This window comes from Mus caroli, unplaced genomic scaffold (genome assembly GCF_978045245.1).
Source record: "Mus caroli unplaced genomic scaffold, Mus_caroli_1 scaffold_4, whole genome shotgun sequence".
Classification (NCBI taxonomy): domain Eukaryota; kingdom Metazoa; phylum Chordata; class Mammalia; order Rodentia; family Muridae; genus Mus; species Mus caroli.
Window position 1 is genome coordinate 125,133,942 of NW_028227259.1, and position 144,179 is coordinate 125,278,120.

Below are 144,179 nucleotides of genomic sequence, written 5' to 3' on the forward strand. Positions count from 1 at the left end.
GAGGAGAGGGACATGCAAGGGTCCCTGGGGCTCTTCCCAGCCAGTCAGGCTCAAGTGTGACTTCTGAACCAGGGAGAGACAAGGTCTCAAAAAAGATGGATGACTCTTGAGATGTGTTAGCCATGGTTCAGGATCACACCCCCACACAAGAGAACACCTACGAAACACACACTTGAGCCTGACTGGCTGGGCAGAGCCCCAGGGACCCTCGAGTCTTGCCCTTTTGAGTTTTTCACTTCGTTGTTGTGGTGGTCTTACTTTGCAGCCAAGGCTTGACTTGAACTCATGATTCCTCCAAGTTGGTCCCGTTAGTGCTGGTGTTACAGGGTGGCCTCTGTGTCTAGCTATCCCAGTCTTTCTTCCTGGCTTAATAATGTCTTCCTTAATACATGTTAACTTATACCTGAGGCAAAATGTCACCACGAGGGCTCAGGCAGCTGAGATAGATGGTGCTATGCCAAACTGTGTGTGTGCTTCTGTAAATATACAGATAAAGACCCATAAGGGGGTGAGGAGTTTGTTCCTTAGAAAATCAACACTGTGGGGCTGGAGACTCAGCACTAAGAGCACTGGAGACACTGCCCGCACACAATACACAGATTTATGCTCAGGAACACACGCATAGGTTAGCAAAAAGATAAAAATAATACAAGGTGTGCTGGTGCACACCTTTCATCCCAGCCCTCAAGAGGCGGAAGCTTGTGGATCTTTGTGATTGGAGGCCAACCTGATCTATAGAGCAACTCTTAGGCTAGCCAGGAGTGCATAGTCAGACATTGTCTCAAGTGGAGAGGGCTAGAGAGATGGCTCACTGTTTAAGAGCTCTGTGGGTGTGCTCCCAGGGAAATCCTATTCGATTTCCAGAGCCAACATGGCAGCTCCCAAACACACACACACACACACACACACACACACACTCATGTGAGCTGGTCTATGTACATATGCACACAAATAAACACATACACAAACAGGTGTACACTCACACATGCACACCTGTACATTAACCAGGATGTACTGCGATGAGGAAATGAAAGTCTGGCCTTCTGCAGGAGCAAGATTGGCCTTTATGCAGCTCCAGGAAGGAAGCCATTGCTAGTGGAGACTGCTCACCGGGCACAGGAAGCTCCAGGGGATTAGGGTGGAAATGGGACCTTTGGGGGTCTGCAGACCTAGTCCTGCTTCCCCAAGCTGGTGGGTTTTGGTGGGATGCTTACCCCGTTGGCCTCCCTGATCCTCACTGCACACTGACATCAGCACCATGTCTCCTCCTGCAGGGAGTCACTCAGACTGCCTGGGGCTTCTAGGTCATTAACCCTTCACATGCAGGAAACAGGGAAGAAAAACAGCATTGTGGGTGACCCTAGCAGTCCAGCAGGCAGAGGCTGATGCAGGAGGATGGATAATGCAGACTGGTTCATCCTGGGCTACACCACAGCTGGATTCACTCCAGAGTGTGAGGGGGAAAAAAACCTAAAACAGATGAAGAAATGAATGGAAAAAAAAGGATCCTGCCCAATGCTGTGGCTGAGAACACACTCTGGGCAGTAACACAGTTCTTTCCTTAAAGAAACAGGAGCGGGAAGTTCTGCTGACCAAGGTTGTGTCATTCCAGGTCAGAGGTGAGCCCTCAGCACAAAGTGTCAGCTGCTTTAAATTCCTTTTGGTCAGCCAGGTGTAGTGTCAGAGGCCTTTGATCCCAGCACTCTGGGGTCAGAGGAAGTTGGACCTCTGTGGGGTTTTTTTTGTTTGTTTGTTTTGTTTTTTGGCTAGCCTGGTCTACAGAGTGAGTTCCATGATAGTCAGAGCTCAGTGGTGAGATCCTGTCTTGAAAAATAAACAACAAATTGTTGTTGGTTTTTGTGAGCCACCAAATAGCTCTGGGAAGTGAGCCCAGGTCCTCTGCAAGAGCATCCAGTGCCTGGCCCTCCTCTGCGCCATCTCCCCAGACCCCAGGTACAATCTTCTTGGCCTCATTGGGAGGCATGGTGGATCCTGAGGGAACTGGGATGCTGAAGGCCCCTCCCACAAGTGCCAGGATGGGAGGACGGGAGGCCAGCTGAGGGTCCTGAGCAGATCTGGGGGAGGACCAAGCTAATCATGCTTTAGATATTCTATAACATTTATTTCCTGTGTGTGAGCATGTGAGGTCAGAGGACAGCTTGTAGGAGTCGGCTCTCTCTCCTTCCACCACGGGGGTCCTGGGACCAAACTCAGGCCACCAGGCTTGGTGACAAATACCTGTGCCCTCTGAGCTATCTCAGTGACCCTTTTTGCTGTTGGTTTGGGAGACAGTCTCGTAGGTCAGCTAGCCTTCAACTTGCAGCAATCCCCCTGCCTCCGTGCCCTGAGGGATTATAGTGTGTCCCTATGCCCAGCTCATCTCTACTTTTCCACGCCGCCCTCCACCCCTGTGCATCCTAGCGAGTACCACTAAGTCCAGTGAGGTCAATGCCCCTGGCAAGCCTGACTGAGTCTGGGAGTGCCCAGATGATAAGGTGACTCAAGACCCTGAGTTACCCTCTTGGTCACATGGCCAGCAGGTGCTGGAGATACACTGCTTTCTTCATGAGCCCAATGACCCAGCCCCCTCTCTGTCAGCTCTGTCTGCCCTGATTGGGCCCAGACTCAGCTCCGCCTCCAACTCTCACTCAAGGTAAAGTTGACATGGATTGCTGGAGGTTGGAAGTTCTGTGGACTGGAGACACACTCACCCCCTTTTTCCTGGCTTGTGCCTGCCTCTCCTGCTTTCTCCCAGCCTCCTGGAGGATGGGGTGTACCCTCCCCAGCTCAAGAGCATCATCTTGGATGGGCACTGTACACCAGACCCCAAGATTAGGGCAGGCATGTGGGATGGCGTTGCTGAAGCCCGTGCCACGGGTCAGGGGTCTTCATGGATAATGTAACTGCAATGATCTGGGGATGTTCCAAAATCTTAATGTCAGAGACAGAATAAGTACCTGACCAACGTGAGGGAACGATGTCTTTGGGAACAGCGTTTTCTGCCACATTGCCCCATGCAGTCTCTGTCATAACTGAGAGAAAAGAATAATTAGCCTGCTCAGGAGTCCCAGTGTTCATGAAAATGCTCAGCCTGGTAGGCGTGTCCTATGTCGGAATCAGGGATCTGCTGCCCCCTTGGCTGTGTGGCAGTGGCTGCATGGAGCACTGTGCACAGAAGGGTTCTGAAGCCTTTGGCAGGCTCCTCAGTGGGCGCTGTATTGATTAGTGATGCCTGCTGCATAGAGAACACTGTACACAGAAGGGTTCTGAAGCCTTTGGCAGACTCCTCAGCTGGCGCTGTATCTATTAGTGATGTCTGCTGCTAGTACTGGGAAGAGCAGGGGGTGCCTCAGAGGGCTACATGGCTCACATTTACCCCTGTGGTCACCAGGTGGCAAGTAGTTGAACTTCAGTAAGTGGGCTGACATGAAGGCAGCTGACTTTAGTCACTATGGAGGTGGGGATTGGCCAGCAAAGGGGAAATCGTTTCAACTCTGCACAGGGGGCAGCGAGTTAGGAAGGTGAGGGGAGTACAAGCAGTTGGAAAAGAAACTCTCAGGATTCCCGAGTGACTCCAGGAACTAGAGAAACTGTCCTGGAAGAACCTGGCCTTGGGAGGAACTGACCAGCTCAGCGGGAATAAATTGCTCATGTGTCTCAGGGACTCAATTCAGTGGGGTTGAAATCCTCTTGAGGAGCCAAGGATGGTCATTCACACCTGCAACCAAGCCCAGCCTTCTAGAGGTGGAGGTGGGGGGTCTGAGGGATCGGAAATTCAAAGTCAGCCTAGGCTACATATGCGTTCCAGGCCATCCTGGACTATAGGAGACCCTGTCAAGAGGAACGGGGGCAGGGGGGAGGTGGTTTCTAGATGTATTTATCTGGCTTTCAGGTCACGGAGAATGTGGGATATGGATTCATCAGTGAAGGCTCCTTCTGAGCTGGGAAGTACTGAAACCCAGGGAGGTCATCTGATGCTCTGTGTGATTTTAGTTATCATCACCGTGGTGAGTGTGGGCTGGAAGTCTAAGGCCCAGGTCCCTCCCATTCCTAGCTTCCTTGGGTCTTTATTTCCTCATCTGTTTGATAAATGAATCAACTGCACAATTCCCCATTCAAGTCTAGGTTCTTGTGTGTGTGTGTGTGTACATGTGTACATGATCATACATGTGTGCATGTGTGTAGGTGGTAGTCTAAGGTCAGCAATGGTGTCTTTCTCTCTTGCACTCCACTTATTTTTTGAGGTAGGGTCTCTCAGTGAACTGATAGCCCACTGATGGGGTACAAGCCACTGGTCCGTGAGCACCAGGGTTCCCCCTCCTCCTGTGTCTGCCTCCTGGTACTAGGATTATAGCCCCATACCTCACACCCAGCTTTATTGTGTGTGTCCCTCATGTAGGTAGGACACTGTGCTGTGACATGCATGTGGAGGTCAGGGAACCCTCTCCTTGCACATGTAAGTGGGTTCCAAGGATTGAAACCTAATCTCCGACTTGTGCAACAAGAGCTGTTACTCACTGAGCTGTCTTGCTGGCGCACAACCAGCTCTTCACATAGGTCCTGGGGATCTGAACTCATGTCTGTGTGTTACCAGGCTCTCTGCTGACTGATCTGTCTCCTCAGCTCCCAGGACCTCCCATCACTTGGTCCCACAGTTGTTGATAATTCCTCAAAGATATGGAGGAGGAGATGAACACATGCCTGATATTTGTGGGCTCCCACAACATGGCTTTTCAGAAGATGGAGGGGTCCCCTGGGTTTCTTGAGCCCATCTGTCTATGCTCAGAATAACATCGGCCAGACAGCACCTCTGTTCGGTTACTACACTACATCCTGATAAATTGCTTGTGTGTTCCCCAAGCCTCTACATGTCCTGTTTGGAAGGCAGAAGAATCTTCTAGAAACCAGCAAGGAAGAGAAGCCGGCCAGTAGTTTCCTTGGATATTCCTACTTTATTTTTGGCTACATCAGTGCAAAGAAAGGCAGTGGGCATGGTGCATGCACCCGGGGACTTGTGTTCTATGTGGAGGGGTGGGTGGGTGTGTCGCGGAGGGCATCAGGGCGCTGCGAGCAGGCTGCATTCCGAGTCCAGAGCCAAAACCAGCATCAGGCTTGGGCGACTCAGCCAGCATGCTTTCTCCTAAAGGTGACCATGACAGGGAAGTGGGCAAGTGGGCGGAGCATTGCACCTATAGGGACTAACCAGGGGAGCCATGGAAGTGGGAAGGTTAACCACCTTGGGGCAGGCAGAGCCTGATTCTAGAAGAGAGTCATTTCAGGGAAACACAAGAGTCCCTCAGGAACAGCACGAGTTACCGAGAGCAGGGTGCATCTCAAGAGACGTTGGAAGGAACAAGCAAGACTGTGAGACTTGGGAATGGGAAGGTTTTAGTGTTGGTTTGCCTGACGCTATAGGGAGTGGTGGGGTTTGCGATGTTGATGGGGCAAAACTATCAAGATGGGAAAAACCAGACTTGCGTCTCATGTGGGGAAGATGGCCTGACTCCAGCCTCAGGTGTACATTCCTCTGGATTTGTCATGGACCAAGAGAGTTCTGACCTAATTAAAGCTCTAAATACGGTTATTTGATCGCCACCAGGAATCATGGGGAAGAGAGTGGAAGGTAGACAGAACAGAGGTGGCTCTGAGCGGGAGTTTGGGGAGAGGGTCCTTTGCTCTTTGCAAAGAGTAGAGGAAGGATAGAAGCATGGGGTCCAGGAGCAGGTCCCCTCATACACAGAGCTCTGTGCCACCTGTGCCCATTTGGGGAGCCAGGGATGAGAAAGACCCTGTTTCTCAGGATGTCTATAGTGCTGCCATGCACCCAGGCTGTGTCGGCTGCGGGCCCCAGGCTCAAAGATAGCCAGCCATGCCAATGGGAGGTGTGTTAATGTCAGAGATGTGGGTCCCAGCTTCATCCAGCTTGGGAGGTTGCTGGCCAGGCTGGCAAGGGGCACATGGGGAGGCTCTGCCTTGCATCCCCCACTGTGGAGGCGGGAGGAGAGGGGAGGGAGGGTGGGTGAGGAGGTACTGATAAGATGAGCAAGGAGCAAGGAGGAAAGAGGTGCAGAGAGAGGAGTTAGTTTTACTAGGAAGCCAATGGGCAGCTTCCTGAAAGGGTGTGGGGAGGGGGCAGGCCCTCTGTGTATTCTCTGTATCTAGTTCCTGGTGTGTCTAGAGGGGATAGGTGTGTGTGTGTGTCTGTCTCTCTGTCTCTCTCTCCTTTTTTTTTTCTTCCTGGAGTGCTTTGGATGGACAGAGGCAGCCTCAATGTATAATTTCTGCCCTCCTCCTGGTCCTTACAACCTATGGGTTCACCAGTGCCCAAGGGGACCTGAAGATGCTTAAGGTCAGAGTAAATCTCTTTGTAAATGTCTCCCCACACCCACTACCCAACCTCTGGGGACCAGAGAGGGCTCCCATCCAGACCCTGAAGCCCAGAGAGTTCTTCTTCTGTAGCAGGACCTGAAGTAGGGGAGACATCAAAGGTTCATAGTTGGCAGGGGAGGCTCTGAAAGGGGAGAGCGGCTGGGGCAGAGACGGGGGACACCAGGGCACCAGGTCCTAATCACTGGACACATGGTTCTCGTTCTGCAGTTGGTGCCAGCGCTCAATCTTCTTGTCTTTGTTCTTCAGACACTCATACCAATGTTTCAAGCGCTCGCCTTTGGCCGAGATCCCCAGCTGGCAGCCTCCTGGGGATGAGCAGAACAGAGAGGGAGGGGTGGGTCAGTGGAAAGGGACACAGTGGCCAGTTGCATCTCTAGACCCAAGCGTAGAACTGGGAGAAAAGCCTGCCACCAAGCAGTAACACCCACACCCTGCCCTTTCTCTGAGAGGTGTTGCTCTGTGACTGTCGTCAATATTATGATCACCCTCTGAGCCTCTAGAATGGGCTATGGGTCCCTCCTGCAGCACCAAGCCAGGACTTCATGGTTACAAAGCCTCACCTGCCTTCTACTTCTCTTCATGTGTCTCCACATACTAGGCATTCATTGCTACTTCCCAAAGGGTCAGCTTCTTCTTCATCCCCTGCCTGTAGCCTCTCTCCCTGTGCCAAGTTTACAACTTGCTCTCCTTGGGTTTTGGAAGAGCTGGCAGAGTTAAGCCCTGCCTCTGGATCTTGGATAGAGATTAAAGGGGGACTCCCTTGTGCCTGCTTCCTGCAGAGGGCACACTCTCTGCTCTCCTGACGCTCAGCTATTCTGCTGTGGTGTGCCCCTGCTTTCAAGTAGAGGCACATCCAAATGGGATCCAAGTCAGGTCCCAGGTGAGTCCTGAGCCTGCAGAGCTACTAGAGAATGGGGCTGTGTGACGGTGGCCTTCCCCCAGTGCCCCACAAGTTATCCTCTTCTGGGAAGGCCATATGAGGAGGCAGTCCCGGGAACTGGAAGCCGGAGCACTCACCAATGTAATCATTAGACTTGCCAATGTCGTAGTCCCACACCGAGATATCCAGAGACTTTTTGGCCAGGTCGCTGTGTTTGATATCATAAAAGAACTCCTGTGAACAGCAGAGGGACAGGTAAGCAACAGTCCCCCGAGCTTCCAGTGCTAAGCAGCTAGGGATGTAGCCCAAGGAGTCCCTGGAGCAGGGCATTCTGGGAGCAGGCCTGTCTCTCCTTTTCAACAGAGCTCCTTAGGACATGGAATCTTGGTGACCCATTGGCGGTGGGCTCTGTTTGATACTGGGGTGGTCCCTGGGTCAGTAATGGTGCTTGGTCCTCCTGGGGGCTTCCTGAGTGGGAGTATGTCTGTCCCTCAGGGTTAGCATTAGGGATTTACTGTGACCCAGACGAGAGGGGTTTTGTCTGGTTGTGCTTTTGAGACGGGGGTCTCACTTAGCCCTGGCTGGCCTGGAGCTCAACTGTGTAGCCCAGGCTAGCCTCAAACTCGGGGATGAGCATCCTGTCTCAGCCTCAGTTGCCACTAGGCTTAACAATATGATTTTTTAAAAAATAGTTTTCCCATGTGCTTGTAAACTTTTGTCATGTTCATTATTCACACAAACAAGGGAGGAAGCCATGACACATTATTTGTAGCCAGACTTGAGAATGGTCATTGTCAGGATTTGCCCACGTGCAATTTATACTGATGTGTGACTTTTTAAGAAAACTAAATCCTAAATTTAAAGCCCTTTCTACTCTGTAACGTATGTTTAAAAAAACAAATCAGCACATTTTCCAAAAATATTTCTTGTCGATGGGATGGTTCACACCTCTAGTCCCAGTACTTGGGAAGCTGAGGCAGTAGGACCACCACAAGTTCAAGGCTGCCTTCAGTCACAAGGTGAATTCGAGGACAACCAGGGCTGTGGATGGACAGATGTATTTTGATGTCACCATCTTAAAAGGCACACTATTTCTGTGTACTTGCATGCTGTGGCTCATCTATAGGGATCAGAGGACAACTGGTAGAAGTCTCCTAGCAGGTAGGTCTCAGAACAAACTCGGGTCATCACACTTGGCTGCAATCACCTTTACCCACTGAGCCATCTCGCTAGGCCTACAGCATCATTGTCATGGTGACATTTAATGATGGTTGGGCTCACAGTTGGGTGTGTAGGCTGCCTCTAACTTTCAGTCTTTAACTGACTGATCCAGCGGCATCTAAGGGGTGAGATCACTCTGTCCACCCTTGATCATGTATTTAGGACAATTTCCAAGACATGCGTTTCTGATGGAGGTGTGTGCGATGATGTCAGGTGAACTAAGCACAAGCTGGCTGCACGTTTCAAAAACTCAGAAGTGCATACTATTATAGATTCAGGGGAAAAAAAATCATTACTTCTGAGGCTGGAGGAGGAGGGGATTTGATTGGATGCTTCTGGTTGTGGTTGTGTTATTTTGAAACAGTGACTTGGGGTTTCCCTAGATAGCCCGGGATGGCCTTGAACTTCTGAACCTCCTGCCTCAGTCTCCCAGGTCTCTCTCCACCATGTCTATTTGTATTTCTTATTTGTGGCTTGTCCAGATTCTAAGAGAAAGCAGGGCAGCCTACAATGTGGGTCTCCTGAGTGAGTGCTTGTATCCTGGTTTTCAAAAAACATCATTAATGAACCGTATCATACATCCCTCCTCACTTATAAAGTGCATTAGAATCCAGCGATTGCTGGCTCTGATAGACTCAGAGCTCAGAGGGAAAGGCCAGAGAGAGATGCAGGGGTGGGACTCCAGGCTGTGGGTCCAGCTCATCCCTGGTGTGTTTGTTTTGGGTTTGAAATGGAGGTTGTCTGGGTGGGGTTAGCTCAGAACTCAGTTCCTTCACCCCCCCTTCTTTAGTCCTTTGCAGATGGGACAGACACCCGCATCCCTCCTGCCAGCCCGGCTTATTAACAGTTAATGGAGAAGCAGTGTTTAGTGTAGAGGTGAAGGGACAAATGATCCTAGGAACATAGGATAACCTTGCCTGGGGAAGTCAAAACACACGTGTTTTGGGGCATGAATAGGAGTTTGTCAGGGAGAAAAGGGATGCACACAAGTTGGCAAGGCCTCTTAAACAAGGGAAGGACACATTCAGATTCTGCTGTCCTTGAGCTCACAACTCAACATCAGTGTGCCAGGAAAGACACTGGGGGTGACTTAGCTCAGTCTCTGAAAACAGCTTCCTGCACTGTCCTCAAGCTGCGGCTTTGACTGTGACAGGGAGCTCGTCCCCTTTCCTTTTGGTAGAACTCAAGCTGATCGCTAATGGAAACACTCTTTTGAGACAATTAAGAATATTCTGGAAGGGATACATTGCTCTCTCACACGCAGGAAGTCTCCACCAGTACGACAGAGTAGCCTTACCTCGTTAAACTCGGGATTCAGGGTCTTCTTTTTAATCTGAGTCTTGTGCTTGGCTTTCTTCCCCATGTCCGGTTTCAGCCAGCTGGGAGGAGACACCAGTAAATCAGAAAGTGACCCAACACTGGTTCCACCTTGGATGGTGGGGGGCCCTTCTCTGAGCTTATTATGTCTTTCTGCTGCTCAAAGCTATCCATCGGCTTCCTGTGACCTCAGGGGAAAGTTTAGAACCCTCCCATGGCCCTGGTGTCCATGTGGTTGGGTCCCAGCTCCATCCCAGCTCTCTCTCCCATCATGCCCTTCATGACCTCTTCCTCATCCTCCTCTCTACCCAGGGCCTTTGCCACTGTTTCCTCTAACCAGGAAGCTCTTTCTCGGAGTGCTGCATACAGTAGGTGCCCAGCCAGTATCTTCTGGGTGGAAACAAATACTCTGCCGAAGAGGGTTTGGCACACACTAATGATCAGAACATTCCACCAACTGAGTCCACTGATGTTATATTTTCCAGGCAAGTAAGTGAAAAGGGCTTGAAACCCTCTCGGGGTGGTCACACCTGACTGCTTGTCACCAGCAGAGCAGCTTTGATGAGATGGCTGGAATAACCCCGGGTTTGGGGTCTTTTGAGTGTTTTTATAATAAATTTGGATGAAGTTCAATTGCTTCTTCGATAGCAGAGATCTGAGCTCCTGGGGGCGCCTGTGGTTGACTCCTGAGCTGTAAGTGGGATCACCATGCCAATCACTCTAGGAAGGGACAGTTACGGGGGTTCCCAAGTAGTGGGCATCACATCGGCTGGCTTTCTGATACTCCAGCCTCACCTTTAGTCTCTTCTGGGCATAGTTTAGCTGTGTGATCTTAGCTGGATTCCTTCCTTCTCTAAGTCTCAATGGTTAATGATCTAGGGGGAGTTTCTGGTCTTCATTGCCCCCTTCGTCTCCCGGGACACAAACTCACAGCTTGACAAAGGGGTCTGAGTAGCCGTTGGCGTCCATGGCAGCCAGGTGCACACAGCGGATAATTCCCACAATAAGGCCGCCCTGCTGCGTGCTGTACATGAGGGACACCAGGATCTTGCCCCGTTCCTCTATGTCGCCGATCCGCTCCACCTGCTGCATGTGGCAAAAGGCAGTGTGGGGCTCAGAGAGTCAGGGGATCTGGGTGGTTACTATGGGAGACAGCTGTGAAGGGCAGGAGAGCTAGGGCCAGCAATGGAGTCTGCACTGTGGACGGCAGGTGCCTCTACCTAGCTGGCCTGGTACAATGTCCTTCCTGGGTTAGGCTCAGGTATGCCGGCCCCAAGCTCAGCTTGTGTCAGGCAGGGGTAGATCCCTGACTTGGGGCATTCTCTGTCCTGGGTTCCATCCTGGTCTCAGATCCCCATAAAGATTTGCGCATGCCATTACACTCTTCTGTACAGCCAGTGACAGAAGCCATGTGAAGCAGGCTCAGGAACATGGGTGTGTAACCATAGAGACAGGCCCCTCTTCCCATGGTCTAACCCTGGGGATGAAGGGCACCCCTCCCCCCATGAGCCAGCAGGTTACTGACCAGGATAAAGAGAGAGGAAGACTCGGGAGGAAGAGGGGAGAAAAGTGGCCTCTGGTAGTCTCAGCAGGCCTGCTTCCCACCCACAGCCAGCTTACCTCCTCCTCATAGAGAGCCATGCCACGGGCCGACCCGGTGGTCCCTGCTCTCTTCATCTGTGGGAGGAGACGGGACAGGAAAGTAACCTTGGATTCTTATCCCCCTGCTGCCCAAGGAGGGCCAGGAGCTGTGAAGGCAGACTCTCCAAGACAGGCACCTCCACGCTTGCCTCTCCCCAATGCTTACACAGCCTTAACTGTCAAGACGGGAGCAGCAGCCACTTGTGTGGGTTCTACTGCCTTCCCCAGGGTACAGAAGAAGACACCAAGGGTCAGGGAGGACCAGCGGACTGTCCAAGTGTCAGAGAAGCCACACATAAACCATAAGAATATCCATTTACTCAGGATGAGTGGCTCATGGTTCTTAGAGTCTAGCCCACCAGGTGTTTCTCCTCTGTGGCTCTGGGGCCCTTCTGATGAACCCCAGAGCTCCAGAAAGCATCGTTGCAAACTGTGGGTTAAACTCAACCTTCACCATTTAGAGGTGAAGCAGGGGGCAGCCCTGACGGGGCCCCCTTATCTTGAGCACACAGCAATGAGGTTGAAGGAGGAGCTCCCCAGACACCTGACTACCTGGCCTCCTCGGAGTCTTGGGACAGCTATGTGCACTTGATCAAGACAGACCTACCCACATGATGGTAATGATGTTGAAGACATGAACTTAGTCACTGTCCTGACCAGCTGGACTCAGTAAAAAGCCAGCTGCCACCGGACAGGGACCCAAGGAGACATCTCGTGCCCAGGGCAGGCCTGGTGCCCTCATAGCGCTGCAGGAAGATGGTGACACCCTGGCTCACCGGGATCACCCGCTCCAGGCAGATGTTGAAGTTTTTCCTCTGGTTAGCCTTCAGCTTCTTGAGCGAGAACCTGGTCTCACCAATGAACTCGTTGTGGCCAAACTTGTCTTCATCACACACGGAGATCCTGTCACAGGCCAGAGAGAGAGAGCAACAGACACTGAGTCCAGCTATGCACCTGGGTGAGGGGCACTGGGTGTGGCCAGGAATGAGACTGTGGCCTCCATTTACCTCCAGTCAGGTAAGTGACTCAGTTCACAGCCTGAGGGGTCTGTGTATCATAACCACTGCTCACATAAAGAGCTAGAACATTCCAGTGTCCAGAGGCCCTCAGGATCCTTCCCTAAACCCTCCCTTACCCTAAGAGACTCGCTCTTGCCTGCAAGGGGCCATGTGCCTGCAACTTGATCCTGTGTGTATACAAGATCACACACTACACACCACCTTTTCTTGAGACAAGACTTGCAATGTAGCCCAGGCTAGATTAAAACTCACTATGTAGTCCAGGCTGGCCCAGAATGCCTGATCCTCCTGCCTCAGCCTTCCAAGTGCTGGGATGACAGGCACGCACAACCCTGCACCATGCATGTGAGTCTTAGCTGTGCCTCTATAACTATGGGTTCTACATCCAAACACATTCAGCCAACCAGGGACCAAAAAACCCGTGGTCTGTACTGAGCATATGCAGATGTCTGTCACGGCTGCCTGGGCAACACAGGCTGACAGCCACGTGCACCTAGATACGGAAGGCCCCCTGCATTTACAGTTTGTTCTGGAGTCCAAGCTGTTTGTATCAACTGGCCTTGCCCTCCACAGCCCCACCCTCCACGGCACCTTAGTGTCTTCCTCTGCATGTCCTCCTCTGTAATGCCATGATACTGCAGTGTCTCATTCCACACAGGGTTCCGAGTGTTACGCAGGGTCTTTGTACGAAGCTTGTTGGACTAGAGCCCCAGGAGACAGACAGACAGTCAGGCACCTATCAGCAGAGCCAACCTGGAGACCCTCCTTGAACACCCCCCGCCCTTAAGTGAGAAAGCTTCGGTGTGTCTCTTGGAGAGACAGACATGGTTTATAGCAGAAATGATGCCGTGTGTTCTGAGGCAGGGGTGTGGGGATATTTCCTGAGTCCTCAGGCAGTATCCTCTAGGCATGAAAGCCCTCCAGGGGGCGGAGGGGGGAGCTAGCCTCCTTTCCTCCCTCCCACAGCCGTGAGCATGGGACCCAGAGCTTTGCACATAGTAGGCAGGTTGCTCTAACACTCCGACTCTAAAAACTCGGGCTGGAGATCACTAAGCTGCTCAGGCAGTCCTTGAGCTCGTGATTCTCCTGCCTCAGTGCCTGCCCATTAGCTGGGGTTATAAGTCTGTGCCATCAGGCCTAGCCTTTTAAAACCAGTATAAAAATTTTCATTCCACTCCCAGAGAGAAGACTGGAAATATACCTCCAACACAAGAGGCAGATGGATGGCCCTAATTCACACTAATGTGTAAAGGAATGACCGGAATTACATGGGTTTTGATAGGCAGCAAAAGTCACCAGTGGGTTGGAACAGGAGAAGGGACCAAAGTTAGTCCCAGACAGGAGTGGGCATGTCCTTGACTCAAAAACAATGATAGGACAAAGCATGTGTGTACATGTATGTGTATATGTATGTGCACATACATACATGACTGTATGTATATGTACTTATGCATGTACATATACATGTACGTATGTTTGCATGCATATGTGCATGTGTGTACATACATACATACATGCACATGTGTATATGCATGTGTTTAAACATGTATATATGCATGTATGTGCCCTCTCTTACCTTATTAGGTATTTAAAACTCACAGCACTGTGTAACAGGCACTGACTCAGGAACATAAAACCTTGGGCTTCCCCCACCCCGCTAAGACACCCACGCTACCTCTGACACAGAAAAATCAAACCAGCAGAGTCAGAGAGGCAACTCCCAATTCCAGTTCCCACTTTTTTTTTAATCCCAGAGCTAAGAAAGGCTCTGGGGGAGCAGGGAAGAGCAGGGCCCACATCCCTCCAGCAGCACAGCAGTATCCAAGGACTTAGCCCTAAACCCTGGAAAAGATGCTGCTGCTGCCTCAAGTGTGTGTGTGTGCATGTGTGCATCTGTACACACATGTGTACACACATGCACTGGCTGTGACTAGCTAAGGGGAAGGCAGAATAAACCAGCACTGGGGCCCACAAACATATCTGCACATGTGTGATTGCTCCCTCTTGGCCTCTGGCAGCTGCTGGCCTCCAGAGTTTTGTACTGGGGGTGCTGCCCCTCTCACCCACTGTGAGGACTTTGCCCATCATGAGATAGGGTGGGGGCCTTAGGCTCTGAGCTGAGAGCTCGTGTAGAACCCAGGGCCTCCGAGTACCTTGCTGGCTCCAGGCAGCAGATGAAGCTTCACATAGGGATCCGCCAAGCCATTGGAATCCATGGGCTTCAGTCCCTGTGAGAAGAGGAAGAGGCCTGAGTCCACCAACCACAGTAGGAGATGGCACCTGTCTCACCCGGTGGGGACAGAACAGAAGGATGCTGTATCATGAAGATAATGCTGGCATCAGGTGCCGAGTTGAACGACATGGCGCTCCCTAGCTGTGTGGCCTTAGGAAGCTTTCCGTGCCTCTCTGATCCTGGTTCTGTGCTGTTGAGTGGAGGAATGTGAGTCTCTTAGGGAATGGAGGGGACATCCCAGCATAGCTAGCAGAGAAGGGGAAGCTGGGGGCAGAAGCACTCCCAAATCCAGAGCCTGACCTTTGCATTCATTTGAGGCCTCAGTTTCCCCACTTGGAGAGTGAGTCTTTGTCTCTCCTCAAAGCCTGGGAAAGGTGTTTGTATTTTATCATCATTTTCTGAGATGAGCTAAGCTGGCCTCACTCACCCGAGCAGCCCTCAAGCTCTTGTAACTCAGACATATCGTCCACCCCACCCAGGCTGAGGCAGGAGTCCTGCCCATGACCTCAACTTGCTCATCTGTGTGATGGGGCCATTGTGTCCACAGGTTGGTAGGGTTCAGGGAGTAATGAATGAGATCTTGCCTTTGAAGATGAACCTCATCTCTCCAGGGATATAATCCCTGGCATTAGCTTTCAGGCCTCAGTTTCTCCATCTGACTAATGGGGCTAATAAAAATGCCTCCCTTGTCTGATCACCGAAATGGGTGGGAAGAGAGAATATGTATACCTGAGCATTCACTACGAAGCCCGCTACACTTCAATAAGTGTATGCTAATGGAGGGAAGGTAGGCTGATGGAGGACTTGCTTTAAGCATATTTGCCTCTTGTTGACCCTCCCAGTGTCCCAGACTGGGGCATTAGAGGAGTCAAATGGAGGCCTTATCATTTCTACTGCAGGCCAGCAGGTACAGCGATACCCACAGATGGCCCATCACTTTGCACTGTTTTCCCAGTCAACCTTGAGGGAAGGATACTACTGTCACCCCCAGTGAGCCAGAGAGGGATAGCCACTCCCACCTGTCCCTAGTAGCACAGCAGCACAAGGTAGCTTGGGCCAGCATCTGCTCTGGGGAAGTCTGGTCCAGATCTTGCTGGTTTTTCCTGGGGTCCCAGACTTAAGCTCATCTTAGGGTTCCCCCAGGATCTGGAATCATCCAGTTCACCATCTCCACACACACCAAAGACTTCTGCGGTGCCTTCCTCCCCTTCCCCATGCCCTGCCCCCCTTACCATGCCCAGACACACACACACACACACACACACACACACACACACACACACACACACCATTGCTATTCCTGGTGGACAAAGACATCAGGAGAAGAGATGGAAAACCTAGAATCATCAAGTCAGGCTGTCATTAAGTCTTGGTAATACCTGCAGTGTTTCCTCTGGTCACAACCGAGCTGCCACCACTCTCAGAAGCAGCCACAGGACCATTCCTAGAGGAAGTCCCCCCCCACCACCACCACCAAGGAAGTCCGCCATGGCTGACGACAACCCTGTTCTCATCTCTGTCATTGCCACAAGTCAGTGATGGTGGGAGCTGAGCCTGGGATTCATCCCGACCTGAGTCTCTTAGGAAAACCAGAGCCTCCCTAGGGAATCCCCACACACCTTCGCCCTGATGATGGTGCACTGCAGGTTGCTGTTGTCTTGGTCATAGAGAAGACTGAATTCCAGGGCACCCAGTGTGGCTGCAGGCAACAGAAGACAAGAGTCGAGCGAAGCATTTGCTTAGTCAATCCACGAGCATTTCCTGGGTACTTACCAATGTGTCCGGCCTCAGCTAGACACTGGGACCACAGAAGGGAGGGAGGGCAGGCCCTGGTCTGATCCTCCATCCACTCTGGCAGATCTCTCTCCTTGGGGGCCTCCCACCATCATTTATAAACGTGTTTACTTAGTGACTTCATCTCCTGACAGATTGAGGGTACCCTGAAGACAAGGGCTGGGATGGCTGATTGACCACTATGTGCCCCTACCGTGTGCAGGGCACATAGTAGGTATTCCCATGTGTGCTGAAGGAATGAATGAAAGTCCGTGTTTGCCGTTCCCCTTCCTAGGAATCCTCTCCCACGTCATTCCCGAGTGGCTCATACCCTCTCAAGCCCTCCAGCTTGGCTCAAGAGTCACTTCCTAGGGAAGCCCTCCCTTAAGCAGCTACTGGAGAGATCACTCAGCCTGCGATGAGCTCATTCGTCGTCGGACTCTTTCTCCCCTGTTGCGTTTTGCCCTAATGTCCTAGTGTCTGGAGCAGCTTGAGTCTCGGGATGCGAGGTCAGTAAATCCTCGTCCATGACAAAGATGAGCTGGCAAGGAACAGAGAGAAGCCAAGCTTGCTGTAACCAACTCTGCAACTGAGCATACACCAGGGCAGCCTGGAGGCTCGGAGAGGTCACACTTGAGAGACAGGTGACTGAAGGATCATGGAAGAGCAGCCAGGATAAGGACCGGGGAGGGCAGATACGGAGTGCTGTTGAGGCTGACAAGACAGGTGGGTTCCTCTCTCAGGCTCCCCTCTCCCTTCCCTGAGACCACAGATCCATGACTCTGGAGAGCATCCGTTACAACAGGGACAGCTGCTATACCACACAGTGTGGTCCTTGAGGGACTGGAGCCTTTTTTCACTCTCTAGCTGTGCTGGTTGGTTTATGACAACTTGACACAGGCAAGAAGGGAACCTCAATTGAGAAAATGTCTTAACAGACTAGCCTGTAGAACATTTTCTTGGGAGAGGACTCAGATCACCATGAGTGGTGCCACCCCTGGACTGATGGTCCTGGGGAAAGCAGGTTGGGTAAGCTACAAGGAGCAAGCCAGTAAGCAGCACCCCTCCTTCGCCTCTGCATCAGCTCCTGCCCCCTGCCTTGACTTCCACTCATCATGTATTACAGCCAGAAGATAAAGCCAACCCTTTCATTCTCAAACTGCTTTTTAGACATGGTAGGGTTTATCATACAATAGAAACCCTAACTAAGACACTGGCCATTTCAGAGACATAGGGAGCCTTTCCAAGACTATATGTAGAATGAGAAGAGAGAAGGTCCTGTCTCCATGCACTAGGGGCAGGAAGTAGGAAATGTGGTGGCCCTGGCTGGAGGGCTCCATCATTTGAATAACATAGCTGCCATTACTCCTGTGTGCTCAGCCCAACACAGTGTTGTCCAATTTTACTAAAGCACTTTCCCTGCAGTGCCTTGGTTTACCCAGCAATCAGCTTACATAGGAAGCAATACAGATTAGTGGGTCCCAACCAGGTCATCCCACCTCCCAGTAGCACCCATCCTGGCTGCTTCAGTCATAGCAGAAGAAAAAGCCCTATGTGGTGAGGGGGAGGCGTTCACGCATGTATGTGTGGGTGCGTGCATGTGTGTCCTTGGCCCTCTGCGTCTGAGTCCAAGAAGGACACAGTAGGCACCTAACAAATCATTGGGTGGATGATGTCCCCGTCATGAGGGGGAAGAATGACTGCAGATAAAGACGTACGTTAGACACAGAAACTCGCACCTTTGTGGGGCTGTAGGCCACCAGATAATTCTGTTTGGTAGCTGGCTGCCCCGCTGAACCTCAAAAAACAAAAAACAAAACAAAACAAAAAAACCACTATAGACTTTAAGTGACTCAATAATTCTGCCTCCAATGCGCTTTAACCCATAAAATGTGTAGTTCTGACACTGACCACACGGTGGCGCTCACTGGCCATCCCAGCGCTGGCGAGCTGCTGGGTCTATCTCAATGGTAGAGCCCTGTCCCTGCACACTCAAGACCCTAGCTTTGATCTCCAGAACCACAGGATTTTTAGGGTACACGTGTTAGCAGTTAGCGGGCATCTACCGACCCTAGGATCCCATTTCTGCCCCCGCTGGGTTCAGTTTCTAGAGGAGTTTTCCCAAATGCTCCCCACACCCCACACCCTGGAGCCACCTACTTGCTTCATCGGAGTCATAACTATTGGCTTCTTCCTCCTCCTCCTCCGCAGGTGGTGGCTGGCGGGCAGGGGCTGCCTGGGAATAGGGAGCTGCAGTGTGGGGCGCTGCCTGGAAGACCCCCGCAGGTCCTGTCCTCTCCTCTCGGGCTGGGGCGACAGCCCCTGGATAGCCAGGGTCACTTGGAGGAGCCTCTGTGGGGAGAAAAGAGGCATGTTGAGTCTGTCGTAGCAATTTTCTAGAGAAAGCTTCTAGAATGCAGGTTCCCAGGCTGCACTCAGAATGAGAGGCAGGCCCTGGTGTCCACAAGACCAGGGCTAAAGGGCTAATTCGGATAAGACCCAGACAAGACAAACCTCATAGGGGTGAATCAGTGGTGTGGACTCAGCTGTGTGACCCAGGGCCAGTTACTTAACATTTCTGAGCCTTAGTTTCCTTATTTTAGAATAGGAGTTACCCAGTCCAGAGTTGTTTCTATGGCAGTCAATATTAGTTGCATTAAACCTTGAGAGTCCGTGAAAAACTAGTTACCACGTAACCATGACAACCAGGCATCTGAGGCCTGCCTGTATGTGGGTCAAAGTAATCACTGTTCATTTATCCTGGGCCAAACACACTCCAGGCTCCACAAAAAGTGTTTTGTTTCTTAAGCTAATTTTTAAAAGTGTTTTAGTTGGTTTAATCATTCCAACAAGACTATGAAGGAAGTCTGAGCCTGACTCCCACTTTATAGAAAAAAACTCTGAAGCTCAGAGAGATTTAGTCACTTGCCAGGAGTCACACAGCAGGAAGGGAAGGACCAGGGATGGTACCCAGCAGTCTATGCTCTGAGCCACAGAAACTGGCTTGCCAGTGGTCAGAGGTTTAGAAAGGAGCTGCTTTGGCCTGGTCAGACTGGTCTTGGTGACAGCCTGAGTAGATGTGATCCTGTAGAGCCTGGGACATTTCACACTTGCCTGTGCTCTGCTCCGGAAAGCGTCCTGGCCCAGGAGTGGCCCTGCTGCCCCCAGGGGGCCCTGCAAGGGGAAGGAAAGAGGGTGGTGATGAAGACACACTTCCTGGGTATCTGTCCTTCCCTCTCTTCATACACAGGCTAGACTGAAAGCAGACAATGGTGTGGAGAAGTTCCTGGGGATGTTAGGAACTGTCCCTCTGTGGGGGGTGGGGGTGCTGGCATGGGAGAAGCCCAGGTTGAACCTCAGCTTGGAGATCTCCACCCCCCCCCAGCCCCCAGAGTCCCCACTTTTACATCCTCCTCTAAGATGTGGAGGAGTTACTACAGGGAGCCCTGTCCCTTCGTGGTGGACAGGATGCTCTGCCCAGCCCTCCCTCTGCCACAGTCCCGCTCTAAGTGGGGTCTCCTCCACCCCCAGGGTCTAAGGAGAGAGCTCAGGGTTCAGCACTACAGAGCAATGGGACCGTGGTCACCACTGTGGGGCACAGGGCACATGGCTTAGTGGCTGGTACCTGGCTGCACCGGCTGATGAGGTGCCGGGCTTGGCACTGGGGCTGGGGCAGGGCGGGCTGCCTGGACTGAGTTAGCTCGCCTTAAACCTGCATGAGGAGGAGAAAGACAAGATAATTCACACCACACACACATGCACACACACACTACACATACGCCACACATACTACACACACCACACACATGCATGCACACATACACACTACACACACCACACACATAATATACACACACACATGCATGCACACATGCATGCACACATACATATTACATACCACATGCACACACACACCACATGCATGCATGTACACACAAACACACACCACACGCTATATACACCACACACACCACACACAGACACACACCATACCCCCACATGCATGCATGCACACACATAATACACTCATATCACATGCATGTATGCATACACACACACCACACACACTACACACACACACACCACACACTCGTGGTGCACACTCCCTTGAGGCTCCCCTGGATGCTGTCCTGCTCTGCTCCCAGCACTCCTCTGACCCCTCTGTCTTCTCCTCAGTGCCCAGACCCTCTGGGCAAATCTCAGCAGAGTTATTGAAAAGCACAGATAAGCTGGGTTCAGGGATGCAGGCCTGTCGTCATAGCCACTCCAGTGGCTGAGGTAGGAGACTTGCAAATTCAAGGTCTGCCATCTCAAAACAGTAAGATGGGCCCATGAGTGCAGATTTGTGCGGTGTGCTTGCCTAGAACCTGCCCCCATGAATTGCCAATATTATATGTATTATATGTATACATATATGTATATGTATTATATGTAAGGGAGATATTACATGCAGAGAGTTTAGCCATGTGATCAGTGCAAAGCGGGTGCTTGTGCCATGAGTTAGTGTCACTGATGAATCCTGATACCATCCATAAAGAGAATTGGTGAGCCACAGTAAGGGGTGGCTCTCTGTGAGTTTGAGGGCAGTCTGGTCTACATAGTGAGTTCTAGGCCAGCTGGGGCTACATGGTGAGACCCTATCTCAAAAATAAAAAGCAAGTGAACCAAAACCAGCAGCTTGCCTTAGATGCTCACGCCTATAACCCTAGCACTCAAAAGAGGATGAGACAGGAGGATTGCTGTGTATACCAGTCCAGCCTGGCTACACCAGGAAGCCCTGCTTCCAGAACCAACTAGGCAAGCAAGCCTAAAACACAAAACAACTAAACAAGCCAGACAGTTACAAGTGTTGTCGGAGGTATATAGAAACTGGGTGGGTGTTCTATTGACAGAAATGTAAAAGCAGTCTGTCTACACTACATAGGAAACAGGATGCTGGCTTCTTTAAAAAAAAAAGTTAAATATAGAACTGCCCAACTTTGGGACATTCTCGCTTGTAAGTCTCTACTCCAAAGGCTTAAGTGGATATTTGTCTGAGGTGGTCATAACAGCACAGTTCACAACAGCTAAAGGTAGAGGCAGTAACAGCCTAAAGGCCCTTGGTCTGAATGGATAAATAAAATGTATGTCTATTCAATGGGATATTACACAACCTTAAAAAGGGAAGGGCAGCCTGAGAAATGCTCGCACATGGATGAACCTTGAAGGTATAGAGCTCTCAGTGAAGTGAGACAGGTAGCAAAGGTAAGTGCTGTGTGGTTCCACTGAAGTGTGTCAAATTCACATGTAAAAAAGAAGAGAGTTGGAGGTTCTGGGGAAGGGAGAGATCAAAGAGAAGTTACAGTGTGATGGCTACAAAAATCTCCACTTGAGATGAGGGAACATTCCGGAGGTGGATGGTGGTGACGGTTACATGACATTGTGAGTGTGCCTGGCGCCACCAACCTGTGTGTGAAGAATGGCCAAAACAGTAAATTAAATAGAGTAAATGTTGTGTGTTTTGCAAAATCAAAAAGCATGGTCAATATAAGCCTCACCTCTGGAAGAGAAGAGAGATTGGGAGTTCAGGGTTAAATAGATGCAGGTTTGATTCTGGTTTTCACTCACTGTCAGCTGTGTAGCAAGAGTCAGAAGATCCATCACCTTCCTGAGTCTAATTTTGAAGTCTGTAGAGTTGGGATGGTGAAAGTCTCACACTAGCGAGGAGTCATTAAAATGTTCTGGGAGAAAAGCTCTGAGGAGTGTCTGGTACACAGTAGGTGCTCTATAAAAGTACTCTGGTGGTCAGACCTAGGACTCTGTCCATCTGAGCCCCGGGTTCACTAGCAGGTGTGGGCAGCAGATGGCAGGAGCCCAACCCTACTGTCAGGACGGAGGGAACTGAACTGCTAGCTTAGCTGCTCATCAGGCTGAAATGTCCGCACAGGCTCATATGTCGAGTACCTGGACTCCAGTTGATGGCTCTATTCTGGGAGGTGGTGAAAACTTTAGGAGGTGGAGTCTCACTGGAGGGAACTAACCACTTCCTGTCAGCCACTGAGTGAGCTACTCAGCTCTGCCCTCCTCTCAAGGACAGGCTGAGACCTCTGATGCTGTGAGCTAAATTCTTCTTCCCTTCTTTGAGGTTATGTCCTTTATCCTGACACGATGGTGAGGGAAATAAAAAGCTACAATTTAGGATGTGAGTACTGAGGCAGGAGTGAGGGTGCCCACTTGTAGTCCCAGTGCTTGGGGTCTGGTGCTGAGGCAGGAGGATCATGAGTTTAAAGCCTTCTTGCACAGATAGTGAGATAACCTCTCTCTCTCTCTCTCTCTCTCTCTCTCTGCAAGTGCATGTATGTGTGTGCATGTGTGTGTGTGCATGTGTGTGTGTGCTGGTGAGTAGATACCAGAGATCAATGTGGGTCCTGGTCACTGGGCCACCACACTGAGACCCATCCCCTCGATATAAAAACAGGGACACTCTCCTGAGGCTCAGACACTGGCTCACAAGAAATACATACCCAGGCTATCAAAGTCAAGGTGCCAAGATTCTCCTCATCAGGCATTTCAGAGTATAATCTACTGGGCCATGATGGTAGCACCTGTCAGCCAGTTATATCCTGGCCACATTATCCTATCCATTGACACTGACAGCTGAGGCCACAGGGGAAGGTAATTAAATGGACGCTCATTTTGCTCAATGCCAAGTGACCTTTCCTCTCATTCTGGGAGTCAAGCAAAACAAAAACTCATGTGTTCTTCATATGCCATTTTGGGTCAAGAAAAGTTATGATCTCAGTTACATCTGGAGCTAGATTTGTATGACTCCTTGAGTATGGACCAGAATAAATGATGCAAACATGGGAACAAAATATGGTATACAGTAGGTGTTCAATAAAGGCAGCAATGCCCACCTCGCTCACCTGCTGGGCTCCGGCTGGTGTCTCCAGCACCCCCACCGTGGGCATGGTCCCAGCCCTCAGAATCCCGGGCGGCTGTACTCATCCGTGCCTCAGAGGCCCTACGCGTGGGAGGCCCATGGCTTCCTCTCCCAGGAGCAGAGGTGAGGTCAGGGCCTGCAAGGAAAGGCATGGCTTGCACAGAGAGAGGGAGGTGGTAGAATGGGGTCCCAGAATGGGAGACAGTTGACAGAACTCACCTGGCTTCTGTCCTGGGGGCCTCCTGTCCTCCATGTCACCTGGGGGAGAGAGAGAGAGAGAGAGAGAATATGAATGAATGAATGAATTGGAATACTGGTTTCCTGGAGTCCACAGAGTTCTCACTCCAGGGTTCCACAGTGAGCTCACCCTCTCTTCCCAAGAACCATTTTTGAAACATTAAGTATGTTTCCCTCCAGCCTCTCCCCTGAACTGGCTTGTTCTTGGTGTCTCATTCCCTTATTGTCATGAAGACACAAGCATAGACCTACAAAACCAAACCTGTCTCTTCTACCTATCCTGGCAGGTGTGGCCAACCTCTGACATCATAGCACTGTAACTTGTGAGTTCACGATCAGGCACCACAAAGTTATGTTACAAAAAAAAAGGGGGAGGGGTCTAAAAATTCTTATGTTCTAAATAAATCTACGATTTTATTTGGGACTGCACCCATAGCTACCCTGGGCTGCATATGGCCTGTGGGCTGGGGCTTGGACAGTCCTAGAAGAGAGAGGGAAGGTTGACCAGGAGGAAGGATGGTAGGTGGGACTGCACACTCCTGAGGGACACAGTGTCTGTTGACAACTTGGTGAAGTTGTCTTCACGAAGTGGAAAGGCTTGTGTTGCCTTGAAGAAAACCTTTTGGCAACAGGCCCCATGCAAGGCAGCTTAGAAGTCATCCTATGAGAGGCTGGGTCAGGTGCTTTGATTTGAACCCTGCATCTCTAGCTCTCTTCTGAGAAATGTCCCAGCACTGATGCTTCAGTTGGAACTTAACATCCAGTGTTAATTGTGATTATTACAAGGGCTTTATCTGGCCAGTCCAAGTGGTGCTGTCCAAAACAAATGTGACTTTATGAAGTCATTTTTCTTCCTGCTTGCCTCTCTCTCTCTCTCTTTTAATGATCACTTTAATTATTAATAACCACACTCAGATAACAGCCTTGATATTAATAGTGCTGATAATTAATTTCTTTTGCTAGTTTAATTCCTATTCATCTTTCATGTTTAATTAGTCCAGTTTCAGAGTTGTTTATACTCAACAGGAGAAACAGAAGTGGAAAATCAGGCATGGTGTGGCACACTTGTAACCCTGGGAACTTGGGAGGCAGAGGCAGGAGGTCGAGGTTCAAGGTCACCAAGTCCTCAAATATGAAGTGAATTCAGAGAAGCCTGAGATACATAAAACTCTACCCAAGAAGAAGAAAAAAAGAAGAAAGAGAAAGAGGAAAGAAGGGAAGGGAAAGGAGGGGGAGAGGGAGAAGGAAAAGGAAGAGAAAGAAGAGGAGGAGATGTAGGGTAGAGGAAGAATAAATACAAGAAAACCAGGATTTTTTTTTAAGCAGGCCCAACTCCTGCTGGTTCCAGGATATATTCAGGTGGGAAATTCTCCCAATTTCTAATTTTAATTTCTTCTTCTTTTGTACTTTTCAATTTCCCACTAAGGAAGATGGCAAAGCCACTTGGAAAGCTAGCTTTTTTTTTCTAGAAAGTTCCCTGTACTGCCCTCCCAAAGGAGGTTCAAGATGAATTGTGAAGGGGCTAAGGAATCCTAGATTAGGGGCCAGAAACTAGCGACAGGTACTTTGCTAGGATGCCTTCAGGTAGACCAGTTGGCTTGTACCTGTCCAGGGTGTTGAAAGAGGTTAACTTGGTTCTACCTTGAGCTGGAGCCCTGGCTGGATGCCTGGACTCAGGTGTAGGCTGCTCCTGGGTGGCCGGTTCACCAGCAGGCTGCTGGGGCTTGGTCTTCTTTATAGGCATGGGCTGTGGAAGGACCTGCTTGGGGAAACCTTTGAAGAACCATGCTCCTGAGCGCTTCCAGACCTGGGAAGGAAGGGAGACATATGGGAGACATGGCAGCCAACAGCTAGTTTTCATCTTTGCTCCCACAGCTCATGGGCATGACACTGGGCACATGTCTCTGACCCCACATCAGCCTCATAAACCTGAAGGCCATTTTATTGATGGAGAAAGTTGATTCTTTACCATGTCAAGGATCAACCCAATTTCTAAAAAGGCAGAGAGGGGAAGAGCTCAATGCTAACTCTCTTATCTTATAACTGTGGCATTACAGTTGATGTAAAGAAGGTTGGGTGAGCCTGTAAGCCTCAATCCTTGGAAATGTGGAGGCAGGAGAATCAGGAATTCAAGTTTGAGGTCAGCCTGGGCTACATGAGACCTTGCCTCAAAGAGACAAAACAAGTGATCTGCTTCCTGGCATCTTGTTCAAGACTTCAGGCCTCTATAATAACTTCAAGTTAGAATGACATGGGGACATCTGGAAGATCCCCACATTCCATCTTGCTATATCCCCTACAGAGTTGCCCAGTATGGCACATAATAATTGGGCTTCCAAGACTTTTGTCCTGTGGCTTTTGTGGCCAGAACACAAGAGGAATTTGCAGATGTGGAGAGGGAAAAGTCACTATGTCTACCCCCTTGACTCTCCCCCCACTGTTGGATGGTGATGACTCCCGTTCCCTCCACCTATCTTCCTGAAGACCGTGTCTTTCTATTCAGATCACAGAATTCAATCATAGCCCTAGGATTGCTCATCTAGGGGTTGTGGTGCAGATTCCCCAACTCTGCCATGAATAGCACCTTCATCAAAACTTCCCCGAGTGCTCTGCTGTCCTGAGGCTGAGGAGAGAGAATGTGGCCATCGTGAATGTGTCTCCAGGGCAAGCATCTGCAGCAGGGGGTGAGTGGTAAAGGAACTGGGATGATTTGAGGTAAAATTAATAACATAAAGCCGGGTCGAGAGAAAGAGAGAGAGAGAGAGAGAGAGAGAGAGAGAGAGAGAGAGAGAGAGAGAGAGAGAGAGAGAGAAGGAGAAGGAGGAGGAGGGGAAGAAGAAGAAGAAGAAGAAGAAGAAGAAGAAGAAGAAGAAGAAGAAGAAGGAGGAGGAGGAGGAGGAGGAGGAGGAGGAGGAGGAGGAGGAGGAGGAGGAGGAGGAGGAGGAGGAGGAAAGGAAGGAAGGAAGGAAGGAAGGAAGGAAGGAAGGAAGGAAGGAAAGAAGGAAAGAAGGAGGAGGAGGAGGAGCAGCAGCAGCAGCATGGAGGCAGACATGATGGCTTAGAGTTCTACATCTGTATCTGCAGGCAAGAGAGAGAGAGAGAGAGAGAGAGAGAGAGAGAGAGAGAGAGAGAGAGAGAGAGCGCAAGCAGAGAATGGGCAGAGAAAGGGGCTGAAGCATGAGAGAGGCAGAGGATGAGATAGAAGAGAGGCAGAGGATGAGATAGAAGGAAGAGAAGCAAGAGTGAGGAGATAAAATATGGGGAAAGGGAGAGGGAGAGAAGTGGAAAATAAGGGGAAGAGAGCAGGGAGTGGGGAGGGTATGCAGGGAGTCCTGGGAGTTACTCAGTTGGTAAAGTGTAAGCCTGAGAACTAAATGTCCAATCTCCAGCACCCACATCAAATCTGGGCAGTATGTGCCTGTCACTCCAGCCCTGGGAAATAGAAGTAGGGGGACCCTGGGGACTTGCTGACCAGAGAGCTTAGCTGAACGCATGAGCTCCATGGTCAGTGAGAGACCCTGACTCAAGACGCAGGGCAGGGACAATGAAGGCAGACACCCGATGTTGACCTCTGGTTTCTACAGGTTCACACCTGGGCAAGCGTATGAACACACATATGTGCACACACTTCTGTGGGGTGTGGAGAGGGAGGGAGAGACTTAGAAGAGAAAGACTCAGAAAGTGAGGGACGGGTAGGGAGGGAAGCCATCGGAAGGTGCAGACACACACTCTGCTGTCTCACCAGTCAAACTCATCACTTTGATGTTTGTAGACAGGGTCTCATGGATCCACTGTGTGCTCGAAGATGACCTTGAACTCCTACTTTTCCTGCCTGCACCACTCCAGTGCTAAGATTACAGGTGAGCACCACCATGCCCAGTTAGAGACAGAATCCAGGGTCTCAATTTGTATTAGGCAAAGACGCTACCCACTCAACCACATCCCAGCCCTGAGCTGGTTCCATTCCCACCAAGCCCACAAGACACAAGAGCCAGGCTGAGCCCCCAGGCTCCAAGTGCCACCCTGTCCCACTGCCTCTAGGAACAGGCTTGACCACTCACCTCTCTCTGCTCAAGGCAGATCTTGCAGAGCCATACCGGATGCGGACGGTTGTTGGAGGTCTCAACCCCACACTTGGTGCAGACATTCTGTGGGCAAAACACATCCAAGAAGCATACCTAGGTGAGGCATGCTTTGAGCTGTTAGGGGGCTAGGGACATGCAGAAGAAGGGTAGCAATGGGGTTCAAGATCTTTTAGCGGAAGCAAAAGCCTGAATCCTTTCTCACTTAACTTGAGCAAGGCTCGTTAGAATAAAGTTTCACTTTGGGTCTTGCTGTCAATGGCAAGAGCTGGATTCTTTCTCAACTGCTGGAGGAAAAGTCTCTAAAAGAATCCACCCCATGGAGCTGGATTCTCAGCCACCACAAAGAGGAAGCCATTAGCATGATGTTTAAGAAAAAAAATTCCAATCTATCTGTCTTGTTTATCAGCTTCTTTCTTTCCCCAGAATACCTGAGACTAACCTAGTTGTGACTACAAGTCCACCCACTGCAGCAGATGAACACTATCTGAACAACAACCAGACAGGACAAAGGGACAGTGTACTCTGGGATGAGCTTCCTAGCAGCTGAGGGCAAATAGAAAAAAACCTAGCTGTGTACAAAATTTTCTCTCAATATGGCTGTGGTAATATAGATTTTCCAGGTGAATTTTCCCCAATACTGTACCCTCTAGGCTGCACGATTCACAAGGCAGGAGACCCAGGGCATGATGGGTATCTCTAGCTGGGTGAGTCTCTGAAATCCCTTGTGTGGGATCCGGTGGACCAAAGACAGTCGAATCTTGTTCTGGAAGGGTTCAGGAGGGCGGGGTAGGGGCTCGGGGAGGGGTTTCCCTGCTTAAAAGAATGCCATTGAAGTTCAAGGAATCCAAGCTGGCTGGAGAGAGGCTCTCTAAGTCTCTCTTTTAAAAAGTAAATTGTATTTATTACTATTGTGTTTTGGAGTGTGCGTGTGTCAGTACTCTATGGAGTCCTCTTCTGCTTGACCAGGGTTCCGGGATTGAGCTCAGGTCACTTGGCTTGCACAGAGGATGCTTTTACCTGCTGAGCCATTTTGCCTGTCTTTGCTAAGTCTCTTGTGCCTTGATGTATGACATACATGTGTAAACTCATGTGTTCACATGTGTGCGTGCGCACACACACACAGACACAGAATGATGTTTAGACGACACATTTATCTTGCTAACTAACCCATAACCAGGATCCTCATGCCCCAGACTCCTGAGTTCACCTTGCATAGAGATCAGCTCTACGGGGACATGAAGTCCTTCCAGGGGAGGAACCAGGACCAAGGTGACCTTGGGAGACTGAGCATCCTACAGAATTCACATCCCTGCAGCATCCCTGCAGGAGACAAGCTCCATCCTCCAGACCCCGGGCCCTCAGAACCACAGTCCAATCTCCCCTCTCCCAACCCCCCTTTCCCATGTAGGTGCCCAGAAGGAAAGGAAGGGAACTAGATGGTGGTACCTTCTTACAGTCTTCACACACGACACAGGCTGAGCCCAGCATACCCAGTTGTTCCCCACACAGAATGCAGCGGTTCACACCGTCTCCAGCCACGTTCTTCCTCATGGTCTCTAGACGGTCCACCAGGCGCCTGGAGCAGAGACAAGGTAGTAAGGACCCACACACACACACAGAGGATGATCAGGGGCCTCCAGTATGTCCCAGGCAGAGAGAGGCCCTCCACCTCTGAGTCTCCATTCTTGAGACTCTGACAGTGGCTGTGGAACCTCTCCTGGCTTCCAGGTGCCAGCATTTTCAGAATGTCTGACCCACTCCAAGTCCGGGCCCCTCGGCAGACTTCTGTGCTACCAGCTTCAGGCTCAGGCCTTTCCTAACTCACGCCACCTCTTCCATAGAATGGCTTTCCCCAGGGAGCTGCCTTCAGAGCTTTTGAGTCCAGCTAACTGTGGTACGCGTGCGCTCAGCCATCGTTGCAAGCATCTGGAACAAATGCTCTCAAAGTAAGCTCACTGCAGACCCGGGCAAAAACACAGATTCCGGCACATGGATCTGAGGTAGAAATTTCTAGAAAGCTCTGAATCAGTGCAGCTTAATGCTGCTGGCCCAGGCTCCTGCCAGACACTAAAACTGTCGGTGTAAAGAGCACACCTGTGGGCACCCTGTATGGTCTTTGGCCTCTGGATTTCCAGACATATCATCTACTAATTTCAAGTCCTCTCCATGCCTTTTCCTTCAACCAAAGATTTACTGGTCCAGCTAGGTGAGGTGACTCACATCAGTAATCCCAGCATGTGGGGAGTAGAGGCAGGAGGATTGCTCTGAGTCCCAGGTCAGGCTGGATTTCAGGGCTATAGAGTGAGAGTCTGTCTCAAGCTGAACAAATAAAACAAACCCCAAAGGCTTATTGTCTTATTATAGGACTCAGATGGGCATGGGGGGAGGGCACTGGAGCTGGACGTGGCCATTCCTTTGAGGTTTGTAGCTCACAGTGAAGAGTGGGCGATGGAGCCCTGGGAACCACAGCCTCCAGAGGGGTTGCCTGGAAGCTTGGCCACCACCATCAAATATGGACTCCTTGCAAGTGTGAGAACCTGAGTTTAATTTCCCAGAATCCAAGTTTAAAAAAAAAAAAGAAAAGAAAAAGAAAAAGAAAAAGAAATGGGCATGGGGATGCCTTCCTGTAACCACAGCACTGAAGAGACAGAGACAGGAGACTCCTGGAGGGGCTCTAGGCTGCATGAATGTTTGGCTATGCCCAAATCAATTTTTTTTCTGGTCCTGGGAATGGAACCCAGGACCTCATGTGTGCTAGGTTGATGCTCTACTCCCGAGCCATGCCCAGACCACGCTAGCTCCATCCCTTGCCAGATAGGAAGAGGTTGGGGGGAACCTCGAGTGAACCCTTGTCTCCATATGCTAAGTGGGAAAAGAGCCCCAAGGTCTGGGGTGCAGAATCAGTCAGACTGTGGATGTGAGGTCGGAGGTGTTATGTTGTTGTGTGCACCAGAGAGAACAGAAAAATCAAAACGCTGGCGGCCACCATTGTCCCTGTCCCCTCCAGAAACATTTTTTTCCTCCCCCATTTTACCTCTCTTGGGGAACCCATGCCACCTTCCATGAGACAAGAAAAGATTGTTCCCACACTCAAGCTATGCAGCCGAAAGGCTAAAAGGTGCAAGTGTGAATCCTGCCTCAGCTGCACTGGTGTTTTCCTAATTGCGGCTGATTATTCAGCATTAGCTGAGAAGAAATCCCAGATTCACAAAACAACTCCAGAGAAACAGCCCCATAGCCCTTCAAGGGGCCTACAAACAGCCCCCGTGAGGTCTTCCAAGCAAGACCCCATTGTCTGTCTGTCTCTTTCAGCCTGGCTAGGCCAAGCCACAATGGCCCGTTAAGCTCTGAGCACTCAGTGGCTTTGCCAGCTGCGAGCTCCAAAATCTTTTCTCCATCTCCCCCCACCCCAAGACATAATGGTCAGGTTTGTCACAGTAGTAGTCCATTCTCTAGTACCAATTTCTGCATGAGCTAACTTTCTGTTACAGTGATAAAGACCGTGACTAAAAGCAACTTGGTGGAGGAAAGGGTGGATTTGGTTTGGGTCCATCACTGAGAGAAGCCAAAGCAGGAATCTGGAGGCAGAGACCCCAGAACACTGCCTACTGGCTTGCCCCCTTGCTAGGCTCACATTCAGCCATGTATGCTTCCCAGGACCACTTTGCCTAGGGAACGGCACCACCTATGGTGGGCTGGGCCCTCCCACACCAATCATCAATCAGGAAAATGGTCCCCATAGACCTACCTGAAAGCCAATCTGATCGAGGCATTTTCTGAGATTCCCTCTTGCCAGATGACTCTAGCTTGTATCAAACTGACAAAAACACTAACCAGTTCAGTGACCTTGAGTGGCCTTGGCTCCCCTGGTACCCTCTGCCTAGCTTCTGCTCTAAGGAGGGTCACAGAAGCCACCCCTCAAACCTCCTAATATGTGTATCACTCGGAAACCTTAGGTCCTAGAGACCAAAACACCCAGATGTCCCTTCTGGTCCTTGGCACTGAGATGGTCCCTGGGGCAGCCCGATTTTATGGCTGTCTCCTTTCTGCTCATCCTCTGCTCAAACACCCAATTAGCTGGCCACTGTCAGTAGCTGTCACTCGTCAGCTAGGTCTTTCCATGCCCAATTAACTTTACGACGCCTGGAAACCTGACTTTTGTGCTTTCTGTGTTCTCAGGTTCTCCCGTGTGTCTCTGTGGCCAGGGTGCTGCTGTTGGCTGCTGTCGGCTTCGGAGCCCATCCTTCTGTTTTGCGAGAGGCTGTGGTGACTATAGAGCTCAGGGCCTGCTCTAAACAGACCTTCATAGGACAGTGGCTCTCAACCTTCCTAATGCTGCAACCCTTTAATACAGTTCCTCATGTTGTGGTGACCCCCAACCATACAATTATTTCATTGCTATTTCATAACTCTAATTTTGCTACTGTTATGAATTGTAATGTAAACATTTTTGGAGATAGAGGTTTGCCAAAGGGGTCAGGACCCACAGGTCCATGGGACTACCTGTGCCCCGGCATATGTAGTGCACACTTGGAAGAGCATCGTCTACGTGGTCTAAAACCACTCCTTTACACACATGACCACGGCTCTAGGCTCTGAGGAGAAGCCATCCCCAACCTGCCCTGCTAAGGCCAGCAGCTGTGTGTTTGTGAATCTCAAATACATGGAAGCCTGTGAAAACCCAAGGTGACCTCCGAGACACCCTTGCCACTCTCTGGGCTGCCAGTTAGTGATGCTGGGGACCCTGAGACGTAGAGGTGACAGATGGCTTTCTGCTGTAGCGGGGAACAGCATGACAGAGCCTCCCCGCCTACCTCGGGGCTGTGGTTCTGTGCACTGGTTCCCTAAACCAGCACGGAAAGTGCCTCCACTACTGGGTCCCACCAACAAGCAGGCAGGGCCAGAGCCACCGCCGCCCTCTCCCTCACAATGATTCCCAACACAGGTGGTGGATGCTGTGCTGTCTGTCCATCTATCTGTTTCCCACCTCCTCTTCCCCCACCCCATCAATTCTCAAATCCCTTCATTCACTCTTTGACTCCCCCTGACTGCCAAATGGGGAGATATTAATGTGCAATGTGTTAGCTTTGGGGCTGTAATTTTATCAGGAATGGAGATGGCCCATCTACCATGATCGGGAAATGGCTGCTCTGGTGGAAGGCTGACCCAGGCTCCCAGGCAGGGCTCTCACAACCAGTTCTTAAATGACCAAGCTGCCCCCCATGCACAGCAGGCATTCAGGGCCTGTGCCTGGCAGCTCGCCAATTCTCCCTTCTCACCTTGGGGTATCTAGTGTGCCAAGTGCTGTGCTAAGTACTCCCCGCCCTATGTTTTCTTTGAGCAGTGAGCACCTGTGAGATTGGTTCTGCTAGTCACCCCTGCTTTACAGACTGCAACACTGAGGCACGCAGAGGGCCACCCCTCGCAAGCGGCACTGGTGGCTGTTCTAATTGCCTGGATGTCGGATGAGGGAAATTTTATGTCATTCAGTGCTTAGGGCTGTGGCTCAGTCTGTGCCTCTCCACTGTTTCAATCATGATAAATGGAGCCAGGAGAGAGAAGCGAAGCAATCAGTCAGACAGATATCCCAGACACCTGTGAATGCCTGTCTCCCCACGTCCCTCCACCATCTGTCAACTCCCCTCGACACTTGCAGTCCCTGGAGGCAGCAGAATGTGAAAGATGCTTGACTCCAAAGCCTCACGTGGCCACAGGAAGGCTGTGCACACCTGGGCATGGGGCTTCAGATTCCTCAGCTGTTAGGCAGCAATGAACCTTTCTCTCCCTGAGGACGTTACACGGATGAGAGGATGCACACAGCATCTGAGAGTTCATGGCCCAGGGTGCAAGAAATATCTCTCTGTGGGACCGTAGAAAAGGGCTACAGTGGTGGGCTAGTCTGGGCTCTTGTTCCCAGTTTCCTCACTTGTTAACTGTGTGGCTCCAGGCAGGTTGCTTAAACTCTCTGTGCTTCAGTTCTCTCATCTAGAAAACACTGATGGCAATAATGTGTTCTGCAGCACGGGGCCACCGCCGAGGCTGTGAATGCCCTGTTTGGAGCTCTAAGCATGGGGCAGACATTAGATGATTTAGCCCAGTGTTTTTTTTTCCATCATTCCCCTAAAAGCTGGCTATGATGTCAGCACACTCCTCCACTCACATCTTCTGTTCATGAACCATCAGCAAAGGGACACGGGAAATGGTTTCAGCCAGGGATGACTCTGCCCCCAGGGAATGGTGGTCAGTGTCTGGAGCCACATTTGGTCATCACAGCTGCTGGGGTTACCTATAAGCATCTGGTAGGTAGAGACCAGAGATGCTGTTTAAACAGCATACAGTGCACAGCGCAGCCCTCAATATGAAGAATTCCCCAGGCCCACATGCAGGTGGGTATTAAGGTTGAAAAGCAGGGAGTGAGAGGGGCTTGGGAGCCACCTGACCAGACAGATGAGGTACGAGATGCCTCAAGGTTAAAGAGACTCAGTGAAAGACTTCACCAATGAGTTTACAGCCCACCCACAGTCACTCAGTGGGTCCATTTACATTCCCTTGATGGCAGACACAGGGCCAAGTCAGAAAACTGTCATCTACTTTGGTACTAACAACAGATTTCACAAAGTGTGTGTGCACGATCACGCGAGCTTGTGTGTTTGTGTGTGTGCGTGTGCATGTGTGCATGCAAGCATGTGTAGAGGTAAAAAAAAAAAATCAATATTTCCCTTTGTCTTTCTTCACCTTAATTTTTGAGACCGAGTCTCTCACTGAACCTGGCTGGTGCTCATTGATTCTACAGGCCAGTGGCTGATCAGCTCCTGGGACCGTCTGTCTCCATTCACTGTCCCCAGCTCCCCAGCTCCTGCTGGCTTTTATACAAGATCTGTGGATGTGAATTCAGGTCAGCACATTTGCAAGGCAGGTACTTTACTGAGCCAGCTCTCTAGCTTTGGGATTTATTTTCCTTTTCTTTCTTTCTTTCTTTCTTTCTTTCTTTCTTTCTTTCTTTCTTTCTTTCAAAGACAGACCTCACACTAAGCCCAGGCTGACCTTGAACTTGAGATCCTCCTGCCTCAGCCTCCAGAGTGCTGGGATTACAGGCATGTGCCAGTAATCCCAGACTAAGGCTACTGGATACTGGAAAGCACTTGTCTAGTACTTGCAGAAACTGAGGCGCAACTCAACATTTTTTAACATCGGGAGGTTACAGAGTCATACTGAACCTGATGAAATCTATAGATATTTGCTTCTATGTCCAGAACACTGGGTGTCTCTGACCCTGAGTCACACCCATGGAAGGCCAAGGCTCTCCCCTTCTACACCAGCCTTTCTTCCCTGGTGTAAAAGGGAGAGACTGAGCTGTCTGTCTGTGTCCTTGTCCAGCCCTGCCAATGACACCTGCCAAGGAGATACATTGTGGAAAAGTCCTATGCCAGACAGTTGAGGGGGGTAGCGAATCCCAGCAGGGACACAATGGATCCCATAGTAACAGGTCTTTCTTCATCTCTCTGGCGTCTCCCTCCATCATCGAGTCAGGATGCCAAGGTTAATGATAAGCCCTAATTACTTTTTTGGAGTCCGTCTGTTTCAGGAAGCTGACCTCGAACAGAGCCACCCAGCTGCTGCCTCTTTGCAGGCAGGAGACGCACAAATGCCTTGGAGGGGATCCAGGCGGGAGGAAGTACAATAGGAACACAGAAGGACAACCTAATGGACAGAGACTGTCACTTACAGGGAGTTGGGGGGAAGGGCAGGTGATTATTATTTTTTTTAGGCAATGTTCCATTCTAGACTTACTGTGCCTTTGCCACTCAGAGGAAGCCCCCAGCAGCCGTGTTTCCATGGAGATGTGACATGACTGTGTTTTGCTAACATATGGGGTGAGAGTTTTTTTTCTGAGGCTGTTGTATTCCCCCTGATCTCAGATCCCTGTGGGAGAGCTCTGCCACTTTCCCTTAGGTTCCTGTGTGTGCCCAACTCCCCCAAGGTATTTCCAAAGATGGCAGGCAGTCTCATCTTCCCCTGCACGTCTCAGCCATTGAGATAGGACCTTTTCCTTCCACAAGAGACCATGGTCTCAGTCTGAGACATTTAATGGACTCCACTTTTACGCTTCTTGCAGTAAAAGAGCCTGGCAGGATGGGCTACTGAACAAGGAAGGAGTTGAGGGGTTTGGGAAACAAGAAGACACAGAACCTTCCAGTGGGTGTAGTGTAATCCTACTGACAGGTGAACTGAACAAGTGAGCAACCCCAGCCAATGCCCCATGAAACAGAAAAAGCACCCAGCATAGCCATGCCTGAACTCGTAACCCTTTACATCATGAACAATGGAAAACTCTATCTTTGTGGCTTTAAGCCACTATTTTTCCCCCTTGACATTTTGTTGCATAGCAGTGAATAGCCGGAGAACCTGGTTAAAAGTAGGTGTTTCCCATCTCATCCAAATCTGCTTCGCCTAATGGGGGGGGGGGGGGCAAACCAGGAGCCTCCACATTGTGCCGTGAGAGGGGATGTGTACACATGAGGCAGTTGGATAAAGTTCGTTCCAGGCCATTAACTGTCTATCCTCACATCCTGAGCAGAGCAGAGCTGGGCAGATGGGTAGAGGGTACATGAGCATTTAGACGCTTGTGATGGAGCTGCAGGAAGACAGCTTGAGACTCCGCACAGCCCCAGGGTTCTCCTGGGCTCTTGGTTCCAACAAAACTGTCCCAGTGAGGAAGCCCCCCCCCCCCCCGGAGACTTGATGCTCTTCTCCCTGTGAACTCAGAGTCAGACACAGATGGCGGCAGCAGCACATGGGGCAGATTAACAAGGCGGGAAGGAGTCTGCTGGAGAGGCCACCTGCTAAGCTTGAACTCCTAAATGGAAGTTTGGGGTTGGGGGCTTGCAAGTCGGCTCAGCAGGAAGAGGGGCTTGCTGCCAAGACTGATGACTGGAGTTCAATCCCCAGAGCTGCACAGTGAAAGGAGAAAATTGGTCCCCCAAGAATTGTCCTCTGATCTCTGTACATTTACCATGGCATGTAAAGAACTTTGTTTATTATTTATGATCCTGTCTCTCTAAGCCTTAGTTCCTCCTCTGTACAATAGCATCCACTCCATAGGGCAGGGATGAGTAGGGCTGTGTTGAATCAAATGAAGTTCTATACTACAGGGCTCAGGACTGGAGCTCAATGGGTAGAGAGCTTGTCTACAATGCCTGAAGTCTTGGGTTTCATTCCCAGCACTACAAAAACTGGGTGTGGTGGCACATGCTTGTAACCCCAGAAGTCAGGAAGTAGGGGTCAAAGGGTCAGAAGTTCAAGGTCATCCTCGGCTACATAGTGAACTTCAGGCTAACCTGGGCTACATGAGATGCTGTCTATAGGTAGATAGGTAGGTAGGTAGGTAGATAGATAGATAGATAGATAGATAGATAGACAGACAGATAATAGATAGATAGGATGATAGATAGACAGATAGATAATAGATAGATGATAGATAGATAGATAGATAGATAGATAGATAGATAGATAGATAGATAATAGATAGATAATAGGAGCAGGACTTGGCACATAGTAGGTGCACAGAAAATGGCTCCCCCTTGTGGGGATTATTTTCTGTTATTCAAAGTGACCTCATGCTGTCCCAGATGGCATCACTTGGGTAACAGAAAAGAAAACCCAGGGATCAGGACTCAGATAGGGACAGGAATACCAGAAATTCTAACCCACTTAAAAAGAGCCTCTTTCCTCAGAGACACAGCCAACAATGTAGGGTGAGGTCCTCAACAGACACACCCAATCACTTCACAGGAAGGCCCCTGAGAGTCAGCTGGGGAAACTGAGGCAGAGTTCTCCCTCACTGAGAGCTTTGGGTTCCACAGTGGATGTTCCAGATAGCAGAACCTCTTCTGGAGTCTCACTGGCTCCACATCCCGTGCCCTACCTGGCTTTCATCTGATTCCCTTCTGGGGAGGTGGAGGAAGAGCAGGAAGGAAAGGATGGTGTGGTGTGAAGCTTTGAAGACACAAATAGCATCGGGCTTGCCTCTGGAGATGCTGCCTATGGGGGATTGGCTGCTGGGATGAAGGAAGCACAGCCTGCCTAGACCTCCAGGGCAGCCCTCCCCACTCCAGGAAGCCAGGGAGAAAACACGCCAGCTCAGCAAAGGTATATCTGCCAGCCCAAATTTGGCCCAGGATTCCTGGAAGCCTCTCAACTCTCCTTCCGGGGAAGCCAGAGGCTGCTGGGACTACAGAGCTTGCCAAAACCGGAGTGTCCTAGCAGCATGGGTGCAGACAAAAAGCATCAGTAAGTTTAAAAAAAAAAAAAGCCTCTTGCTTCAAAAACTAAACTGTCCATTGGATGGCTACCATTTGCTGAATGTGTGCTATCACATGGATATTTATTCACCCAAGAATGTCATCTCTATTTTGCACATGAGGAATCTGAGGCAGATTGGGCTCAGGGAGGTAAATTCTCATGCTCTAGTTCCACCAATGAACTCCAAGCTCTCTAAGCCCAGAGTGTGGGTCCCTACACTGGGTACACCTCGGCTGCCACTACATGATACCTGCCTGCCACATGCCTGTTGCCAGAGTAACTCTAGAGCAGCGGTTCTCAACCTGTGGGCTGTGTCCTCTTTGGGAGTCAAACAACACTTTCACGGGGTTGCCTAAGACCATCGAATATGAAGGCATTTACATGATTTTTCATAGCAGTAGCAAAATTGCAGCTATGAAGTAGTAATTAAAATAATTTTGTAGTTGGGGATCACCAGGACATGAGGAACTGTTTTAAAGGGTTGAAATGTCAGGAAGGTGGAGAATGATTGGTTAATAGCTTACTCTGGGGTGTATTCTTGTATATTCTGCTTCACCTATTTATAGGAGGCACAGTATTGCTTTGATACATACATCATATACATATACATATACATATACATATACATATACATATACATATACATATACATATACATATACATATACATATACATATACATATACATATACATATACATATACATATCCTGTCATGATCAGGGGGAGCCTACCCAATGCGTTCTTGTTCCATGGCTTCCATCTTCTCTGCCCGAGCGATCACTCTGTTGATGATCTCCTTCTCCTCATCTGTCAGTTCTTCCTGCTTCCTCTGCCTGTCGGTCTGTGCTCCAGGATGGACGGACCATCCTGCCTGCAGCCTGCAAGGCAGAGGAGAAGGCATGAGGCAGGTCAGAAATCCCAGTGGTCAGGACAGAGACCCAGGGAAAACCAGGGCTGAACTTCTGCAGGGAGCCTCACTGACCCAGAGACTTTGGGTAGAATGACGTCTGTGAGCCCCAGCTGCTCTATCTGAACAATGTATCAACATTGTATCATTCCTTTATGCCACTCTCCTGCATCTCAGTAAGTGCCCTGGACCACTCAAGTGATAAAGAGTTAGAAACCAAGATACTTCCAGAAAGACCCTAAACCCTTTCCACTCATTCCTGCACATACACAGCAGCAGCAGCAGCAGCAGGGGACAGAGTCAGGCCAGGTGGATCCCAAGACTGGCCTGACCCAGAGACATTTTGTTTGGGATATATGGGATACATGAGCTCATGTAGCTCAAACTGGCTTCAAGCTCTCTATAAGGCTGACGGGGACAGTGAACCACTGGCTCTCCTTGCTTTCTGATGGGGACAGTGAACCACTGGCTCTCCTTGCTTTACGTTCTGAGCACAGGGGTAACCATTACAGGGTTTGGGGGAGGGAGTTCTTCCTATTAAACCAGTTGTTAAATAGGGTTATAGGCACATCTTCATAAGGATAATTTACTAGGTTTCCAGCCATGAAAGGCTTGGGAAACACTTGGGCTTCTACTCTGTGCATTTCCCCTGCCCCACCCGTTCTGAGACAGTGTCTCATATAGCCAAACTGGCCTTGAACTAGCTAAGCAGCAGAGGCTGACTGAATGCCTGACTCTCCTTGCCTTCAGGTCTCAAGTGCTGGGATGCACCACCACACTCAGTATGTGTGGTCATGGGATCAAGCCCTGGGTTTTACACATGGTGGGCAAGCATTCCCTCAGCTGAGCTATGCCCCCAGCCTCCTTCATCCCCCTTTAAAAAAGAAATACAGACAGAGCAGACATGTCCAGCTTCCCAACTTCAGTCTCCACAACATCCCTGTCCCCATCCCCCTTTCCTGGTAAGAGGCTGAGGTGGTGTGAAGGGAGGACCTGCTGGGAGCACTTAGTGCTGTGTTCATGTAAAGCACTGCCTGCCCTCTTATTCTGTGCTATCTGTGACACAGGGCTAAGATAGCCCTGCCCCTGCCCCTGCCCCTGCCCCTGCCCCTGCCCCTGCCCCTGCCCCTGCCCCTGCCCCTGCCCCTGCCCCTGCCCCTGCCCCTGCCCCTGCCCCTGCCCCTGCCCCTGCCCCTGCCCCTGCCCCTGCCCCGCCCCGCCCCAGCCCCAGCCCCAGCCCCAGCCCCAGCCCCTGCCCCTGCCCCGCCCCAGCCCCTGCCCCTGCCCCTGCCCCGCCCCAGCCCAGCAACTCTCAAACTTTTCTTGTTGTCTCAAAAATTTAGATCTGAAAAAACCCTGGAGTCCAGGACACATGAGCCACTAGCTTGGGGTCACTTTAGCTCTGATGGCATGGGGGCCATGAAATTACTTTTTGACTTGGCAAATCCTAGTTTCCATCCTCCTCCTCCTCCTCCTCCTCCTTCCCCTCCTCTATTTTTATCGTAGAGGGTTACTTCTGAAGATCAGAGAAAAAGTTGGAAGAAAAGGAAGCAGATGTCCCCGGCAGTCTTGTAAGGGAGGGAGGGAAATTTGATCTGGAAACACAGGTGTGTCCTGGAGCAGGTGCCTCAGGTGATCCACTACCAGCATAGCTGGGACACTACAGTGGTACCAAATTAACAGTGAAGCTCAGGACTAGACAGAAGTGACAGTCACACGCTTTGTGAACGCACCAGATGTTGCTGGAATCAACTCTTTAAGATGCTCAATGTTAACGTCTGTGAGTTTTACCTTGGTAAAAAAAAAAAAAAAAAAAGCCCAATGCGCTGCCCTACTTTGGTAGGTCCCTACCAGACCTACGGCTGACAGTCCTTGCTCCCCAACCACTGAATTGCTCAATTTAATCATCCAAAGCCTGCACTGAGGACATTTGCCCTTATTCTGACCCTCCCACCAGGCCCCTCCCGCCAAGCCACACACACACCCAGCACACCACTTCCACTGTGCCCTTCCTCTGTGCTCCTCACCAGGCTCCGCCCATCCATCAGGCCCCACCCACCATGCCATAAGCCCTCCTTTCCTCCAAGTCCTAACACAGGAGCAACAGCACACCATCTCCTGCTGCCTAGGCTCAAATTCTCCATCATGTTCCAGCTGAAGCCATCCCTAAATAATGCTCTTGGTATCTGTTCATTCCCATCTCTCACGAAGCTGCAGGAACCTCTAATCGCTATTGTGCCCTGGTGCTCAGATCAGTATCTGAGAACACAGGCACACAGAGACCTTGACCAGAACCCAATCTCTTGTAAACAAGAAGGATGCTAAAGTCTCCTTCTATTAGTGGTCCACAGGAAGATTGAAGCAAGCCATGCCCTACCCCCAAGTCTAGGCACCACAGGAAGCTGTCCCCAAAGGTGAAAGGCTCCTAGGATCCTGGGGACACTGGGGGTTCAAAGTCTGTGTTCACTTAGTCTCATCTCAGGCTCTGGTATACCCTGATATTGGCCAATTTCTTGGGAATTGTAAAAGTCCGAGGAAGGACTCCTAAATGTAAGAAACCTTAGGTCCCTACAGGTTGCGCCAAGATCTCAGAGGTGAGCTGAGAGTGAGGGAAGGAAGGAAAGAGAGAAAGGGTGCTGGAAGAGAGGCCAGCCTGAGGTATCTTCCCCAAGGACACAGAGGCTCCTGGCTCTTCCTGCAGTGCCCAGCCATCCCCCAGGCCTGTGGCTTTCTGTGGGGATAGCCATGTCTCTGCCTACCCAATCCTTCCTTTTTCCAACTATCTCCCTTCCTTGGTTGCTCCTGGGGTCCTGGTTCTAGTTGCTTTTCTCATCGTTGTGATAGTTGGCAAGAAGCAGTTTGAGAAAGGGCTCGTTTAGGAAAGGCATTAGGAAGAAGGTCCCGTGATATCCCGGGTCACGTGACATCCCCGGTCACGTGACCTCCGCCGGCAATAGAGAAATATGAGCACTGTCCACCAGCTCTCCTTTTCGCGCGATCCCTTTGATGTGGGTTGCTGCTGCCCACATTTGGTACAGGTCTTCCCATGTCAACTGACCAAACCTCACATTGCTCCCCAGGGATGCTCAGAAGGTCTTCAGGGTGATTCTAGATCTCGCTGTCAAGCTGCCAAGCAATATGAACCTCCATGCTATCCCTACCCCACCCCCACCTCCTCCATGTCTTTCCTGCCTTTACAAAGCAATTCCACTTCAAACTCAGGAAACATCCCTGACTTGGCGCCCAGTGCAGACCCCCCCCCCCACTTCCCCGCAAGGATGTGTTCTCCAGTTCAGCCTGGTCTCTGGCACCTTCCGTCAGTGCGCCTCCCACTCCCACCTGGGTCTCCCACCACACAGCCCACTGGGCTTGTGGTCCCACCCACCAGGACCTCAAGAAACTGCACAAATATGACTTCAGAGGCAGGATGAGCAATGTCCCTCAGGATGCAAACAGGAAAACCGCCTGCCTCCCTCTGTAGACTGCAGGGAGCAGAAGGTGGCTGGCAGCTGCCATTGCCTCTGAATCTTCCTTCTATATCCTCTCTCGGATGCATAGTTGACACACAGCTCAGCTGGTGTTTGGAAATGCCCTCATGGGTCTCAGTGGGAGCCCACAGGCCTCCCGTGGATTACATATTTTCACTTGGAGAGCAATCACTGGGAAATGAGCCTAGCTTTTCAACCAAGCCCCTTTACTCCCTGGGAACAGAACGGCCCCCTGGGTTGTGAAGCCTAGTAGACATAGGGACCTTGGAACAACACAGTGGAGTCTCTACAACAGGATTCCAATGAAGTGTCCGTAAGACCAGGATCCAGTGCTCGGATCTCAGTTTGAGGATTTTGTTTTATGTTGCTTACTTTCTTGACAGGGTCTCAGGCATCCCAGGCTGGTCTTGAGCTTTCTATGTAGTTGAGGATGACCTTGAGGCAGGCGGATTTCTGAGTTCAAGGCCAGCCTGGTCTACAGAGTGAGTTCCAGGACAGCCAGGGCTACACAGAGAAACCCTGTCTTGGAAAAACAAAACAAAACAAAACAAAACAAAACAAAACAAAACAAAACAAAACAAACAAACAAACAAACAAAAACAGACCTTGAATTCCTGACCCTCCTGAGTGCTGAGTTACAGTGTGGCCCATCGTACCCCGTGTATGAAGTGCTAGGGATCAAACCAGGGGCCTCGTGCGTGCCAGGCAAGCACCCTATCACGGATCGTGCTAAAAGCCAATGCTGGAGACGGAAGCACTGTCATCCATGGAACAAGTTACACACAGGACCATGTCCCATCTAGGAAGTGCCCCGGAGGGCCCATCTCACCTCTGCCAGCTGCATCCTTGGAGAAAGCAGGTTTCCAGGTGACCCAGCCTGAGATTAAGTAGCAAGAACTTGAGGATAGAGTGTTTACTTCAGTGGGTTATTTACAACTTGGAGATAACAGGGGTATCTGTAAATGGGGACCACTGAGTAAGATGCTGTAGGATGTTTTGTCACATGGCAGAAGCTAGCTGATACACACACTAGCAATGAGAGAAACGGTCAAGAAACCTATGGGACTCCCTCCCTCACTTTCCAGATTAGTGGTATTTTAAGTCGTAGCTGTATGAAGTTCACTGTGAATCCTCTCGACCATGAGAGGTCGGTACCCAGCTATCTTCCCAGTGCTCTCAAATATTTAGCTCTTGAATAAAATATTATTCAAAGAAAACCTCGCTGCTAATGGAAGCAGAAAGATCATCACTATTACATGTTCAGTTCCTGGATGTAGGACGCTTGGGGAAAGGAACTGAGGATGTAAGCTAGAGACAGCATGGTCGGGAATCCACAGAAACAGCTCCTGCCACATCTGTCCTTGAAAGTGGAAGGTCGCTGCCACCAAAGCTCACAGCAGGAGGCTCTAGACAACCGGAGATGGGAGACCCTACTAAAAGTGCCACCCGTGTCTGTCCCTGAAACACACCGAGGACACCTCACCTCGGCCCAACCCACCTGCATTCATGTCATGCACACAATCGTCATGTGGCTGCCAGATGTCTCTATTAATACTCGATGGCTCCCCTAAGGTATGGGATGATGGAAGTGCAGTCTGGGTACTGGGGTCCTTCCCTCCCTCCCTTCCCTGGGGTGCCCACACTGAAGAGGTCTAGAGGACATCTTTGTAGATAAGTGAGGGGGATTTTAACAAAGGTACCATGAAGGCTGAGCTGAGAGGCACTTTCCCCCATGATCTGCAAGGACCCTCTGCATGGACTTCACTATAACCATACCAAAGCAGATACAGCAGGCTGCCATGGTCACCACTGCCCTCAAAGGCAAGCCATCTGCCCCCTCAGCACCTCTGACATTCTATGCTCCTTCACATGCAGATCCTGCCTGAAACCACTTCCCATCTGGACCTTGTCTCCCTCATAGGATGCCCAGTCCTCACCTGACCTCCTGCTTACACCCGTCTTCCTCTAGAAAGCTCCCCCATCTTGGTCCCCAAGTCTGGACTACATAATATTCTTCAGGGTCCCTCAGCTGTATGTTCCTTATAAGGGAGAGTATATTCATTGAATAGAGGTTGTTTGTAGACGTCACTCATATTTGGGCTATGCATATGCCTCAGGTGCTTAACATGACAGACGGTATACAGTAGGTACTTGGTAATTTTCTTTTTCTTGAGATGGGGGTCTCATTATGTAGCCCTGGCTGTCCTAGAACTCGGTCTGTAGAACAGACTGGATTCGAACTCAGAGATCCACCTGCACCTGCTTCCTGAGTACTGTGATTAGAGGCGTGTGCCAATGCCACCTGACAAAATTCTTTAACAAAGGAAGGGAAGGAGGGAGGAATAGGAGGGGAAGAGAAAAGAAAGAGAAGGAGGGAGGGAGAGAGGGAGGGAGAGATGGGAAGGCAAGGAGAGAGAACAAACTCTTTCCCTTCCAACCTTTGTTACCAGGAAGCTTCTATGAGCTTTGAGGCGCTGTAGAGTCATGACCGCGTGATGTCCAACCTATGATTTGTTTTGTTTTGTTTTGTTTTGTTTTGTTTTGTTTTGTTTTGTCTTTAAATTATTTAAGGGGCTGGAGAGATGACTTAGCTCTGGCTGCTTGTACAAAAGCCAAGGTTCAGTTCCAGGCACCCAAATAGCTGCTCACCATCCCCCCCATACCTCTAGTTTCAGGGGATCTAGAACCCTCTCCTCTGATCTTCACATGTTCCTATATACACACAATGCACAGTCGTTAATAAATAGATATTAAATTGTTAATTAGCAGGCAAAGCAATGGGTTTCACTGCAGTGTTCCCATGTGATTATAACTTCACTGTCTTGACTCTCTTCCCAGCTGCCCTCCCTACTCCATCTTTCCTCCCACTGACACCTTTCTCTTCCCAAATAGTCCTTCCTTCTTCTATCACAGCATGTGTCCTCCATCAGCCGCCCTTCCTCCCTACTCATCCCTGAACATTCTCCAGCTGCCCAACCCCCACGGTTCCCGTCCACACATGCCTATACACTTCATTCCACGTGTGAGAGGTGACACACACCATCGGTCCCTCTTAGCCCAGAAATCTCACCCATCATTAATCTGGCAGCTAAAGAGACCAGCCAACTAAGGAGACCACTGAGTGCCCACATGTTCCCATTGGGCATGTGGATAAACTGAGGCCCAGAGCAGAGTGAGAAGGCTGGGGTCTCTCTGGTAGGTGTTATCTGTGCCTAGTAATTCTTCAGAGGATCCCAAGGGTATGATTATTTGAGAAGAAAAAGGCTGACTGACAGAAATACTCAAGTCTATTTGCTCCCCCACTACAGCCACAACAGGAAGTCTAGGTGATGATTGACACCTCCACCTAACCACCGATGCTTTACAATTTACATTTGGACACCTCCCCCCCACACACACACACTGATAGAGCAGAGGATACATAAGGTCACAGTGATGATAAGTCTTAGCATCCTACCATTTAAGGATGACAATGACGTACTACAGTGTCTGCAAGCGTCTGTCACTGAGGGTGGAGCTGCCTGGCATCCTTAGCACAAGAATCTAATTCAGTGCACAAATGCAATGATTGAAGCCAGACTCTGGGAGCTGAAGGCGCATTGCACAGGAGTCAGGGTGACCTCCAGAAAGAGTCAGCTGGGAGGTGGGCCCTAGACCACACAAGCACTGCCCCAATTGCTACAGCTTTGGTCTGAATAGCACTGGCTAAAGGTATGGTTGTAGTGAAACTGTAGGAACAGACACAGGGCTGCCACCCAAGGTCCCAAACACTACCCAGAATCAACTGTGGGCTTGCCTCAGAAACACATCCCATCTTCTTCCAAGATGGGATTTCCTCCCTAGAAAAACACACTTTTTTTGCATATATATGTAAAATTGGCTCATCCCCTTCCTTACCAGCTCACCGCATTACTCAGGAAAAGCGTCAAAACTCAACTGCTAAGAAAATGGAAATGGTGTGAAGTACTTACTGTTCCTTGTCACTGGGGCACGCCAAGCAAGGGGAGAGATAGAAAATAAGAGATGTTATATAAGAATTCTCAGGGCCCTAAGGCAGCAGTTAAGAGTGTGTACTTTAAAGGGGACCAGAGTTCACTTCCCAGCATCTTTGTCAGCCTGATCATAGCAGCCTATAGCTCCAGCTCCAGGAGAAGTGCTGCCCTCTTCTGGCCACTGTGGGTACTCCACTCATACATGCATATACATACAGAGACATACACACATAATTAAAAATAAATATTTTTTTAAATCCTCCAGTCACACCCACATCGTTCAGATAACAATGTCATAATTTTGATTCTGATAGCCTACTTTCAGTTTTCTCCTCCTCCTCCTCCTCCTCCTCCTCCTCCTCCTCCTCCTCCTCCTTCTCTCTCTCTCTCTCTCTCTCTCTCTCTCTCTCTCTCTCTCTCTCGTCATTATATTTCATTAATTTGCTTTGAGCCAAGGTCTCAAATATACCTCAGATGGCCTTAACTTCACAGCAATGCCCCTGCCTCCGCTTCCCAGGGCTGGGGTTACAGAGGTGCTCCTCTGTACATTGGATTTATTTAATGTCACACCTAAACCACAGCCACCTCTGGGTAGAGCTACAAAATGGCATCTGGAAGTAGAGATCAAGCAGGGAAATTCACTAACAAGCCTACATGGAGGAGCCCTCCTCCCCACTCCCCCTTCCTTGTTTCCTAGCCTGAGATAGAGATTCGTGTGAATACACATAAAATACAGTCAAAGATGCCTTGAACCCCTAATCTTTCTGCCTCTACCTGCTCAATGCTGGGGTCACAGATGTGCACACACCATATTTATTCAGCTCTGGGAATTGAACCCAGGGCCTTGTGTATGCTGGGCAAGCACTCTACCAACTGAGCCACATGCCCAACCCGTTTATATATGTAAATAATGTTTTTATGTAACACTAAGGGAAGTTATTCAACAAAAGTCTGATTTTCCTCAACTTGGGCTGTGTGTACACACACGTGGTGTATTTCACACAGTGTGGATCCTGTTGACGATTCCTGAACAGCAGAGTATGTCCTGTCCTGTGTAGAGGTGAAAGCCTGTCTATTTTAGAATGGATACCCACATTTCGCAACCACAGGCAGGTGGCAACCTGTCTTTGTACCTCGGTTTCCACTTCGCATCCCTGGCACTGTCTGCCAAGCCAACTGTCTAGCGGCACCAGCATCTCTCTGAGCATCCTCACTAGCTCCAGTTCTGGCAGGAACAGGTGTGCATATTCTTTCCCACAATGCACTGGGGCCTGCAGACAGGATGTCTAGGTTCCAGGATGCTGCTGAGCTAGAAGGGGTTTCAGAACATTGCAAAAGCAGGCATTCTCTTTGGTTAGGCAACAGGTGATGAAGATTCAATTCTCCCTCACCCAGAGGAAGGTATGAACAGTCATGTTCCTCTTTCGTCGAGCTGTAGTGCAAAGCTCAACTGTGTGCGCGTATGCGCTATGGCCACAGTTCAGCCATTATTGAATAATGGCTGGAGGAAATGGAGCAGTGAGCAGCAGTTCAGAGCACCAAGATGCATCATGGGAGTACAGGGGTGGTTAATGAAGCCACGTCTAGACTGCTAGAGTAATTCTGATTTAATTGCCAGGCAAATTGTTTGGCTGCCTATCAACGAAAGTAAATTCTGATGGATGGGATTTTAATTAACTGGTGCTTCTTAAATAAAATAAATAGTTTGCTCTGTCCACCCTCTGGCCAACTATTTATCTCACAGAGACACACTTTTTTGGAGAGTGGAATATTATTTATAAAGTAAGTTTATCCAAGATGATGTGTGGGGGGGGGGAATGCTTGGGAAGGTCTCCTGCTGAGGGGATCACTCAAGAGTTCTATAGTGTCCATGAGAGGATAGAACTCAGGGGACAGGGGAAGGCTGTAAGTAGACCCAGGGAACAGTTAGAGGACTTTACATTTCTTTATTCCTATTTTCATTTTATATGTATAGGTGTTTGGCCTGCATGTATGTTTGTGCACCACACGAATGCCTGGTTATGGGGTACCCAGAAGAGGCGACCTGGGCTCTCCTGGAAGTAGAGTGACAGATGGCTGTGAGTTGCCACATGGGTGCTGCATATATAACCCAGGTCCCAGATGAAGGAATTTTGTTTTGGAACATATGGGTAGATCAAAAAACTCTTCCCAGGATTTAACCAAGTCTTAAACAAATCAATTAAAGTCATTTAAAGAAAAGATAAGGTCTCCTGTAAGCTACCTGGCTCCAGACTCCACCGGTAGCTGAGGATGAACTGAATTCATGATTCTCCTGCCTCCACCACCCAAGTGCTGGGATTATAGCAATTCAGGCACAAGGGCCTCATGCTTGATGGGCTACATCTAACACCTGAGCTGTGCTTTCAATGGCAGCTCAGGGATCGTTAGAAAGAACAGGATTTTTCTTCAACTAATTCATTTCAACACAAACAGACAAAACAGATTTCAACACAATGTAAAATGTTCTCCCTCCTGAAGAGTTTGTTATGAAAAAAAGAAAACCTAATTCCCAGCCTGGGAGAAATTATAAAATTCTGGAACAAAGGGATTTAACCTGAATAGCAAGTTTATGGAAAGAAGATATGTGGCCTGCTATTAAAAAATACACAGAGGGGGCAGGTGAGATGGCTCAGCAGGTAAGAGCACTGACTGCTCTTCTGAGGTCCTGAGTTCAAATCCCAGCAACCACATGGTGGCTCACAACCACCCATAATGGAATCTGACGCCCTCTTCTGGTGCATCTGAAGACAGCTACTGTGTACTTACTTATAATAATAAATAAATAAAAATCTTTTAAACACACACACACAAAGATGGGGGTGGAGAGATCTGGGGTTAGGAGCACCAGGCTGCTCAGGGGACCAGGATTCAGTTCTCAGAACTGACATAGAAAGTCATGAACATCTGGAACTCCAGTTCAGAGTGCTCTTGCGCCCTCTTCTGGCCTCTATGGGTACTGCATCCATGTATATGCAGCCACCACATACCCACACAGACACACAGTTCAACCAGGGCTACAGAGTGAGACCTTGTCTAAGAATAATCTTAATTACAAATATTTATACTTATTGTTATTATGAATGATGTCACTGCGGGGGACAATCTGTAGGACAGTAAACAGCAGACTTGGATGGTTAAGGCCTTCAGGCAGTCGTGTATGGCATATGCTTATCTATACTCTCAGTCATTGTAACTAACTAGAATGCCAAATTGAACCACATTCAGAGCTTGGGACATGCTGAGACAGCCCTCCATGTAGTGTTCACAATACCCAGGGATAATAAGTCAATGGCAGAGAGTATCAACCTGTCATAATGTCATTTAAACATGATTGATTTTAAGTACTCATCATCATATGTGTAATAAAGTGTGATTGTAAATTCACATCAATTAATTTTTGATTATGGCCATGGTCAGTAACTGGCTTGCAAAGGTCCTGAAACTGTACATAGATTACAAAGTAGTGCCAAGGGAATTGGAAGTGATCACTCAAGGTCAAAGACATAAAACCTAGACTCAAAGCTCATCAAAGACATGGGCTGCATTCATAACACACCTAAAACATCAGCACTTAAGCTGAGGCAGGAGGATTGGGAGTTCAAGGCCAGCCTGGGCTATGTAGTGAGATCCTATCTCAAAACTAAAACAAGGAGACAAAAACTGGTCAGAAAACAGGAGACTTAAAGAACCAGGAAAATACTAAAAATAATGGAAAGAAACCATCAGAAACAAAGTAACTTAAAGTCCTAAAAATGTAACAGAGTGGTTTAAAGAAGTAGTATGCCTTAAAATATCTCAAGCTGGGAATCTTAGGGAGGGTGAGACAGAGAGCTAGGCACAACAATTACATTGTTTCATCTAATTATCTGTTTTTGCTAGAGTCTCCTTCAACTTGCAACATTGTTTCTTTTAATTGTCTGGTTTTGCTACAATCTAGAGTAGGTAATCCTGGCAGTGTTTCTTTTTGTTCTCTATTTTTCCTGCAGCCTATAGCCAGGTGTAACAGTTTCTTTTGCAACTGGTCTCTCTCAACAGCCCACTTTTGCTACAGTATAAGGGAGATGATAATGACATTGTTTCAAAAAGAATAAATATGATTTCTTTGTATAATTACCTTTTGCTTTCCTGGAAAGTGTGTAATATCTACTGCATCCTCTAGTGAAAATTTCCTCTTTAATAAAAGTGAGTGAGCTATTAGTAAATCAAGTTTAAAAAAAAAAAGACAGCAATGGGGGCATTGTGCAAATAAGGGGGAAAATGTGATGGTATGGCCATATGACCAAAAACAGTCTTCTGCTCAATAAGAATTGACCTTAGGGGCTGGAGAGATGGCTCACTGGTCCTGAATTCAGTTCTCAGCAACCACATGATGGCTCACAACCATCTGTAATGGATATCTGCTGCTCTCTTCTGGTGTGTCTGAAGACAGCGACAGTGTACTCACATACATGAAATAAATAAGTAAATCTTAAAAAAAAAAAAAGTGACCTTAATTCAAAATCTCTTCTGCATTATTTTTTTTAATTCTTTCTCTGGGGAGTGGGATTGTAGATATTTTTGAGATTATATTTTAATTACATTTCTCCCTTACCTTTCCTCTGTCCAAACTCTCCTGCTTTCCTTTACATTCATGACCTCTTTTTTCATCAATTGTTATTGCTTGCACACAACATGTTTACATGCACACACACACAGCCATGAACAGCAACCTGTATATATATATATATATATATATATATATATATATATATCTCCAGTGATGATCTTTAGTGCTGGAAAACCAATTGGAGTGCTCTTCCCTGGGGAGAACGCCCCCCCCTCCTCAACTCCTGGGCATTCTCAGGTGCCTGAAGTTCTTCGTGTAGGGTTGAGGCCTCACAGACTTTTCTCTGTCTAGCTTGGCATACTCAGAAAATTACAACCCATCAAAATGAGGCATTATGGAGCCCAGTCCCCATGGATTCATCTACAAAACACTCCCATACCCCAGGCTCAGTGAACATTGCGGAAGAGGAGACAGAAAGGCTGTAAAAGCCAGAACAGGAGGCAGCTTTCTGTGAGAAAGTGTCTCCTAGTGATGTCACAAGCTACACCCAGAAGGGCTCACCAACATGACTGCGTCAACATGAGCTGAACACAGGTGACATGAATGAACACGCCAAACTGGACGGAGGCAAAAACCTACTCAATAAGAAGGAAACCATGCAGGGCATGGTGGCGCACGTCTTTAATCCCAGCACTCGGGAGGCAGAGGCAGGCGGATTTCTGAGTTCGAGGCCAGCCTGGTCTACAGAGTGAGTTCCAGGACAGCCCAGGCTATACAGAGAAACTCTGTCTTGAAAAAAAAAAAAAAAAGAGGGAAACCATGCCCAGTACTGGAAACCTAGCCAACCACTCAGTACTAGTGAGATCGCCATTATTGGGGAGAATCTATAGCCATTAGTTTGCTAAGCCAGCAAAATCCCTAGCAATAATGTATAAACATTAGTCCTTCTGCCCTCAGAGAAGTATAGTCCTCACCCCTCATCAAGGAAGCTTCTTTTTGCACCAGATGGAGGCTATTACAGAAAACCCTCCTGCATTCTTTGGGCCAGCAGCAAATAGCCCCCTTCCCTCCACCTCTGTGACTCATACTTCATTAAAATAATCTTGTCCCCAACTAGGAACTTGAACCTGATGGTGTCTTTAAAACTCTGTCCAACAGAGCCACCACACTGAGGCATAGAGGACAGAGAGGCTGTCTCTAACCAGAGCCCATGGGGCTGGGTGGGTAACATAGACACCCATGGTAGGTTCCCTATTAGAGACACAATAGGGAATGGTGGGGAGTATGGAAAATTGAGGAGTTTATGCCATAAAACCCACCATGGGGATGGGAAGCTAGGGAGCTGGCCCTGCAGGTAACTATTTCTCACACAAGTGTGAGGCTTGCAGTTCAGATCCAGAAAGTCAGGCAAGGGAGACGCCTGTAATCTCAGCTCTTGGGGGCCTGAGATGGACTTCCCAAACAAGATACTAGCAAGAACCAGTGAGTACTGGGTTCAGTAAGAGACCCTGCCTCAGTCAGAGTTGGGAATGATCAAGGAAGATATCCAAAGTCAACTCTGAGCCTCACATGCATGCATATACACATACATATGTATGCCCATGCACCCATACATGCAACACACACACACACACACACACACCTAGCCCAGGGAAGGGAACCAACCCATGCCTTTTTATCTTTCAAGTGTAGATACTCAGGATTGCCCACTAGCTCAAAAGAGCTACTCCCAGAGCTTCCCCGGACTTACTTTGACTGCAGAGGGCCATCACCAGGGTACATCCATCGGTTCACCACAGTGTCAGTCATGGTGGAAGGCTGGCACACCTGCAAAACAGCCACCCAAGACAGTTACCCAATCATCTGGCCACTCTTATGAGCCCCAACTCTAGGGCCACCCATGTGGAGACACAGAAGAGGGAGGGAGCTTGACCTAGCATCTCCACTGTCTATGAAACTTGCACACATAAGGGACAGTGTCCCCTGGTGATCACAGCCACCTAGTGGAGAGAGATGGGGCAGTGTGCTTTCTGTCCATTGCTGATATGTGTTCCTATAGTGCTCCTGTCAGAGGGAATATTACAGGCTTTTAAGGAAGTGATGGTCATTGAGGACTCATCCTTAAGACAAATGAATGACGTTGGTTCTGTGATCTCTGTTTCTTAGCTGTGGTATGAGTGGTTTGCTCTGGAATTAGGATGTGCCAGCCATACCAAAGGACACTGCAATGGGGACATCCAGTCTTTGACACGCGTCTCCAGACTCATGAACCCAAAATGACCTTTCTTCACTTCACACATAGCCAGTGACGTGGACTTTTGTTACATGACTCAAGCCTCTCTGAATCTACTCTGTCCAGGATCAGTTTACCCTATGCACATCATTAGGATGTTAAAAAACACATATCACAACTTGTCGAAGACCTCCACAGTCAGAAGCTGGGATACCATTGGCACCTCCAGGGAACAGTGAAAACTCCCTTCTCCACAGGAATCCAACACTCATAACCATACAAAATGGAGGTGACTCCAAGTTCACCACCCCATGGGTGGCCATTTGTCCTCGGTAATGACCTGATATGCACTGTCTGGCCTCCGGAATGACAGATACACTTGCTCATCGTGGGTGGCCCTTGAGGGACCTGTGCTAAAAGAAAGAAGACACCCTTCAACTCTCCGCCTTTGGCAGTCTCTGCCCAAATGCCACCTCTCCCAAGAGGGAGCTTCTACTGGCCACACTAAGCCCCTCCCCTAGCCCTCTTTCTTCAGGTTAGCATGGCATGTGATTTGTCTGCTTGTTGTCTCTGCACCTAGTCAGTAAGAGCTATGAGTTCCAGAATCAGAGATGGATTTGTTCAAGTGCAGCTCCTCGTTGCACAAGGGACCAGCTTTATGGACCTATGAAGCAAGCATCTGACTGGACTGTGTGTGGAAGGATCTCATGCTCCCATACGAACATCTGCAGGTGACCCAGACCCCGTACGCTCAAAGTCTTGGAATTGTTCATAAGTTTTGAATGAGGGGTCCAGAAACCCTTACTTTGCAATCAGCCTTGCATGTGCTATATAGGTGGTGCTCAATAAGTGCTCACATGGATCACAGAGGTTGGTGAGCACACAGATGTGTGAAACCTCAGAGCCAGCCCGCTGTCATAACCTTGTGGACTATGCTACTCTATATAGTCTGACTGCCACTGTTCAAATCCCAGAACATCCCACTATGGGGCTCCACCCCCATGTGTCCCTCCATCTCCAAGTCAGCATCCATTGCTAAGGATTAGTGAGTCCCACATCCCAGAATCTTCTTGGTCTTCTGTGGCTTGAAGATAGCCAACTTAGTTCAAAACTATAGCCAACTTCTGTGTCCCGCAGTGGCTGTGCGTGTCTGTGTGTGTCTGTTGTGTGTGTGTGCGCGCGCGTGCGAGTGTATGCACATATTCATATAAGTCAGAGGTAAACTTAGATATCATTTCTCAGGAGCTGCCTACTGTTTTTTTGTTGTTGTTGTTGTTGTTGTTGTTGTTGTTTTTTATTGGCAGGGAACTTGCCAATTCAGCTAGGCTGGCTGGTTATCCAGCCCCAAGGATCTGCCGGCCACCCTCTCTCCACTGCTCTGGTTAAAGACTGTCTTTTTACATGAACTCTGGGGGTCAAACTCAGGCCCTAATGCTGTGTGGCAAACACTTCACTGAGTCATCTTCCTAGTCCTTATACACCTCTTATTTAGTACTTTGTGGGGAAAGAGCCCCCAGCTTTCCTTCCAGATGGCTCCTTCCTCAGTATCCACCAGTAAGGCTCAGGTGGGGTTCACCTAGTTCTGTCCTTAGAGGCGGGCCTACAGCCTACTTCTGGTCAATCAGAGGCTGGTATCAGTCCCCGGTCTGTGATTGGCTCAGGATCAGCACATGACCTGAGCTGAGCCAATAGAAACTCTGCTGGAACTCTGTGGGTGGTGCTGGTAGGACAGCTTCTGCCTTGCATAGAAAGCCTAGTGCTTGGGGTTGGAGGAACATTCCAAGGGAACGGTGAACAGGCATGATGGGCGGTGCTAGATCCAGCCATGCCTGAACCAATATTTGCCATTTTGGCTATCCTAAGCCAATGACTCCCACATTTGTCTCCTCAGCGTTCTATGTCACCTGAAGCAAACGGGGATCCCAAAGGCAACCAGAACTGAGTGGGACATTAGTCCTCACCCAGACCACAGTAAGTCCTCTGCCTGCCCACTAGGCTCTGCCATCAGATGCATTCTTCCCGAAGCCTTTAGGGACCCTGCACTGGCAATTAAAATTCAGCGACAATAAACAACACTAATTAAAAGCAAAACTAAGCACTTAATAAGACAAATGAGGTGGCGGTATTAAAAGTCAGGATGAACAAGCTGGCATTAATTAAAACCAAAGACAAATGTCTTCCCCCCCCCTTTTAAAACCTCTGTGTGTGTGTGTGTGTGTGTGTGTGCTGTGCATGTATGTATGTATGTGTTTCTAAAAAAAAGGTTTGAATTATGCTGATATTCTAAATGATTTGGGCAGCCATGCCAGCACTGATGAGTGAGGATAAGTGTGGGGTGTCCCCAAAAAGTGATGGCTTGGTCTTGAAGTGGAAAAAATAGGATATACACCTCATAATGGAGGAAGGGAAGAAGCGGGGAGCTATGGCTCAGTGTCATAGGGTATGGGGATGTTGGGCAATGAGAGAGTTGGTGAATATGGATTCTGGGGTGGGAAGAAGACAGGGCTGAAGGTTGTTCTGCTGTTTCCGAGTGAGGTCCCCTGGGGCACACTCCCAATCTCCTGTACCTCTATTTCCTTATGTGAAAGCTAAGGAAAAAAGTAGGACCCATCTCGACATGGAACCAAGAGAGTTGAGGGAGATAATATACACGAGATCAAGGCAGGGCATCCAACCAGGGCATCCAACAGGGACCAGAGGATGACCTTGCTATATCTCATGAATGCCGCCGCCCATCTTATTTTTTCCTGTGTGTGTATGTGATGTGCACTTGTATTTCTGTGTGTTTATGTGTGGGGGGGGCACATATGTGTGAGTGGGTGTGCACTCGTGCCTACGGAAGCCCAGAGCTGACAACAGGTATCTTGGCTTTAATTGTTGAGGTGAGGTCTCTTCTGGAACCCAGAGCTTGCTGATTTGGATAGTCTCACTAGCCAGCTTGCCCTCTGGGATGCAGGCAGCCACCATATCTGCCCACACTAAATGTGGGTTCTGGGGATGTGATACCTGGTTCTCACCCTTGCACAGCGAGCTTTTTCCTTACTGAGTCCTCTCCCTGGCCGTGCCTTTTTTTTTTTTTTTTTTTTTTTTTAAGATAGCATCTCTCACTGGCCTTGAGCTTGGCAAGTAGGTAAGATGCTTTGCAGGCTAAGGAGCTGCTTGGCTCCTCCTCCTCCCTGGTGTTAAGTGCCAGCATGTGCCCCCTTCCCTGCTTTTACACATACATTTAGTACATTGGGAAACTGAAGCCCAGACTGGCAAGGTCACTCATCCCAAGACACACAGCCAGCACCCGGAACAAACAGGATGTGTATCTGAAATGAGACCACCCTCCCGTGTGCATGGCTTACTGATGGCAGAGCAGAGGATCATAGGCAGAGACTATGACAGCCTCTTCTCTGTCCCCTTCTGGAGCATGGTGTCCCTTGAGGCGCTGAGTCCACACACCTGGACACAGGAGGTACAAGAATCACCACCAAGACTTCAGCCACCCTGACAGGGCAGCCCACTTCCAGGTTACTCAATCAGGCAGGATTTAGCCTCCCACTGTGGCAACTATCAGGCTTGATTGCTGCATTCACTCATGTGCTCACCAACGCCCTCCCAAACAGAAAACTGTGATTAGATTGGGTCTGTGTATCAGTACAAGGCATTTAGCTTAATGGCCTCTGTCCTGCTCTAAAAGGACTGGGCAGGCGCTGGCTAACCTGAAGCCCTGACAGTGCATTATGAGAGACCACAAGTCCTCTGTCCTTCTCTGCCCGAACATGGAATGCCGAGTGGAGAGGGGCACCCATCGCCTCACACCCACCAGCAATCCCGGTCTCCTCCCAGAGGGAGAATTTTGGTCATCATTAGATCTCTTCCTCTTATCAATGAGCTCTGTCACCCTGAAGCATTATTTTCTATTGAAGAAAATAATAAACATATTTGATTCAGCTATTAAGTCGCTGAAGGCAGAAACAGCCACACAGCGGCAGCACGGGAAGAGGACCTTTAGAAATGCAGCTTGCTGGGTATGCTCTGTTTTGTCCATGAGAGTGCAGCCATCCACCCTGCTGGGGGCTCGGAGGCCACTGTGGTGGCTGCATCCACCACACCCTTGACTTCGGTTCCTTGAGTACCAACAGGAGACACTAGCAGAAACTGGAGAGAAGAGCCAGAGGAGAGAAAGCAAGAGGAGGCAGATGCTGAGACATCCCCTGCATCTCCCTGCTGGGTACCGTGGTTTGGCAGCATAATGGAAGAATACAGACAGCAAAGCTAGCTTCTAAACCCAATGATATCATCTCTCACAACAAGCCTTGGCACAATAATGGCAGACACTAGGGAAGTAGTGGAGACAGTAGGGGCTTGGAGAAGTGATGAGCAATCAAGCACAAGGTGCAAAGCCTGTTGATGGGTGGTGATCAGGGTAAAGTGCTTTATTTGAGGTCTCCCTTACAGTGTGTGGGAGAGAATGGCTAGGATTTAAAGATGTCTGTCCACCGTGCATGGACTTATTCTGATTCTCCTATCCCTAAGCAGAGTCAGTTCCTAATGGAAAGCCAGAAGTGCAAACCCCAGACTAAGAAATGCTTACGGTTCCTTCATCCCCACAAAGAGGACATCGACTCTCGGGAAGGGTTCTCATTTGCCCATGATAAACACCTGGGATGGGACACAGCCAAGCCCCAAGTCACACCTGTATCATCACCATGGCCACACCTGTCCACACTCCATGCACGCATCCTTGTAAACACACCTCATCCTGGTCACACATCTACTGATGTCCCACAGGCACATTCTAGTCCTTTCTGGATCCCTTGTAGCATCAAACTCAGAAGTTTTGGCCACAGGAGGCCCAATTCCCACCTCACATGATCCCAGTCAGGGCCGCTGGGACAGGTATGGATTCTAATAGATCCAAGCTATTCAGAGCTTCTCTGAGCCCCACAAAGTAACAGATGGCAAAGATCTGTCCCATGCTTGTATCCCCTCACCCAGGCTCTCCTAGTGCCTAGGGTGGGTAGGCAGGTGGTGGGGGGACAGAAAAATGAAACCTCCTAAGATGTGGATAAACAACTTATGAGCAATGGGCTCTCCCTCTCCTTTCTTGACCCCAGTGGCCGCCATGGAAACATCCAATGCTGGCCCTGGAGAGATGGCTCAAGAGTTAGGAGCACAGGCTGCTCTTACAGTGGACCTGAGTTCAATTCCCAGCAACCACAACCATCTGTAAGTCTTGCTCAGTGGGTCTGACGCCCTCTTCTGGCCTTTGAAGGCATCTGCATGCACATGTGCACAGACCCATCCAGACACACACACACATGCTCACACACAGACACACACACTCACTCATACACACTCTCGTTCTCAGACACACATACACAGCCTCACACCCATCAACAGACACACGCACACGCACGCACGCATGCATGCATGCATACACATGCACACACTCTCAGATAGACACTCTCACACTTGCATGCTTGTACACTCAATCACACGTACTCACACACACAGACCTTTAGAAGTGAATCAGCTTTCCCCCAACATTGAATCAGAGCCTAAGCTATAGGACTGGGCTGAGTCTCTGTGCCCCTAAGTCCCCTGAGTCACTTCCTTCTGTACCTTCTCTTCCAATGAACCCAAGAAATGGAAGACATTTCAAAACAAAACAAAATGGAGGAGAGGAGAAAGGAGGAAAGGAGGGAAGGGAAGGGAGGGGGAGGAGGGAGAAGAAGAGTATTATGCCCAGGAGCCCCTAAATTAGGGACAGCAGTACTCCCTAATTTTCCGCCACACCTCTGGATGGTTTTTCTTAAACCCATTTACACATTAGTTCCTTTGCAAAACTCACCTCAAATCACACAATGATCTCTTTCCTCTGGGACCCACCTTGACTCATGAGACCACTGTCAATAGTATATGCTTCCCATGAGAATAGTCCTGCCTGGTGCTACAGGCCTTATGTTCTAGCACTCTCTGTTAGTTCAAAGCCAGCCTGGTCTATATATCAAGTTCTTGCATCTCTGTGCTATATACTATATACTGGTGGTCCTGCTGTTTGCAAATTGGCTCCTGGATGAAAAGGGACTTACAGAAAACAAGGTGTCAGATAAGCCTTGTTCAGGCACAAGGTTCAGTGCCATAGGCCATGAGTTCAATGAGTTAATAGTGTATATTAAATGAGATGCATAAAGCAAGATTATGAGGGGCTGGAGAGATGGCTCAGCAGTTAAAAGCACTGGCTGCTCTTGCAGATCTAAGTGCAGATCCCAGCACCCACACTGCATCACACAGCTGTGTATATGTTCAGTTTTAGAGGGTCTGATAGTCTCTTCTGGCCTCCTAAGGCACTGTGTCCATGTGGTGCACATACATGCACACAGGCAAATACTCATATATATAAAATAAAAACAAATACATCATTTATATATATAATACATAATGCATTATATATATAATAAAATGTCTATGATCTACTTATAAACCATGATGTATTCACAAATGATATTTAATGACATGAGACGTGAACGTTTATGAAACATAGCTAGATTATAATCTAATGCAAGTGTTATCATTATTTGATATATTTATTTATTTTTAATCACTTCATAAAACTTACTGGGGAAGTTCGTGGATGGGTGTGGAGCTCAGAGAACAACCTGTGGGAGTTGGCTCTCTCCTTCCACCATGTGGGTCCCTCTGAACAAACTGGGACCTTTTATGTGCAGAGTCACCTCACAGGCTGATCTGTAACACATTCAACCTAACAGCAACCAGAGTCATCTCACAGGCTGATCTGTAACACATTCAACCTAACAGCAATGGTCAGCAAGTGCTCTTCAGTCTCATAGAGGGACATTGATGGAGCCGGCCTGTTTTAGGTCTAATTTTCTGGGTGTGATGGAGGCAATGTGCTGATGATTGTTGAAGTGAGGTCATTTAAGGGTTAACATGCTGGGGAGGGAAGGGGAAGCCCTCACCTGGGTGCTATTTTCTGGCCACCATGTCCTACAGCAGTGGTTCTCACCCTTCCTAATGGTGCGACCCTTTAACACAGTTCCTCATGTTGCGGTGACCCTCTGACTGTAAAATTATTTCTCTGGTTTTGGTTGGTTGGTTGGTTGTTCAAGACAAGGTTTCTCTGTCTAGCCCTGTTGTCCTGGAACTCACTCTGTAGACCAGGCTGGCCTCGAACTCAGAGATCTACCTGCCTCTGCCTCTCAAGTACTGGGATTAAAGGTGTGTGCCACTGCTGCCTGGATCGTAAAGTTATTTCATTGCTACTTCATAGCTGAAGTTTTCCTACTGTTAGGAATGGTAATGCGAATATCTGATATGCAGGATATCTGATATGCGACCTCTAAAGGATGTGCAATCCACAGGTTGAGAGGCACTGTCCTACAGAAACCTGAAAATGCAGGTTCACTGCATCCATGTGGAGATGGGAGGAAGGAAGCCTGCCGAAGTGAACCAGGGGCTTGGAGATCCACCGCAGACTGACAACTTAGAGTTGTCTAGCCTGCAGTCACGCTGGGACCTGATCAGATAATAGCTGAACTGGGCTGTGGATGGGTCCCTTACTACATCTCCAGTTCCTGGTGTCTGCAGACATGCTCAGAAGTATTAAAAAAAAAATCCTTGCAGGGAGCTGAGCGTGCATCAAAAGAAGCTTTGAGAGATTCACCCCAAACCAAGCTGCTGGCACAGCTTCTAAGACAAAATAGGTCCTCGGGTGGGAAGGCATGGGGGTCCCCATCTTTCAACACTGAGGACCATGAAGATTGAATCCTCTCAAGGCCAACTCTATCTCTTCCTTAATAAAGCAGTCCTCGGGATATTTCTGCCCTGGTCTCCGGTAGCTACGCTGCCACAAGAAACAAGATGGGGAAAATTCAAGTGGCCCTAGCAAGTCTTCCTTCCATATTCAGTTCTTGCTCATCTGGGGGAACACACGACACCGAGCTCTTGTGACATGGAATGAGAGGCAGCAGGAGGAGGTGTGGGGGGACAAGGATTGATGTTTCTCCCAGGTCACCTTTCCTGTGCCTCTTGGGATATCCACAGCTGCTTTCCTTTTGTAGGAAACCCAGAGAGTGCAGAGCAGTTGCTCATTTGACATGAAGTATCTACCACAAGACGCTGTACTGGGGGCCAGTCCCAGCTCAGTCTCTTGCTATCCCAGGACCTTGCGCAGGCCCTCTGTGCCTCATTTTTTTTTTTCTGAAAAAAAAAAAAAAAAAAAGGGAGGGTTATATCTGAACAGCTTCCCCGGGCTGAAGCTAGAATGGTGTGCAGAGGGCCTAGCAAATGGTGAGCCAGCCCACGAGAACCACTCGATCCCTGCCGGCTCACCTAAGAATAGCAGTTACTCTAGCATGGAGTCTCAGTGCTGAGCCCAGCCTGGCAGGATGCTACTGATACCCATCTCCTCTGCTGTTGTCACCATTTCATGGTGGCCTTCACCCTTCCGGGATGGTCATCAGCACACTCAGGTACCCAGAAGGTTCTTCTGAGAACATCTTTGTGGTTCCCCCAAAAGGATATGAACAGGTACCTTAGGCAGGTATCACAAAATAACCAGGAATACCCCAAAGCTCCTGTCCACCCCAAGAAAGCTTTGTTCACTTCCCTTTTGCTACCTGGGCACCCCGGACAGATCCCCCACAATGATGATTCTCACAATGTTCCTAATTGCTGCACAAACATGGACGATTTGGGGTTCATTTTGTGGATCCCCAAGGTGAGGGGACCCCTAAAGCCACATAAGTGGTGAAGAGAATGTCATATTCTAGCTGCACGCTAAAAATCACCTGGTGAACTTTAAACTGTCATGGGCACTCCCCTGTAGCATACAAGCCTACCTATCACTGGGAGTGCAGCTCGGTTGGCAAAGGGCTCACCTAGCACAAAAGCATTCCTGGATCCACCCCCGCCCCCAGCACAGCATAGATGGAGCACGGTGGTCCACACCTGCAATGTCAGCATTCAGGAGGTAAAAGCCGGCCTCAAGGTCATCCTGGGTTACACAACAAGTTCGAGGTCAGCCTGAGCACCCCACCCCCACCCTGCGCGCACCCACCACAAACAATCCCCAGTTAGAGGAAGAATCTAGAGACACTTAGCGTGTGCAGCCCAGGCTGAGAAACAGACTCTGGAAAGCCAGGAGGTGCTAAGAGCTTCTGAATTTTCCTTCTTCTGTTTTCTCCTTTTAAAAACAATCTACCACTTCCAGGACAGCCTGTGAGCCTTGGCTGCATGCTCTCGCACAGAGACCCAATCCCTCAGCCTGCAATGCAGGTCTCTTAAAATACTGACAAGATCTGCTACCCCATCAACTGCAGCAGACAGCGGTGGATATTGACAAAGGCTCGGTGGGGTTTAACAGCTTATGACAACCTGGCCAAGGAGCCAGTCTCACAAAACACCTTAATTTCTCCCCCCACCCCCCAGCACACCCGCCCCACGCCCCCACTTCCCCTGCCCCGCCTTCAGACCAGCAGAGGCTCAGCTGGGATTTTTTATTTCTCTTCTTTGCTTCTGCTCTGTGTAATGACCTGTCAAGTGAGTTTGGACAGCCTGGAGAAGGGGAAAGGTTTCCAATTAGAGCCAGAAGTGTTACAATGATGCCGTCAGTCTCCATTTTCCAACAACTATGGGGCACCTACTGCATGCTGAGCACAGCCCATGAGGGACAGAGAGGGGGGAAAACCACAGTGAAGGTGCCCCATTCTGGTGGGGTGGATGGTCCAGTGGGTAGCAATAGTAGCCAAACATTGTTGAGAAGCAGGCACACAATGCCACATGGAGACAAGTAGAGATGGTGGAGGAAGGGTACTCGAGAAGAGGAGGAGATTTTAAATAGGAGAGTCAGAAGTGGTGGGAATGATCAGCTCCCTTCCAGAACCAGCCCATAGGCTGCACCGTCCTCATTAATAGAGCAATAACCAAGGTTTGCTGAACCAAGATCCCACACTAAGCCCCACTCCAAGGTGAGACTGTATATTGGCGGCTAGATTCCCCAAGTCAATGTGGTCCATGTCCTTACCTGATGTTCTGGAAGAGGAAGTGGGGGTCAGCAGAGGGGTTTTGTAACTGAGAAGGCAGGCACAAGGACCTGAGTTGGATTCCTTGGAACCCACATTAAAAACATCAGGATCCGTGATTACTCACATGTGTAGCCCAGTGCTGGGAAGGGGAGACAGATTCATCCCTGGGGCTCATTCGCTGCCTGTCTAGCCCAATCAGTGAGTTCCAAGCCAATGAGAGACCCTGACTCAAAGAAGGTGGATGGTGTTTCTGTGATTGACACCTCTGACCTCTGACCTACACGTACATGTGCATATGCACAGAAATGTAACTGCAGTATACACACGCACACACACATACACACACACATACACACACGCACACACACACACATACACACACATACACATGCACGCACACACACACACACACACACACACACATGCACAGGGACGAGAAAAGACCAACCCAGCTCATGGGGATTGGCCAACTAGGCACAAGGCAGCTCTGTGGTGGGCGCTGGCTCCCCATCTCCAGAGCCATTCGAGTCCATTTATGCCAGGAGAGATAAGAGGCAGGCTGACAGGAAGTTCAAGCTCCGCTCCCAGAATGCCCCACAGACCAACTTGCAACCCAGATCACTCAGGAAACTAATACACAGCTTCCCAGCACCTCAGAGTGAAAGCTGAGAGCAGAATTTCTTGGGAAGAGCCTTGAGGACCTGCCTGGAAGGGGGAGGGGCACTTTCACCCCCTAATCTGAAAGCCATGAGGTCAGCAGCTGGATAAGCTTGGGTCCTGGGTCCCTCACAGTGCAGCTACCACCCCACCCCCACCCCACCTCCCTGTGGCTGGTTTTACTTTCAAAGAACACTTAAAAGATGCCTTTATATGAGACATCATGAACAACTGTGGCCACAGCTCCATTTTTAACACTACATTTTAATACCGAAGAGGACGAAATGAAGAGGGAAACCCTTTGGGGGCCATGGAGTAAGTCGGCACCATTTGTAAAAAAGACTCATTTGCCACACTTCATTGGATGGGCAGAAAAATCTCAGGCCGATTCAAACCTTGGAAAGCATCACTGTGAGAGAACTTCCAGTGGGTTCTTGAATTACAGGAATCCAAGAGTCTGTGATACTAAGAAATATCAGTGATAGTAATGAAGGTGACAGTGATGATGGTGGTGATAGTGAGGATGGAGAGGATGGTGGTGATGGCGATGATGATGTGGTGGTAGAGTGGATGGTGGTGGTGATGATGTAGTGGATAGTGGTTTGTGATGACGGTGGTGTGATGTTGATGTTGTAATGATGATGATGGTGATAGTCCAGGCGAGGCAGTGTCTTGCGAGTTCATAAGGACTCTGTTTTCTATAGGAACTTCTGAGCTCCACTCTCTCTGAATGGGATCCTCATTCTACAGTGGGAGAAACTGAGGCACTGGGAGTAACACTTGGGTAACTGTTCAGGTGAGAATAGCAAAAGCTGTTTTTGACCAAAGCATCCCAGGCCCTGCTGACCTCATGTACAGGAGTCAAGCTGGGGAAACAGCATAGAGTTTCAGGTTCTCTGAAGAGGTACTGTTGGGAGGCCTTGCGTGCAGTGGTGTGGAGCAGCTCTGGCATCTGCTGCACCCCACTGGGAGTTCTCGGCCTACCTGGGGCCCATTAGGAATGATTCTGAAGCCACCAAGTACCGCCCTCCACCCCCTTTCCCAATGTGCCAATGGCCTGTGGTGTACCTACCCATCATGCTTTGGGATTGTCTAGTTTAGAGGTTGCCATTTTTTTTTTTTTTTTTTTTGGTTTTTCGAGACAGGGTTTCTCTGTGTAGCCCTGGCTGTCCTGGCACTCACTTTGTAGACCAGGCTGGCCTCAAACTCAGAAATCCGCCTGCCTCTGCCTCCCGAGTGCTGGGATTAAAGGCGTGCGCCACCACGCCCGGCTATTTTTTAAGATGACTGAGCCCTCCCTAGTCCCTCCCCAACCGTGAGCACAGGCAACTGACTTCCCAGTGTGACGTTTCTCCTCTGTTAAAGGGGGAAAAAACCTTCCAGCTCTGCCCTCCGATCTCAAAGCGGTATTTTTAAAACTAGAAAGTCCTCCGCAGCCAGCTAACCTGTAGGGTATGTCACAGTCTGAGCCCTGTTCTGAGACTCTGTGGCGACATTGGGAAGATACCATAATGATTCCCATAGCACAGGTGAGGAAACTGAGGCTACAAAGCCAGGTTTCTGATTCACAGCACAGGTTGAGATGTGTATTCCTGGAGGGTGCACCAAGCCATCAGAAGATGGCCTGGGACGCTTCCGGCCACTGTTCTTCCTGCCCCCTACTGGTCAGAAGGTCTAATTGCAATGACGTTCGTGCTTTGCCTCCACCCAGGCGTGAAGGAGCTACGGACTAGGACTAAGAATGGACGTTGCAAAGACACAGGCAGCTTTTTTATCCTCAGAACTGGAGAACAGCCCCTGACAGAAGACCGAGGAGAGAGTACGCGCGTCCACTCCCTTGCTATGAGAATTCAGGGTTTAAGTTTGTTGTCAGCAAGGGTTAGAGATACAGGTGACATCTAAGCCTGTGGTTCAAGGTTCCTCCTAGGATTAAGAGAGCAACTAAAGAGAAGAACCCAAGCTAGGGAGAGACCCCATGGCACCGTGGACTCCTGGGTAATCCTCTGTGGCCCTAAAGCTGCATCTATGGAAGGATGTTGGCTCCAGGGGCCTGTGGGTGGATGAACCCAGGAAGGCTGGCTCTCAGCTCCTTGTTCTTTCTAGCAAGGGGGTAATGAGATGCTCTGAAGGCCCTAGGAGGTGTCAGTGACCTCCCTGCCACTGAAGCCCCAGCCTGCCCTTGTGGTCAGGTTTAGGAACTCAACTCCAACTCCTCATCCTCCTCTTTCTCTTCTTCCTCCTCCTCCTTCTTCCTCTCTCTCTCCCTCTCCTTCTCTCTCAATCTCCCTCTTCTTCTCTCCCTTTCTCGCTCTCTCTCCCTCTCTCTTTGCTTCCCAATCACCATGAGCTAATCAGCTTGCTCAACTGTGTGCTCTGATCAAGTTACACCCAAAAGCCAGGGGGCCATCCATCCAGGGGCTGAAACCTCCAGAACTATGTGCTACCAGAAACCTTTCTTCTTTTTAAGTTTATTGTCTTGGGTATTCTGTTACAGTAATGGAAAGGTGGCTAACGCAAACTATCAACATCTAGACAGATGTCTAACCCAAAGAGCGCCCCACACCATCTTACTTCACCGCTTAACTTTATAAAATGAATATTATCATCTCTACCCCATGTTACAGGAGAAGTTGAGGCTTAGAGAACTTCACTTCACTAAAGGCCACACAGCCACTGTGTAACAGAACTGGGATCAAAACCAGCTCCAGCCCCCAGGTAATCTCCTGCCTCTTCCACATGCCCCGGGCTTAACATCATAAGCTGGCATCCGGTGCTTGCTAAACAAAATAACCAAAATCAAACCAGCAACTTCCGGGTCCTGAAGGAGTTATAGTCAGTGAGTGCAAGGAAATCTCAGGAATATGATGGGCTGGCAGGAAATGGGAGCTGGGGCATAGGTATACAAGGAGCAGGGTACAATCCACACATGTGAGCACACACACACACACACACACAAAATTAAACATACTAGAAACTGGGAAGATTCACACCCTGGAGCCCAGCAAGAGTAGAAGCAGAGAATGATACAGGAGAGTGAGAAGTCACCGGCCATCCAGCGCAACACCGGTTACGTAAGTTTAAAGGCATGTTGGAAGCATCCATCTGCCACCCAAAGGGAGACCATTAGCAGTGACAGCACAGAACGTCAGTGCCCACGAAGGGAGGGGAGTGGAGTCAGGGGATAAAAGAGAATAATGGAGAAATATACCACTAGGAAGGAGGTTCACTCGGGTTGAAGGTGTATCTCAGGAAATGAGGGTGAGAAGTGACTGGGCTCCCACCAAAACAAAAAAGCCCTCAGGCCTTGGCTGGCAGACATTGGCAGCTGTAAGCCTGGCCTATGAGACGCAGAGGCTGGAGGAGAGACCTTCTGCTGGCAGCTGATATAAAGACACAGAAGAAGAGCGTTTGGTCTCTTTGTCTGCTCGCCCTCACGGACAAGCACTGTTCACATTGGCATTAGAGCCTACTTCTTTGGGATTCTGGAATCCAGAGTTCACTGAAGACCAGCTGAGACATTCACATAATGAATCAATGCGGAATTCTTGGACTTTTCATGGGTAGACAGTCATTCAGCCATTGTTTGATTAGCTGAACCACAGCCTGTCAGCCATTCTAACAAATCCCCCCTCCATGTATGTGTGTGTATGTGTGTGTGTATTCTGTCAGTTCTGTTCCTCTAGAGAACTCTAACACACACACACACACACACACACACACACACACCATACAGTTAGGTGGATGGAGACGGCAATGGTCCCTTCAGTCAGGCAAGTCTGAGGCAGGACCTGCTGGTCTGTCTGTCTGTCCCCTGGCTAGCCCCCGGTCTTACTTTTGGCCTTAGTTGCTAGTTCTCTTGAGAATTGGTCTAGCCTACTCTAGGGGCCACAGGCAGACCCAGAGTGGGATGAGGGGTCCCGAGGTCTGCGCCTTGTGTCCTCAGCATCAGATTTCTGAGATGACTTAATGAGACACACCAGGCCTCACAGGGCATCACCACCTCCAGGAGCCTTACCACCTCTACCAAGCTGTCTTGCCCTTCATCTGGTGACCAATGAACATGGCCGCTCCCAGCCACTTTATCTTCTGTAGAGAGGGGACCATGCCTTTACCGCATGCAGTGGGCACCTGCAGCCCTCAGACAGTCAGTCTCTTACTTGGCACATTTTGCTGGTCTTGCTACACCCCACTGGCCCCTACATACAGGGAGGCCCTTCTCCCCCAGAGCTAAAATCTCCAAGATCACAGCCACTGGATGTCTACTAAGGACAGCCATCCCTGGAATGGTCTCCGATCCTCTCCACACAGCTGCAAGATATACCCACATCTGACCCCGCCCCCAGATCCTCTGCCTCTACCTGACCCAGACCCAGCATGGCTCTGCTCACTGTCTCCCAACTTCCGTGTTACTCTTCACTGTCCAACTCTGTAAAAGCAACAGTGACCATCTAAGTGTGGGTCCCGGATCAGCTGCCTCAGTGCCACATGGGAACATGCCAGACACATAAGACTGAGACCCATCCTAGAGTGGTGGATCCCCAGATTGTCTGAGAGTCCCACAGGGAAATGTGACCCAGAGTACCTCGTGTTGGAATTTCCCTGTTCCCCTGTCGACCGGTGGTGGAATGATGTAGTGGCCGGATGGTGGAGGGAGTTGGCTCACACCCCTGGATGGACCACTGTGCTCTGCACACCTAAGTAGCAGGATGCCAAGACTGGGGACAGCTTCCGAAGCCAGTGTGTCCCCCTTAGTAGGAGGGCAGCTCACTGAGAACTCAGAACCTCAGACTTCTGGAAAGCCTCACTGTGGTTCAGGCAGGCATGGCTTAGAGGTACGATGACTAGCTTGTCAAAGCTGGTCTGCGAGCTGATCTTTGCACAGAAAGCCCCAGGCAAGCCAGGTTGGTTGAGCCCCCAGGACCTTCACAATCATGGCTATGTATCTACAGCAGAAGATACTCGAGCCCAGCACTGGGAGGGGGCTAGAAGAAAGAGGTAAGAGAAGGGAGAAAGATGCAGGGATTGGGGGTGGGGGTGGACAAGGTGAGGGAAATGAGCCTATGAAGAAGAGGATGGAGAGTTTTAAAGGGAGGGAAAGAAGATGGAGGTGAAGGGCAGATAGGCAGGCAGGCAAGCAGACAGAGGCAGACATTCCAAACCATACCACAGTGATACAGGAAGGACAGACAGCTGGAAGAGGAGGGCAGAGATGCTGGTCATGGCCAGAGCTAGCCACACAGGTGCTTCCTGCGGCTGCCCTGAATTGCCTTCTAACTAACTTCAGGGCATCTTTGCTCCAAGCGGCCCCCCAAACGCCCGCCACCTGCCATCAGCGGCTGGCACAGAAAAGCCACTTATGTAAGGTGCGTGCTGCTGAAAGCGGCTTCATTCACAAGTCTCTGCCTGTCACTGTGGAGACGCAGCGAAGGGGAAAAAAAAAGGAAAGAATCGGGCAGCTGGAAGCGCCAGGCGGGAGCTGAGGCGGAAGAGAGTTCCTCCTTCCGTCGCTCACTCTTCACAAACCAGACATGGCTTGATGCCAGGAGAGGAGCCCTGTCGGTGGTGAATTGTGGGGGGCGGGCACACCCCAGCTTCCTGAGGCCCCATCTCCTGCTCTCTGGCTGGTTCACTAAGGCACAGTCGGCGACCGCGGCCACGGCTCCAGTGCAATGAGATTTCAGACTGCATTATATCATTAACGCTAATGACGGCAGGACAATGGCTTCAAGGAAACTGTGGTGACATTGCAGGCAGTGCCATGTTAGAACCCAGAGCCCCCGAAGGTTAGCAGGGATGAAGACAAGAATAAGAAAGCAAATGGTGGGGGACAGGAGGTAGAGCCTGCTCCAGATTCCAGTCCTGCTCAACCTCTTGGGTACAGAGACCAGACCTCAGGGAGAACATCAAGTCTCATTACACACCAGAAGTGCCAGAAGCTTCATCTCCTCAAGTACTCTCTCTGTACTCTTAAAAAAAAAAAAGCCTTCAGAGCCCTGTGGTGTGGGAACACACAGGTGCCCACATTTAAGAGTTTGGGGGATCAAGAAACACCTGATAGCTAACACTTTACGAGGGGACTTTATGAATCACAGACTGAACCAAGCCCCCATCCAGGCTCCTCAGCCTCCGTGGTGCAGCAACAACGGAAGTTTAGTACCCAGCACCCTTCCCACCCTCCCAGGTCACCCAGCAGGACACAACCAGCACCCTTGATCTTTCCCAGTCTCTGCTGCCTCCAAAGCCCCTGGATGATGCAAACTCCTCTGCTGCTGCTGCCAAACCCAAGCCTGCCTCCCAGGTAGGAAGGCATAGGCTTTCTTACTATCGTGTAAGCGACTACATCCAGCGGCACTGACTCTCCACCCACCCCAGAAGCATCTGCCCCTTGGTCAGTGCTTGGGGAGCAAAGGGCTAAAGTTCAGCAGAGAATTCCAGGTATCCGTGTACTTGGTGTTTCAAGCAGGCAGGGCAGAGACCCCCTTCTGTGCCCTCACCCAACCCAAACCGTACCTTACTCAAGACCCTAAAGGAAATGGGATTTTGTCCTAGCACTCAGAGACCCGGTGCTGGGTATACCACAGGTACAGAGTCAATGAATCAGCAGCAGTGAGTTTCTGGCAAGAGAAGAGGGTTCTGCCTGCAGCGGATCTGAGATGAGAACAAAAAATCCCTCCAACCCCACCAATGACATCACACTCAATAAACACTAATGGAGTGAGTGCCTACTGCATACATACCTCTGACTAGAACATTGACTAAAGGCCACTCTCAGACTCACCCCTCCATTAGTCAATCAGTTAACATTTCACCAATCAGCTGATTCATTCATTCATTCATTCATTCATCCATTCAGTTGGTGATAAGCACCTGCTGTGTTCACCCTGACACAACAGGTCAGCCTAGCCCTTAAGGGTCTCACCTTGTAGTATCTCAGGCCTATGAGGAAGGAATACCAGGCCAGGTAAAGGGACTCATAGCAGGAAGAAGATCAAAAGCCCAGCCCTGAGCTTATAGGATGAGATGACTCAGCAAAATCTCTGGGGTTCAAGGAGCCAAGGGAGCCTTAGACCTTGGAGGAAACAGATGTTCTTTAACCCTCCAGGGACCACCCTGAATGATGACCTGGGACTTGCTTGGAATATCTAAAGCCTAGAGGGAGAAGGTCATTGTGTCCACTTCACAGATGGGGAAACTGAGGCCTCAGAACCCCCTGCCCCTAGCAAACCTGTCTGCTCCCTCCTGGGTCTCATAGCTGTATTTTGAACTGAGGAGTCCTTCTAGGCTCCCCCTCACCCAGCCCTCTGCCTCAGTGTGAGCAGTGTTGCTGTTACAGATGCCAATATTACACACACCCCACCCCCAAGACAGGGTTGTTTCCCCGCTGCTTATTCCTTGTCAGCCTCACAGCTAGGCAGCTGGCATGCATTAACTCTTAACTGTCCTAATACTGTCACCACCGCCATGAGGGGTGTGACAGACGAGGTAAGTAAAGTCCAGGGCTGGGCCACCACACACAGAGAAAGTGCTAGAACCTAGATCTAAGCTGACCTGTCTCCAGGGCCCAGGGTCTAGCCTGTGGTCTACACTAGAATACTGCTTTCACCATCACACACCTAACAGGAGGCACTGAGGCTCAGAGAGGTTCAGGACCTGCCTGAAATCACACAGCTCCAGTGACCACACTGCAGTTCCTAGACTGGAAGGCGGGGCAGGTGACAGGAAGGGAGGACTGTATCTGCAGTGTAGTCCCCTCCTCCTCCTCCTCCTCCTTGTCCCCTGAACACATAAGCCTCTCTCCATCCTGGGTGGCAGCTGAATAATTCAGATGCTTCAGCTCCAACCCACCACTACTGGGTCCCGGGGTTTATTTTTATCCAGGTTCAGCCACAGCTCTCTTAACAGAAATAAACCCTACTACCTCAACTCCAGCTTGTCTGCCTGTAAGACCACCCTGCCCCCAGGCCCCTGCAGGAAAAGGCAGGACCATATGCTTGCTGGCTGGGGGGGGGGGGTTACTGACAGAAAGCCATGGTCTGTAAGTGGTACAGGACAGGAAAGGTGTTAATAAAGATGCTCATGTCCTATATAAGTCCATGTCCTATAAGCCACACCCCCAGCAGCCACCCACCCCAAACACAAATCAAACACAGTGGCTGAGGTAACAGGGCAGCAGGAGCTACTAGGACCCCCCTCTCTTCCATGCTGATGGAATAGAAGAAGCCCCATTTACAAGGATTAACCTTATCTGTCTCCAGAGCTCAGCTTCCCAGACCAGGACAGGTTTGGAGGGCATCCATCCCTTCTATGCCCCAGGCCAGGGATGAGAAGTGGGGTCTACCAGTACGTAGGGGTAAAAGAATGCCTTGATACCCATGAAGGTGGATTCCAAGAGGGCTACGCCATGATTGCTGTGTGGCTTTAGACAAGGTGCTTTCCTTCTCTGGGTGTCCCCCAAAAGTGGGATCGGAGGGCAATGACAGTAACTCTCCCTAAAAGTATGGCTGCCCCTTGCCAAAGCAGCAGCTGTAACAAAGACCTGAGGATCTGGAAGGAGCCTTGATCACCCAGAGCAGCTGACTCATTGCAGAGATGGGGAAACTGAGGCCCAGAAAGGGAAGAGAGCACCAAGACTCAAGGGCCCTGTTCCAAGGCCAAGAATCTTTCCGGAAGGTTCTCTCACTGGTGCACCCCAATGCACCACTTCAGATGTGACAGGGAGGAGGCAGGCTCCTGGCTCTCGGCCACCCTGAGGGAGATGAGGAGGCAGGGAGATGGATGGCCAGGAAGCCTTCGTGTCTGGGCACCCCGGGCCTGGGGTGTATTGTGCTGCAGGGTTGGATACTAGAAATTAACCAGGGAAATGTCCCACGGTATTTGTGACACTGCCTGGGCCCCCCGGGCTCCCTTGATAGCCCTCCAAGCCCTGCAGCCTCCCCACAGCCCAGTAGTGGAAGGATTCACTCTCATTGCAACAGTGAACCTCAATCCGCCACACACACCCAACCCCCCCCCCCCCCGTTCCAATGTCCAGCCACAGTCTGCTCCAACCAAAGAACATGGAAGTCCAGTATTCGAAGTATCACCCATGGCCAAGCCTGCAGCATCTCATTCGAGCAAGCCAGATTTCTTCACTTTCTATTCATATGTATGGCTTCCCATGGAGGCAGATTCCTCAAGGTCACCCAGATTGGCAGCCAGGTTTCAGGGGACCCTCTCCTTGGCGCTAACCACCAGGCTACCTACACTCTCCTCCTGTGTCCTGCCCACATAGGCTTGTACCCTGAGCTCCCCGGGCCCCTCATAGCTCTGGGGCTGGGGCTGGGTGACTCTCTTGACATTTCCAGCTTGCCAGTCCCTAGGGTTAACCTTGTCTTCTTCTTACCTCCCAAGTTCAACTTCCTGAAGAAATTCCAGTGGATAGAGATGGCTGAAGTGGATCGCAGTGCTAAAAATAAAGACTTTCATTTCCCCAAAAAAGGTAGGAAGTAATTAAAGCAGGAAGCAGAACTGAGTCCTCTCCCATAGATCACAGATTACTGGCAAAAGCATTTTAAAATGAAACATGAGCTTCGGGATTGAGTGGTGAGGGACCTCTCGCTAACAGGTTGGTATGGGGTTACCCCCATTGGGATATCAGAGAAAGAAACTGGTATAGGGGTTACAGCTTGTCCTGGAATTGGGGACCTGGGGTTGGGATGTCATGGCCCCCTTCTCAATGACAAGGTGGGCTCAGTGACAGAGTGCACTGTGTCACAGCCACATACATACCCCCCATCCAGTCTCTTACAGGTGACACCACCTGTAAAATCCCATCTCAGCATCCCCAGCTCGGCAGGCAGCTGGCTGCTTGACCATTCATGCCAAGAGAAAAGGTGGCGCTTTCATGGTTCCCCGCTCTCCCATCTCAGGACAGCTGAGTTTGCAGAACCCACCACAATTCAATTACTCAGCCAGCCCTGGCGGAGAGCCCGGTCTGAGCCCCATCCTAAGCAAATGCTGGCCCAGGATGCCCAGGCAAGGGTTAACATTCCAGGCTCAGCTGACTCTCCCAACCGGGGCCAAGACGCCCACCCACCAACTCCAAACACTCAGAGGCCCCGTGTGCCATACAGGCCATGAAGGGTTAACTAATTCAAGAGCTGCCAATCACTTTCCTCAGGTTCTGCTGCAAAGAGGACAGGCTGGGCAGAAGCCACTCTCCTGCTCATGTCGCCTGAGCAGGCACACACTTGCCTCCTCCCTGGGCACTGTACTAAAATCCCATTCGCCTCCGGAGTGCTGCTGATAAAAGCCTACAGAACGCAGGCAGAGAACTATGCTCGGTTCTCAACAGCCCTACCCTCCCCGCTTCCCTCTCCCTAGCTCATGCATGCACATCTCAGTTAGGGTCCTGAGATCTCCTAGTCCGTTTGGGGGACCACCACGAAGAATGTCACTCACCAGGACAGTAGAGGATTGCAGCAGAATAGGCAGCCAAATTCTTGCCAACTCCCTGCTGGGGGGGGAGGTGTTAAGTTCCAGCGACTTGGCTTGAAAGACCAGCAGATATGCCTGAAAGAAAATTGTGCGTTTGACTCTCCCGGTCTTCCCAAAATAAAACTGAGGCACCAACACGAATGCATGCCCCTAAATCATGCACACACATACACACAAAAAGGAAAAAAAAAAAAAGACAAAAATGAAATACCCCTGTCAGAGGCGAAAACTAAGTGCAGCTAGAGTCTGCAGCGGTGGGCAGTGAATCACCCAGACTACTCCACATGGAAGGTTTTGTAAGTCTCTCTTTCTCTCCCTTCTTCTCTTTCCTCTCTCTCTCTCTCTCTCTGGGCAGCGTAGGCAACTCTGGGATGCGGGTTAGAGAGGAATCAATTGCTTCCCTGGTGCCCGATCCTGCTGTCACCTACTGCAAAAACCCTGTGTGATCCAGAGGGAGGGGCAGCCGCTTCCCGGCGGAGCAGGGGAGCCCAGCTTGCCTCCCACCGCGATGCATTGTGCCGCGTTGCCTGCGGGAGAAGAGGTGGGAGGCCAGGAGGGGAGGCTGGGCGCCCCAGAACGATCCGGATTGGCAGTCAGTACCACGGACAGCACCAGGACGCAAGCAGAGGGGAAGGGCGGCCACTAACCCCAGGCAGAACAGGGGAAGTTATTGGATCGCTGCAGCAGAGAAAGGGAGAGACCAGAGTAGAGGAACCAGGACGATTTTGTCAGACTGCATGCGGGCCACCTCGCTGCACACTTATGCTAATATTGTCAAATGAGCTATAACAACCCCTGATCTTCGCAGGTACCTGTGCGTCTCCCTGTGGCTTCCAGGATCATCCACATTGCTGCTGAAGTCTGCAGCTCAGGCTCAGAAGACGGCAGGAAAAAACAAGGCTAAAAAAAAAAAACAAAACAAAAAACAGGAGTGCCTGAAGGGGATGGTGGTTTGTTTAAACAACTACATCTGACAGGTTTCAGGGAGCCTGGGCCAGCCCCATGCAACCTTGGGGATGGCACTTAATGTTTCCACGTCCTGTCTGCAAACTGAAGACACGGCCACCACATTTTCCTAGTGACAGAAAGAATGAGTCTAAGGTAGCGATAAGAAAGCCCACACTAGGGGCTGCTCTGATTCCATGATCTATAACCCACCCTCTGATTCAAATGTTTTGACGGAGATAAAGGACTTGACAGCCGACGAGGCTGGTGCAAGCGTGTGGTTTGAGTGGGATGGAGCTGGAAATCTTAGGAGTTCCAGAGCAGACATGATCCTCTGCCAAAGACCCATCTCCCCAAACCAGACTGGCTCTCTGAGGTAAAATCACTACGCACAGGAAATAAATCTCCAGAGAGGGGGGTGATATACAGTGGGAATGCGTTCCCATGGCACCAGCATCCCGGATCCCCAGTGTATGCTGCTGCTGCCAGCTACAAGAACATGCCCGCGGTAGAGAGTGGCAAAGTTGAAAGAAGCCAAGGGCTGTTTAGAACCTCCCAGCCAAGTGAGGGGTGTTCCTCTCTCCACTGGGGACTCATATGTAAAGTTTCCCATTGAGGGCCCAGGGTGAGTCACACTACTTTCGCCACTAAAGTCTCCCTTTGAGAGCTAGGATTCAGACTGCCAGGATCTGAGAGACCATTTGGAGCTTGGCTCTACAGATGATCACTACAGTGGTGTTGACGGTGGTGGTGGTCATCTGGGTGATGATGAAAGCATGAAGATCATGATGATGGTGGCAATGATTATGGTGGGGGTGGTGCTGGTGGTTGCTGGTGGTGGTTGTGGTGATGGTGGTGGTGCAGATAATGATCACAATGCTGACTGTGATAGCTGTGGTGATGTCAGCTATTTATTGGGAACCTGCTATGTTCCAGACATCCTTCCAGAAGCTCTGCATGTCTCATCTGAGGGTCTCTGTGCCCCCTCTGTGGCGGCTGCCATTCCCATTCTAAAAATAAAGAAGTTAAGACCCAAGAGATTCCATTCCTTGCTGGAGGCTACACGGTGAGTGACAGTCATAGGGATCAAACCCAGGGTTGGGATTCCAAAGTATGCCCACTAGGATGTCTGCCCTGCAGGACCGCTCGACAGAATCTTACAGTTTGGGGGCCAAGACATTACTGATTTTTTTTTTTTTTTGAGACAGGGTTTCTCTGAATAGCCCTGACTGTCCTAGAACTCACTCTGTAGACCAGGCTGGCCTCAAACTCAGACATCCGCCTGCCTCTGCCTCCCAAGTGCTGGGATTAAAGGCATGCGCCACCACTGCCTGGCTACTGAGTATTTTCTTAGCTGAGACAATGGCACACGTTCATTCCTGTCACTTCACCGATGGAGAAGGGACCCAGGGGCTTGGAGAGTCTTTATAGTCAAAGACCTGTGAGCAGATTTGGAGGACAGAGCTGAAGAGCGTTCGGATACAGAGCCTGTGTTCTCCAACCTACTCAAGCCCAGCACGCACTAAGCCCTCAACAAACATTTGAGCAAACACTCAAGAAACTCTCGGAAGGACAAAAGTCACACTGTGTGCTGATTAAGGGGCTAGAACCCAAGTATCTTGTAGGAGTCTCAGCCCCTGGATCCTGGGGAGTTCTTACCCCCAGCATGGCCTCTCAGCCATGAGAACCATGTATTCTGCAAAGACCTGGCTCAGATCCAGCTCTTTTGAGGATGAAACAGAACCACCAAATGCCAAGACACCTACTGTGTGTCCTGTCCAGCCACAGCTACTGTCTTGTGTCTCCATAATGACATGGAGTGGGGTTAAGCTGTCCAGCTTCAGAGGAGAAACCCAGAGGAAGAGGGGAAAGCCCCCGAAGTCGCACATCCAGGCAGCAGCTAACAGGAAAGGAAATCTCTCTGCAACATCTGTGTCTTTATCATCCTCTTGTCCAATCAGGTCCTCTAAACCTCCCAGGCAAGAGTTAAAAAAAAATACCCTATAGAGCCTGATTTTAACTGGATGCTTCTAGCTGCTTTTGCAGGCTGGGCTCCTGCCCAAGTCTTCACTGAAACAGGGTTTTTTCACAGAACTTATAAAGTAATATGGCTAAACCTCAGCTCAGCACCCTCCTGGGTGTCTGCCCTCTAGGAACATCCTCTTCTCAGGGGGGACTCACCCACCTAGCCAGCTCCCTGCTCAGTCTCCAACTCCCTCCGCTGCCCCAAGTGTGCAGAGAAGCCATTCAGAGCCAGCAACTGCTATGAGTTCTGACAGCCACTGCAGTGGGGAGCCGCCTTTGAAACCAGATTCCTTGAGGCTGCTCCCTAAGGTTTCATTCAAGCCAGAGCTCTCTCAAGGAGCATCCCAAGGGGCTGGGTGCAGCAACCAACTGCATTGTCCTGCCCTTGTTCTGGTGAACAGCCAGTTAGGATGCCCATCCACCCCGTAGCAAGAGGGACCATGCTGGCTCCAAGAGAGCTCTCTAGCACACCAGGCTCTTTCCAGACTCAGTATGATTATTACTGTGTGTGCGTGTATGTGTGTCCATGTGTGTGTGCGTGCGTGTGTGGGGGGGTGCATGCGTGCGTGTATGTACATGTGTGTGCATGTACATACATGTGTGTTTGTATCTGTGTGTGTCTGTGTTTGTGTGTGTGTCTGTGTGTGCATGTGTGCGTGTGTGTGCATGTGTTTGTGTATGTATGTGCATGTGTTTGTGTATGAATGTGTGCGTGTGTGTGCAAGTGTGTATGTGTGTGTGCATGTGTGTATGTGCATGTGTGTGCATCCATGAGCCTAGCATGTGTTTTCTAGTTTCGGCTCTGCTGTGATATTTTAAACACTCTGACCAAAATCAGTTTGGGGGGAGGGGGAGAGGCTGGAGAAACAGCTCAGCAGTTAGGAGTGCTCGTCGCTTGGTCAGAGGACCAGGGTTTGACTCCCAGCCCTCACACGGAAGCTCAAAACTGTCTGTCAACCCAGCTCTTCAGGATCCACTGCCTCTCTGGTTCCCGGCAGTCATGCAATACACAGACACACATGCAAGCACTTAACACATATACATACAAATTAATGCATTTTTTAAAAGAAGGCAACTTAGGGGAGAAAATGGGTTTATTTCAGCTTACAGTCAGTCCATCCATGAGGGAAGTCAGAGCAGGAGCTCAAGCAAGGGCTTGAAGCAGAGACCCCGGAGAACGGGGTTTGCCGGCTCACTGACAGGCTCAGCTCGGCTCAGCTAGTTCCCTTACACAACCCGGACCCACCTGCCCTGAAAATGGCACCACCCACAGTGGGCTGGCCCCCTCCTACATCAATTAACAATCAAGAAATTACCCCACAGATGTGCCCACAGGCCAGCCTGATAAAGACAATTACTCAATCGAAACACTTTTTCAGGTGATTCTGGGTTCACACATGTCAGCTTATGTATGGCATGTGTATATTTATGTGTATGTGAATGTACATGTGCATGTACATGTTTAGGCTCCTCCACACCAGAGACCAAAGGACCTGTGTCCTGCTCTATGATGCTCTACTTTATTCTTTTGGCACTGGTCTCTCACTGAACCTGGAATTAGGATCATTGCCAGCAAGTTCCCATGAGCCTCTTGTCTCTTCCCTTCATGTGCGATGGTTATTGCATACTGGACATCTGAAGTCACGTCCTCATGCTTGTGCAGTTAAGTACTTTTTAACCCACTGAGCAAACTCCCCAGCCCCACCAAGATCCTCAAGAAGCTGGAAAGGCAGGAAAGACATCCCCTTCCAGGGGGACTGAGGCTCAATGAGTATCTTCCCTGAATGACCCCTGACCCGGAACTGCAAGCTTCCATATCCGGGGCATTTCAAACCACCAACCCTGTGGTCATTTTTCACAGGAGTCACCACATCCGATACGGTGAGAATGCTGGAGACCTGAACTGGCCTTCGGGGTTAAGACTGGGTGTCCTCAGAGTCAAAGGACACAATGACCCGATCTTATCAATCTGCTCTGAAGGATACAGCCTGGGTGTGTACTGATGTGCAGGCTAGAGGCCCTACACCAGAAAGGCCTCCCTCCCACGGGGCTGGGTTCACTGCCATCTCCACCTCCCCACTCCAGAGAGATGCTTTCAGCAGGCCAAGGAGAGAATGTAGCATCATGGAGGATCAGACAAGAAAAAGAAGCAGAGAGACTTAAGGACAGGAGGAGGAGAAGGCTTGCATTGAGGGACAGACAGGGACCCCTGGGGCCAGCCTGCAAGGCCAGACTGATTCTTCTCACAGAAAAAGGGGCTCATCGTCCTAGGAGCTCACTGCTTCCCCCTCCCTCCAGGAAACAGGCAGGTGATTACAGAGGCGCCGCAGCAGGGCTCACAGAGACAGATGAGCTGGTATTACTTATTAATCAGCCAGTTTGGTGTTATCAGGCAAGACGCCGTGCACTGCTGGGGACTTGGACTTGAAAGTTGGATTCTTGGCTCGTCTTCCTGCTGGTGATGTGACCTTGGCCTCATGGCTGACATACTTTCTAAGCCTCAGTTTCTCACCCAAGAGCTGAGAGTGGACCAGCTCCCCTGCTTGCCTCCGTTATGGTGGAGATGTGCCACTGGGCTAGTCACTGTGAATGAAGGCCTTGTCAATCAAATAGCAAATATCAGCTGTCACTAAGGACCTACTGTGTGCTCCTTGGCTGGCAGCAAATCAAGGACCTACTGTGTGCTCCTCTGCCAGCAGCAAATCAGTGTCAGGTAAGAAAAGACGGGCATCCGTAGTGAGAAGTATAGGAATCATTAAATGGTCAGAGGGCCAAGTTTCAGGACAAAGTTGCCAAGTTTCAAATCCTGCGTAAGAGCTGTGTGGCTTTGGTAAAGTCCCTAAACCTCTCTGTGCTGCACTCCTGGTTTGTAGACTGAATAACAGCTCCTGTGGTATGGTCACTCACCAGGTCAGTATCCTTTTTATCTGCAGAACCTACCACAGCTGTGTGCCTCAGAAAAAAACACAAGGTGTCTTCCTGTGTCTCCCACTTATCGAATGAACCTTCCCCCCCTTAAGTCTCTGAAGTCAGAAGGATGAAGGAAGCCAACTGCTGTCCTCTCGTACCTCTTTCTGGATTGTGAGTAACCAGTAGCAGCTAGTGAAGACAGTACCTCCTCCAGACCCTCCACAGAGCCCCTGGTCGCTACATGCCCCTCCCTGAGCCTTCCACTAACTCAGCCGGGCCCAGAGCCCCCGACAAACTGGCTGTCTGCTCCATGCTGAAGGGGAGAACAATTCTTAGAATTCTGCTGCTGAGATCGTCTGTGTTTCCTGGAAACTCATGAAGGAGCCATCTGGGGGCTCAAACACACTCCCAGTTAGCAGGATTGGGCTCTGTCGTGGGGTGCAGGGAGGCCACTGGTGGGAGCCCAAGTCTTGGAGGTGCTGCTACCTTGGGACAAGGCTGGGAGGCTCTGGGCTGAGAAGGCAGGCAGAGAGGCAGGGGAGGGGCTGGGTCCCTCCATGGAGTGAGGCTGGGGGTGGGTTGGGCTGAATAAATAAGAAGAGAGCAGTCACTGCCAGAGGGCCAGCAACTCGAGGGATGAGCTCAGCTGTCCCCACGCCCACCGAGGCATGGAGGATGGATGGGCTGACATTTGCTGGAAAATTCCAATTTCTCCCCCAGCTTTTGAAGAAAAAAAAAAGAAGAAGGAATTTATTTGTTTTATTATATGAGTATGGGTGTTCTGCCTCACCAATGTCTGTACATCCTATGCATGCCCGGTGCCTGCAGACGTCAGAGGAGGGTGTTGAAACCCCTGAAACTGGAGTTATGGGGCAGGTCTGAGCTCCTGTGTGGGTGAAGGGAGGCAAACCCAGGTCCTCTGAAAGAACAGTCAGGGCTCTGAACTGCTCAGCCATCTCCGCAGCCCTTCTTTCTCAGCTTTATTGTATCTATAGTTTATTTTTTATTACAGTTATTTAGTGTGTTTGAGTGGGGTGAGTGTGTGTGTGTGTGTGTGTGTGTACCTGTGCATGCCCATGTAGAGGCCAGAGATCAACTTTATATCATTCTCTGCCACCCTTCCCCGAATACTTTGAGACAGTATCTCTCACTTCACCGGGAGCCTTTTCAGCAAGGCTAGCTGACCAGCGAGTCCCCAGCCTGTGGCACTGGGGTGAGGACACATTCTACTGCCATCCCAGCTTTTACACAGGTCCCGGGATCCAAGCTCGGATCCTCGTGCTTGTAAGAAAGCGCCCTATCCACCGAGCCACCTCCCCAGGCTGTTTTTAAAAAACAAAACAAAACAAAAAAAAAAACGTTATCTTAGCGCAGAAACCACAGATAGAGAGATGATGGGGGCTCCGCTTTTTTGAGTGGCAGGCCTCAAAAGAGATTCAAGAGTCCCTAGGTTACAGTGCAGTGTGAGCAAGCCCACAGGGAGCTGTGGGAGGTTTATTTCTGTCGGGTTAGGTAGGAAGATATTGAATAAGGTTATGTCCTCAGAGACTGGGGAAGCGGGGCAGGGAGTAGGGAAGCCACGTGACCAGCCTGCCCCGCCCCTCGCTGCCACAAGCGAGTTTCCCCCTCCCTACCCCAGCATCTACTGCACATCTGGAGAGCATCTCCCCGCCCAGGAGCTCTCTCCACACCTCGATTATGTAATCTCAGCGCAACACGAGAGATAAGCAGCAAGCTTGAGAAGGGCAGAGACGAGCCGAACCTGTACCAAGATCCCCACTTGGCCCTGGCAGAGCACAGCAAAGAGGAAGAGATGGCCAGACAGGCAGATGCGCTGACCTAAGGGTGGCAAAGCATATTGATAGCAGTGGGTGGCTGTGGTCAGAACCTGGACAACTGCACACACCTGCGTGCGACCCTTAGAGCTGGCCCAGGGATCTAACCTAAGGAAATAACCAGATGTCCATCACAACATGACTCATAACAACCACAAACTGGAAATAGCCCAAATGTCCAACAGTAGGTCATCTTATTCATCCACAGGGAGATCATGAGCCCCTGACCATCCTGACCTTTCTGTAACTCCAAAGACTGTTTAATCTCCATGTTACAGGGTCTCAGAATAGAGCTCTGTTTTGACTTTGCCTAATGAACTCCCCCCCCATGTAGGTCAGGCCACTGGTCACTGAGCCCCAGGGATCCCCCTAACTCTACCTCCCCAGCAATGGGCTTGTACGTCCATGTGCCCACCCCTGGCTTTTATGGAGGTACCAGGAATCAAACCCAGACCCCATGCTTGTGCAGCAGACCCCTTACCCACTGAGCCACACCCACCCTACCCCATCCCATGACAGTTAGTTTTGACATGATTGGGTTGAGGGACACCATGCCATGCCCGTGTTCTGGCTTCAGGCGGTGGCCTCTTGGAATCACTGCCCCACTCTGTCCTGTCTCCAGTGTCCCATGCCACCCTCCCCTCTGTCCATGCCTGGAAATAACTCCCTTCTTCGTGTAAGGGCACTCAACAGTCTGGGGTAAGTGTCCACCCCAATCCAGTATGACCCCATCTTAGCCCACAGAGATACATCCATAGAGACCCTGTTTCAAATAGAAGTCGCACTCAGAGGTTCCAGATGGCCTTAGGGTTGGAGGAATACTATTTGTTCCTTCACAATGAGAGTAGACAGCCACCACTGGGGTGTAACGCTGTACAAGGAAATTGCAACCTCTCTTGCCTCTGTTTCCCCGTCCCACAAATGCTGAGCCAACAGCTAACATACATACACCTCTCTGGATCCAAAAGGCACTTTACAGATTATTATCCATGGCTGCCACCTCCCAGATGCCCAGCACAGGGAGCCCTGTGGGGCAGGGGCTCCAGCTGCACAGCCCTCAAACCCATCGGCGCGAATGAGGCCATGCCTCTGTGGGCAGCTTCTGGCTGATGCCTGCCTACAGGAGGGACAAAGCAGGGAAGATTGTTCTGACAGGGAGCTGGAGGGCTTCTCATACATTCCTGAAACATCTTTAGCCCAAAGGGACTCCAAGATACCCCCCCACACCCAGCCTTCCTTCCCTCTCCACTCTCCCCAGGTTCTGAAGCCCTCCCTGCAGGCCCCCACAGACCCTCCTCTAATGGGATGCTGGCACCTTGACTGTTGATGCAGCACCTTCTAGGAGGACCCAGACCAGCAACCTTGCCCCTGAGGCCACCCTTGTTTGCTAAGTGCCCACCCAGTTCCCAGTGGCCCTAAGCACTACCCACTCATGTACTTTACCCCATGGATACCATTAGTATGGAAAGGGAGTCAAGAGAGCCTCAGCAAGCTGATGGGATTCTGATCTAAAATCTTTGTTGATTTCTCAGAAAAAGAGGTTATGTCGTAGGTTAGGGGCAGAGCTCAGTTGTAGAGCATTTGCCCAGCCAGCTTGTGGCTCTGACTTCCATCCTCAGTATTAGGGATAGGGATGGAGGGGAGCCAGACATTGTGGCATATGCCTGTGATCCCAACAGTAGAGAAGCTGTTACAGGACAAAAGTTCAAGGCATTTCTGGGGCACATTACATAATGGGTCCAAAGCTATCCTGGGCTACATAGAACCTAGAATGTAGCATGATCCTGTCTTGAAAACAAAGGGAGGGGAGGGGAAAGGGAAGTGAAATAGAAAAGAGAGACCCTTCTTTTTGGGCAATATATGTTGTATGAAGAACTACATAGCACAGACTGGCCTTGAACTCACAGACATCTGGCTGCCTCTGCATTCTGAGCTCTGGACTTAAAAGAGGGTACTGCTATGTGAATCAGGAACCATCTTTTTATTGTAGCCACTAAGTGGCTAGAAAGTAAGCCTCAGATGGCTGAAGGCTTTGTATACTGTAGCCCAAGACTGATGTCTCTGCAAGGGAGCAATGGAGAGAGACTGAGTCCTAATGCTAGGGTTTGAGGACCTGGATCCAGCCATGCCTGAAGCAGCTCCTCCTCCTCCTCCTCCTCCTCCTCCTCCTCTTTCTCTTCCTCTTCTCCTCCTCCTCCTCTTTCTCTTCCTCTTCTCCTCCTCCTCCTCCTCTTCCTCTTCTTCTCCTCCTCCTCTCCTCCTCCTCCTCCTCCTCTTCTTCTTCTTCTTTTCTTCTTCTTCCTCTTCTTCCTCTTCTCCTCCTTCCCCTCCTTCTTCCTCTCCTTCTCCTCTTCCTTCTTCCCTCCTCTTCTCCCTCCCCTTCCTCCTCCTCTTCCTCCTCCTCTTCTTCTCCCTCCTCCCTTGCTTTATCCTCTTTAAGTCAGCCATTCCAAACTTTTTAAAAAACTCAAAGTCCCTGGTACCGTGTGTTCTCAACGACAGCCAACAGTTGAGACTGTGACTTTGGGAAGCTACAAAGGCAAACCATCATCAAGGGTAGGCAACATGGATCTGTTTGATTCTGCATGGGATCTGCTTACCGGGCGTCAGCATGACAGAGAGGAGGAGAGAAGGAAGACAAGCAGCTTCCATGGGAGCCTGTTGGCTTTTTAAAGCCAGCCTCTCCCAAATTAGGACTTCCAAATATAATCTCCCCCTCTCGACTGCTCCCAGTACCTAGACAGCGGCTTCTAAAAATAAGAGGGACGGGAATCTGTCTGTTTTCTGATGACTCAGTACCACATTTGCTCCTTGGCATTTCTGGAGAGAGGGGGTTTCCTCCTTCTTAAAATGCTGAGAGCTGTGGGGTGTCTATTGATATGTTCGTTCGTTCAGCTCTTCTCCCCGAGTGTGGGTTCTCTGGAGGAACACTGGTGCCTCCCATATGGAAGGGAAGCTGACGTCACATCTATAAAATCAGTTACATTTTAGGTTTATCCTGCGTGGTGGAAGGGGACCCCGGTGACGTGGCCAGGGGACCGACAAAGTACAGCACAGCCAAGCCTGGACGAGCCCCCTACCTCCTAACCCCCACCCCAGCTTCAGTGTAAGAAGAGCCCATGAAGAGGTTCTCCAGTAAGGTATCCTAAGCAGGGCAGGGGACACTTTGCCAATGTGTAGCCTGTTTCAAACTCAAGCTCTCTCCTTTGGAAATAAAAATAAAGAACTAATTCATGATCCAGTGAACAGGAGGGAAGCAAGTGTCCCAAGGATCCCCTCTCCCCTCTCTAGGGGAGGTGGGTCTATTGTATGCCAGGGCCTTTGTGTTCCTGTTTCAGACACATCTCCATCCCTGGCACAGCTTTGGTAGCCAAGGAAAAAGGAGCCTAAATGTTCTTTAAATAGATCGCCCTCCTAGCTGTCTGGATAGCGAATGGCTAAAGACATTAATACACAGCAACAGCAAGAAAGCCTCACCGTCTGCTTTACTCCTCTGTGGAAAGAGAATGGGACAGACAGACAGCAGTGAAGCCAAAGAAGCCAATGTGGGGACCAGAACCTTCAACCCCAGATCCAGGGACAGGACAGCGTAGACCAGTGGCCACGGCAACAGTGACACAACCCTGACAGAGGTTGCATCTTCTGAAAGGCTCTTGCGGACCTGGCTCCAAGCCACTGTTACATGTGCACATGGTCAGTTTATGGAAAGGGCTTCTAATGGCCTCCCAGAACTACAGGAACATGATAGGTCAGCCACAGAAGTAAACAGTCTAATGCTACCTCTCCCTGCACATGCTCCCTGCCATGTGACTTTGCAGATAGGCCCATGATGGTGGAGTGAGTTTCTCCAGTCCTTGACTCTGGTTCAGCCCATACCTTACTCTGGCCAGTAAATACTCATGGACTGTTCCCAGCCCTGTAGCATCTAACACCTGCCCTCTCTGTCTTCAAACCTGGCCTCTACCTACCATGGTCCTGGCTGGTCTGCTAGAAGACAAGCCACAACCACCTCAGACCAGCCAGTGCCCAGGGTCACAGCAGACCCAGAAAAATTAGCCAAACCCTATACCAGCAGTTCTCAACCTTCCTTTAATACAGCTAATAAATAATATATAATTAATAGTAATAAAGCCGTCACCCTTTAATTCAATTCCTTACGCTGTGATGACCCCCAACCATAAAATTATTTTGTTGCTACTTCATCACTTATTATTTTGCTGCTGTTATGTATCATAATGTAAATATCTGATGTGCAAGATATCTGATATGGGACCCCTGTGAAAGGGCTGTCCCACCCCCCAAAGGGGTCACGGTGCACAGGTTGTGAACTACTGCCCTATGCAGATCAGCTAGGGTATCTATAACTATGGAGAAATATACCATGTGTGTCTCTGTAGAGACACTGGGGTTTTGTGGTTATTTCTTACACAGCACTGTTGTAGCAGTTGATATCTGGTACCATGGGAAAGTGACTTGCTAATCGTAGGTATTCAATAAAGGCTAATTAAACTATGACTGTCTGATACCACGGTGTGTTTTGATCAATAAGCTATACCAGGATATACCTTCATACTTTAGGCCACTTTCTGTCTATTTCTAAAACCCTCCGGGGACTGGCAGGATGGCTCAGCAGACGAAAGCCTGGTAGTCTGAATCTGATCATGGGGGTCCCACACAGTAGAAGAGAGAACCGATTCCCACAGGTTGTCCTCTGACCTCTAACTGGCATTATAGCATGCATGTGCACACACAATAAAGAAAATAAATGTAATATACTTTTTAAAGACCACCTGCTACCTGATTCAATAAACACCCTTCCCTTTCTTTTCTCTCCTGCCCTTTGTTCTTAGTCTGTTAAATTATCTCAGTTCCTGCTATCTTACAAAGTCCCTCAGGAAAGGGGGAAGTGTCAAATAGTGAGAAAAGATGTTTGGCAAATATAATCCATTCCTGAAAACAAACCTCTGTTTTTATGTTATGTATGTCTAGATACTAATGGATAATTAGTGTGACAAGTGTCCATCCTACACAGGTAAAAAGTATTTAAACTATAAACTGAGAAAATGACACGGCTAAATTCCACATCCAGTCATCAATCCCTATCTTTTACCTGATGAGTTTAGGCCGTTAATATTTATTGTCACTGTGATGCCATTTGAGATTCATTCTACTATTCTATTTTGGGTTTTCTCCACTTGGCTTTTTCCATGGTTCCCTCTTCAGCCTTTTCCTGCCTTTTACATCTTTCACTGTGAACTTGGAAACTGCACTTTAAATTTTTCTTTTGCAGTCATTTCCCACCTTTCCAGCTCATGTGTCATCATCTGAAGTGAATAAATTCCCCACCCCCATCTGAGGCGATGTAAATGTCTCTTCTATCCCTGCTTCTCTGGACCCCACAAAGCTGTTAGTCCTGTGTCCTCGGGGACCAGCACAGTGCCTGATACTCATCGGATTTAAAACTATTAACTTATTATTATACTTTAAACACATTCTCCTTTTGGGAGAAAGGACTGTCTGCATAGCCCAGGCTGGCCTAGAGCTCCCAATCTTCTTGCCTCAGCCTCCCAAGTCCTGGTATTAGAGGTGTGCACCAGCACTCTTTGTTCTTAATGAACAATGTATTTTTTTTTCCCAATGGTTTTCAGCCTCAGCAAACCAAACCTTGCATGCTAAGCCATCAAAATGCCACAGCAAGGACCAGAGGCCGAGAAGCTCGGTCTCTTTGCAGTACCATAAACCAGAGAGAAATCCCCAGGGCTTCGTCTGGTTCTCTGAACTCACTATTCAGGGCTCACAGGTCACTGTTGCAGCTGGGTATAGGTTTAATGGCCTCAGTTCAGTAAATGTTACAGCTCACAGCCCAGCTGGCCTAATCTTCTGCATGCCAGTGACAATCTGAGAATTTCACAATCTGAGAAAAAAACAATGTGCTCATCCCAACCACTTTCCTATCATCAAAAGCTAGGGAGGGTTGCCCAATGGTTATCACGACAACCATCATTCAGATGCCCAGAGCCCACATAAATGCCAGGTGTGTGTGGCAGCCTGCCTGTAATCCTAGCCTTAGAGGATGAACATAGAGAATGATCCCTTAGAGCAAGTTGGCCAGTGAGACCCAGCAATATTAGCAAACTCTGGGTTTGACTAAGCTTGCCTCAATGACTAAGGTAGAAAATGATTAAGGATGGTCCCTGACATCAACTTCAGACCTCTGCATGCGTGGGCACACATGTGTACAATGCACACGTGTACAACACACACACATGTACAACACACATGTATAACACAGATGTACAATGCACATGTGTACAACACACATGTATAACATACATGTACAACACACACATGAAAATGGTGGGGGTGGAGAGCTCATAGACGTTTTCAGCCTTTGATCTGTGGCGTCATCCATCTCCCCGCCCTTCTCTCTCACAGTGTGGCTTGTTCCTCTGTCACAGCGTGCCTGTGTCATCCTCACTTACCTGATTTTTTTTTCCCTTCCCAGCAGCCTCTGCCTGCCCCACCCACTTTCCCAGTGGTGTGCGTTCTCGCTTGTGTGTGTGTGTGTGTGTGTGTATGTGTGTGTGTGTGTGGTGGGTAGGGTTGAGGGGGGTATGAGAATGTGTGACTCTATTCTCACCAGGACTTGAAGGAAGTGATTGACCAGTGACTACATCTTAAAAGTCATCTTGTTACAAGTCCAAAACAAGTTCGATCCTGTCTTCTGTAAAACTTGGGTTTGCCTGTGTCTTGACACATTTTCTAGAACTTGACCTGTTCTGTGCCCCTATACCCTGATTGCCACCTTAATAAGATGTCCTGCCAAATAATTTTGAAATGTTTAGGCAAGTTCCTATGCAAGCAAAACCCTTCTGAAAAAGCCCCCACCCTTGAAAAACTCCTAACTTTGCAATCTGGCCCTAGCTTCTCCTGTGCTCGGTGCTATTTTCTCAAGCCCCGCTGTAGGGAGATAACCCTGTCTGACAGAAAATAAAGCTTGCTTAATTTGACCAAAGAATTTGGCTGATAGTCTTTACTCATCCAGTGCGGTCAACAGGAAGAGACTTTGAAACAGCAAATGCAAGCATCGTTTTAGAAAATGCACCCCTACTTTCTCTAACGAGCTTTAATCTTTCTCCTCAAAGCATTAAAACGTTGAAAAGTAGGGAGGGAAAAAAAAAAAACACGTTTCCTTTCCCTTCCATCCCATCCGCCTGTAAATGAGGGTGGCTCTTTTTTAAGGGGGAAGAAAAGATAGAAGGGCTGAAGGTGAGAAAAACACATAAGCTCAATCTGGAACAGAAATCTCAAGTTCAATGCTGGGATAAGACCTCACACTGGGCAAGAAGAAGAGGGCAGTTTTTGCAACAGGGAGCTGAGCCCCCACTATATCTACATTTTACTTCTTCTGTCTTGAAACACCGTTCCCAATGGTACATCTTAGGAGTTTTCTCCTCCTGTTTCAGATTCCACACAAGCCTAGGAGAAAAAGGTCTCATGAGCAGGGACCAAGCTTCCCAGCACATGAGCTCATGGGAGATTCGCCCTGATTGGACCCACTAGGTGCTCACACATAGTGGGTGCTGCTGTTGAAGAGAAGAAAGTTGATGTCTGGAGAGGTGAGACGGCTTGGGGGTGAAAGAGGTAAGACTTAAGCCCATGCAGCTTTCTTGTCAAGGTATTGGTTACAGCGACAGAAAAGACATTAGATCCGTGGGTAAGTAGTCAAGATGGATGAAGGCTCAACGGACTTGGACGCTTTATTTTCTCCATTCCTTATAGCTTTAAGGTTTTTCTATCATTGAAAATCATATAAGCAGCTGGGCATGGTGGCACACACCTTTAATCCCAGCACTCGGGAGGCAGAGGCAGGCAGATTTCTGGGTTCAAGGCCAGCCTGGTCTACAGAGTGAGTTCCAGGACAGCCAGGGCTACACAGAGAAACCCTGTCTCAAAAAAAAAAAAAATCATATAAGCAGCTAGGCGTGTTGGCGCATGCCTTTAATCCCAGCACTTGGGAGGCAGAGGCAGGCAGATTTTTGGGTTCAAGGCCAGCCTGGTCTACAGAGTGAGTTCCAGGACAGCCAGAGCTATACAGAGAAACCCTGTCTCAAAAAACAAAAAACAAAACAAAAAATCATATAAGCATAATAAAATAAATAATAATTAAAGCCACCAATTATGTTTAGCAGATTTCTTTCCTGCTCCTTCCATGTCCCCTCCCTCCTTCCTTTTTTCCCCTCCTTTTAAAAAGTTTTACTTCTGTCAGGCTCTTGTTTTGTAGCACAGGCTGACCTCAGTGCATATAACCCTCCTGCCTTACCTGTCCAAGTGCTGAGATTATACACGTAAGACCCCCATGGCTAATTTCAGCCAGTTGGCTTTCAAAGACAGGAGCAAGGAGGTATGGAGGCATTGAGGATCCTCAGCAAGAAAACCAAGAGATGGCTTACGGGCGGTGGGACAGGGAAGGACACTGGACTGTCTGCCCCTTCCCAGGACACACAGCCACTGAGCCGCAGAGCTCTCTCGGTAGACCCCACATTCTATAATGAAATCTGCTTTCCATTGGAGAAGCCACCAACTCCTACCCCACCTTGTTTTGTTCAACAAGCAGACAGGATTCCATGTGAAATAAACAGTTGCAATGCTCTCCAAAACTATAAGAAGCCAATTTGCCTAAAACAGCGTGCTTCTGGAAGCCCCACAATGCCTTCCCGGAGCTTCCCAAAGCAACTGGGTGAGCATCAATGGGAGGAGAGGTCCTTGGTCCTATGAAGGCTCCATAGATGTCCTCAGGGTAGGGGAATTGAAGGCGGAGAGGTGGGAGTGGGTGGGTGGGTGGGTGGAGGAGCACCCTCATAGAAGCAGGGGGAGGGGAGGATGGGATAGAGGGGTTTCTGGGAAGGGTAGAGAAACCAGGAAGTGGGATAACATTTGAAATGTAAATAAAGAAAATATATAGCCAATTATATCATTTCTGTCCATTGGTTGTGTCTTTGAGTGGCGATGCCATAAAGCTGGGGTCACCTGGGACCCCGGGTGATCCAGGACCCGATATGAGATTTAACATATTCAATCGACTTATGTTAAGATGGGCAGAATGGCCAGCTGTTTCAGCTCCCAATATGTATCTGAGAAGAGACTGGCAGAGCAAGGGTGCTTACGGGGAACAAGGGAAAATTGAATACAGCATAAATCTTCAACAGCAGGGAGATGGTTAAGGAGGCATAGTGTGGCTGTGACTCAGAGAACCAGACTCTTCAGAAATATAGGAAAGGCGTGTGTATAGCTGCATGGTTGTTGGATCTGGAGTTAGCGAGGCAGCCACATTGTATTATTGCCTGCATCAGCTACTTTTCCTTTGTCGCGATAAACATCAGCCAGAAGCAATGTAGAGGAGGAAGTTCTATCATGGTGCAGATGGAACAATGGTTAGGGCAACCAGAGCCTTAGTAGTGGAAGCCGATCTCATGCTGCCTCACATTTTGGACCACAGAGCTCAGCGGCACTAGCAGTGGACACCGCCACCAAGACACATCCCCCGTGGACCTCTGCCAACCCTGCCTCCTGCCCCAGAGACTCTACAATCCCTCCCCACAACAGCACCACCTGCCCACTGAGGAGGCAAATATTTAAATTCAAAGGCATGTTGGAGACATTTCAATTCAAACATGAACACTGCACCTCTATAGGAAACAGTCAATAATGGGCCACGTGGCCCCAACCAGACACATCACATACACACATACACACACACACACACACACACACACAGCTCCCAGGGACTAAGCCACCAACCAAGGAGTACACATGGCTCCAGCTGCACATGCAGCAGAGGATGACCTTGTCAGGCATCAATGGGAGGAGAGGTCCTTGGTCCTATGAAGGCTCGATAGATGCCCCAGCGTAGGGGAATTGAAGGTGGGGAGGTGGGAGTGGGTGATTGGGTGGAGGAACACCCTCATAGAAGCAGGAGGGGGAGTGGGATAGGGGGTTCTGGGAAGGGTGGGGAAACCAGGAAGGGGGATAACATTTGAAATGTAAATAAAGAAAATATCCAATAAAAGATAAAAGTGAAGAGAGAGAGAGAGAGAATATGGCAAATAAACAAGAGCCCTATGCTCAATGATGCCACAATCTCATTGCCTGGTAACCCTGCAACCATTTTAATGTAAGCACGTCACACAAGATCACCTGCAGGCACATTTCTCAGAATGTACCCCTGACATTAAGTGACAGAGACGGTAATAATGCACGCTTACATAACAATATCACCTGAAACTATAAAGTCTACCAAAGCTATACCAGACGCTTGGAGGAGTCTGGTCAAACGGGAAGGTGCCTCGGTGGGTACAAGGCTTGCCATATAAGCCTGAGGACACAAGTTCAGGTCCCCAGCACCCATATAAAAGAGGGCATAGAAGTTTCCCCATGACCCCAGGGCTTGGGAGGTGGAGGCAGGGCATTTCTGGAGCAGGCTGGTTGGCTAGACCAGCGGAATGGGCAAACTCTGGGTTCAGTGAGAGACCCTGCTTTAGCATATGGATGAAGAGTGACTGAGACAAGACATTTGATATCTCTTGGCCTCCACACACCTATATACGTGTGAGCATACACAGCACCACACAAATACACAGAAAGGCCCCTGCCCGCAGACATCAGAACAGTCTCTAGAGTCCAAGTTCTACCACCTCGCCTCCACTCAGACACTTCTTTCTGCTGCTATTCCCCCCCCCATCTTAATTTTGAAGTCAACACCAAGCTCCGTCTCCTTCTTGAGGGGGAAGGAGACAGGTCTCTCTGTCCCCAGACACGGGTAGGGAAGGAGTAGGCTTGTGCATTAAACGTACCGTGTTAGATCTCAATGAGGTTGGCAAAGACAATTAATTTCAAAGCTTCCCGCTGACAGCAACACACAAATTAGCTTCCACATCTGCTTTGGAAAACTAATTTCACCACAGCACAGAATTCAGTAGGGGTTCTTTTTGTCCTTTAAAGCAAGGAAAGTTTGCTTCAAAGCAGAAATGGTAATGTTTTCTACTGCAACTTCCTAATTAGACTACAAGGATACCGCTCACCTTACCCCTGCAGGGGATGAGGCAGGAGGGAGGGAGAAACTGCAGAGAGGTGGCAGGTTAAAGCCAGCCAGAGATGCCCATGAAAACAGTGAGATTAAAAGTTTGTTGTGGTTTCACAAAAGCAGTTGCTAATTCAGTCAAAACAGGCTAGACCCTGGGCTGGGGAGATGGCGCAGTCAGTAAAGAGCCTGCCACACATATGGATCTAAGTTTAGACCAGTGAAGAGTCGACCTTGTACTTTGTCATCAGCACAAGTTTATAAGACCTGTGCTGGGGTAGAAATGGGGGTGGAGTGGTCCCTGGAGTTCACTGGCCAGACTCCCCAAATGAATGAGCTACAGGTTCGCTGAGAGACTTTGTCTCAAAACTACAAGGCAGAAAGCAATCAAGGAAGACCAGATGTTGACCTCTGGCCTCCACATACACGTACCCCTAACCCCTATATATACATACATATGGGCATACATGCACACATTCACAGGTGTACATACACACATGCACACATTCTCACATGCACATAGGCACACACAATTAAGTACTGAGTGTGGCAAGGAACAGTCACCTGGGTGGGTGGGTAGTGAATACCAGGTCAGACACTTCCATTTGAAGTAAGTGGAAGAGGCAGCCTTTGAGCCAACTCCTGAAGGGAGAAAAACTTGGTCCCGCCTCATGGGGTCTTTGTTCGCCAGATCCCACCCTTGTCGGACAAAAGCAAAAACAGCTTACAGCCTTCCTGATGTCTTAGGACCGAAATTCACAGAAACCTGACTTCCTTATGTAAAGCTCCAAATGTGGACATGAGAGACTCGTGTCCTCACTCAGACTGTACACGCCCCACAGAAGCACCGCTCTTCCTCCTGTTGCATGGGCGAGCATCTTCTGACTCCCCACAGATGCATTTTTCTCAGAGCAGCTGGGACCAGGCTGACAAGCAGCAGAGTAGTTGATGGATGGAAAATGCCTAACGAAGAGAATCCAGAAAGTGACTTCTCTCCCTCAAAGCAAAGACTGAAAAAAAGAACCCTTCCTGGGGCAGGGTAAAGTCTCTTCAAGGCTCAGGCAATTTGGCAAAGGTGGTCTGTTGCTCAGAATCTGAAGATCCTAAGGCCACACTCATCGGATGGGACACCAAATAGAGACAGACTCTAAGCTTCCAAACAGGGGAGATTTGATACTGGAAACTGGGGATGGAAAAGACCAGGAGCCAAGAGGGAGGAAGTGGCCAGCCATAGCAAGAAGCCACACTTGGCTACTAGAAGATGCCTCCATTGGTAAAGTGTTTGCTGCGCAATCATGGGATCTTAATTTGATCCTCCAAAACTGCTTAAAAGCCTACCTGGTGTTGCATGCTTGTAATCCCAGCAGTGCCCTGGGAAGACAGGATGACGTCTGCGCTTGCTTGCCAGGAAACATAGCCCAAGTGGTGAGTCCTAGATCTCAGCACAAGAGCCTGTCTCCAAACAAAAGGTGGACAGTGCCCGAAGAATTGACACTTAAGGATGATCTTTGTCCTCCATGTGCACACACACATGCACACACGTTCCCCCCAAACGCACATATGCACACAAAAAGAAGCCAGAATTGTTCCTAAGTGTTGGCACAGAGAAAAGAACCTAGGATCAGGTCACAAGGCAAGAGGAAGCCACAGCATATAAAGGTTGGAGGGGAGAGAGGCAGGGGACCCAGAAATGAATACAGGCTCTCCTCCATCCTGCCCACAAGCATTCCTGTCTGTCCCAGGTAGGAACTGGGAAGCATGGGAAATGTAGTCCACAGGGCTCCGCCCACTTTGCTTGCTCATGTTAATTCAAGTTTCTACCTGTCATTTGCTTGCTACAAGCCTGGGTTTGTGGTATAGGCTTCCCACACACAGCCATATTCACCTCCTCTCATACTGGCCAATGTAGCTATTTAACCCCATTTTGCAAAGGAGGACACTAAAGCTCCTACACGTTGTTCAACTCCCCGACACACACATACAAGGTCACACAGCAGCAGAGCTTTTGAGTAAGTCCCACTATGGCTGGCCGATGGACGGCCACGGCAATCAGGTGTGGAGGTGGCAGTGGCGGTATCAGGGTCCCATCTCATCTTAATCAGCACGATAGAGCACCTCTAAGCTGGTTTGCTGAGGTCTGAGGCAGGGCCACCGTGACTGCCTGTACTACAGTACTGGACATCTGCACTGCCCAGCCTCGGGTCCAGCCGTGACTCAGCCCTGGAATCACATGGCTCTTTAAATAGCTTGTGCTCTCAGCCGAATGATCAACGACTTACCTGCAGTGGAGGGAGGGAGGGAAGGAGGGAGGGAGCTGAGCCGGGTGTCTTGGGGTTGGCACTGGGGAGACAGTGGGGATCTGAGAAAAGATTGCTGGGGTTACATAACCACCACCCTCCAACCCTCAGACTTCCCATTTGCCCACCCTTCCAAGCTACCCTTCTGTGACTCAGGACCATGCATATGAGACTCAAAGTCCCTTTGCAGCTTGAGGCAATCACACCCTCATCCAAGCAAGGGCAGGCCCTTCATGCTCATCTGCTCTCATTCAACAATCCGCTCTAGAAACAAACATTCAACAGGATAGAGGTCAGCCTGGCTGTGTTCTTCATCCACAGGTGACAGTGACAGGCAGTCTGTCTATACCAAGAACTGAAGGCAAAAGGGGATCACACTGGACAATGGGCTCGATGGAACCCAAAAGGAGGAGGTGGGGTTAGGGTGGCTGCCACCTTAAGATTTGAAGTAGTATCCTGAATAGGCTCATATAGGTGAAGAGCAACAACTAAGGGGCAAACACAGAGACAGACACTGATGGAGACTTCAGTTATGGGGGCAGTTCATTTGTTTGGTGGGCCGGGGTTCAGTCTTGTTCCACCACTGAGCCTGAGCTTTGACCACTAGATGAACCAAAGGTCAAAGATCAAAGGCCAACAGTGGGCTTCTTCCTCTATCCCTCCCCTCCTTATTTCTGGAGACAGAATATCTCACTAAACCTGGAGCTCAATGATACCGCTAGTCTGACTGCTCAGTAACTCCAGAAATCCCCACCCCCACTCCCAAGTGCTGGTCTCCGACTGGGAGACAGGCACTTTCAGGCATCAGGATAGGGAGAGCTCTGTGTATACTGGTTAATAGCAAGGCATAGAGGATGTGCTGCCTGCTGTTTTCAAAAAAGTGCTGCCCAACAAATCACTCTGAAGTGGAGCCTTTTGCGCTGTGCACAAGTTAGTGAGACTGTGCTCAGAAGGAGGAATGGCTCAGGCTACTGCTGGAGTCTGAGTTTCATTCTTGAGCCAGGCTGAGAAAGGGCTCACACGTGTGAGTCACACACACCCTCCCCCACAGTAGGTCACAGAGCTTCTGACTGCCAGACACACCCTCACATCCCAGCTTCCCGTTGGCCCAAAGTTAAAGAACCATGGAGTACATTGTATTCTCTAGGACCCAAGATGAGACTTCCATTCGGGAATGGCAACAGAGAACCAGCCAAAGGGAGGGGAGGGGAAGTGCTGAGGCAGGAGGATTGGCCTAAGTTCAACACCAGTGTGAGAACCTGTCTCAAAATAAGATAACGAAATAAAAACTTATAAAATGTTGGAAGACATGACTATTTTAGAACAGAGGAGTCAGAGCAGGAGAGATAGGTACCATATGATGGGCCATTACCCAGCTATTAAAAGAACAGGTACATTGGGAAGGGTATCCAAGACACATTTGAATGAAAAGAAGCTAAGAGCAAGGAGCTTTTTATAAAATATAGTCTCCTATCTAAGTAAATGAATATGTAAACTTGGCAGATGATTCTCCACAGGGTCTGTGTCTTAAAAAAAACAAAAACAAAAACAAAACAGAACAAAACAAAACAGGGACTGAGAGATGGCTCAGTGATTAGAAGCCCTTACTGCTCTTGCAGAAGACCCAAGTTCAGTACCCAGCACCCATGTGGCAACTCACAACCCTCCGTAACTCCAGTTCCAGGGGGATGGAGTGCCCTCTTCTGGTCTCCACAGGCACTGCACGCGCACACACACACACACACACACTATGCACACCCATTTGAATCTTTGAACTTAAGAGCTTTGCTTCCTGTTCCGTTTGAAGTAAAGACTCCCCTGTCACAGAAGGCTGTGCTTGTGTTCTGCTGACAGGCTGCAAGTCAAAGAGGAGGCTTTGAACAGAAGATGCAAATTATCACACACACACGGAAAAATAAGATCAGAGACAGCTTCACCCATCCAAAAGCCAAAAATAAATACAATTTGGATTTTAGGAGTGAAGTAACCGGAGCGTGGGGAAGGTGTAGATTTCTGCAATTGAATTTTTTTTTTTCGCCTTTGGTAACAGGACACAAATAAAAAGGTTCCGAAACTCATTTCTATGAGTCAGAGCTTTTGTGGGAAAGTGAAAACTCATTTTTATATTCATAAAGATGAGAGGCTCTTGACAATACAGCCCCTTGGGAGAAGCAGGTCTCATCTGTGCTTTTAAAATAGAAAGATTATGTTGTGTTCTAATTGTCAAAGTCTAGTGTGGTTGCTGTAGAATAATCAAATACTCAAATGATGTAGGAAGAACACATTGAAACTTCACCTTAAGAATACATTTAGGGGCTGGAGAGATGGCTCAGCAGTTAAGAGCCCTGGTTGCTCTTCCAGAGGCCCTGAGTTCAATTCCCAGCAACCACATGGCGGCTCACCACCATCTGTAATGGGATCCAACAGTCTTTTCTGGCATATAGGCATACATGCAAAGTACTCATGTGCACAAAAATATACAAATAAGTAAGTTTTTTTTAAAAGAGAAAGAGAGAATACATTCAGGGCCAGGAAGGTGACTCAATAAGTAAATTCCTTCTTACACAAGCCTGAAGGCCTGAGTTTGGATCTTTAGAACTCAGTGAAGAGCCAGGCATGGTGGCCAGTGTATGTATGTGTGTGTGAGTGTGTGTGTGTGTGTTATATGTATGTATGTGTGTATGTGTGTGTGGTATGTGTGAGAGTATGTGTGTGTGGTGTATGTGTGTGGTGTGTATAGGGGGGTGTGGTATATCTGTCTCTGTGTGTGTATATGTGTGGTGTGTATGAATGTATGTGTGGTGTGTGTGTATGTATGTGTAGTGTATGTGAATGTATGTGTGGTGTAACCCTAACACTGGGGAAGTGGAGGCAGGAGGCCACTGGGGTTTGCTGGCCATTGACTTGAGCCAAAAGCAAGATCCAGATTCAGTGAAATCCTATCTCAAACTACTGTTGAGAAATGATTAAGGAAGACATCTGTTGTGAACATGTGGCCACTATACATACCTACACAGGTGAGTACAATACACACACATACACACACACATGCACACACATATCACATACTCATTCATATACACACACATAGCATATATACACACATCACATACACACATATAGTGTATACACACACCACACACATACACACACATATATGTATACACACCACACACACATACATACACACTACACATTTACACACATGCACACACATGCATACACACCACACTCACACATACACACACCACACATACACATATACATATACATACACCTGCCTTCCATAGCAGATGGAAAGAGATGCAGAACCCTTTATACAAAAACATTACCCAGGCTGGATATGGTGACTCATGCCTTTAATCCCAGTGTTCAGGAAACAGAGGCAGGCAGATCTCTGAGTTCAAGGCCAGCCTGGTATACGTAGCAAGCTAGGCCAGCCAGGACTATATTGTAAAACCTTATCTCAAGACAAACAAACAAAAAAAGCAGTACCCATCTTCATGCATGACTTTAAATCCTAATTGGATCCACTTAATACATGTAAAGGATGTCTTCATATGTCACTAATGTCAAAATACGCCGCATCACATTAAGGACCCCAGTGACATACACACATCTACTGCTGGGCTCCGGTTGGTCAAAGAATTGTGCGGGGGGGGGGGTCTCTCTCTCCTTTCTCCCTACCCCCATGTTAACAATGATGCAAAGGAAATCCCCACACATGGATCTTTAAGCATTTACGAGTCTGACTGTTGAATAAGATCAGTTCCCAGAAACTCCTTGTGCAGAGTCCAAGAGCCTGAGCCCCCTAAGGGTCTTTTCTTTCTCCAGCAGGATCAGTCAACACTATCAACATCCATCAGGACGCTGAGCAGGGCTTCACCTGCCTTGCAAATCCCCAGGAGAATGAGGTCACACCCAGCACCCCAGCTCCCTCTGGGTACTCACTGAGCTTGTGTGACTGGCTGGTCCTGACCTGGTGCTCACTGAGCCTGTGTGAGTTTCCACCTGACCTGTGTGTTCCTACATGCCCAGCAGGCAGGGATGGGTTTGACTGCCCCCCCACCCCGGGGCAGCAGGAAAGCCAGCAGCACACTAAGGGAGGCGGGGTCTTGGCATGGAGGGGACTCCACACTCCAACTCTTGGAGGGACTGATGGCCACTATGCAATCAGCAAATGAGCATTGCCCTGGAGAAGAGCCTGCAGGTAAATACGCCTGCAGATTTACAGCCACACAGCAACTGAGGTCCCCATAACCTCACCCATGGCACTGAGTTACTAGTCACCATTGCCGACCCTAATCCCAGCCTGCTGACTTGCCACTCTCAGATCACGTTCCGCCCTTCTTTATTTATGTCCATATTTTATTTTTTGTTTGTTTTGACCTGCGTAGCCCAGGCTAGCCCCCAATTCTCCATGCCCACTTTCCGCCTGAGTGCTAGGATTACAGACATGGGCACCACCAGCTTTTCTCTTCCTTCCCATGTCCTTGCTTCCTTCCCTTCCACAGTTCCCAGGTACCATATCACACAGGAAGTTGCTACAGCTGAGTCTCTGACCTGCCTAAGGAATTCACATTAAGACACTGACCACATGCAAAGCCATTCTTTCATTGACGCTGGCACTCATCTGACATGGACAACCCATATACATATAAGTTCATAGTGTTAAAGGAAGGACTGGTGACAGATTGTGTGTGAGTGTGTGTGTGCTTGTATGTATATGTGGGGGCGGGTTCTGTGTGTATGTGTGATGTGTATGTGTGTGTGTGTGGTGTGTGTATGTGTGTGTGTATGTATATATGTGTGTGGTATGTGTGTGCTATATATGTATGTGTGTGGTATGTGTATGTATATGTATGTGGTGAATATGTATGTTTGTGTGCATATGTGTGTATGTGTGTGGTGTGTGAATGTGGCATGTATATGTGGTGTGTGAGTGGTTTGTGTGTATGTATATGGGTGTGTGTGTGTGTGTGTGTGTGGTATGTGTATATGTGGTATGTGTATATGTATGTATGTATGTGTGTGTATGTATGTGTATGTGGTGTGTGTATGTTTGTTTTGTGGTGTGTGTGTACGTATACGTGTTGTATGTGTATGTGTGTGTGGTATGTGTGTATATGTGTGTGGTATGTGTGTATGTGTGTGTGTGTGGTGTATGTTTGTTTTGTGGTGTGTGTGTATGTATGTGTGGTATGTGTGTATATGTGTGTGGTATGTGTGTATATTTGTGTATATGTGTGTGCATGTGTAATGTGTTGTGTACGTATATGTGTATGTGCTTATTTATTTTTAGTTGTTTTGTTTTGAAAACGGTCTTATGTTGCCCAGGCTAGCCTTAAAATCGAGGTTAACCTTGAACTCCTGATCTGCCTGCCTCCACCTCTCAAATGCTGGGATTACAGGCCTTTGCCACCACTCCTGGTTTACACAGGACTGGAATGTGAACCCAAAGCATTGCACATAGGCAAACCCTCTACCATCTGAGCCACACCCCCTGCCCTAAGGATGCTCACACAGCAACTCTTTCTCCTGATGTGAACCTGCCTTCCTAAGTCTCTACCTGAGAGGAGCCCTTCACCCCCATTCCACCTCCTCTGAAGGCCATTTTGCAGGTTCAGCTGTCTGGCCAGGGCTGAGACAGACCTGAATGCATTATTCAGCACCTCACCGCAAGACCACCCTGCAGATTCCAACATCTGGACTTTTTCTGTGACATTCATTCAGGAAAAATGAGCCAGCAAGAACTTAAAAAGTCAGCTGGATGCTGTGAATCGCGGTTCTTAAATATGTCTTTCTGGAGGCGCTAGCTGTAAGCAAAGTGTTGATCAGGTTGAGGGCTAAAACCCAAGCCCTTCCTCGGAAGACGGAAGACGGCGTTGCACATTCCAGAGCTCACCTCTAAAGATCTAATCTCCTCTCTGCTCGCTAATGGGGTTTGTTCAGCAATCTCTATTTGCTGGTGTAATTAACCGCCACACAGCTCAGCCCAGTGGGATGTGATATTGGCGAGTGCTGGTTTCTATTAGGGGGAGACGCGTGAGCAGGTTCATTTCAGGGCCCAGCCAGTCCATCCACTAAGAGGCCAGCTACCTTGAAATGGCTTTTTCAATGGAAAAGAACTCTGGGGTTTTAAAAACAGAGCTCAGTTGTAGGGCCTGAAAGATTGAAGACAGAGGCTGGGAAAGGGACAGGCTCAAACAACCCTGGGGTCAATATCTTCCTCCCTCCCTTCTACCCTGCCTCCCTGCCTGCCTCCTTCCCTCCCTTTCTGGGGAAAAAAAAAGGCAATTCTTGGGATTCTGTATAGAGGATCACTTAGACAGAGGGAATCAAAGACAAACACTTGTGAGGGGTGAGTATAAGGGAGAGGTGGGGATTGTGGTAAACAGGAACAAGGGCAAGAAGCCCACACTACAATAGAATCTCTTTAAAGAGAGGCCAAAATGCCAATGTGGTTGATTGCCCTGCTCTTCAATCTTGAAGCTTGGCACAGTGTTATGTTTGTGTGTGTGCACGTGTGCACATATGGAGGGGTGCATGCATGTGGGCATCATGCATGCCCATTCATGCCTAGAGGGCACCAGGTCTCTCTGCTCTGTTGCTTTCCATCTTATTCTCCTGAGGCAGATGGGTTTAGGTGTCCCTCTAACCTAGAGCTCCCCTGTTTGGCTCAGTTATCTGTCCAGTAAACTCCTAGGATCTGTCTGTCTCCCTCCCACCATCACCAGTTCTGGGTTTATAGGCATGCATGGGTACTGGGGATTTGAACTCAGGTTCTCATGATTATGTAGGAAGTGTTTTTACCCATTGAGCTGCCTTCTCAGTACAATAAATCAATGCAGATAAAACACACACACACACATATTTACACACACATACACATACATGGACACACAGACACACACATACATATACTACATATATATACACATATATACATAAGCGCATACATATACAAATATACACATACATGTACACACATACATATGCATATATACACGTACACACATATGAACATGTACTCATATACACATAGACACACATACATGGACACACAGACACACACTACATATACATACACATATATACATACACATATATACATACACACATAAGCACATACATATACAAATATACACATACATATACACACATACATATATATGCGTATACATATATGAACGCATACACATATATACACAGATACACACACACATGAACACACAGATACATATATACATTTATATACATCTACATATACAACATATACAAACATACATACACTTCTATGGGATACACACACTTCTAACCCTCCTTCAAGCCTCTGTGTGTGTGTGTGTGTGTGTGTGTGTGTGTGTATCCCTTCCCCCAAAATATCAGTCTATGATGTGTGCAGCAGAGTATGCACTTCTGGTGACAAACCCTGTCCACTCAAGAATGCACACACTCTTTTATGTGGGTTCAACTGTCCCATTACAACCTGAGAATGAGCTTTGAAATCCCAGTGTCCAGGTCCTACACAGCAGCAATGACACAGAATGTCTAAGCACTGAGTATCAGTGAGACACTCCTAAATAATAACCATGTGCAGCCAAGTGTGGGAGACACTGCTGCAGTGAACCAAGCATAAAGTAGGTACAGGCGCCCCACCATCGGGAATGGAACACCAACTTTGGAGGCTAGCTGAGCTGGAGGTGGTGGGCTGGAGGCGCTTTGAGTAATTGAACCTGTCTGGAGCAGAGTGTGGGAGATGGAGGGAAGCGGGGAGATGCTGAGAGGTAGCCAGCTGGGAAATAAAAACTACAGAAGCGGAAAGAGGGGGTGCGAGATGCTGTAGAGACAGACGAAGAGCCAGGTAGCAGAGCAGAAAGGTCCCTGGAGACAGTGTGACAGGGACCATACAGCCAACACCCTCCTCCTGGTCTACACCAGACACAGAGCTCCCACCCAGAGTGGTACTTGGCACCCAGGGTATTTTCTTGCCTGAAGGTTCCAGCTAAGTTGTCCATGGTCCAGGGAGCTGGTACTTACTTAGACTGTGTTCCTGTCAACCCTCCCTGGCTCTGCTGGGGACATGAGGTCTCTGTGTCCTCAGTTGTAACATGAGCACCTGTCTTTCCCCCTTGGATATTCTAGCACCGATCTAAAAGCAATCCCCTGCTTAAGTGTGCTGATGTCTGGGATGTGGCTGCAGAGCAGCAGTTTGTGTCAGTTGACACATGGTTAAGAGTTCAGAGGCACTGAATTGAGTTTTATATGAAAAAAAAAAGTGGAAAGGAAGGATGGAAAGAGGGCGAGGGGAGGCACACAGAGAGACACCCCCAGAGGTCCAGGGAGCACTGCAGATGAAGACATAAAAGTCTAAGAGCTGGAGGATGGGGAGAGCCTCCTGAGACTCATTCAGCTATGACGTGGCTCACGACCATAAACAGAGAGCAGCTACGGACACCCACACAAGACCGAGCGTTTGATTTCCCATCACGGGTGGGGAAGATGCCCCCAGTACCTCTCCTTCCTGATGAGGTATTGGCTATAAATGGTTGGTGGAGGTGTTGAGGGGTGTCTCTTTCTCTCCTTGTGTAATGGCTGAGGGATATGTGAAGAGGAGGGAAAGGAAGCTGGTACCAGAGTCTTGTGGGGGCGAAAGTCATCACCATATGAGTGAAACTGTCTTGGGAGGAGAGGGGAGTGGTGGCGAAGAGTCTTCCCTGGATCCTAAAACAAATCGGCAGCAGCGTACAGGATAACTCAGCATTAACTAGTCTCAAACCATTTCACACAGATCTCCTCTGCTTTACAAAGACAAAGAAGTAGAGGACAGAGGAGTGTCAGCCACCAGCAGGTACCTAGGGTACATGAGGCAGGAGAGAGCACAGGGTCACAGCCGGGATCATCCTGCCCCCTGCCCCATGTTAGGTAAACTCCGGAAAGCTTGGATTAAAGGGACACTCTCCGAAGCAGGTCAAAGAGACAAAGAAGAAAGGGCAAGGCACAGGCACGTGACACCTCTGTGGAAAGTGCCCTAGTGTAGAATCTGGGTGAGGATTAGAAGGACATTACCAGGACAGGAGACAAAATTTTGAAGTGAGCTAAGGATTACGGGGCTAATGCAATAGAGATGTCAGCTTCCCTGGCTTTGAAATCTGAGCCGTGGCTGGAACAGAGAATGTCTTTTTCACTTAGTGTCACACACTGTTTGGTGGTGGCAGGAAGGGGCATCAGGTATCTATCTTGACCATCTGATTGTGGGTAGGGAGGCAGAGTACAGTCTCTCATTGACCCTGGGGCTAACCTGGCTGGCCAGCAAGCCCCCCCCCCCAATCCCCATCTCCACCTCCCAGGCACTGGGATTATAGGTATGTACCACTATGCCTAGCGTTTTTCACATGGGTACCAGGATTTGAACTCAGGTCCTCACTCTCGCACAGCAAGCACTTAACTAGCTGAGCCGTCTTTCAGGCTCCTACATACCGAGTGTAAGAAAAGCCAGACAAACGGACTGGAAAGAAGATTCCAACAGCCAAGAGTAAGATTTGGGACCCGTGTTCAAATCCCACCTCTGCCACCTGCTGGCTGTGAGGCAAGTCACTGATTTTTCCGAGCCTCCACTTCTTCACCTGTACATTGGACTGATGAGGGGACAGCGAGATGACGTTTGATGCTCTCTCCGAGGACTAGAGTTCAAATCCCAGCATCCACATGGTTGGTCACAACTCTATATACAGTTCCAAGGGATCCTGGCAAGCACGACATTCATATATACAAGATAATAAAAATAAATCTTAAAGATATTTTTAATGGAAAAGCTATGTAGTCTCAGCTCTCCTTGTCTCCTTGCCTTTGCTCCACCATCATGGACTCTAACCCTCTGATTTTAAGTCCCAAATAAACCCTTTCTTCTATAAGTTACCATGGTCAACCATGGTGTCTTATCACAACAACAGAAGAGTAACTAAGACACTGAGCATGAAGAAGAAGCAGTGCAGTCAAACATTCTACAGAGAGCCAGATCCACAGCAACGTGAGCATCAACGTGCAGCCCCTGTGGTAATCCCAAAATATGTACCGGGATGCCACGTGGTTCCCAGGTCTGGTCTCCAGAAGAGGGTAGTCTTTTAGTCACTAGGGAAGAGTGCGAGCTTTGGGTTTAGGGGTCGGTCGGGAGGGCTCTAGGGAAAGCTAAGAAGCAAAGCGATGTGGGAAGAGGTGGGATTTGATCAGTGAGAGGAGAGCTAACAGCGTGGGTGGCAGCAGCTGGGAGCCCAGGGGAAAAGGCAGAAGGTAAGGATGTTCTGGTAGGAATGAAGAAGGAAACCCATCATGTGAGCCATACCAGCTTGGCCCAGTCCAGCCCAGCCCAGCTCACCCCAGCTCTTCAGTAAATGCAGACCTCATCTGGCTCACCCATCATAGCGGCATGTGCCCTAGCGAAGAGGACTGTGTGAGAAGCAGCAGATTCTAAGGGAAAGGCTCGGAACCACCTAGAAGCTACACCGGGGAACTCTGAGGATTTCCAGAGGCATCTAGAAAGGAGTTGGTCCTCCTACATATGTGTGTCCATTTGTGTTTTTATTCTAATGAGACGGGTGGATCCGGGAGCTTGGAGGAGCCGAGACACTTGGGCGCAAGCAGGTGGCCCTCTCAGGCCTTGAACCTTAGCGTTCATGGCTCAAGGTCTGGAGGTCACAGGGCTGGAGCCTCTAGCATGCTGTGGTGTTAATTGCACGTCTGCCAGCCAGTCCACATGCCGACTAAAATTAGCTGATAATGTGATACGTTGACAACTGGCACCAGTCACCACGGCTTGTATGAAAGACGGGCTTGGGAGGGGAGTTTGAGTTCCATGGTGACACACGGGCTTGCAGGCGCCTCAGGAGCTCTGGAAGGACGTCAGTTTCTTTGTGCGCATGGGATTGGGAAGGTGTTGGCTTCCCTGTTCCTTGAGGTGGAAAGGGGACAATGGCGAGAAGAGCAGAGGTTGCCAGGTTAGGGATAACGTGTGGAGCACGTTCCCTATTAAGGACAGGCGTTAGTTTGTACATGCAGAAGGGTGAGTGAAGAGGCACCCAGGCTAGCTGTGCAAAGAATTGTGCCCAGAATAACTGCCGGTAGCCCCTGCCTAGGGCCAGCTGGGGAAAGCATCACTATTGTGAGCCAGAACCTAAGCCGATAGCCAAACTGGATCTAACACATTGGAACCTTGCATTACCATAGTTGGTGAGGACAGCAGATTAACCCCATCTCCCAGACAGGGAAGTTGAGGCTCAAAGACAGGAAGTCACCTAACAGGCATCACCACAGGACCCAAATGAGGAATCAGAAACCACCCAGGCACTGGGGTCTGCACCAGGAGCTGAAGCACCCAGGAAGCTGAGGCCAGATACAGGAGCCCAAGTTCAAGGCCAGCATAGGCTACACAATAAGACCCTGTCTCAAAACAGCGGCAACAAGAAAAATTTTAAAAACGTTTTAAGAATTTTCAACAGAGAAAATTTAGTATAGGGAATTGGTTTCACTGGTGAGGAGAGAGCAGATTATAAGAGGAGTTTGGCCGGGAGGGGGTGGGGAAGGAGAGGCACCCTGAGGTGAGAAAGCTAGTCCTTCCTCTGAACTGGAGAGATGAGAGGAAAAATGAAGGAGGGAGGAGGGAAGGGAAATAGAGGGATGAGAATGGTGGGTAGAGAAGAAATATAGGGAGGAGGGAGGAAGGGGGACAAAAGAAGAGAATAGGGAAGGAAAAGGAGGGAGGAGAGGGGGGAGGAAAGGAGAGGAGAGGGAGGAGGGAGAGAAAAGGGAAGAAGAGGGAAGGGAGAAGAGAAAAGAAAGGAGGGAAGGAGAGGGGAGGGAGGAGGGAAAGAGAGGAGGGAAGGAGAGAAGAGGGAGGAGGGGAGCAGAGGGGAGGGAGGAGGTAGAGGAAGGAAGAGGAGGAGGGGAGGGAGAGAAGAGGGGGAGAAAGAGAGGAGGGAGGAGGGAAAGAGGGAAGGAAGGTGGAGGGAGGGAAGATAAAGGGAGGAAGATAGAGAAAGGGAGATGGATGGAAGAGGAAGGTGGAGGGAGGAGGCAGAAAGGATGAAGAGAGAAAAAGATATAAGTGTGGAAGAGGGGAGATAGAGAACGGGGGAACATTACCAGAGCCCCGGGGCCAGGCTTTCCTATTAGATTCTTAGATCTTGGGAAGTTGGCAGAGGCAGATCTTGGGGAGGACTAGTCCCTCTGATCTTACATCACTGCCCCCAACACCCCCCACCCCCACCCACACACACACACTCCAACCCATTTGGCCAAATTCAGCAGGAACAAACATAGCCTTTGCAGTAAGGTTCAGGACACACCTACTGGGCAGGACCAGGAAAGCTAGCAAGTGCCTTAGCCAAAGTTTGAGCCCAGGCCTTTGCATGAAGACAACAGTCCCCCCAGATTTCCTCAAGAAGAAATGGCCTGTCATCTCAAGTGGAGACAGGGAAGGTTCCGTGGCTAATGAGCCCAGTTAAGGATGGAGAATGGGCTCCATGTGCAGGCACTGAGTTCCAAGGCCAGCTGGGGTGGGGGGCGGTGAAGCAGATGGTTTAATCTCTCTGAGCCTCAGTTTCTCTCTCTGGAAACTGAGAAGCTGGACCCACACAGCTGGGAGCGCTGATTCAAGTGTTAGCTAGTGCCTGGCTCATGAAGATGTTCAAAAACCAGATGGCTCCTTCTCTACATCAACAACCTTGTTTGACCCACAGCCTCTCTCGCTCGCTTATAGAATCCCTGGAAGGGCATCCTCCCAAGGACACAGCTCCAGCAAAGAAGAAAAGGAAGTCCTTAGCTTTGTCTTCAAAGCTTCCCTGGGCAGTCTACACACATATATATATACACACACACACACAAACACACACACACCACGCACACCATACATACCACACACACCACACACCACACACACCACACCACACACGACACACCACACACACCACACCACACACCCCACACACCACATACACACACACACACACAAACACACATACCACACAGCACACACACACATACACACACACCACACTACACAAACACACACAACCACACCACCAGATGGCCCCACCATGCTGGCCAGGGCGCAGTCCACAGTCCTGACCATCTTGACCCAATTCCTGAACCCCTCCAGGGCTTCTCTAGATGGTCTCCCTGTGCATCAACTAAAATAGACCCTCACACAGACTCGCCCTGGACCCCTCTTACTCTCCCCACTTCCTCAGGACCCCAAGAGCTCCGTTGAACAACCCTGTCATAAACCACTCTCCTCAGTGCCTGCCAGGAAGGTCAGCCTTCAGCATACAGCATACAGCCTCCTATACCCTTTACAACCCACAGGGAGCAATGCTCACCCCGTGCCCCAGAGCAGGACTCTGAGGCCTCAGGAAATGAATGGGGGTCGGGGTGGGCTTGCAAGCCAAAGGGAGAGCTTCAGGTCCTGGCAGGTTAGACCTTGTCACATGAAGGTTTCTATCCCCCCCCATAAAGTGAGTCTCAGGAGACAGTCCAGTCCCAGAGAGCAGTGAGGGCCAAGGCTACCTGGCTCTCCAGAACTCCACTTTCACAGGGATTCACAGGGCCACTACAAACCAAGTAGAGTTGGCCAAGTGACCATTGGTCAGATGCTCAGCCCTGAAGGTCACAGCGCTAAGAGCACCAAACGCCCTGGACTGAGCTCCAACCCCAGGCAGGGTCATGGTAAAGGTAGCCATTCCTGAGATTAAAGACCACTTAGTGTTTATCTGATCAAAGCCCCAGCCTGAGAGTTTTCACATCTGCTGAAAACCTCCCCCAAACTACCAAGTAAACAACAGGTAGTGGCGGCTTTATTACAGGGATTTTCTTTTTCCTTACTAGACTGTCGGGCTGGGCAGGAAGAAAGCCGGCTCCTGAACCGGCAAAGCCATACCAACTTGATTGAAATATTTGCTTTCTTGTGGGCCCCAAAGAAAAACCTTTCTCTATAATTAAATGTCATCCTTCTAGAAGACTTAATTAGAAAGCCTTCTGGAGGGAAATTCTCCGAATGGGTTTGACGGGACTTTAGGATCTGCCATTGTTAAATTAGAAGGGAGGAAGGTGGCATAAGGTGTGGAGCCAGAGAAAAGCCAAACCTCTGCAGCCTCCTGGGCAGAGGGGAGACTGGAATACAGAAATAAGCAATGTCTCCCCGTTCCCCATCTCTATGGGGGCCTCTGGAGTGCACCCATGGATGATTAAGCATTTAGAATACAACCGATCCCTTTAAATACAGCCTGAACAGAGAGTCGGGTCTTTAATGAAGTCAGAATGGGCCTTTGTATTTTGCACTCAATTGGCCATTTTTCAGCACTCACCAGGGACAGGTGAAGTGACTGTCATTCTCTGACTATGAAATGTCAGGGCTTGGAATCTCCAAAAAGATGACGGATGACAATCTGCATGTGTGACCCCTCCCCCACCTCTCCCTCCTCTTTCCCTCCTCCCTCAGTCCCCATCTCTGATTCATACATGCCATAAAATGAAATGAACTGTAAAACTCAGTCCTCCTGTCCACAAGGAATCTTACCCCACACCTGCAGTGCTCAGCGTCCCCAAAGACAGCCATCGCTGGCCCGGGTTCCTGCAGAGGAGGCTCCTACAGAGGCTTGGGGCTCTGCACCATTATTTTTCAAACAGCAACACTCAGACAATTTCATATTCACGCAGTGACTGCTGCCCCGTCCAGCCAGTCCCCACAAGGGTTGTAGCAGTCCAGGACAGTGAGCAAATTGCTGGGATCAGAGCCCAGATTGAACACCAGTGGCCCTGTGGGGCTCTCTGGCTTCACCTGAAGGTAGGCCACATCCAGGAACTTGAACTGTGAGTCTAAATGACAAAATGGCTCCGCTGCATGGCTTGACTTCCCTTCTTCAGCAAATGTGTTTTATAATCATGGGTTTTTGTGCCTTTCTAAGCTGAGTGCAGCTTCCCAGGAAATCTACTGTAAGGGCTGGTGAGATGGCGCACCACAGGGAGAGGGGCTTGAGGCCAAGTCTAAGGACCTGAATCCTGCCACCCACATGGTGCAATCGAAGGATCAGCTCCTACAAGTTTTAAATGGTCCTTCGGCTTCTACATGTAGGTGAATGTGCACACATATGTACACATGCATGCACACACACACACACACAGTTAATAAATGTTAAAATTTTAGAAAGCTATTGTAAAGAAAGAAGTGATCAACCTGGATGAAAGATTAGTGTTTTCCAAACAAGCAATGATGGGTTTTGTTTGGTTGGTTTTGGTTTTTTGAGACAGGGTTTTTCTGTGTAGTCCTGGGTGTCCTGGAACTCACTCTGAAGACCAGGCTGGCCTTGAACTCAGAAATCCACCTGCCTCTGCCTCCCAAGCGCTGGGATTAAAGGTGTGCGCCACCACTGCCCCCCAGCGAGCAATGATGTTTTATGGGTTTTTTTGTCATGGATAACAGTCCCGCTCAAACTGACATAAACAAAATAGAAAATTCTGTGCTTCATTGAAGCCCTGGTAGGGGCCTCGGGTAAAGTTTGATCAACCAATAAAACCATATCAAGATTTTACAATCTTTGTTGTTTGTTTGTTTGTTTGAAACAAGGACCTACTACACAGTTCTGGCTGTCCTGGAACTCACTACCTCTGCCTCCAAGTGCCAGGATTAAAGGCACACACCACCACAAACAGCTAAGATTCTATCTATAGTCTCTAAACATTAGCCTTACTTCTTGCCTATTTGACCCAATGTAATAAGTGCTCCCAATATTTTGGGGATATATATATATATATATATGAATGATTCAATTTAGCTGCATAGTAATAGAAGCCAAAACAATTAGGACTCAAACTAGACAGAGATTAGGTATCTCTCAAGGGTAAGTGAGTCCAGAGCTGGGTCAGCTCTCAGACAGTCACCGGTAACCTAACCTTCTACCTTTCTTCTTTGCCAACTTTAGCATGTGACTTTCATCCTCAATAATACCTCCTGGTCACAAAATGGCTGCTGGAGTGCCAACCATAGCATTACATTTTATACAGGAAGAACAGCAGAGAATATACAAAAGACTCCTGTGCACCAAACGGTTCAGTCTCCCTTCAAATGTTTCACAAGAGACACCATCTAGTGTATCCGTCTACATTTCTCTGATTCCTTTTGTCCAGGAATGAAGGCAGGAAGTGCAAACTGCTTGGCTCATGACAATACAGAGACCCAGTAGTGATTAAGATGCTGAGTCGACTACGGGGTCAACCACTAGCAAAGTTTTCTGCAGTGTTCTGTAGAAGGTGCGGACTGCAGAAGTCAGATTTCCAGCTTGATCGAGTCACCCGCCAAGCTCGCCTTCCCGGAGCCCAGGTTCTTTATTCCTGAGGAAGGCTTCTATCTGGCCGTCACCGTTAGTCCCAGATCCACCTGAAGACCCTCATCAGGAACCTCCCCTGAAGAGATGACCCCAGTAAGAGCGTCTTGTGAGCTCTCAGAGTAAGCAGTGCCAGAAGGCAGGGGAATTTCCCATAGACATCAAGTCCAGAAGAGCAGGTGATCTACCTCAGCCCAAGATCATTTCCAGGGCAAAAAGTCTCCCTGCCCAGAGAAGGGAGAACCATGGTGCTTCTGGCCCTGAGATTTGTGTGTGTGTGTGTGTGTGTGTGTGTGTGGTGTACATGTGTATGTGTATATGTGTATGTATGTGTGTACATATATATGTGTATGTGTGGTGTACATGTATATGTATATGTGTATGCATGTGTGTATGTGTTTGTGTGTGGTATACATGGATATGGATACAGATACAGATATGTATATGTAGTATATGTGAAGGTGCACCTGCACATGAATGTTAGAGATCAACGCCCAATAGCTTCTACCACTCTCCTAGTTATTTTTTTAAGTTATTTCATGATTTTATGCACAGGTGCTTGCCTGCACATATGTATGTGACCATGGACATACCTGGTACTCACTGAGGTCACAAGAGGGTACTGGGCTCCCTGGAACTGGAGTTACAGAGAGTTGGGGCCACCTTGTGGATTCTGGGAACTGAACCAGAGTCTCCTGGAAGAACAACACACATCTTAGCTGCTTAGCCATCTCTCAGACCCCAACTTCTTTTTTGAGACAGAGTCTCTCACCGAGCCCGGAGCTCACCTCTTGGCTAGGCCGACTGGCCAACGGGCCCCAGGGGTTCACCTGTGTCTGTCCTTATACCAGGGCTATGGTTACAAATGTCACCGCCACACCTGGCTTTTTTACATGTGTGCTAGGGATTTGAACTCAGGCCTCCATGTTTATGTGGCAAGTCACCTCATCTCTTGGCTCTGACACGCCATAATTCCCTCATTAAACCCCACCACCAAATAATCATGGGTACTGTTAGAATTTATCTTAATAGGAGAGAGAGGCAGGGACATCGAGGGATGGAGAGGAGAAGGATAGAATCGATAAAATCTGTTTCTGGGCTCTGAAAATGATTTAGTGGCTAAGAACACTTGCTTTTCTAGAGGGAACCTGGGTTGGGTCTCCTGCACCCATGTCAAGTGGTTCACAACTGCTTATAACTTTAGGATCCAGTGTCCTCTTCTGGCCTCCAAGAGCACCCATAAACACACACACACACACACTTGAAAATAAAATAAATCTTTTTAAGAATCCATTTCAATTCCACTTAGTGGGTCCCCCACCTTGTTAATGGAATGCCAGTGCATAAAAGCAGAGACATAAACTCCAGAGCACTAACCATTCCTCTTCCCAGCTACCTATAGTCTTCATTGCACCGGGTCACCAGGAACTCAGGCTTAGGATATTGAATGCGTTCCTATCTCCAATGGAATCGCCGTTGCTACAGCAGCCTCCACAAAGACATGTGGGGATTAACTGTTCTTCCTGTGAAATAGAAGTGAGTAAGTAGATCCCACTAGAAGAAAAATGAATTAACTGGTCTTATTCCTGTGATCCACAAAGGTGCAGCAAGCTCCCTCCATTATTCTACTGAAGGATACTGTTTTGCTCACATTTGTCAGCCCAGTGAATTTATATTGAATGGTAGATATATTAATGTCACCCTATCTCTTCCCAGGCTTGTCACATAGTCACCATCTGGCCTTCAGTCTGTCTGCGCTCCTGAGATACTGCTGCCCAGCACTACTGACATCGCTTGCCTCTTCTCGGGCCAATGAAGGTTTAACTTCTCTCCATCCCAAGGGTCAGATCTTTGAAAATGGTGCACCACGTACCATGTCCCACAAAAGACACAGGCAAGGATTCAGAGCCTCTTCCAGGCCACTGAAGCTCTGGGAAGAAAACAGAGCAGGATTCCTCATGACGGATAGTGTTAAGATCTGTCTAAGTGGGCTAGGAAGACTGTCTCGGATGATAAAAATCCAAATACGTGCCTACTAATCCCAGAACTGGGGAGGCTGAGGCAGGAGGCTCCCTGGAGCTTGCTAGGCAGGTTCTATGAGAGACCGTGTCTCAAAAACTAAGGCAGGAAACTATTGCACAAGATATCTGATCTCAACCTCTGGTACACATACAGGAATATGTTTGAGAGGAAAGGAGGGAGAGAGCAGAAGAGAGGCTCAAAACCTAGACACCCTTGAGGAATTTCTTCTTCTGCTTAGAGCCTTTGTTCTCAGCAGCTGCTGGCAGAACATGTGCTCCGTGACAGCAACTTCACTAAGTGGCCTCTCTGCGGCTTTTAATTTCATCCTTGCAATGACATGGAGACATAGCCCTGTGCTCACACCTGTCAGTCACAGGAAGAGACACCAGAGCTCAAAGAACCAGCAAGGCTGTGCTGGAGCTGGAATTTCAACTCAGGTCCATAACCCCAGCTCTGCATACCAGCCTGAGTGAGAGGTGTCCGGCTCCTGAGCTCCATCCTGCCCCTGTAAAAGCTGCTCCCAAAAGGCAGGGGGACTTGCTTTAACCCCTGTGGTGTGTGCCGAGACAACACAACATAAGATTGGAATATCTCCTCACCATTGAGCCTGCCCTCATGAAATTCTGACATTACTGAGATGAGAGAGAGAGAGAGAGAGAGAGCATGCTTCAGTGTGGGGAGGGGGCATTCACCCCAAGAGGAAGATAGATAGAAGACACACATAGACCAGAGCCTTTCCGGTCCATCTGAGATCTGGCTAGTTGTATCCACTGCTGTATCTAGGAATGCTTATTACATATACCTCAAAGCACTCAGTGGCTTTCCCCTGTTCACTCCTTGGCCCAGCTCTCTTCCAGCTGGACCAACCCAAAGTGACATTGCCAAGTGACCAGCTTTGAGTGTGAACCTCTGGGACAGAACTCTACCACCATTTCTCCTTGGGGGAACCTTGCCCTCATCAAGGCAGAGCCAGAAATCCTGTGTCACAAGAAAAAAAAAACAAAAAACATGCCTTCGAGAGAATCATTTGCAAGATGGACCTTGAAGAGGCAGAGCTACGAGCAAGGGTTAGACTTACATCAGCAGGTAGCACTCCAAGCTGCCCTGCCTCTTGTGAGACCCCCTCTACATGCAGCTGTGGGTATCTGTCAACGGTGTCTGGATGTTGGCTTGAAGAAGCCCCTCACTGCTGTCCCATAGCCCTGCCATCACACCATGGAAGGATATGAGAGGAAGGTCGCCATTTTCTTCCTGCTCTATCACGGCAAGAGATGTCACCCATACCTCAACAATGCCCAGCAGTTTTAATGCACTTGATTCCCTTAACAGGAGGGACACATGTCATTATGGAAACATGGGAGTCCTGGGAAGGAAGTGTGTACACCATCATGGAACACCCCTACCTCCACAGTAATCCTGACAGCCCTCACCACCACCTTGTTCCCCTGCTGGACCTCAATACAAATCGTAGGCATAGTTCTTAGAACAACAACAAACAAAAAAAATGTTTCTCTTCTATATATTTTTATCTTTTTGAGACATGGTCTTGTAGTGTAGCCCAGGCTAGCCTCCAACTCAAGTTTTTTCTTGCCTCTGTGTCCTGAAAGCTGGGACTTAGCATGGAAGAAAAAAAATGGATTTTCATCAAATTAAAATGCTGTGGGCAGGTTGCTAATTACTCCCTGGTGTCTGCTATTGACTGAGTTGCGGTAGGAAGCACGGCCACGTGGTGCTAGCTAGGAAACCAAAGCCAGGACCAATGATAGGGCCTTGAGGGTGAATACATATGGAAGTGTGGCTTCAAGGGTGACCTTAATGGGGAGAAGGCGCTAACCATGTGGCTATCCATAGGAAGGAAGCAGCAGGTGGAGGGAAGGGCCAGTCCCAAGACCCTTGGATGGGAGCAAAGAGGAGGAGTCTGAGGTTGGAAAGAAGACCTACAAAGGAATAGCATGCAGAGAATGTCAGACTTCATGAAACTATCCATTCACTAACACAGCCACTGGAAACTGTCCCAGGAAAGGACTGGGGACTCCATTCTTCCTGGAGGAGGCAGGAACTATGAACAGAGGACTTGTATCCACTGAGGAGACAAGAAGTCATTTCTGGGAGAGAAAAGAGGGCTGGCGAGATGGCTCAGCAGGTAAAGGGGTCTACAGCAAGTTGATGACCTGAGTTCAATCCCTGGATCTCATATGGTGGAAGGAGAAGCCCTTCCCAGATGTTGTCCTCTGCCCTCCATATCCATGTACATTTGCAAATAAATACACAGAAGAAAGAAAAAGAAGGGAGGGATGGAGACAGAGAGAGAGAGAGAGAGAGAGAGAGAGAGAGAGAGAGAGAGAGAGAGAGAGAGAGATTATTAAAGATAAGAGAAGTGAATCAGAATAAAGCATTGTAGAAATTTTCATTCAGACCCAGGGTTTCTACCCTGCCTTTGGCCATTTGGTTCCCAGATAAAACACACACAACCTTTATATCTACAACATAAGCTTTAAACAGCACAAGAGCTGGGCAGATGACTACCCTCTATGCTAGTAGAATCTGCTTTCCTATCGATAACCCCAAGTTATTTCTTACTATTTATTATGTTCATCTGGGCTGCTCTTAGCTCCATTTGGCCAGCCCTCAGGGCCATGTTCTTATAACTCACCTAACCTATGACAGCTTCTCCTTCCTCTTCCTTCACCTTCTTCTTCTCCTCATGCTCCTCCTCCAACCCCAAGCCTGGGAAACCTAAACCCCACCTATGTCTCTTCTTCCCAGCTATTGGGTATTGGCATCTTAATCTATCAATCAGAAATAACAGATCACAGGTCTAGGTGCAGACTCCAGGTCTTGGGGGCCGCACTTAGCATTACAATAGACATCAAGACCAAACCTCAACAAGGTATACAGAAGCCAAACTGAATCTGTTGCCCTTCAGATGAGGGCATGAGTTCTGTGACTTGCCACTTCATTACCTGTGGCAGACATTGTTAATCAATCACAGCACTACTGAGCTGAGTAAGACCTTAAATCCTCATCCTCCACTCCATCAATTCCAATCCATTCCAGCGGGGTGTGGGGGAAAGAAGGGCGGATCTGAGTCATCACCAAACTCACTGAAAGTCCCCTCTTCCTGCTCAGAAAAAGAGGAAAGAGAAAATAATATAATTGGGCTTCTATATATGTCTGCCAGGAATCTTGGTCTGCCCCTGCCCTCTTGCATGAAATTGGCCCCAGCTGCAGGCCATCTCTCAGAGAAACAGAGTTTGGAGACTGTGGAAGGTTAGCTGAAGTGTGAGGAGACTCCCTCTATGCAGCTATGGGGATCCCCATTCATACTTGGGTAAAGCATTGTAGAAATTTTTAATTCAGACCTAGGGATTAATTCAGACCTTCTAGCAAGGCAGCTGTGTTACTCTGTGTTCCTCTGAGTGAACTTCTCATTCACGCTCTGTAAGAAAAACAAAGAAACTCATTGGTTCCCCAGGCTGGACTCTGGTCTGTCATTGTATCATCTGGGGGTGTAGGGAGTAGATGTCTGTCTGTTTCGCCCTAGAAAATTTCACTCCACAAGTTTCACTCAAAGCAAAGGGCAATGGGCAGAAGTAGGGTCACATGCCTTTAGTCCCAACACCCAGGAGGCAGATCTCTGTGAGTCTGAGGCCAGCCTGCTTTACAGACTGAGTTCCAGACCAGCCAGGCCTAAAAAGAGAGACCCTATCTGAAACCTTTTAATTAAAAAAATAAATAAAAACTGATTATAACTCATACCTACCTTGTGTTGTTACTTTCAAGCTGACTGAGTCTCCCTTTAGCTTTTTCCTAAACTGAATATTTATCTAGCACCCAACATACCCAGGCTGTGCCTACCTTGGGGATTTTGTACCATGAATCCCTTTCAGTCTTACCAAAACATAATTCTCAAGATGCCTCTGTCTTGTTTACTCATCCAGCTGGGTTTTTTTTGTGTTTTCTGCAAATCTTAGGGAATCTTTCTCCATACAAAATACGTTCCAAAAATAGGGCTCGGAACAAGCCTGGGTTGATTGGGGGGAAAGATGAAGAAGAACCGGCACGTGCCTGCTACGTGAGTTGTTCTTGCTGCAGATGCTTACAGCTGTTTGGTTCTGAAATAGCAGTGAAGTCAAGAAACACAGAATCTCAGCCTTGGGTTGAGAGACATGGAAGGGCGTGGAACCCCGTTACTGAGATAAAGGAGTATGCAAGATAATACTACAAATGGAAAAGAGAGTTTAAAGACACTATGGAGACCACATGTACCACACTGAGAGTGTGGGTGGAGCCATGAGGGACGCCTGCTGGAAAGAGATTCCCCATTGCTTTGAGAAAGTACTGTTTGTATTTCCCCCTCTGTGTATTTGTACACGTGTGTGGCACATGAACATGTTCAAATGAACATTTGTACATGTGTGTGGAAGCCTCTCGCTCAGTCTCTCTCCACCTTATCATCTGACCAAGGTCTTTTGCTGAACACAGAGCTCATCGACGCAGCCAGGGCTGGCAGACAGGGAGCTTCAGGAATCTGCTGTCTCTGCCCCTGCCACCTCCGTCCCTGCACTGAGGTTGTGGCATATGCCACCATTCCTGGCTCTTAGCCAGGCCTCTCTCATGGGTGCTAGGGACCTAAACTCAGGTCCTCAAGCTTGTCAAACAGTTTACCATCAAAGCCATCCCCCAGGTCTGGCCCTATATTGTGGTAATAAACTATACAGTTTATTTCTTAAACTCTGTGTGTGTGTGTGTGTGTGTGTGTCTGTATCTGTGTGTCTGTATCTGTGTGTCTGTGTGTCTGTCTCTGTGTGTGTGTGTGTAAGTGTGTGTGAGTCTGTGTGCCTGTGTGTGTGTGTGTCTGTGTGTCTGTATCTGTGTGTCTGTGTCTGTGTGTCTGTGTGTGTATGAGTGTGTGTGTAAGTGTGTGTGAGTCTGTGTGTCTGTGTGTGTGTGTGTCTGTGTGTGTGTGTCTGTGTGTGTGTGTGTTCTTATTCTTTAGAACTTCCATGTGGCTGAATATTTTGTATACCTAAGACCTCAACTTCCAGACACATACCTAGTTAGCCCATGGTTTTCATATGCTTGAGTCATAAGAAATTGCCAATATTTACCCACTGCTGATCTCTAACTGCCTAGCCATGTGTTTGTTACAGAATATAGACCTACAATCAATTTACCCTAAATCAGCTACTCTGATTTACCCTAATTTGGCTTCTCTCAGTCATGGATAATTAAGAACAAAAAAATGGGGGTGGGAGCTGTCAAGATGGCTCCGAAGTTAAGAGCAATGGCAGTTCTTCCAGAGGTTCAATTCCTGGCACCAACATGGAGGATAGTGACCAGCTATAACTTCAGGTCCAGGGGATCCAATGTCCTTCTCAGCCTTCTGTAGACACCTACATTCATGAGTGTACACGTAAGTAAAAATGAAATAAAATTGAAAAAAGGAAAAGAAAATGAATACTTGTGTAAGAATGTATTTTGTATGCATGCATGTGTGTATGTGCATGTGTACATGTGTGTCTGTGTATGTGCATGTCTGTGTGTGCACATCTGTGTGTATACATGTGTGTGTGCATGTGTGTATGTGTGTACATGCATGCATGTGTACATATGTGTATACGTGTGTGTGTGTCTGTCTGTGTGTGTGCACCTTCATTTCCTTGAACTTTAACTGAAGGCACTCCTCACAGGACAGAACTAGTGCTAACCTAAGACCTCAGACAAAGGGGAACTAAGAAGAGATCTCAGTAGAAAGTGGATAAACAAGCCGGGCGTGGTGGCGCACGCCTTTAATCCCAGCACTCGGGAGGCAGAGGCAGGCGGATTTCTGAGTTCGAGGCCAGCCTGGTCTACAAAGTGAGCTCCAGGACAGCCAGGGCTATACAGAGAAACCCTGTCTCGAAAAACCAAAAAAAAAAAGAAAGTGGATAAACACAGCATCCCAGCCTTCACAGAACAATCACACAGGGGAGGCGCCTAGAATGATGCTCGCCAGAAGTCCGTGGCCAATAGAATCACAAGGTGGGTGTTACTGCCGTGAGAGCACTGGCCACACATCTAAAGTGTTCATGTGACTTTCAAGACCTTATAGACACCACACACCAAACAAACAAAAACAGATTTATGTCAAGTATCATAGAACATTCCAGAACAGAGGAGGAAGGAGGGGGTTACAGTGTGAGGCTGTCCTCAGCCTGCTGCAAGCCTTTTCAACTGAGAGTCATCCCTGAAGACATGGCTCTTTTTGGTTCTACATGAGGATTTAAAGATAAAGTTTAACAGAGATGGGGAGGAGAGACCCCCACGACAGCCAGGGATGATCGGATTGTGCCAGATTCCCGTGCACACAAATTCCCATCCTGCCCTGGAACAGTGCTCTGTGTTTGTCTGTCTGTTTTATATACTTTTGCTTTTTGACACAAGTCTCACTGTGTAGCCCTGGAGCTCATCATGCAGTCCAGCTGGCCCAGGATTCACAGCAATCCTCCTGCTTCTGCCCTTCAAGAGCTGGGGTTTTGTTTGGTTTGGTTTTTTACATTTGTGCGTGTGCGTAGGTCAAAGAATAACTGGTGGACATCCTCTCCTTCCACCAGGTGAATCCCAGGGATCACAGTTAGCTCAGCAGGCTGGCAGCAGGCAGTCTCATTCTCCATATCATGTCACCAGCCCTTAAGTGACAAGTTTGAGACAGGGTCTCAATATGTAACCCAAGCTGGCAGTTAGTTCTCCATCCTCCTGTCTCAAACTGACTGCTGGGACAACAGGTATGTGCCAAAACACACACACGCACACACACACAAATGTAAACACACTCATGACTCAACTCAAACAAGGTTCTTTTCTTGTTACAGTTTAAAAAACACATGGCATGTGTGCCTATGTGAGTTTATGTGCATATGCATGCAGTGCCCACCCATGACTCTGAAAGCTGTGCCTCAGTTTCCCCCTTAGCCAAATGGGGAGGATAGTCACCCCTCAGTTTGGCCTTCTGCCCAAACTCTGCTGACCATCTTCTCTCTGCCCCTGAGTGTTGGCCTGAATGGTATGCTTGTCACTCTATACTCTCTCTGAAGACTGTGTCTCAGAATCCACCCTCAAATCACCAGCAAAGAGCATCGTGCCTGGCACATAGTAGGTGCTCAATATCAGTCTTAAACAGGCTGATGGGCCCACAGCCTCTCCCACACACACGCCAAGTGGGCAGCCATTCAGCACAAACACTTCTAATCTATTCCTGCCCACCCCATCCCCCACATCCCTTTAAGGGCAAGTCACCATCTCCGAAGTCATTTCTGATGCCAGTCCCACCACCTCTCTACCTAATAGTCCTGAAGATGCAGCCATCCATCTACAGGAACAAGCTTTGCAGGGCTGTATCATCAACACGATATGCCCCCTCCCCGCCTCCCCGACAGAAAAGGCAAGGCAAATGAAGGTAGGATTTTCACCTCCTGCTGGCTATATAAAACCTTTCCTTGCTATACACTTGTCCCCAGGGACCCGGTCGTGTTCTGGGATCACAATACCCAAGGTGAGTGTCATAATTGCTATGCTTTATTAACTGCTGATTGCAGGCCAGGCAGAGCCGAGCAATCCGCGTACATCTTCATTTACGCTGGCGGCCACTCTGATGCTGGGTAAAGCCATGGGGCTTTGAAAGCAGACAGATCCAGGTTGAAATGCCGGCTCTGTGTCTCATCACATGACCTTGAACCGATGACCCATCTTCTAGGACCTCAGTTTTTTACCCATAAAGTGGGGGATGGGGTGGGGATAAAACTACCTGGAAGTGTTCAGGCTTTGGAATCTAGAGGGACACTGAGACCTATGTGGTAAGACATTCCTTAAAAGAGTTATTAACACCATAGACAGACAGACGGACGGACAGACAGCAGGATGGGGGTTCTGATGGGAGTTCAGGCCCATGAGGCAAAGTAGTGGTTCACTTCTTTTAGGTCTCAGTCAAAGGGAGAGGTTCCATGTCACGTGGTTGATGAACAGTTCACAGCTCAGCCTGAACTAGGTTGTCCCTAACCCCTGGGCAGCAGCAGGCAGGATCCTGCTTTCTGGGAGGGAGTACCATTCCCAGGATGAAAGTGGGGAAGCAGCACATTTAGTTCAATATACCCATTATACAGGTCTAGTATGTGACACTGCCCATAGCTCTTTGATGCCCCAGGGTCTGGCAACCTGAGGTCTACAATCTCTCGTGGAAAAAATGTGAATGGCCTCTTGCCATTCTGGAACGGGGGCACCTGGGAAATCTGTTGGAGACTCACAGACAGACTCTCTGGGTGAGAGCTTGTTATTTCCTTCCCATCCACTGTAAGAAAGAGGCGGCAGCGGGTGTGCATGCCTGATCAGCCTGTAACCTTTGCACTTAACACAACCTACCATTGAAGCAGTGGGAGAAGAGAGTGGCAGGAGGTCCCTAATCGGCTATACCAAGCCAGAGGCGGTGTATTGAAGCTGATGCTGTGTAGGGAGCACAGGGCTGGGGCGGGGATGGGGGGTGCAGCCTGTGGTCCTCACAGTGTGGATTTCTCCCCACAAGCAGCAGCCGGAAAGTCAGAGGCAAGAGGACCTAAAGCTGAAGACCAGCCTGGACCACTGTGGCATGGACACCCGCGGGGAGGAACGTTTTGTTCGAAGCTATGCTGTCTCACATGCCTTAGAAGCTGGAGCAGATGGCAGAAGCTAACACATCACCTTGTGGTGAACGGGAAGCGTGGAGCAAGATGAGCAAGGGACAGGCATGAGAGGTCCCTAAGCATCTGCCCCAGTGACCCACTTGAGCTAACCCTCACCCTGTAAAGTCTCCAGAAACTTCCAAAATAGCGCCGCCAGCTTAGAAACAAATATCCAACATGCGTGCTTTAGAGGGTCATTTCGTACTCAGTGATGGCGGCAGCTGGGTGAGACCTAGTCTCAAATTAAAAGGGGGTGGGAGGGGAGACAGGGAGAGGAGGGAATCGGGCAGAGAGTTAGAGGAATAAAAGGAAGAAAGAACACTCCAGAGAAGCTAATTGACCTAGTTTGTTTTCTGTTGCTGTGGTAGATACTGTAACCAAAACCAACGGGGTGGGGGGAGGGGGAGGGAGAAAGGGCTTATTTTTCTCTTACAATTCCCAGGTCCCAGTCCATCTCTGGGGGAAAGCAGAGCAGAAACCTGGAGCCAAGAACTGAAGCAGAAGCCACAGAGGAAGAAACCGTGCTTACTGGCTTACTCTACAGGCTCCTGTTTGGCCACCTTTCTGATGGCTCCCAAGCAGCTAAGGGGATGGCTCCGCCCACAGTGGACTGGGCCCTCCCAACAGGTACCCATGGGCCAATCTGATGAAGGCATTTTCTCAGCACAGGTTCCCTCTTCCCAGATGCTCCTAGCTTGTGTCAAGTTGACCAAAAAAGTAACAAGTGCCCTAATTACTTCACCCGATGTGGGTGGTACAACCATCCGGAGGCAAAGAAGGGACTCAAGGCCAGTTTCGCTCATTTTTATATTTTTAACGGTTTCTCTAAGGCACAGGTTCCCTCCACCCTCCAGCCCCACCTTCATAAATGATCTCCCTGAGACCCCCCCCCCCCTTCTTGATACAGAAGGAACGTGAATAGGAAACCCAGAAAGCCTCTACTCCATCATTCAAGTCTGGATGGAAACCACTCCCTGAAGCCTATACTGCCTGCCTGAGCCAAAGACTAAGACTTGGGTATAGCAGGACAAAGGTGGCACATGCCTTTCATCCAAGCTACTGGGAGGCAGAGGCAGGGGAATCTCTGTAAGTTCAAAGCCAGCCACTGAATTCCAGGACAGTCAGAGCTAGAGAAACCCTGTCTCAAAAACAAACAAACAAACAAACAAACAAAATCTGGGCAGAACGGCTTATTTGGAAGAATATTGGCTCATTTCCCATTATTGTAACACAATGCCTAAAGCTGGGTCCTTATATCAAGAAAAGTGGTTCTGGAGGTTCAAAGTCCAAGATAGGGTGGCCTCTAGGAAGGGCCTAACAGTGTGTAGTATTGTAACAAAAAATATATCTAGGAATCAGAGATTCTATCTGCAGACAGGAAACCAGCCAGGGGGAGGGACCAGGCTGGCTCCTTTTGTAACAGGGGGATGAACCAGCAGGTGTAAAAAGAGAGACCTCAATGCCTTTGGAGGCCAGCTCTCCCAATGGCTTCCACCAGGCTTCCTCTCTTTTAAATCCCACTGTCTCATTGAGAACCAGTTTCTACATGTGAACCCTTGGATGAATGTGCCACCCCCATGCTATCATGGTAAGGGAGGGGGGTCATCCAACACGTTCAGGCAGAGATGGGGAAAGGTAGAGAGAGGAGGGGTCTTTATTTAACAATCTACCTCCATGAGCAGCCCAGCTCCATTCAGTGGCATGAGAGCCCTATCTCAGTGCATTTCCAATGAGTGGTGTTTGCCCCTCAGCTTTTATCAGTCATTGGTGGAGGGTCCTTCCTAGGGCACACAAACTCCACAGAATGATCAATCATACGAAGCCAGAGAGAGAGCTCTCTGCATCTGGATTTCATTGGTAACTAAGAAAAGTGTCCCCACCAAAGGAAGAGGGAGAAGCTCCAAGTGGACCTTCTGGTCTCCAGGAATGCTCTACTGTTCTTGCCATAGTGGGCTTCATAACACTAAGAGAGGCTGTCCAGACACTCATAAATGTGTCTGTTTCTCCCTCTGAACAAAAGTGCCAAGAGATTAAGGATTGTATTTGTCCTTCTTCCACCACTAAAACAGTTTCAGCTCATACTGATTGGATAATGGATGGGCAGATGAGTGTGTGGATGAGTGGGTGGATGGATGGATGGATGGATGGATGGATAAATGAGTGCATAGATAGGTAGATAGGTAGATGGATAAGTGGATAAATGGATGGATAGATACATAGATAGGTGGATGAGTGGATGGATAGGTGGATGGATGCATGGATGGGTGAATAGATGGATGGATGGATGGATGGATGGATGGATGGATGGATGGATGGATGGATGGATGGATAGATGGGTGGATGGATGGATGGATGGATGGATGGATGGATGGATGGATGGATGGATAGATGGATGGGTGGATGGATGGATGGATGGATGGATGGATGGATGGATGGATGGATGAGTAGCTGTTCCTCAGCTACCATAGTTCTCAGGAACATGAATTTTGATGTGCATGCAATTGAGTTCTATTCTTTATGCACAGTTCTTCATGTTTCTAACTCACCCTTGTATCTATCATTGTTGTAGCTACAAACAAAACTTTAAGTAAGCAACAGACTTAATACTGACCCTATCCCATTCCAGGCACCATACACAAACTATTTCCCTTTTTTAGAAATCATCTTAGGGGTAGAATTGGTCCTTCAGAGTAATTTGCAGGACATTCTGCTTTTCTGTCTCACAATTTGTTTTCCACTTTGGTCCATAAGATGTTAAGTAGGGCCTGGGTGTCTTAGTCACTGTTCTATTGCTGTGAAGAGACACCATGACCAAGGCAATCTATAAAGAAAAACATTCCATTGAGAGCTTGCTTCTAGTTTCAGAAAGTTAGTCCATGACAATCTCATAGAGGAGAGAGAGAGAGAGAGAGAGAGAGAGAGAGAGAGAGAGAGAGAGAGAGAGAGAGAGAGAACCAGATTGGACCTGGCATAGGTTTTTGAAACTTCAACCCCAGTGACACACCTCCTCCAACAAGGCCACACCTCCAGTCATTTCCAAACAGTCTACAAACTGGGAACCAAACATTCAAATATATGAGCTTGTGGAGGCCATTCTCATTCAAACAACCACAATTGGCCAGTTAGACAAAAGACTACATTTCCCAGAGTCCCTTGCAGCTAAACACAGTCAGGTGACTAATCCCTGCCATTGTGATGTAAGCATTTGTGATATAACCAATACCTAAGTCAAGCCCTTTAAGAGAAGAAATAAGTCTACCCATCCCTTCTCCCTTTTAACAGGCTGACATGTGGAATGGTCAGGCACTGACCTGGATTCTGGGATCACTAATGGTACTCAAGATAAAAACATAAGGCTGGAGAGCTGTCTCAGAGGTTAAGAGCACAGCTTGCTGTTGCAGAAGATCCAGGTTTAGTTCCCAGCACCTTCGTGATGGCTCACACATGACTATAACTCCAATTCCAAAGGATCCAACGCCCTCTTCTGGCTTCAGATGGCATCGCATACAGGTGGTACACAGACATACATTCAGGCAAACATTCTTCATACACATAAAATAAAAATCTCAAAAAACATTCAAAAAGACAAAAGACACACAAGGAGAAGACTCTTCCTCTAACAATATCATCAGCCTCCATCGCAGCAGGTGCTTTTATAATAAGTCTACCTATGCCCTCCTATCTGTGTCCTTATCCATGCGGCTATCTTCAGTCAAACCATTTCAAATACCGTGATCTCAGAAACTAGGCAGGGAGAAGCCAAGTTGGGACTGAATGTAAGATAGAACCCACCCATCAAAAGGTGTTGTGACTCTGAGTCTATAGCTTTCAACCCTACACTGATGTGATATATTCTAGATTTGACAGCTCTTTAGCTTAAGACTTGAAAAGTCTCTGAAAAGATAGAATTGGTGCAAAAAATGTACCTGACACTCTCCCAGTATAGCAAGTGGCTTTGCCTCTCCAAAGCTCCAGGAGAGGTGGCAGTCCTCAGGTCAGACCACCCAAGAGCTGGTGGTCACTTGTGTGTTTGCAACTCTGAGCAAAACTAAAGTGTCCTACTAGAATGGCTCCAGGTCCCAATATTCACATCTCAGTAACCTGTGAGTTCTGCTTCTGAGGTGGGAAGGAAACCAAGCCGGAAGCATTAAGTCCAAGCACCGTATCTGCATCTCACAGCCACTCTCGACCTCCAAACTTTTCCATACACTCAGGCAGCTTAGTTGGTATTCATGGGGTGGCTGAGCCTGACCAAGCTCAGGCATTCACCCCAGGTGGCATCCCCTCCCTCCCCGAGGCTTTGCTCTTACTGCCCAAACAGTAGGCGGGGCAAAGGAAAAGCTGGTTCTGGCCAGTAGCATCTGCTTTGCCACTAAGAATTGAGCCGCAGTACCGGCTGCAGGGACTTGAGCCTGCTGTGCATTTCTGAGTGGACACTGTCAAAATAATTAATGGGAACTGGCTCTTGTTCACTGATTCTCCTTGCCACAGCCCTTCTTCCCCGAATTCCATTATTCTCTGTTTTATGGCCTGGAGCCACAGGCCAGTCAGTCCTTTGAGACTGAAAAGGACATCAGAACTCATTCCGCTAACCACACTTTGTGCTTTCTGTCACACTACAGTCCAGAACTGGCATCACCTCTCTAGTCCTGGCAAACATTCTCCCAGATCTACTGAATGGTCTCCAGATAGAGACACACGCTAACACCTAGGACAGCCTCAGAGCTGAGCACACCCACCTCCCACAGACTAAGCCACACCCACCTATTCCCACAAATACACACACACACACACACAGTCTAAAATGTGTTCACCTCTCAAGGGTAAGCCACACCTACCTCTTCACACACACACACACACACACACACACACACACACACAGGCTAAGCCACACCCACCTCCCAAGGCTAAGCTAGACCCAGTTCCACCAGGCTAAGTCATACCTACCTCTTCCTACACACACACAGACACACAAACACACACACACACACACAGGCTAAGCCACTCCCACCTCCCACAGGCCAACTCATATCCACCTTTACTTACACACACACACACACACACACACACCTTTCTCCCCATAGGCTAAAGCAGCCAAACCCACCTTCCCTAGACTACTTACCACCAGTAAATGACAGTACAATTAAAGTGTTTATATCACCTTTCTTCCTATAGCTCAGCAAACTTCATGACTTCTAGTCTACAGCTAGGAATATCTACAACCAAGATCATACTACCTGGGAACAAAACTTCAGCGGTATCTTCCTTCTTCCCCAACTGTAGGTCTTTCTCTTTATCACGTATGCAGCTGGGCATAGCCAGAGGCAACATCAGACTTGTTCTTGTATTTATTTGAGGCAAAGCTTTTGTGTGTCTATTGTTAACTATGAGGCTGGTTATAGACTTCTCAGAGATGCCCGCCAGCGTCCTTTCTTAAAAATCATAAATAATGCCATTGTTACTATTAATATCAGGGTTACTACAAAAACAGGGCCAAAAGATTGGTCGTGAAACTGCAAAAGCTACCAGGGTCCTCCACAGAGATAAAGATTATGAGAGGTGTGAGTGAACTACAAAGACAAGAAGTCTCCTACTAGAGGTTCAAAGCTAACCCATCATTATAAAGGAAAGTAGCCACCGGCTCAAAGCTACACACCTCTGAATGACTCCTCTCTTTCCCTGGGGTGTCATCTGTGTGCCACACTGTGCAGCTCAGCTATCTTCTCTGCAGGGGACAGACACTATGGGGTCAGGGGATGAGATGAAAAAGGAGGCTACTGATCTTGAGTCGGACTGCCCCGGGCGGGCCTAGTGGTTACAGCTTCAGTTATTCTTATGAGCATGTGAGGCTCTGAGCTTCTACTATTGACCTGCATGGGTTGTGGCAGCACGGGCCTCATAGACGGAGGTGTGGTATCTGGGGCAAAAGGGAAAGGGGATTGATTACAACGTCCTATCACCTAGCACTTGACAAACTAGGGAGACCTCTGTCTGCCCCCCCCCCAAGATCATATCAAACTGAGCCGGGGAATGAACACCAAGGTCAGAGCCAGCGACCAGAATCAGGCTTGTGACTGGATGTGGGAATCAGAACTCAGTTTAAAGATTCATGTGGATTTTTTTTTCCTCCAAATCGATTTCCCCTCGAGCTAGCCACCTCTTGTTCTTTTGTTGACACACTTCTGGGATTGGCCTGCCGTTATTTCGGTAGGCCGTGTCTCCGATCTTTAAAGAAGGATTAATTTGTTTACCCTGGAATGCGCACGCTCTATTTTTCTTTTCCTCTTGCAAAATGGTTAACCTTTTCAAATCAAGTTCGAAAATGGAATTGTGTTTGGCAAGCCTCCCAGGGCCAATGGATTTTTTTTTTTTTTTTTGGTTAGGACACACACCAAGAACAGGACCAACCATCGAAGGAATGTTTATCCCTAATCTTTGTCTGTAGATGAGGGATGCCAAAATTCAGCAGATAAGAACACGGCATGCGCCCTTAGATTTCTCACATTAGTGGGGAGGGAAAGAAAAGGAGGATAAAGACACTTGGGTCTGGAGCTGAGAGAGGTGCTGGAAGTGGGTGAGGTTAAAGTCAGAGACAGGAGAAAAGGCCAAGTCCTTGGGGATTTTAGGCCAAGGCAGGAAGCCATGCTGGGAAGACCAGAGGTGGTGGTTCATACTGCCATTCTTGCTTGCAAGAAGCTGATAGAGGATTGCCATGAGTTCGAGGCCAGCCTGGGATACATAGTGATCTCTGGAAAGTTTGGGATACAATGTAAGACCCCATCTAAGAAGAGAAAAAGAGAAAGAGGAGGCAGAAGAGGGGAGGAAGAGGTGGCCAAGGGAGAAGACAAAGAAGGAAGCAGGAGGGAGAGGAGGAGGAGGAGGAGGAGGAGGAGGAGGAGGAGGAGGAGGAGGAGGGAGAGGAGGAGAGAGAAGAGGAGGATGTGCAGGGGAACCTGGGTCTCCACATGTAAAAGACCCCAGATCCCCTCTCACTTTGTGCAAAAAGCAGCTGGAACAGAAGCCTGAGACTTCAGGAGCCAAATACTTCCAGACCCAGACACAGTGAACGCTTTCTGAAAGGGCTCCAGAGGCTCAGCAAACAATAGGAAGAACTGACAAATGACACTGCGCAGAGCTTAAAAGCTTCTGTTCCACAAAGGGAGAAACTGACAGACCGCAGAGGCAGCTCACAGGATGGGGGAGTTCTTGGCAAGCTATGCATGTGGCAGGACATTCATATCCAGGGTCTATAAAAACAGAAAATATTAAATACAAAAAAAAGAACAGGTGCTTTAATTAACACCAAAACTGAATAGATACTCTGCATAGGAGGAATCAGAAATGGCCAGTAAATACCTGGGTGGATGTTTCAAATCCTCTATGAAGAGAAGGGAAAGGGTATGAAAATCAGTAGATGGGAATATGATCAAATTACAGACGTGTGTGTGTGTGTGTGTGTGTGTGTGTGTGTGTGTGTATGTGTGTGTGTGTGTATACATTATCAGGAAGCCTCCATGTGGGACAGGAGATAGCTCAGCTGCTGCTCTTGCAGAGGACCTGAGTTTAGTTCCCAGTATTCACGACTGCTTGTAATTCTAGTTCCAGGGCATCCAGCACTCTCATCTGGATCTGTGGGTACCTTCCCTCATGTGCGCGCGCGCGCGCACACACACACACACACACACACACACACACACACACACACACACACGTCAAACAATTGCTATATGCTAATGAAAGAAAGGGAGGGATAGAGGGGAAGAGAGAGGAAGGCAGGGAAGGAAAGAAAGAAATCCTAGGTATGAGAGCCCTTGATGGAGCCATAGTGACAGACCCCTCCATTGCCACAGCCTATGTAGACAGGGTGGGGCTAAGGTAGGATGCTCAGGACCCAAGAGAAGTGAAAGTCAAAGATGACCCTCATCATCCAATGTGACAATCATCCAGAGTGACGAGTTTCAAACTCACACCCCCGCTCCTGACGCAAACTTCAACCAAAGTCAAGGTGAAGGCTGTTGGATGGTCCTAGAACTATTGGAGATGGGAAGTAGGAACTAAGAAGCCACTGAAGCAGGAAGATATGGTGGCATCTGCCTGCAGTCTCAGTCAGAGGTAGAAGCAGGAGGCTTGAGAGTTCAAGGCTAGCCTCAGCAACATGGTGGGTTTAAGGCCAGCCAGCCTGGGATACATAAGACCCTGTCTCAAAAATAACAAAAGAAGAAGAAAAGGAGACAGGGGATGAAGAGGGAGAAAAGAGAGATAAGGATGCCCTCCTGAGATACTAGGATGTCTCCAGGTTTTTTGTTTTTTGTTTTTTGTTGGGGTTTTTTTTTGTAAGAAAACTAAAAATTCCAGAGGAAAATATTCCTACCTCACTTGTCATAAAGAGGTAAATCTCTTTTAGAGACCTGGCTTGAGGATCCTGGCTTCTCCAATCACAGGGCACAGCCTCATCCCCAGAGACCCAGCCTCAGGTCTTCATACCATCTTTGTTTCCAAGTTCTGCTCTGACTCCACTCTCCCTGTCCTGGAGTATCTTTAAAAGGCCTGGGGCAGACATCAGTACTGACCAGAGGTGGATGTGCCTCCCTGTTGCTGTCTCAAGGACCGCTGTGTTTTTACCCCTTTGTCCTGAGTGATTTCAAACCGCAGGACAAAGGTGACAAACGTCTGACCCACATTGCTACAGCTTTCTGCCTTATAGCTGATAATGGTCAGTTTTCAATGCCCTTGCAGTAAGTAAATTAACTTACAAGTCAATAAGGCAGGCGGCGGGGGGGGGGGGGCTGAATTTAGCTCTCTGTTACTTTTTTATCTTCTAGTATGTCAACTATTATAAACATATATATATATATATGTGTGTGTGTGTATGTGTATATATGTATATATATATGTGTGTGTGTGTATATACATATATACACACACATATATATATATTTGCAAATATGTGTGTTACCTGGGTGTGTGAGTGTATGTGTAGCACTTTAAATTTGAACTGATTACTGGCCTCAACACAGAGAGAAAGAGAAAGAGACAGAGACAGAAAGAGACAGACAGACAGACAGACAGACAGACAGACAGAGACACAGAAAGAGACAGACAGACAGAGACAGAGACAGAAAGAAACACGGGAAGAGAGAGACAAAGAGAGCGCTTTTCTAGACTTTAGCAGGAGGTGAGTCAGACAGGTGTTTTGTCCGACAGGACGCCCTGAGCATTGATTTTTTTTTCCAGTGGAGCTGTTGGCAATTGAATGTGTTGTTATCTCTGCATTAAACAAGAGCAAAAAAAGACCTGTGATAGCCCTGGCAGATCGACTTTCAAGCACCCTTCCCTCTTGTCCCCCTGCTGATCTGATCTTTCTGATTTCTCAGGATAGGTTGGGGCAGGGTAACGGTGACAAATGCAGACTGTCATCTGAAGAGAGAAACTTTCTCTGGGCTTCATTTCATTATATGGGGTTCTGAGCCTAGCTTGTTAGCCTTGGCTGTTATATAAACATTGCTAACCCCGCTGTACACGTGCAAATTATTTTCTTTTTTTGTTGTTGTTATTAGTGTGTGTGTGCGCACAGGTGTCCCTCCCGGCATACAATTTGCACGAGTTGCTTCTGTCCTTCCACTGTGGGTTCCAGGGATCAAACTCGAGTCCACAGTCTTGGCTGCCATCCCATTTGCCCACTGAGCTATCCCACAGTCCCCTATTTTACAGAAAAGGAAACTGAGGCTGGGAAAGATCAAACAGCCCATGTATGGTCATCAGCATGGGGAAGGCAGCGGTCACCCTTGAATGACTCGCCATCACTGATGCTCTGGCCCACAGGAGTGGGACCCTCTGTACCTGGACAGGTTTTGTTTTCATTGCCATCTTTGATGGGATCTGGGATCTGGGACCTGCCCACTTCTCTTGCAAGAAAGACTTGTTCAGTCAATAGTAGGGCAGCCTCTGTACACTATGACACTGCTTTATCAGGCACACCTCTTCCTCCTGGACAGGTACTCATCTCCAGGGCTTTTTTGTAGAGAGGCACCATGTGGCTATGAGTCTATACTAGGGTTCAACGAAAGGACTACAGGCTTCACTCTGGCCAGCAGCAAGCACTAGCTAGAGAACTCACAAGACAATCAAAACCTGGAGTCTGTGAGAGAGCATTTGCTCAGCAGGGCAGACCAGGTTCCTTCTCTCCTCCATCCCTTACCTTCTTCCCTCCCAGAACCATCTGATTTACAGCTGCCCTCTTTGTCCTGAGCTTCTAAGGACAGCTCCTGGCCATAATAGGTTAGGTTCTCTCCCAACAAACAGAGCCAGGTAGTTGCAGCCATCTTCAGCACTGCGGACAGCGCTCGCCGGGCAGGAGGCAGGCCTGGCGCTGGGTAAGCCATTAGAACGCCTGAATAATTCACTACCCTAGAAAGAAGCCCCTCCCCGTGCAATTTCATCCCTGAGTCTTCAGGTTTCTTCTGCTGGGCTCCCATCTGTCTGCCGACAGGAGGGGACAAAGTGGCGTCCTGTAGGGAGGGAGGGCTGAAGATCTGAGGTGTATTATTGCGGGACAGAATCCAATTTTGAAATCAAAGTCACACCAAAATTGCAGCTTCATTTGTCTCTCTGCTGGGGAGAGAAGGCAGCTCTGATGAGGAGCCTCAGCCAAGCCTGTGTTGTTAGCAATTAGGAAGAAGCCTTGGGGGTGGGGGTAGCGGGGGCGGTGAAGGCAGAAGACAAGCTAGTGAGAAATTGATGGAAGTCTATTTGGGTTACATCTGGGACCCCTTTGCTTTCAGAGCCAGACCCCCTTGCTAACTTCTATAAGGATGTCTCAGAAGACTGGATGTCCCAGTGGAGATGAGAAATATGTCCCCTCTCTCTGGTAGCTGTGTCTCCTCTATGGGCCCTGCTCCTACTGGGCAAGGAACCCTGGCTTTCACTCCCAACACTCAGACCCTAGACTCGCCATCTCCCCTCCCCTCTTCCTCTATCCCAGCAACCTTGCTGGGCTGCAGCCTGATATCATGGCTCTGACTCTTCCATCATCGCTGTCACCTTGGTCTACTTTTTGTTGCTATTACAGAATGCCTACAGCTGAATGCTTTATCAAACAAAGAGGTTTTGCTTGGCTCCCAGTGTTGGTTGGAAGTCCACATGGTATGGTATCTGATGAGATCTATCTGGCCTGGTCCAGTCAGGGAAGAAAAATGGAAAGGGAGCCAGCTGTGCAGAGGGGACTGAGCACAGGCCATGGCCTCAGTCCACCGTGGCCCTTCCACCATCACGATAATTAATTCAATTATGTACCCCCTGAGTCATGTGTATGAGATAGCCACCCACCTATTTCCTGAATGGGGTCTTGTCTTAGTTAGGGTTTTACTGGTGTGAACAGGCACCATGACCCAGGCAAGTCTTATAAAGGACAACATTTAATTGGGGCTGGCTTACAGGTCCAGAGGTTCAGTCCATTATCATCAAGGTGGGAGCATGGCAACATCCAGGCAGGCAAGGTGCAAGAGGAGCTGAGAGTTCTACATCTTTATCTGAAGGCTGATAAGAGAAGACTGGCTTCCAGGCAGCTAGGATGAGGGTCTTAAAGCCCACGCCCACAGTGACACACCCACTCCAACAGGGCCACACCTATTCCAACAGAGCCACACCCACTCCAACAAGGTCACATCCACTAATAGTACCACTCCCTGGGCCGAGCATATACAAACCATCACAGGTCTCTATAAGCTAATCACCTCTCTCACCCATTTAAAGTACATGGCCTTTGATGTGTTTGCATTGGAGACCCGGCTTCTAGTATGTGAAGCCCTGGGAGACAAGCCACAGTGGTCTGTTTAACCAGCACCTACCTTTGAATTTCTGATGACAAACCTCACAGCCATTTCTCACCATTTTGATAGGGCCCTGACTGGGAAACCACCAGCACTGACTAACCAGACCCTAAAACAGACAATTTTCAAGGATACGGCTTGGGGTTGAAGATACAGCTCAGTTGGGACAGTACTCACCTAGCATACAGGAAGCCTGGGATCCCACCCCCAGGACCAAATAAACAGTGCATGGTAGAGGAAGGTCCCTTACCCATCAGAATGCAGGAGAAGAGGGCAGGAGGGTCCTAAGTTCAAGGTCACACTCTTGGCTTCCCTGGGATACCTGAGACCCAATCTCAAAAGAACAGACAGTGCACAGGCTCCTACACCAACAGTTCAGCCCTTCTGAGACATACAGGGCTGGAAACCAAGATCCCCTGGGGTCAAGGCCCAGGGGGTCATAAAAACTACACTAGGGCCTTTGCTCTTCTTGGAATGAAAAGCATAGGAGATGGGTTTTACACATGACGGCCTGGGTTCACAGCCCAGATCTGACTCTGAACTGGTTATTTATACCTCCCGGCCCTCGGTCTCTCACACCTGACAGATGGGAAGAATGGCATTCATATTTTGTAGGGTTATTTTAATAGATGGGGCTGTCTTAGCTTCATTCTCGATGCTGATAAAACGCCCCAGCATAAATAATCTATGGGAGAAAGGGTTATTTTAGCTTAAAGCTGTCGGTTACAGTTCATCACAGTGGGGACGTCAGGGGGAGAGGGACTTAAAGCAGCCAGTCATGCGACACGCTCACTGGAGAGCAGAGAACAACAGATGTGTGCATGCTTACTTGTGTCTAGGACCCCAACCCAGGGAATAATGCCACCCAGAACAGGTGGGTCTTCCCACCTCAGTGTAAGCAAGATGGTCTCCACCCAGATACCCACAGGCCACTGGGTATCTCTTTGAAGATGATTCTAGATTGTGTCCAACTGACAGTTAAAGCCAGGGATCATAGGAAATCAGGCACCTGCACCATCAATGCAGTGTGTGTGTGTGTGTGTGTGTGTGTGTGTGCCCTTGCGCATGCATGCACAGGGGATATGTGGATCTATGTTTACATGTTTGGAGTCTCTGTTCATGGATAGAGGTGTCAGGGCACATGGGTATGCATGTGTGTAGAAGCCAGATGCCAACTTCAGGTGACTGCCTTAGTTAACCCTCTGCCTTATTGTCCTAGACAGGATTTCTCACTGGGACTTGGGACTTCCAGACTCTGGCCAACTCCAGAGATCCTCTAAGCCAACCTCCTCCTCCTCCTCCTCCTCCTCCTCCTCCTCCTCCTCCTCCTCCTCCTCCTCCTCCTCCTCCTCCTCCTTCTTTTGAGACAGGGTTTCTCTGTATAGCCCTGGCTATCCTGGAACTCACTTTGTAGACCAGGTTGGCCTCGAACTCAGAAATCCGCTTGCCTCTGCCTCCCGAGTGCTGGGATTAAAGGTGTGTACCACCACGCCTGGCCTGAGTCAGCCTTCTTGGATCTGGGATTACAAGCATCATCATGCCCAACTCTTTACATGGGTGCTGGGGTGGAGAAGTCGAACTCAGAGTCTCGTGTTTGTCTGGCAAGCACTTTACCGACTAATCTATCTCCCACACCCCCCAAACAATGGGAAGTTAGAGTAGGAAGTCAAGGCAGGAGCTTAAGGCAGAGGCTATGAAGGAACGCTGCTTACAGGTTTGCCCCCTCTGGCCTGTGTTCCTTCTATAAGCCTAGAGCACCTGACATGGAGAGGGGCGGTGCCTCCCACAGTGGACCAGGCTTTCCTACATCAATTAGAAAACCAACGAAATGCCCCATGGGACAATCTGATGGAGACAATGCCCTGTGGAGACTCCTTCAGATGATTCTGGGCTGTGTCCGAGTAACGGCTGCAGCTAAGGGGAGAAGTGGAGAGTCAGACTCCCACACTTGCTGTGTTACTCACAGTTATCTGTGAGCTTCTGGTTACCTGAAATACCCTCTGTCTGCTTGTAGGGGCGGGGGGGGGGATCATAGCATTCCCCCAAGAAAGTTCTAGAGACAAGAAAGCCATCCGTGACAGGGAGAGGAGGTCTTGGACAGATAAGTAACACATTCCAGTTCTAAAGAACAAAGCCTTTCACATACGCAACCCTGTGTGGTCTCAGCCTAGGAGGAGGTGAGAGGGAGAGAGCTTTGCCTGAGACAGCTCCGCTGACACCATCTCTTTATAGCCAGCAAGAACTCAATATTGCTTTACAAGTTTGGAAGCTTCCCCCAGGAGACCCGAGTGCTCAGAAATCTCTGTCTGTCACTGTTGTGATGACAGGAGCTGAAATCAGTCCTTACTTTGTCTGAGGATGTTTAAAATGAACTGAGGAAGGTAAAGCCTAGAGCGAGAAAATGCATGAAGTGAAGAAGGGGATCAAGCAGGTAAAAGATCTCTATGTTTCTTTTCTTTTACAAATAACTCACTGCTTACAGCTCCCTACCCTGCTGCTCTGGGGCTCTTTGGACAGAGCCTATTAGAAAAGAAAAAATTGATCTGATCAGGAGGTTGGAATGAGAATCCTAATCCCCACATCTCAATTGCTTCCTGAGACAGCACATGCTCATGGGAGGTAGCCAAGAGCCCTCCTGTAACTTGAGAGCCTCAAACCAGCTCTCCGAAGCCAAAGGGTGGTTGAGCCCAAACCACTATCAACCTGGTAGAGATGGCCCCTCTGCAGTGGCTCAGATGAGGATTGTCACCAGAGTTTGTGTGTCAGAAGCTGGGTCCCCGGTATGCCAGTATTGACAGGTGGTGGCCCTTTAAGAGGAGGAGCCAAGTGGATAGGGGTATGGTCATCAACATGCCTGACTTCTGAATCTCTCCTGTCTTGCTATGTGATTACTCTATGCCTTTCATATACACTTCCACCATGGTGGCATGTTGGGATTGCAGACAAAGGGCCTCTCACTGGTCAATCTTAGGCTTTTGGTGCCTGTCTTAGTCAGGGTCTCTATTCCTGCACAAACATCATGACCAAGAAGCAAGTTGGGGAGGAAAGGGTTTATTCGGCTTACACTTCCATACTGCTGTTCATCATCAAAGGAAGTCAGGACTGGAACTCAAGCAGGACAGAAAGCAGGAGCTGATGCAGAGGCCATGGAGGGATGTTCTTTACTGGTTTGCTTCCCCTGGCTTGCTCAGCCTGCTCTCTTATAGAACCAAGATTACCAGCCCAGAGATGGTCCCACCCACAAGGGGCCTTTCCCCCTTGATCACTAATTGAGAAAATGCCTTACAGTTGGATCTCATGGAGGCATTTCCTCAACTGAAGCTCCTTTTTCTTTCTTTTTTTTTTTTTTTTTTGGTTTTTTCGAGACAGGGTTTCTCTGTGTAGCCCTGGCTGTCCTGGAACTCACTTTGTAGACCAGGCTGGCCTCGAACTCAGAAATCCGCCTGCCTCTGCCTCCCGAGTGCTGGGATTAAAGGCGTGCGCCACCACGCCCGGCTGAAGCTCCTTTTTCTGTGATAACTCCAGCTGTGTCAAGTTGACACAAAACTAGCCAGTACAATTGACCCCTTGTCAACTTGACACACAAACGCATCACTAGTAAGCCTCAACCCTTAATTTCTTATTCATCCCCAAGATCTAAACAACTTATAAAAGTCCCACAGTCTTTACATATTAAAAGTCAATTCCTTTAAAATGTCCAATATCTTTTAAAATTTTACAATTATAAGTCTCTTAACTGTGGGCTCCACTAAATAGTTTCTTCCTTCAAGAGGGAAAATATCAGGGCACAGTCACAATCAAAAGCAAAAATCAACCTCTAACCATCCAATGTCTGGGATCCAACTCACGATCTTCTGGGCTCCTCCAAGGTCACTTCTCCAGCCATGCCCTTTGTAACACCCGCATCGTCCTCTAGGCTCCAGATGTCTGTACTCCACTGCTGCTGCTGCTCTTGGTGGTCATCTCATGGTACTGGCATCTCCAAAACACTGCATGACCCCTTCAGTCCTGGGCCATCAACTGCACCTTCACCAATGGCCTTCCATGGCCTCTCACAGTGCCGAGCCTCAGCTGCTCTGCGTAATCCCTTCATGCCTTCAAAACCAGTACCACTTGGGTGACCCTTACACATTACCAAGTCCAGCTGCAGCAGGAGTACAACCTTGGCTATCTCTGGAACACAGCCTCTTTGTGCTTCAGAAAACACTTCCCAGAAGATGTCACCTCAACGATACTGGTCTCTTCTTAATCACTGCTAATTTCTTAGCTCCAGCTAACCAGCATCAATAGTCCCAGTAATGCAAAGTTTTTGCTTTAGTAGTTCTGGTATCTTGTTAATCACAGCTGATTCTTCAGCCCCAGCTAACCAGAACTACAGAATCTTCACAATCAAAACAGCAATGGCCCTGAAAAGAGTCTTTAATTTTCCCTCTGAAATTTCACAAGCCAGACCTCCATCTTCTGCACTGTTCTCAACATTATCTTCCAAGCTCCTACACAACATCTGACAGAGCTCTTAACAACGAATGGATCTTCAAGCCCAAAGTTTCAAAGTCCTTCCACAGTCCTCCCCAAAACATGGTCAGGTTGTCACAGGAATACCCCACTCTGCTGGTACCAATTTGTCTTAGTCAGGGATAACTCCAGCTGTGTCAAGTTGACACAAAACTAGCCAGTACAGTGCCTAAACCTGCCAGCTAAATAAAACTTCCAGCCTCGGTTTGTTTGTTTTTGTTTTTGTTTGAGTGTGTGTGTGTGTTTGTTTGTTTGTTATAGCAGCAGAACTCAGACTCATACAGAACTCAGACTTATCAGATCCCTGTGTTAGCTTTGCCATGCCCACACCCTTCTAGTCCACCTTCATGCTAAGCAGAATAAAACTAGACTTCATCCTTCATCTCCATCTGCCTCTCCTCCTCTTGGGCCATGACCAACCCTCACAACTATACTCAGAAGCCCCAGCTGTCTGCTATTGCGCCATCTGTAGTAGATCTGGATAGAAAGGAATAAGAAGAAATCTTACTTTTTTCCCATTGTTCGTGAGGCTACAGGAAATGCCAATACAGAACTTCATGCCAGTCTTACGCTCTGCCTGCAAGAGAGTAAGATCCACACAGAGCAGCACGGGTGTGGAAGGAGTGTAGACTGAAAGACTGTGCTGTCTCCGTCTGTGCCCAGAAGCAGCACATGGAACCCACTACAGAGATGATAACCCAAGGGCTCACAGCCTTTTCCAAAACCATCAGGTCACCAAGAACTCTCTGTAGACCTCTACTGACCTGTGCAGTAGGGGACAATCATTAGAAGACTCAGCATCTCCTCCCATGAATGTACTAGGAAATATACTGAGTGCAGTTGACAAATGTCCATCACAGGCTAGTCAGCTGGCTCCACGAGTAAAGCAAGCATCAGGACTTGAGTCGGGGTCCCCAGTGCCCATATAAAGTGGGACATGGTGTGCATCTGTAATCCCAGCACCTCTCAGAGGAGATGGGGGGAGGTAGAGAAAGGAGAATCCCCATAGAAGCTCATGGGTCAGCTAACCATGGAAAAACCACAAGAGATGATCTTTCAAACAAGGTAGAGAACAAAGATTGACACCCAAGGCCTTAACCCATGCAAGTGAACACTCAAATAAATGAGTAAATAAATCAGTAAATATAAGAAAAAATTATAAAGATGAGGTTGACTTGGTTTCTAGGACCTTTGCTTTGAGGATAGTGTTGACAATGTGGAGGGTCAGAGACACCCTCTCACCTGAGCTCACCTTTCCAGAACCTCCCGTGAAGGTGTAGACACCTCCTGGACCCAGATCTCTGACTCGGGCATCTCCTCTGCCATCTGACTGACTGCTTTCTTACTTGATTTGCTTTAATGAGAAAGAAATGTTGCAGCTGAAGAAATACCCCCTGCCTCTTTATTCCAGAGTCTAACATCTGAAGGGAAAGAGTAAGAGGGCACTGACCACCCTAACACCCTACCACCCCACCACTACATCCCTGCTGCCCACTGGGCTGTGGTATCAGGAGGGTTTCAGGCAGCTCTCAAAGTAGCCAGAAGTGTCAGGACTGAGAGACACGGGCTGCTTCCAGAAGGGAAGATCGGCAACAATGAGGTTACCGCAAAAGCCGGGGAAGAAGACTCAGTGCACAGACATCAATCAAGTGGCATTAAAAAATGGGCCCAGAAGGTAGAGCATGCAGGCCCCTCCCCCACCTCACAAGCCATTAAAAACACCCTTTGGCACTGCACAGCAGAGAAAAGACAGAAGCCATTAAGTTCCATTTCTGTCTGAAATGGCAGCGAGCTAATTCCCCACCGGTGACCTACATTGTGATGGCAGTCAGGACTGTAGCTGTAGAACTGACTGCCCCGTGAGATGGAATCAAGCAGCTGCAGTGGGGAGGGGGGAGGCTGGGGGATGTCCATGTCTGTGTCTGGTGAGTAGCAATGATATTGGACTGCAGGCCTACAACTTGGAATCCACCTAGACTTCTCGCAGCAAGCAGTCCCCTGCCTCTGTAACAGTCATTTTCAACCTTCCTAGTGTTGCAACCTCCCAACCATAAAATTAATTTCGCTGCTCCTTCATAGCTGTAATTTTGTAATTGCTATGAATCATAATGTAGATATCTGTGTTTTCCAATGGTCTTAGGTGACTCCTGTGAAAGAGTTATTTGACATCCCCAAGGGGTAATGACCCTCAAGTTGAGAACCACCTCTTTATAACATTCTCATCTGCACCCCCCCATGAAGAATTGAAAAGGATCAGGGAGATGTCTCAAGGGCAAAGCAGCCTTGGGAAATATCATGAAGCAGCAAACAGGGACCACACACCACATTCAACAATGTCCCCTCCATCTGCTGAACATCCTCAGTGGGCTCCAAAGCCTTGAGTTTAATCTCATACAATTAAGCATCTGTTTGTTGTCCAAAGCTTTGAGCAGAAAGGCTTCATTTTGGAGAAGGAAGGCTAGGAGAAAAGTGAAGAAAGGCTACTCACTGCTAGAGACTGGGATGTGGCTCAGTCAGTAGAGTGATTGCCTACCATATATGAAGGCCCAGGTTCAGTCCCTGGAATGGCAGAAACCAAGTGTGATATCATACCCCTATGATCCCAGATACTGGGGAAAGAGAACAAGAGAATTAGAAGTTTGAAGACATCCTTGGTTACGTAACAATTTGAAAACCATGTGGGATACAGAAGACCCTGTCTCTAGAACAAAAGCAAAGAAAAAACAGCAAGTGCGCACAAAGCAAATGGCCAAATCAAACAACATACACATGTTTCGTATGCCTTTTTCTGCTTTGATCCCTCCATCTTCTTTATTAACATTTAAGGGGTGGGGGACGGTGGTTTTCCCCATTTTACAAACAGGAAACTGAGGTGCTAGAGGCTTGGGTGAAGTATCCACTTCTAGCAAATAAAACAGCCAGGGCTCAGACCTGGATATTCTAAACCCTGTAAGCCACATGAGGTTCAGAAATCAGACAGGACAAGTCTCTTGTTGTGAGTGATAGGTTTTCATTAGGTAGCCCAGGTGACCATGGACTTCCCATCCTCCTGCCTCTACTTCCCCATCCTTCTAGTGGCCCTTTATTGCTGACATTCCCTGTATTTGTGGGTCCCGTGGAATGAGAGACCATGACCTAAGCAGGGCAGTCACTCCTGGCTTCCAAATTGGGGCCCACTTTATTATGAGACTCCCAACATGAAGTCTGAAAAGTGGACTTGGGTGTGTGTAGTTAACTTGGGAGGTGGTCCTGGGGTGAATGTTGGGGGAGTGGTAGGGATAGTGAAGTAGGAAGAAAGGAAAGACACTATATGTGGTGGCAAGCTGGTTACCTCCATAAGCAACTAGGGCTCAGCCTTGTAGGGTAATGGCTAGGGATCATGAGAAATCTGGGAACTCACCCACCAACTTCCATCCTCCACTGATGGAGGGTCAGCCCCCACTACTCCCCAGGCATCCCTAGGTCACTGGGCTCTTTGGCAGGGAGGGAAGGGAACCTTAGGGTAAACTGCAGAGAGCTGTCCACAGCTCAGTGCTGAAATCATGATGTGAGGAGGGGAGCTGTCCTCCTGTCAGTGCTGAAACGGCGCCAAGCAGAACACAAACACCATCTGCAAAAAGCGTGCAGTCTCGTCTTGCTGACGTCCATCCCACAGTGGAGGGGACCCCTTCCCTGCTGGAGGGTCTGACCCCTTTCTGCCCTCCCTCCTCGTCTCATCTCTTCATTGTGAAGAGGCCGTATGTCTCACCACACAGGGGAAACGGTCTACAGGAAATAGTCTGATACAGTGGATATATGACAGAGAATAGATACATAGTGGATGAAAGACATGCATATGATTGGTAGTAAGGTAGACGTGTAGGTATACAGATTGATAGATAGATAAAGATAGATGATAGATAAACAGATGGATAGATAGATAGATAGATAGACAGAAAGACAGACAGACACACAGCTAGATAAGTAGGACTTTCACGGTCTTGGTGTCCCTCTCACAAGCAGTCCTTATCAAAGAAAGGACAATGTCCTCTGTTCCTCCCCCAGGAAAAAATACACAGTCTGACCCTAACACCAGACATGTACCCCAGATAGAGGGATGCGCTGCAGAAAGCTGACCTGTGACCTACAAAGGGTCAAAGTTCTGAAAGCCAAGGCACGTGTGTGAAATCATTCCAGACTGAAGAGTGTTTTAAAGACACGTGACCAGGAAAGATGATGCCGGCTTCTGGATTAAATCTTTCAGAGCTGTCGGACTGAACCAGGCTATTTATGACATGACATACCTTCATGTCATCTGCTTGCTTTGATGGCAACATCAGGGCTGCAGGAGACTGTCCCTGTCTATAGGAAATGGGGGTAAGGCCTAGCCTATGGCAATGGTTTAAACTAGATAAAACTGGAGCACTGTACTCCCAACTTCCTTAGATCTGTGCTCATTTTAGGATTAAATAGCTAGTGAGGCTCATTAAATTAAAAAAATGTGCTTCCCACTAACCCTGATGACCAAAGTTTGGTTTCAGTTCCTACAAGGTGTCCTCTGACTTACACACACACACACACACAGTCACATGTGTGTGGGTGTGCATGTGTGTGCACAGATACACTAAATAATGTTTCGAAAAGCATTAAACATAAAACAATATCTCTGGATGCGATGAGCTGCAGCGACTACCAGCAAAGGCCAGCATAAGTGCACTCTCGGCCAACGTAGCTGTCCTCATTATCCTCATCCATCCCCTTCCAAGCCAAGATGGATGAACCACAGGCACCAGGAGCTGCTGGTCAGCTCCTCTGACATCCGGGCACCAGCCCAGTGAGAACTACATCTTATCACTAAATGGGCCTTGTCCCGATCCATCAAACACTTAGCAGCCATTCCTCCCAATGCAGCAGTCGTCCCTTTTCTTCGGACCATTTTACTGACAAGCCACCACAATCCATCATGATGTCCAGTTGGCTTGCCAAAACATCCCCAGAATCCAGGAGTTTCTCAGTGCCTCCACAGCTAATGCCCTGGCATATGCCTGCTTCTCTCACATCAATCACTCTAGACACTCTAGATCCTCACAGATCTGCCTGATCCAGCCTTCATCCTTGATCCTCTCAAGTCCACCCAGCCCTGCTACAAATGAAATCAAACTTAGAAATCAGACCCTGTCTCTCCTGCAGTATCCCATAATGCCCTGTTTTGCTCAGAATAGAGGCTACTGGCTTCCTCATGGCCCTCAAGGCTCTGCACACTCTCCTGTCCTCTTAGATTCCCTCCCAGATTCTCAG

At 49.0% G+C, this 144,179-nt stretch overlaps 1 protein-coding gene across 2 annotated transcripts; it reads right to left on the reverse strand.

Moving 5' to 3' along the window:
* Nucleotides 1-4,943: 4,943 nt before the first annotated feature.
* Rph3a (rabphilin 3A) lies at nucleotides 4,944-74,958 on the reverse strand. 2 transcript variants are annotated; one of them, XM_085837099.1, is made up of 21 exons: nucleotides 74,591-74,958; nucleotides 74,344-74,454; nucleotides 52,727-52,803; nucleotides 38,754-38,900; nucleotides 29,165-29,294; nucleotides 27,695-27,781; nucleotides 25,275-25,440; nucleotides 23,616-23,654; nucleotides 23,371-23,532; nucleotides 20,100-20,186; nucleotides 19,589-19,648; nucleotides 18,635-18,826; nucleotides 16,321-16,400; nucleotides 14,622-14,696; nucleotides 13,060-13,169; nucleotides 12,226-12,352; nucleotides 11,429-11,485; nucleotides 10,740-10,894; nucleotides 9,789-9,870; nucleotides 7,408-7,504; nucleotides 4,944-6,695 (listed from the first exon to the last, which is right to left on the reverse strand). In XM_085837099.1, the coding sequence occupies exons 3-21, from the start codon at nucleotides 52,783-52,785 to the stop codon at nucleotides 6,565-6,567; spliced, it is 2,043 nt and encodes a 680-aa protein (XP_085693225.1). In that variant the 5' UTR covers nucleotides 52,786-52,803; nucleotides 74,344-74,454; nucleotides 74,591-74,958; the 3' UTR covers nucleotides 4,944-6,564. The 2 variants fall into 2 exon arrangements, with proteins under 2 accessions (XP_085693225.1, XP_085693226.1); XM_085837100.1 differs by having other exon boundaries at nucleotides 23,380-23,532; nucleotides 74,591-74,957.
* Nucleotides 74,959-144,179: the final 69,221 nt, after the last annotated feature.

Coding starts and splice junctions, on each gene's coding strand:
- Rph3a (XM_085837099.1), bottom strand. CDS start 52,785: ATGACTGACACTGTGGTGAACCGATGGATGTACCCTGGTGATGGCCCT. Junction 23,533..23,615: donor GCCCCCAGGACAGAAGCCAG/GTGAGTTCTGTC, acceptor CTTTCCTTGCAG/GCCCTGACCTCACCTCTGCT. Junction 13,170..14,621: donor TGCTGCCTGGAGCCAGCAAG/GTACTCGGAGGC, acceptor CTGGGGCTCTAG/TCCAACAAGCTTCGTACAAA.